At 43.3% G+C, this 124,379-nt stretch overlaps 2 protein-coding genes and 1 long non-coding RNA gene across 7 annotated transcripts; 2 read left to right on the top strand and 1 right to left on the bottom strand.

Annotated features, from left to right (window-relative positions):
• The first annotated feature begins 7,918 nt into the window (after positions 1–7,918).
• On the top strand, positions 7,919–61,468 carry NIPAL3 (NIPA like domain containing 3). Its single transcript, XM_020983113.2, is given in 13 exon segments — positions 7,919–8,073; positions 12,360–12,596; positions 31,919–31,987; positions 38,762–38,843; positions 38,846–38,932; positions 39,988–40,047; positions 40,479–40,624; positions 42,441–42,537; positions 45,780–45,915; positions 47,185–47,273; positions 51,314–51,377; positions 53,362–53,456; positions 60,859–61,468. Coding segments are annotated over 12 exon segments (1,218 nt in total). The 5' UTR covers positions 7,919–8,073; positions 12,360–12,503; the 3' UTR covers positions 61,059–61,468.
• On the bottom strand, positions 59,897–75,624 carry LOC110206081 (uncharacterized). 2 transcript variants are annotated; one of them, XR_013482514.1, is made up of 4 exons: positions 75,381–75,624; positions 73,923–74,030; positions 72,077–72,127; positions 59,897–60,043 (listed from the first exon to the last, which is right to left on the bottom strand). It is a non-coding gene; the product is annotated as an uncharacterized LOC110206081 (long non-coding RNA). The 2 variants fall into 2 exon arrangements; XR_013482513.1 differs by lacking the exon at positions 59,897–60,043 and adding an exon at positions 66,534–67,600.
• A 2,826-nt stretch (positions 75,625–78,450) lies between these two features.
• On the top strand, positions 78,451–112,487 carry RCAN3 (RCAN family member 3). Of its 4 annotated transcripts, XM_078145590.1 has the most exons (7): positions 78,451–78,593; positions 78,992–79,266; positions 80,507–80,678; positions 85,053–85,304; positions 102,361–102,534; positions 103,835–104,006; positions 107,232–112,487. In XM_078145590.1, the coding sequence occupies exons 4-7, from the start codon at positions 85,110–85,112 to the stop codon at positions 107,414–107,416; spliced, it is 726 nt and encodes a 241-aa protein (XP_078001716.1). In that variant the 5' UTR covers positions 78,451–78,593; positions 78,992–79,266; positions 80,507–80,678; positions 85,053–85,109; the 3' UTR covers positions 107,417–112,487. The 4 variants fall into 4 exon arrangements, with proteins under 4 accessions (XP_078001716.1, XP_020838774.1, XP_020838773.1 ...); XM_020983115.2 differs by lacking the exon at positions 80,507–80,678; XM_020983114.2 differs by lacking the exons at positions 78,992–79,266; positions 80,507–80,678.
• Positions 112,488–124,379: the final 11,892 nt, after the last annotated feature.

Below are 124,379 nucleotides of genomic sequence, written 5' to 3'. Positions count from 1 at the left end.
GAGATAAGGCTCCTAATGATCATCTCTGACTCAAGTTTCCCCATCTGTAAAATGGGGATAATAATAGCACCTCCCTCAAATGAGGGATCCAATGAGATACTTGTAAAAAGCTTTGCAAATCTGAAAGCACTATATTAACGCAAGCTATTATCGTTACCGTTATTTTTACAAATGTGGAAACTTACACCAGCATCACACAGATAGTAAATAAAGGTTGATTAGAACCCAGGAATACTGATGTCAGATCTTTCCATGATGCCGCCCTGTCCCTTCATCTCCAACTTTGTACTCAAACCTCACAGTACCATGAATGAATGAAAGAATGAATGAATGAATGAATGAATGAATGAATGAATGAATGAATGAATGAATGAATGAATGAAAAAGCATTACTATGTACAAAGGCCTGTGCTAAGTGCTGATACATATATTTATGTATTTATAAATATAAAAATACATTTTATATATTTATAAATTATGTGTAAAATATAAATGTATATTATTTTATATTTGATGCTGGAGGTGATAGGGAGCCATTGGAGTTTATTGTATGAAGGGCGACACATGGTCAGACCTATACTTTGATAGACTGGAGTGGGTAGAGCCTTGTGGCCAAAAAAGCACCCCACCCCCCACCATCACGGCCCCAAAGGTTGTTGCAGTGATCTAGACATGAGGTGATGAAGGCCTGTACTAGGGTGGTGGTGGTGTCAGAGGAGAGAAGGGGGCAAAAGTCAGAGACGTTATGGAAGTAAAATCCACAGGCCTTGGCAACAGATTGAATGGGAGGGAGGGGGAGGCAGTTAAGATAGGGTGAGGACTTGAGGATGACCACTAGGTCTTGAAGGCAGCTAGGTGTCGAAATGAATAGAGCACCAGGCCTGGACTCAGAAAGACCTGAGTTCAAATTTGGACTCAGACACTTAATAGCTGTGTGACCCTTGGCCAAGTCCTTTAACCCCATTTGCCTCAGTTTCTTCATCTGTAAAATGAAATGGAGAAGGAAATGGCAAACCATTCTAGTATCTCTGCCAAGAAGACCCCAAATGGGGTCACACTGAAAAGACTGAACAAGAACTAGGTCTTGAGCCTGGATAACTGGAAGGGGCTGCAACAGTAACAGGGAAGTTAGGAAGAAAGAAAGGTTGGGAGGGAGGGAAGATCACGAGTTTGGTTTTGAAAGTGTTGCCAGGCAGCTGGAAGTGAGAAGCTGGAGGTCCGCAAAGAGATTAGGGCTGGATTAGTGGATCTGAGAAAAATAAGTGGGAGCCAGAGGAAGAGCGTGTCCAGCTACTGTCTCATCCTCCTCTTCCCCTTCACTGCTCACCTTCTGGAAAAGATTATCTACACCACAAATGTCAAACACGCGTCCTGCAGGCCGTGATGAGTGGCCCTGTTTCTATTTAACACCATTGATCTAAACTGAACTCAGATTAATTGTGCGTGCCAGTGTTGGTGCAGAAGAGATATGATGAGCCCTACTTCTCATTGTAGAGAGATTAGTCGGGGTGGAGGGCAGTGAGGAGAAGGGGGAGGGGACTAAGTGTGCAGGATGTTGTAGAAATTAGCTTTGGTCTACAGCTTAACTGCTTTTTCTTTGTTCAAAGGGGTGAGCTCAATCCCTCTCCAGGCCATTCTCTTCCCAGGACTCTGTAGCATGCTTTAGAAATCTCTTCACCTTGAAAGTTCCCTCCACCCCTGGCCTCCCTCTTGGAAGTACTCTTAACCCACCAGGCCTCCGCCTTCTGATTGGCTGGTTTCTCCTAGTTTTGATGTTTGTCTGTTCTCGAAGAGGACCATGACGTCAGGAAGGTGATGCCATGACTTGCAAGTGGATTGGATTACAGTGAGGGAGGGCTGTGCAAAGTCACTAGCCTCGCTTTCTCCTCTGGAGCCATCTGGGTCCAGTGGCAAGATACAGATCATGGCCTACAGTTTTTCCTAGACCCTCCAATTGAAGGAAGAGGTGCAGGCCAAAGATGTCTCCATCCCTTTCCAATTTGCACTGTGGACTCTTTCTCCATCAGGGCCTGGCATTGGGTGCTTTATTCCTGCACCACCTCCATCCCATTCCACTTCTTTTCAGATCCCTTTTATGCTCTGTCTTCCTCCATTAGAATGTATACCCCTTTGGGGCAGGGATTCTCTTTCTTCCTGCTTCTATTTATATTCCACGCACTCAGCACAGTCCCAGCATGTAATAAGTGCTTAATAAATGCTTTTTTTTTTTTGGCAAGGCAGTTGGGGTTAAGTGACTTACCCAGAACCACACAGCTAAGTAAGTGTTACGTGTCTGAGGTGGGATTTTGAACTCAGGTCCTCCTGAATCCAGGGCGGGTGCTCTAGCCACTGCGCCACCTAGCTGCCCCGTTAAAAAACGCTTTTCGTAGTTGCTATTATTCAATCCTTTCAGGCACGTATGACTCTTTGTGAGTCCATTTGGGGTTTTCTTGGCAGAAATCCTGGAATGATTTGCCATTTCCTTCCCCAAAATGCTTGTTGACTGATTAATAAATTGAGAAGTTATTTTTTCATATTTTTATTTAATATTTTATTTTCTCCCAATACTTGTAAAAACAATTCTTAACACAAAATATTTTTGAGTTCCAAATTCTTTCCCTCCCCTCTCCTGCTCATTGAGAAGGCAAGCAATTTGATATAGGTTATGTATGTGTAGTCATTTAAAAGGTATTTCCATGCTAGTCATGTTGTGAAAGAAAACACAGAAAAAAAAACCACACAAGAAAAATAAAGTATCTTTGATCTGCATTCAGACTCCATCAGTTCTTTCTCTGGAGATGAATAGCATTTTTCATCCAAAGTCCTTCAGAATTGTCTTAGATCATTGTATTGCTGAGAATAGCTAATTAATTCACAGTTGATCATCATACAATATTGCTGTTACATCATACAATACTGTGTATGATGTTCTCCTGCTTCTGCTTATTTCACTTTGCATAAATGAGAAATTACTCATCTTAAAGATTATAAAAAAAAAAATTTTATGTGCCTGCAGTGAATGTCTATCAATTTGGGATTGGCTGGCTAAACAGATTATGCAGCATATGAATGTAATAGGATATTGTTGCACCATTAGAAACATGCACTCATATTCAAGGGTTGGATCTCCAAAAGGTAGCTGGTCCTAGCGTTCTAGGTTATCTATTGGACCTGCATTGCTAAACAGCCACTCTCAGCAATGCAAGGATCTAAGACATCTCCAAATGTCTCATAATGAAAAATGCTATCCACATCCAAAGAAAGAACTACAGAGTCTGAATGCAGAGCAAAGCATACTATTTGCTTTTTTTTCCCCCTTCTGTTTTGTTTTGTTTTCTCTTTTTTGTGGTTCCTCCTGTTGGTTATAATTCTTCCTTCCAACATCACTCATGTGAAAATACGTTTAATAGGAATGTATAGGTGTAGCCTATATCAGATTCTGTGCTGTCTTGGGGAGGAGGCAGGGAGAAAAATGTAAAACTCAAAAGCCTATGGAAGTGATTGTTGATCAATCAAAATAAATTAATAAAAAATTTAAAAAAGAAGTAGCCATTTAAAAAAATAAAATAAAATTACAACTCCTAAGTCCCCATCACTGAGCCTATCTTTAATAGTCAGCTAGTAGACATAATTAGTTTGAAACAAATGCATTTACTGAAATGTACATGTAAGAATAGTAGCTCTACGATGTGGGTATATTCACCAACAAACACGCACAGTGTCAGTAGGAAGAGCAGTCACTATCTTAGAGCTCAATAATATCGAGGCACACCTGTGGCTAAGCAACTCACTCTTCTAGTATTGCCAGGCTCTAATTTTCTTTTCTTCGTATGTAACTCTCACAAAGTTCCCTCTGGGTATGCAGCTCTGCTAGAAAGGTATGTCAGCTGGGCTTCCTGGGTCTGGTCATCTCTGCAGCTCAACTCTCCACTGCCCCAGCTCTTCTCTAGAGCCCACCGTCAGTTCTCTACTCCACTGTCACAACTCCTACTCCTTTCAAAGCTGTTTCCTGCTTTGAAATTCCTGCTGGATGTCTGTCTGTCTGCCTAAAGAGGATCTCTGCTCCTGGCCTCAAGCTGCTGGATTCTCTGAACCAACTGATTACTGGACACAGCGTCTCCTACTGGGCAAATAGTTTTTTTACAGGAAGCCATGGCTGATGTGAGCAGGGGAGGTAGGAAAGAGAATTCTGCTTCTCCTCTCCATAAAGATACAAAGGGACACATTCCACAAAGCTGCTCTCTACTTTAAATGCCTAAAACGCTCAAACTGGGCTCAGATTTGGCAGTTTTTTATTTGAAGGAATGACTGGGCTGTGGCCAGTCTTTGGTCAGCCAATGGCCAGGGTCTCCTAATTTAATCAGAAAACATTTGCCCCTTTGTAAAGAGATAAGGGTATAGACATGTCTTTGCACATTTGTCAGCATACTAATACCTGATTACCTCTGTTGTCTATTGCTTTCAATAATTATATCAACTTGACTGGTGAGTGGTAGAGAATAAAATCTACCCACAGATACATACTAAACAAATACAGGTACACAGTAATTTGATTTTTTATTTGAATTTTTTAATTTATTTCATTAATTATTTCCCAATTACACATAACATCTTTAACATATTTTAAAATTTTGAGTTCTAGATTATCTCCCTACCTCCCACCCCTTCCCTCAATTGAGAAAGCAAGAAATTTGATACCAGTGATACATGTGAAGTCATACAAAACATATTTCTATATTAGCCATGTTGCAGAAGAAAACACAAACAAAACAAAACAATAAAAATAAAGTTTGAAAAAAGTATGCTTCAATCTGCATTGACTTCATCAGTTCTCTCTCTAGAAGTACATAGCATTTTTCAACATGGGTTAGTTGGAATTGTCTTGGATTACTGTCTTGATCAGAATAGCTAAGTCTTTCTCTTTTTCTGAAATAGCATTTCATTTTTTTCCCAATTACATGTAGAAATAGCTTTGAGAAATAAGATTTTGAGTTACAATTTTTTTCTCCCTCTCTCCCAATTCCCCCTCCCCAAGACAGCAAGCAATCTGATAGAGGTTATACATGTGCATTCATGTAAACATATTTCCAGATTAGTCATGCTGTGAAAGAAGAAACAGAACAAAAGGGGAAAGCCACACAAAAAAAGTGAAAATAGCATGCTTTGATCTGCATTCACATTCCATAGCTCTTTCTCTGTATGTGTTTTCCATCATGAGTCTTTCGGAATTATCTTGTATCATTGTATTGCTGTGAAGATAGCTAAGTCTTTCACTGTTGATTATCCTTAAAATATTACTGTTACTATGTACAATGTGCTCCTGGTTCTGTTCACTTCACTTTGCATCAGTTCATGTAAGTCTTTCCAAGTTTTTCTGCAAGCATTCTGCTCATCATTTCTTATAGCACAACAGTATTCCATCACACTCATATACCACAATTTGTTCAGCCATTCTCCAATTGATGGGCATCTCCTCAATTTCTGATTCTTTGCCATCACAAAAAGAGCTGCTACAAATATTTTTGTACAAATAGATCCTTTTCTCTTTTCCTTGATTTCTGTGGTGTATAGACCTAGTAGTTGTATTGCTGGGTCAAAGGGCATGTCCAGTTTTAGAGCCTTTGGGACATATTCCAAATTGTTCCCTAGAAGGGTTGAACTAGTTCACAACTCCATCAACAATGCACTAGTGTTCCAATTTTTCTACATCCCCTCCAGCGTTTGTCATTTTCCTTTTCTGTCATGTTAGCCAGTCTGATAGGTGTGAGATGGTATCTCATCGCTGTTTTAATTTGCATTTCTCTAATCAATAATGATTTAGAGCATTTTTTCATTACTATTGATGGCTTTGATTTCTTCTTCTGAAAACTGCCTGTTCATATCCTTTGACCATTTATCAACTGGGGAATGACTCTTATTTTTATAAATTTGGCTCAGTTCCTAGATATTTGAGAAATGAGATCTTTATCAGACAAACTTGCTGTAAAAAATTTCCCCCAGTTTTCTGTTTTCTATTTAATTTTGGCTGCATTAGTTTTATTTATGCAAAAGCTTTTTAAATTTCATGTAATCAAAATTATCCATTTTCTATCCTGTGATGCTTTCTATCTCTTTATTTGGTTATAAACTCTTCCCTTATCCACAGATTTGACAGATACATTTTTCTATGCTCCCCTAATTTACTTATGATGTCACCTTTTATGTCTAAATAATTTATCCATTTTTACCTTATCTTGGTACATGGCATGAAATGTTGGTCTATGCCTAGTTTCTGCCATACTGCTTTCCAGTTTTCCCAGAAATTTTTGTCAAATGTTTAGTTCTTACCTCAAAAGCTTGGCTCTTTGGGTGTGTCAAACACTAGATTACTGTGGTTCTTTACTACTTATACACAGTATTTCTAGAAGGGAGAGCATACTAACAACTAGGGAGATCATGAAAAGCTTCCTGTAGGAGATGGCCTATGATCTTAGCCTCAAAGAAAGGTAAGGATTCTACAAGTTGAAGAGAGGATAAAATGCATTCTAGTCATAGAGGACATTTTGGACAAAGGACCTGACCTTGCTCTATCAGCCCCTCATTAATCTTCAATCAATACCTCTCCTAGTAACTTCATTTGGTTGGTTTTGTTGGGTTGGGTTTTTTTTTTTGTTTGGTTGGTTGCTTGTTTTGTTAGGCAATGGGGTTAAGTGACTTGCCCAGGGTCACACAGCTAGTAAGTGTTATATGTCTGAGGTCAAATTCAAATTCAGGTCTTCCTGACTCCAGGGCCAATGTTCTATCCACTGCACCACCTAGTTGTCCCTAGTAACTTCTTCTGATCATGATCAGACATGGATCTCCCCTCATCCTAAGAAAAGACAACTTATTTCACTGTCAGACTTATGGAAAGGCTATACTCATTGGCTCAGATTCCTTAATTCCTTTGATTTGGCTTTTGTCCCTGCCAATCTAGTAGAACAGTTTACAAATTACCTCATTAAACCATTGACCTTTTAAAATCTTTCGATCCCCTCAGGTCTGATTTTGTCCACTCCCATAATTTCAATCAAGGTGTGAGTAGAAATCTCCCCAACCTTATTTCATAGGATCATAAATTTTGAGTTAGATGGCACCTTGAAGGCCATGGCAGTCCAAATACTTCACTTTTCAGATAAAGAAACTGAGGCTGAGAAAGGCCAAGCTGGCCAAAGGTCACATGGGTGGTAAGCAGCAATGGGTTTTGGATTTTGTCTTTCCCTCTCTCCTTTTTATGATGCTGCCTTATAACCCAGAACTAACCCCCCAGCTCCAGGCCTATATTTCCGTATACCTGTCGGATATCTTTACTTGGGCGTCCCATTGGTTTCATCTTTTCACTGCTCCCTCTCTCTTACCCCCACATTCAATCAATCAGTTGCCAAATCCCATGGAATTTACCTCGGCATTATCTCTCATCTGCTCCCTCCTTCCTTTTCTCACTCTGGTCCTCTTTGCTTCTTAGCCTCCTCACCCGTGTCCCTGTTTCCATTCCAACCTTCCTTTCCGACCCTTCCTAACCACCCTTCACACCAGTATGCAAATCACCTACATAGTGCCTCAATTTGATCTCATCACTTTTTCCAGGAGCAGCTATTATTTTTCATTTCTGTTTAGCAGGGGTTTATTTAATCAATGCTGGGCGGGGCTGGAGACCCGCTCCCTCCAGTCAATCCTCATTTGCCCAGCCTGTCCTTGAAATGACCAGCCCAGGCCACGGAATGTGGGTGCTCCAGGAGCCCCGTGGGTGTCCCCTCCCCCTGTCCACCTCTCCAGGGCCGTCCCTTCCCTTCTCTCCCCACGCTTCAGACAAGCTTGTCGGGCTCCAGCCAATAGCCTGGGGATGTCAATTTCACGCCCGCCTAGCGTCACGGAGCGTCACTGCTAAGTGGCAGGCCGCTAGAGGCCCCGCCTCGCAGAGAGAAGCGCTGCACCAGCCGGGAAGAGCCCAGCTGGAGAAGAAATTAACCAGGGTCCTCTCCCTCTGGTGGGGGACAGACGGAGTCCTCCCCCGCGAAGCCACTGATGGATGGAGGGTGCGTAGAGGAAAAGCAGGTGAGCCAAACGCACTGGGGGACACAGCCTGGGGCTCGGTTGCGGCGCTTTGGGAAAGTGAGTGTTTTTGTGTTTATTTTCCCCAAGTAGGTGGAAAGTTAATTCATTACCAGTCATCTCTGATGCATTTCTCAGTTGGTCTGTGCTTCCTATTACCAGGCTCATTTTCTGACCAGTGTCGTGGCTACAAAATGCTGTTTCCGAATTGCATTTACCTGGTGGGGGGATGGGGGGATCTTGTTACCTGATGGAGGGTGATAGCTGGGGTGAAGCAAACCAGGAAGTGAAATGAATTAACTTTGGGTAAAGAAATAACCTCAGGTAGAAAAAGGACCTGTATTCACAGCCTTATCCCAGACCCTGTTCTAGCTGAGGAATATGTATATATATATATATATATTTTTTTTTAACTCTTCTGTTATGGGCCACACCCCAGAGCTTCCCGGATGGGTGCTCCCCTCTCTCTACGTTTGTGGAAATAACGCTGGTCTGGAGCCAGAGAACCTAGTTCAAGTTGTCCCTCTGATGCTCACCGCTTGTGTGACCTTGGGCACGTCTTAGTTTACTCAGTTGTCAAAAGGCCTTTGGATTTGGATCCATGACCCAAGCCTCCAATTTTTTGCTTCTTTCCCACTGGCATTCACCTGGCCTAGCCTCCCTTAATTCGAGAGAGAAAGGGTTAAACCAAAGAGCATCTCTGTGCCTGTGTGACCATTTTAAGCAGTTGGAATATATTTCCTTTAATAATATTTCTCCCTTAATTAGAACCAAGATCTAGAAAAGAGCATAGATATCACCTAATAATCTAAGACAGCTGAGACTGAGACAGGGTGAAGTGCCTAAGGTCACACCGCCAGTTATTAGGAAAGTTTGGGCAGGAACCTAGGCCTCCTGCCTCTTGGTGTGACCAGGATGCCCCAGGTGCTACAATACCCTCAATTATCTTAGTAATGTCAGGCCTCTCTGGGTGAGGGGAAACTTTTCTGTGTTTTGGTAGGATTTAGAGAATAAGAATTTTCATCTACATTGAGACCAGGAGAGCTGTATTTTATATGTAGTGATTACAATGGTGTGTCCTTGCATTTAAGGCTTGCAAATCATCTCCAGGATTAAACAGAAACTCCTCGGCTTGGCATTTAGAGTTCTTCCAAACCTGGTTCCGTTTCCTGCCTTTTCACTTGTGACTCCCCTCCCCTGTCTGCTTCCTTGACCCTTTTTGGGTTCGTTGTCTTCCCCAGCACCCCCTTCCCCCATTGTTTGTATCCCCAGCACTTAGCTTAATGTTTGGAACATAGTAAAACCCTAATAAATGCCTCTTGACTCTTTTTTTTGTTTGTTTTTTTGTAGTATCTTTCTCCTGGTTTCTTCCTTTTGTTCTGATTCTTCCTTCACAACATGACTAATGTGAAATATGTTTAATATGATTATACGTGTATATCCCATATCAGAGCGCTTGCTGTCTTGGGGAGGGAGAAAGATTTGGAATGCAAAATCTTACAAAAATGAATGTTGAAAACTATCTTTATACATAATTGGGCTGTTTCTGTTTTTTGTCCCTTCCCCCCCCCTTAGTAGGCACTTAATTGATCTAATAATAGAGTAGTCTCAATACATGCTTATAGATGAATAATAATCTCTCATTTTTAAATGTTAAGGTCTGCTAAGGGCTACTTCCCCCATTTGAGACTCACCTCCGCCTAATGAGGAAGGCATTCTATACTGTAGCATCTCCATTTTATAAATGAGAAAATTAAGACTTAGAAGATAAAGTGTGCCCTTGTTCACATGACTAGTAAACATCAGAGGCAACTTTTCCTGCCTCTTGTTCTGGCTGTCTGCTTCCCCAGAATAATACTATGGGAAAGATCATCCCCATTTTACAGATAAGAAAACTGAGGCTCAGAGAGATCATTTGTCATGTAATTGGTGTCAGAGGCTGGATTTGAACCAGGGTCTCCCTTGCCTCCAAGTTCCCAATTATTTCAGATATACTGTGCCCATTTAACCAAGACTCCTCTCCCAGTAGAGACTGTCATCTGTTATGATCCAGTGACCATCCGGAGGTTAGCAATTTAAGCAATTTAACTACCTAACGTGTTTGTTTCCCACTGATCTGCCCTGAAGCTTCCTCCTGGTCCTCACTACAGGGTCTTCTTTGGCTGTCTCTAAGTCCCAACAACGTAACTTAGCTCCTCCACACCAGGGATGCCAAAGCCCATGACTACAAAATACATCTGCTAGCTGCCTACAAGACATCCCACCCGGGTGTTCTATGGGCACCCCAACTCAAAATGTCCAAGATGTATAAGGCATAGGCAGTGAGGTGGCACAATTGAAAAAACCCTACCTGGACTTGGAGACTTGGAGTCAGGAAGCCCTGGCTTCAAATCCTGCCTCAGACACTTAACTACCTGTGTGACCATAGGAAGGGAAGAAAGACAGTAGGCATTTATATAGCATATTGTGTGTCAGGCACTGTGCTAAGCACTTTTACAAACACGATCTCATTTTGATCTTCACAACAACCCTATGAGCTCAATGTTCTTATACCCATTTTATAGTTGAAAAAACTGAGGCAGATAGTGCCCAGGTCACACAGCTAGTAAGTGTGTGGGGCTGGATTTGGACTAGGATCTCCCTGACTTCAGGCCTGGTGCTGTATCCATTGTGCCATTAGCTGCCCCTATGGATAAGCCATTTAACCTCTCTCTGCCTCAGTTTCCCCATCTGTAAAATAGGAATAATAATAGCACCTGCCTCACTGAGGTGTTGGGAGGATCAAATGAGATAACATGTGTGAAGCATTTTGCAAACTTTGAGGTACTGCAGAAATACCAATTCTGTAAGATTCCTTCCTCTGGGAAAGGGCTTAGAGATCCTCGAAAGAAAGACTTGGCAAGAGTTTGGGATTTTCTGCTCTCTACGGGTGGGGATGGAAATAGCCAGCTGTACCCGGTCATTGGGCTAGGAATTCTCTCTGGCATCTTTAAGGACACTCCAGCTTCTGCAGTGCCCCACCCAACTTAGTAGGGGCGGTTTGTTCCAGCTGGAGGGGGTGGGTGTCTTCCCTTTCTCTGGGAAGAAGATGGATAAATACAGGTGGCTCGCTCTGTAGTAGAGAAATTTTTGTTTTGTTTTGGAGAGTCAGGGATATGAAGGATATAGGGTATAATGGAAACCCTGATGGACTCTGAATCTAGGGAGACATGGGTGCGAATCCCACAACTGGTACTAACTGGGAGATGATGGACCAGTCCTTTAACCTCTCACGAGACTCAGAGCCTGATCTGTAATATGGAGCTGACAATAGTGGTGGCACCACCTATACCCTTTATGGTGGTTATGAAGTTGAAATTAGGCAAAACACTTTATAAATCTCCAAGTACTTTGCTATTATCATTATTAGTAGTAAAACTGCAGAGATTAAAGTTAGGGAACATTGACTTCAGTTGGATTATGAAGAGAGGAAAGAAACAGAGGGAGATGGGATGGCAGATCTTAAGCAGCAGAGACATGAGTAGAAGGTTCACTCATTCAACAGATATTTATTATGCAAGCAATCAATAAGCATTTTTAAAGTGCCTACTATGCGATAAGTGCTGGAAATGACAAAGACAAAATTTGTTTCCCATTGCCTTCAGGATGCGTTATTTCCTACTTCCCTCCAACATTAATGCTTTCCCCTTTAAGATTAATTCCCACCTGCCCTGTGTATATCTTGTTAGGGACCTTGTTAATTACATGTTATCTTCCATTAGAAGGAGAAGCCCTAGAGTTCTGGACTTGTTTTTCCACTTCTTTATATCCCCAGTGCCTAGGACACAATAAGCACTTAATAAATGCTTGTGGGCTGATTCCGCAGCTATTTATTAAATGCCCACGAGCGCAGATTGGAGATCGGGGCACAGAAGAGTCGGGAAAACCAGTTGAGCGGATCTTATGATAGTCTGGGTGTGTGTTATTCTAAATTCACCTTGGTCTTGGGTGGCAGGGTTGGGCTTGTTTCCTTATTGGGTGACTTTTTAATGCCCTTTAATGCTAGGCCATCAGAAGATTAAATTAAAAAAAAAAGATTAAATCCATACCCCTACTTATCAGCACTGTCTGTGAAGGAAGAAATAAGCTCTTCTCTAGGTGCTGGTAAGAAACAGGGTTATTGATCAGCAAAGAGCAGTTTGGAGGTCTGTCACCCAACATTGTGCCTTGAATACAGTCCGTGACTAATAAATGTTGGATGGGTGGTCGATGAAGGAATGAATGAATGACTTGATGTTTCTTTTGCCTAGCGATGAGAAGATAGAGTCTGGGAAATGGTAAAAACTCAGAAGGAAAGATGGACTCCGGCGTCTGCCTTACCTAAAGTCTTCCACCTGAAGGTATTTTCAGTTACCAAGTGACTGCCAAGAAGAAATGTGTGGATAGAGACCACCATGGAAGGAGCCAACAGCCCGGACCTGCAGCTCCAGCAGCTTCCACCCACAAGCGTGACTGTCTCGGGCAATGAAGTTTCTTTCTCTTACAAGGCAAGGGCTTTTTGATCCTTTGATTTTTTCTTTTTTAATTCTTTCGTGGAGAATTTAATATTTCTTTCATTGGAGATTTTGCTGTGTGTTTAATTGCTTTTTCTAGGTTATTCATAGATTTAGAGCAAAAAGGAATGTCTGAGGTCCTGTAGTCCAACCCCATATCTTTAAAATGAGGAAATTGAGGCCCCAAGAGGTTAAGTGACTTGCTCAAGGTTACATGAATTGGAAGCAGCAATGGCAGGATTTGAACCCAGGACTTTGACTTCGGAGCCCGTGTTCCTTCTGCTTTACCAAGCGAAGGGTTAGAGATTATCAAAGCCGACAACCTCACTTTACCAGTGAGGAAACTGAGGCTCAGAAGTGTTTGCTCAAGATTATATAGTGAGCTAGTGGAAGAACCAACATTTGAATCCAGATCTCTTGACCCCTCTAGTCCACTGCTCTACATCAGACATCTAAATATGGTGAACCATCTCTGTTTCCAGGAGATGAAAACTGAGACCAGGGATCAGAATGGTGTAACTGCTAACTAAACAATCACTGTTTTTAGAGAGGTTGTCATATGGGACAAGCCAGCATGGTTCTTATAGTCATGCAGTGATCTCATGTGTATAACGAGCATCACATTTCTTGCCTTCTCAAGGGATGAGAAAGAGGGGGAGAATTTGGAACTAAAAACAAAAAATAAATTTTAAAAAAGATAATCAGTGCAGGGTATACCTCCTTGAAGGGAAAATGTGAAAGGAAGGAAGGAAGGAAAGAAGGGAGGGAGGGAGGAAGGGTAAAAAAGAGAAAGATTTTGTTTCCTAGAGACCTAGATTGAAATCCTTCTTTTGACACCTCCTAGTTGGGTGACCCAGGAAAGTCATCTAATGTCTCTGAGCCTCAGTTTTGTCCCCTGCAAAATGGGGATACTATTATCTACAGTGTTTAGCTCACAGAGTTATTGTGAATCTAAAATCGGATATGGTACATGCTGTGCTTTGGAAACTTTCAAGCAGACAATAGCGATTATTGTTAAGGATTGACCTTTTCTTTCTGTCAGAGCAGAAGCAATTACAGTACCTCACATTTCTATAACATTTTCATACTGTTCACACAACTCTGTATTATAGAGTATTTTCAGGCATTATTTCCCCGTTTTCATACAAGGAATCTGAGATTCAGTCAGTCAGTCTACAAGCATTTATTAAACACCTACTGCGTGCCAAGCATAATGTTAAGCACTGAGGATACAAAAAAAGCAAAAACACAACCCCTGCTCTCAAGCAGCTCATAATCTAAGGGATTTTATTGATTTGCCATTTCCTTTTCCAGCTCATTTTCTAGATGAAGAAACGGAGGCAAACAGGGTTAAGTGATTTGCCCAGGGTCACATAGGTAGTAAGTGTCTGAGGCTGGATTTGAACTCAGGTCTTCTTGACTCTAGGCCTGGTACTCTATCCACTGAGCCACATAGCTGCTCCTGCCTGGCACATAGTAGGTGCTTAAAACATGTTCATGGAATTGAATAAAGCTAGCTAATCTAAGCATGTATTGAGCATTGACTTATTACATGGGCTGGGTATACAAAGATAAAATAGAAAAGAATCCCCTCCCCTCAGGAAACTTATACTCTACTAGGTGTTACAGCAGGAAAACAGATGTGTTTATGCAGGATCATTTGAGGAGAGAGAAAATGCTAAGTAAGCAAATCCAGTAAGGCTTTGCAAAAGGAGTAGGTCCTGAGCTAAAAGCCTTAAGGAAACCTCAGAGCAGAAGTGAGGAGGCACTGCTTTCTAAGATTTGGGGGTTGGGGGCAGAAATGGCCTGTGCAAAAGCAAGCGGGGGAGGAGAGATGCCAACCTCGGGGAATGACACATAGGCCCATTTGGCCAGAAAGTAGAGGGTGCCAAGGGGAGCGTTAGGAAATGAGGCTGGAAAGGTGGCCAGGGCCAGACTGTGAGTGGGATCTTCAGTGCCAAGCTAAGAAGGTTGTATTTTGTCCTAGAGGCAATAAAGACCAGCCACAGATCCTCCAGAAGGTAGTAATGTGGTCAGCCTGATGCTTGAGGAATATTTGGTAAATATTTGTGGAGGATGAATGAGAGAAGGGTCAGAGAATCAAATTTAGAGCTAAAAGGGAACTCAGAGGCCATGCAGCCCAACAGACCCCTCATTTTACAGATAAAGAAACTGAGGCCCAATGATTTGCTTGAGGTCAGGCAGGGGATAAGTAGCAAACCCAGAATTTGGGAGTGATTAGAAATAGCAAGTCCAGTTCGGAGGCTGTTAGGATAGCCCTGGTGAGAGGTGATAAGAGCTAAACTTTGGTGGCTGTGGTGTGGTAAAGGGAAGGGGATGGAATCGAGATAGATTTTGGGGGTAGAATCAACAAGACGTCAGCACTGAGTGAGGATGGAGGGAGAAGGAAGAATTGAGGATGATTCAGAGGTTGCAGTCCTGGGTAACTGGAAGTTGGGGAGATGGATGGCTGTAAGTAGTTACGATGAAAACCTTCATGCGCACTGTTTTATTTGTGTATTTTACATATATGCTTGCTCTCTCTCTATCTATGTATGTATATATATAATATAAAACTATAAATATATATACATATCTATTTGCAAATCTTTTCTATCTTTTCTCTGTTTATCATTCTTTTCTAATTTCTTCCTTAGGTCTCTTCCAAGCTTTTTTTTTTTTAATAATATTTTCCCCCAATTATATGTTAAAAAATGTTTTAATATTTGGGTATTTTTTTAAGTTTTGCATTCCAAACTTCATCCCTTCCTCCCTCTCTTTACCCCTCCCCAAGATGGTGAGCAATCCAATATAGGTTCTATATGTGCAATCGTGTTAAATTGTCAGCCTTTTCCTAACTTCTAAAACTCCTCATCAGTGAGCGGACTCCTCACGCTGCCTTTGCTCCTCGTAGCCTCTGCAGCATTTCCAGTTCCAGCTAAGTCATATCATTAGTCAGTCAATATTTATTAAGCACTTATTATGTGCCATGCATTGGAAAAATAATAGCTAACATTTACATGGTGCTTACTATGTGCCAACGGCAGCAGCTAGGTAACACAGTGGGTAGAGCGCTGGGCCTAGAGTCAGGAAAACCTGATGAATTCAGATATGGCCTCATACACTTCCTAGCTGTATGACGCTGGGCAAGTCACTTAACCCTGTTTGCTTCAGTTTCCTCAACTGGAGGGGGCAGCGAGGTGGTGCAGTGGATAGAGCACCAGCCCTGAAGTCAGGAGGACCTTAATTCAAATCCGGCCTCATACCAAACACTTGACATTTACTAGCTGTGTGACCCTGGGCAAGTCACTTAGCCCCAACTGCCTAAAAATTTTAAAAAAAAATTTTTTTTAAATGAACTGGAGAAGGAAGTGGCAAACACTGTAGTATCTTTGCCAAGAAAACCCCAAACAGGGTCACAAAGAATCGGACAAAACTGAAAAATGACTGAACGACACTGTGCCAGGCACTGCGCTAAGTGCTTTACAGTTATCTCATGTGAGCCTCACCACAACCTAGGAGAGAGGTGCTGTTATTATCCCCATTTTACAGATGATGAAACTGAGGCAAATGGAAGGTAAGTGACTTGCCCAAGGTCACATAGCTGGTAAGTATCTGAGGCATGTCATTTATGAATATGTCCAGCTCTTCCGTGGTAAAATCATCCTAAGTATTATACATTATTTGCAAAAAGTAAAGAGCAATTCGAATCTGTTTAATGGGCAGAAGTTACAGGGAGGGAGATTTTGGTCCAATCTTTTCTGAACAATAAGATTCTAAGACCATAACAGCTCACATTTACGTGCTGGTTTACAGTTTACACAAAGGGGTTTTTTTTGTTTGTTTTTGTCTCATTTTAGGGGTGGAGGGGTAGGGAAGGTAGATGGTATAGACATTATTATCTCCGTTTTACAGGTAGGGAAACTGAGGCTGAGAGAAATATAGTGACTTGTCCAGGGTCAAGGACATGTACACTTTAGTAAGTAGCAGAGCCAGGACGGAAACCTTAGGTCTTTTACTCCAAGAGCAGAGTTCTTTCCACTGCACCCGATTATATCTTGATTTCCTGGAGTTCTTAAGCCCATTGGTCAAAATATAGGCCACCCACCCCCAAATCAGCATGTATATTCTAGCACAGAACATAGTGATTGGTCATACTCAGTTTTTTTACAAGCCACACTTAAGGGGAAATCTGCAACCCGTCTTTGGATCAAAACAGTAATAAGACAGTACAATAGAATGTAAGCCTGAAATGTTTAACTCTGTGTAACAGGAGTGTTCTCCAGATCAGACCAGACATTAGGAGCAGCTAGATGGCACAGTGGGTAAAGCTCCTGCCTTTGAGTCGTTAGGACCTGAGTTCAAATGCAGCCTTAGACACTTGACACTTACTAGCTATGTGACCCTGGCAAGTCATTTCACCCTGATTGCCTCACCAACAAAAAGCAAAAAAACAACAAAAAACGACCAGACATTATTATCTTTCCATTGCTCCCTTGCCCCTTCTTTTCTCCTCCCTGCCAAGACAAAATTTCATTCAACAAACATTTATAAAGCCAGACTAACTGTGCTTTTTAAATAGCTGTCCCATATAGAAATAGGATTAAGGAGGTCAGAGAGAGTTCTGCCCAGAATGTGATCTTCCCTCTTTGGCTGGATTTCAGAAGCCTTGGACCAAAGTGAATGAGCTCTCTGTGAGTGGGCCCTCTTGGGGGTACTGTGAGTTGACACTCTGAGGAGCAGGAGGGACATTTCAGCCCAAGTGAATGGCTGGGCTGTTTTCAGGTGTTTGGATCCAAAGCTGATAGACCGCTGAATGGTGATTGTGTGACTCTTTGTACCACTGAATAGTAATTGTGTGGCTTTTTTTGGTGACAGGGCTTAAGAAGTGCCTCATTCTTTGTAACATTACTGTGCCAATAGCCACCCTGATGAGGTTTCTACATTGTCATTTGAATGGCGAGTTCAGTTCAGTAGACATTTACTCCATGCCGGCTACTGTGCTAGGCCTTGTGGGTACAAATATGAAAACGATCAGGACTGCCCTGATTGTTGGGGTTCAGTCATGCCTGATTCTTCAGGACCCCATTAAGGGTTTTCTTGACAAAGATACTGGAGTGGTTTGCCATTGCCTTCTCCAGATCATTTTACAGATGAGGAAACTGAGGCAAACAGGGTAAAGTGACTTGCCCAGGGTCACCCAGCTAGTAAGTGTCTGAGGCTATGTTTGAACTCAAGCAGATGAATCTATGGCGCCCCCTAGTGACCACCATCTATCCCAATACCCTCATTTTATGGAGAAAACCATGAAGCCATTAAGTTACTTACCCAGGGTCAAGCAACTTAGTATCTGAGGTAGGATTTTAACTAGGGATGTGCTGGTAAATGTTTAACAACCAGCTCTTTGAAAACAATATACTTTAAAGATTATTGTTCATTATTAATATTTTTTCCATCACTTCCTAAATTCTATGCAATCAATAAAGCAAGCCCTGGTTCTCAGTTTGCTCAGTTCTAAGGTATAAGTACGCATGCTGAAAATTTAACAATCGAGGGATGACCTGGACTCCAGCACCCTCCTCCCCCCCGATTTTAACCCAGGTCTTCATGACTCTTTGTCTGGTCTTCTATACAGTATACCATACTTCTTATGTGGCTCCAGAGAGAGGCCTAAACTAGGGCCAGTGGATAAAAGGCAGAGGAAGACAGCTTTGGGCTTAATAAAAATTCAATTAAAAAAAGCATTTACTGATCTCCCACCATGTGCCAGTCACTGTGTTATGCATTGAAGTCACAAAGAGAATAATAGCTAGTATATGTATCTATACAAACTTACATATACTAGCTATATATATATAATATATATATGTATAAGTATATGTGTGTGTATGTATCTATACACATACATATGTATATGGAGAGAGGAGGAAAGGGTTAGAGAAAGGGAGGCAGGGAGAGAGAGAAGAGGAAAAAAAAGAAGAGGGAGGGAAGGATGGAGGGAGAGCAGAGAGAGAGGAAAAAAGGAAAGGAGAGAGGGAAGGAGAGAATAGAAGAGGGTGAGAAGGAGGGAGAGAAGGAGAGAAAGAGAAGGCTTTAACATTTGCAAAACCTTTTATAAGTATTACCTCATTTGATCCTCACTAGCACCCTGTGAGGTAGGTGCTATTATTATCCCTGTTGTACAGATGAGTAAACTGAGGCTCAGAGACCCAGAGCAACTTGCTAGTAAGTGCCTTGAGGCAGGATTCCAACTCTGGTTTTTGTGACCCCAGGCTCAGGGCTCTTTCCTCCAGGCTAACACCTCACTGCCTTACAGAGACCAAAGACAGAAGCGAATGTCTTCAGGAGCTGACGTCATCTAATAAATGCCGAGCAACTCAGGATTGAGGGGGAACATAAACTGTAGGAGACTCACAGGTAAACCCCCAGTCGGCATGAGGCAGCGTTGGGTAAAGAAGAGGCATCGCTATCTACTTTGCTGTTGCTCCCCAAGGACGATGGGACTTTTCCATCTTACTTGCAGCTGAAATCTTCCGGGCTTGTCTCCCCTCTTAAAATATCAGGAGTAGGGATTGTCTTACTCTTCCATTTGTATTCCCGGTGCTTTGCATGTGGTTAGCAATTAAATGCTTTATTCACTCATTTAGTAGAGTGAGCTGTCTGATGAGGTTGGGAGCCTCCCTATTCGGGAGTTATTTAATCAGAGTCTGGGATGACCACATGGGAAGGAGGCTTCCTGGTTCAGGGAGGAGGCTTAGACCCGATGCCCCTTGGAGTCCCTTCTAACCCTGAGATTCTGTGATTCCATGCCACAAGGAAGCTTCACAAACAGCGTCAAGGTAGGGGAAGGTATCATCTGAAGAGGGCGAGGGAAGGCTGAATTTCTTGGAAGCCCAAAATGTCAGGGCGATGGCCTTCGGCCGCCACTCCCTTCCCCCAAGCCAACCCAAAGTGCAGGTGGCAGAAACAGCCAAAGGTGATACAACTGCACTGCGCCTTCTCTTTGTTTGGTCAACTGCTCCTTGGGGCCAAGCAGGGGAAATTTAGTACATGCTTGTTTCTGTACTGTGCCTGGTAGGCCGTGGGCATTCAGTAAAAATTAAATGAAGACAGCTTGATCAGCTTGGTATTTGAATAGAGAGTGTCATTGGCAGAAGAGATGCAGGCCTTCAGAATATAGAATTAGAGTTGAGTTTGTAGTCAAATGACAATTTCTACTAAAAGGCTAACTTTTTTTCCAGCTTTCCCTCTTAATATAAAATTTATTCTCTTCAAAATACAAGAGTTTGTCATTTTTTAGGTAGTAAAAGGGCATAGAATCATGGAGTCTCTAAGCTGGTAGTGGAACAGAGAATGTCAGGAGGGGCCTAAGAACAGAGAATATCAGAGCTGAGAGGGACCTTAGAACATAGAATATCAGAGCTGGAAGAGCCCTTAGAAAACAGAATGGCAGAGCTGGGAGGGCCCTTAGAACACAGGATGTCAAAGGTGGGAGGGCCCTTAGAGCACAGAATGTCAGAGGTGGGAGGGCCCTTAGAGCACAGAATGTCAGAGGTGGAGGGCCCTTAGAACACAGGATGGCAGAGGTGAGGGCCCTTAGAACACAGGATGGCAGAGCTGGGAGGGCCCTTAGAACACAGGATGTCAAAGGTGGGAGGACCCTTAGAACACAGGATGTCAGAACTGGGAGGGCCCTTAGAATACAGAATGGCAGAGCTGGGAGGACCCTTAGAGCACAAGATGTCGGAGCTGGTAGTGAAACAGAATGTCGGAGCTGGAAAACACTTTCAGACAAAGGCTGTTGGAGGTAAAAGGGACCTCAGAGATCATCTAAGACCCATAAAAGTTCATTATCCCTGACTGGCTTAAATGAATCTTTAGAGTCTTTCTAACCAAAAAAGAAAAATTCTACAATTCTCTGATCCTCTACCACCAATTGTCCTAGGAATAGACCTTTGATTCACTGTTAGTTTGTAACAATTGATCAGGGAATCTTGACAATAGAATCTAAATCTGGCCAGATGGTTCAGTAGATAAAGCCAGGCAGACCTGAGTTCAAATACTTCCTCAGACATTTACTAGCCATGTGACCCTGGACAAATCATTTAACCTCTGTCTGCCTCAGTTTCTGCATCTGTACAACGAAGATAATAATAGTACCTATCTCATAGGGTTGTTGTGAGGATCAGATAAGGTAAAACTGGTAAGATGCTTTGCAAACCTTAAAACGTTATATAAACACTAGCTGTTATTATCCTTAAGGTATCCATATCTAAAAATAGCTGACTACTGACCTTTTGTCACTGTCTGAAAAAACACTTCATAGCTTCATTCCCTTGGGTCAAGGTATCATCTCTTTTTGAAAGCAAATGCCCTTGGATGAGTCCCACATTAAATAAACCATCATCAGATAGTACTAATGCCTTATGTTGAATTAGCTTGTTCAGACTTTTCTGGAGAGGTAACTAGTTGAAAGCAGGCTTTGATGTAGAGCAACGAAGGAGGAGCGAAATCCTGACCTGGTCATGGAGTCCTGCCAGAGTTTGGCTGTCCTTCCACTAAACCATGCTCAAGAAGCGTGCTGAAATAGTGCTTGGGTCAGTTGAGCTCTTAAACCTGGGAGGCTGTGGGTCTCAACTGGACCACCACTTCCCCCTTCTGATGGCCCATTGGGTATTTGAAATGCTGGCTAGCCACAGGAAGAGGAGCAGGCCCAAGTCAACTCATTATGAGCTCTCATCAAAGCAAGTCAACATGCATATATATATTCCAGATAAATGAGAGAGAAGGCACATTGTTTCTTCCTTTGGAAGCAGAGGGATGGCCAGAAGCCATTGTGTTTGCAATTTCAGAGGCTGCCAGCATCCACAGCCCAAAGAAGGCCCTCCTCTTCATCACACACCTCCCATACAAAATTTTTCCCATCAGTCCAAGCCTGTCTTTGTAACTCTTTCAATAAAGAGCAAGCCTAGGAGAAGAGAAACAATGTTGTACTCAGAGTCAGGAAACTGGGGTTTGAATCATGGGATCCTAGCTGGAAGATACCTCAGAGATGAGTTACTAGTCCAAGATCACCAGAATGTAAAATGCCAGAATTAGCATTGAGCTTGTATCATTTTTCAGTCCTGTCTGACTCTTTGTGTCAAACTCCATTTGGAGTTTTCTTGGCAAAGATAAACTTGGCAAAGTGGTTTGCCATTTCCTTCTCCAGTTTATTTTACAGATGAGGAAACTGAGGCAAACAGGGTGAAGTGACTTCTAACCAAAAAAGAAAAATTCTACAATTCTCTGAATTGTAGGGTCACATGGCTAGTCTAAAGCCAGATTTGAACTCACAAAGATTTGAATCTTCCTGATTCCAAGCCCAGCACTCTATCCCCTTGCGCCTACCATTGAATATATGGCTCCTAATCCGGTACTTTTTCCACTGTACCCTCAATCTCCTATTTTTGTGACCTCTGTGACAAATCCCTTGACCTCAGTTCTTCATCTTGAAATTAGGGACAATGCTGATAGATAGCAAACTACAAAAGTGGACCGTTCCCTGTACCATCAGTTGTAATTGCGATTTTATTCAACGTTTATTTTTTTTTATTGGAAAGGAACAATTGAAGAAATGAGAGAAAAGTTCGTAGAATCAGAGGTTTATGGACCTAGAGCTAAGAGGGGCCCGTCCTTCATTTTCAGTGAGGGAACTGAGGCCCAGAGAGGTTGTTTATTGGGCAGTCACTGATGTGTCCATACAGAATGTATCGATCATTTTTTTATCAGGTAAATTCAATTCACCCTTCAGTTATTTATTTCAGAGGCTGTGATGTTCTAGGAAGACCTCAGGGAGGGTGGGACCTTTGATCTGTAGCCGAGACTAGCTAGGGAACAAACAGCCCAGCCTTTGTTTATACTTTAAATTAAGGCTGTGGTTACCTTTGTGTGGATTGTTTTTTTGTGGTTTTCCTTGTGATATTTGAGACTGCAGCTTAAGCTTTCCCCAGGTTGAGTGAAGCCGCAGAGGACATCATAATAATGGCAGGAATGGATAGAGGTATTTTTGGAGGACTTAACATTATTGGCTCACTAGAACGTCACAGACAGGACAGCACTGTGGGATACCCATTTTGCAAGTGAGGAAACTGAGGTTCAGAGAAGGGTTCAGGTTTAAAATGATTTTGCCCACAGCCAAATAGCTAGTAAGAAGCTCCCGAGGTGGGATCGCCTCTAGCCAGTTGGCTCCTTGTGGGCAGAGACTGACTTTTCACTGCGTGTTTCCAGTCCTTTGTTCAGTGCCTGGCCCAGAGCAGATAGTAAATCCTTGTTGACTGATTGATTACTTTGCATTTGTCATATTCCCCCGGTAGAATGTAAGCCTCCTGAGGGCAGAGACCATTTTTTTTGTCTTTATATCCCAATGTCTCAGAATTAGTAAGAACTTTAAAAAATGATGTTGATTGATTGACTCCTTGTGCATGTACTGCATTTCCCCAGTGGACTGTAAGCCTCCTGAGGGCAGGGACTATTTCATTTATGTCTTTGTCTCTCCAGTGCCTAGCAGATAGTAGACATTCTTAGGTAATGCTTGTTCGTTGGTCAGTTGATCAAATTAGGCTTGCCAGAGGAGAAATGGTTGAGAGAGGAAAGCTGAAAGGGAAAAGGAAGCCACAGCCCAAGAAGCTTGTCTGAGCTGGTCCAGTGTATCTGGGGGAAAACGGAGACCAGAATCGAGCAGTTTCCTGGCCCAAGAAAGCTTTGACTGAGTGACACTTCAGGGTTCAAGGTTTTGTGCAGACAGAACCAAGGACCAGGCATGGAATTCATGAATAAAAATGTAATGAGCGTATTAAACAGAGGCTGCCAATACACTGAGTAGATCCCCTGTGGAGGGTTTATTGGAAAGACAAGGACAGAAATCATAAGGGATTATTTTCACAAATACGATATGGTAGAGAAATAGCTAGGCAGCTATTCACATGATAAAAATCTTGGGTTTTTGGAACTTGGACTTCAAGGTCCGAATGGATCCATGGTACATGTGATATGGCAGGAAATTATTAATAATAATAACTAGTATTTACATAGCATTTACTATGTGACAGGCACTGTGCTAAGTACTTTACAAGTATTATCTCATTTAATCCTTACAACAACACTGGCATATAGATGCTATTATTATTCCCATTTTGTAGATGAGGAAACTGAGGCAAACAAATATTAGGTAACTTGCCCAGGGTCACACAACCCGTAAATATCTGAGACTGGATTTGAACTCAGGTCTTCTTGACTCCAGACCCAATACTATTCACTGAACCACCTAGCTGCCCCTAAATAAAGGTTATATCATTCTTAGGCAGCATTAAGAGAGGCAGAGAATCTAGAGCAAGGAAAGTAAGTGGGGTTCTGCTCTACTCCTCCCAGTTGGGTCAGATCTATAATATTGTATTCCATTTGGGGCAAAACGTTTTCAGAAGGAAATTAATAGGCTGGACAGTGTTCAGAGGAGGGAAATCCTGATGGTGAAGTGCCTCCCTGTCACATCACTTTGTGGAAGCATATTTGGCTTTGATAAGAGAGAGTTGGTAGTGAGGGGTAGGGGATGGAGGCATGATTGCTGTGTTTATATGTAGCTGAAGGGCCATCCCAGGCAAAAATGGTTAGACTTTTCCTGCTTGCTCTTACATACCAGAACTAAGAGTTATGAGGGGAAGAGACAAAGAAGAGAATTTACGTTTGATATCAAGAAAAGCTTCCTAAGAGTTGGAGCTGCCTAAAGTGGAATGGGCTGCCTTTGTTTCCCCTCATTGGAGGTCTTCCAGCAAAGGCTGAATGACCACTTTTTCTTGGTGGTTGTAGAGGGGAAGCCTTATTCAGATACAGATCAGTTTAGATCAGGGGTTCTTAACCTGGGGTCCTCCAACCCTGCCAGAGAACCCACGGATAGACCATGGACTCTATGAACTTCAGTGAGGGAAAAAAGATACGTATTTATTTTTACCCACCCCTAACTGAAATTTAACATTTCCTTCAATTATTTAAAAACACGCCTCTGAGCCAGGGTTCATAGGTTTCGCCAGACTGCCAAAGGGGTCCACAATACAAAAAAAAAGGCTGAAATGTCTAAAGTCTCTTCCAGCTCTGAGAATCTGTTGTTTCAGCACTTATTAGCTTAGCTGTGCAACCCTAGACATATCACATAAACCTTTGCCTCAGTTTCCTCATTTGCAAAATGGGAATAATAGCAACTACCTCCCAGGATTGTTGTGAGGATATAATGAGATGATATTTGTAAAGCACTTTGTAAATCTTTAAGCATCATATAAACGGTAGTTATTATTATTGTTGTTATAGTGCTAAAATTTAAAATAAGTTTACTAAAATATTTATTTTATGGCTACCTGTCATCAATGGTTTGGCCTGCTCAGCCATAAACAAGCCATTTTCCTGGATCCTGTGAGTGGTGTCAGCTCACGTAAAGATTTTTTTGCTCAGTACCTGTTAGGTATTTATTCCATCTGAAGAGCTGTAAACCAGTCCACTGTCCATACCTTCGTTTGCTCATTCATGGGTGAACAAGTGAATAAAATCTTTATTGAGCATTTACAGTGTGCAGAGCGCTGGGGAGAGATACCAACGGAAGGGTAGGACGCTATCTGCTCTCAAGGAGCTCACATTCTAATAGGGGAAACACCACCTGGGAAAGGCTTCAGATGGAAAATCCTTAGAGTGCAGCAGCGAAGCAAGCCATGATGCACCCTCTTTAATGTCTATTACGCTGATAAAATCAGATGAGTTTCCCGACAGAGGCAGGGACTCCGGTGACTAGAACTCCCTTTTCTGGGTCTCCAATAGCTTCGTCTGTAGCATTTGCAGGGGTAAATGCCCAGTTATATCTCCACCAAGCTCATTTCCCAAGCACAGACGTGAATTCCTGTCTGTATTATCTATTCAGCTCATTGGTACCTAAAGTCTGCCTTTTTGTTTCATCCCCTTTTTTCTGTTTATCTGCCCTGTCTCCCCGATGAGATGTCGAGTTCTTGACGTCAGAGTCTCCCACACCTTCTACCACTTTTAACCGCCTGCAATGCTTTGCACACACTTTAGAGGCAGAGCAGAGTTTTTGTAGAGCTCTGGGCTTTGAAGTCAGGTCAAGAACTATGCAAGTGCCTGTCATTATGCTAGGCTCTCCATTAGAGTTTGCTGATTCATTGCCAGAAAAGCCCCTTCTTTTTTTCCCTAGTGCTCCCTGTTTCCAGAGAGGCTGGATCAAACCCATCTTTGTGAATTGCAGGCCCATAGATGTAGAACTGAGTCATCCAAACTCCCCCCCACCCCATCATTCAAAAGCAATTGCATTATATCAGTAAGTAGGTGGAAAGCCTGCCTGCTTTCCCTGAGACACAGCCTGGCGTGGTGGAAATTATAAGTCATTCCCAATTCTGTGGATCTTCAAGGTTTGCAAAGCATCTTCCTCATATCAGTCCCCATATATAGGTAGTACAAGGAGTATGACTCTCATTTTACAAATGGGGAAACTGAGGCTAATGAAAGTCAAGTGACTTGTCCAAGGTCCATAGGCATCTGGCTCTAATTGCATCGTTTTCCCTGTTGTACCCTAGTACTTCCTTTGACTCCAAATCCAGTCTAAGGAGTAACGATGGTAGAGTCACAGATTTAGATCTAGAAAGAACCAACCGAATGGGTCATTGAGTCCAACGCCTTCATTTTACAGATGAGCACCCTGGGGCCAAGAGAGGTTAGGTGACCTGCCCAGGAGCACACAATAATGATCTGAGGTGGGATTTGAACCCAGGTCTTTCTGACTCCAAGTCTAGAGCTTTATTCACTATCCGGTGATGTGAAACTCAGATAGAAATGGGGGCCACTAAAACCAGAGACAAAGTTCCCTGCAGCTGAATTTTTACTTAAAAAAAACAATATTCATGTCATCTATGTTCTATTGCATTTTTATTTATTTTGTTAAAATTTCCCAATTACATTTTAATCTGGTCTGGGCTACACTGGGGAGTATAGTGGGCCTCCTCTTTGATGCCTCTACTATATGGCATGATGCCTCCAAGTCCCAGTCTCCTACCTGTTAGCTGGCTAGGCTTCATCTCTCCAAACCTCCATTTCTTCATCTGTAAAATGGAGAGAATAACCTCCCATAGGGTTGTTGTGAGGGTTAAAGGTTATTTTTCTGTCTTTGTATCCCCAGACCCTAGCATGGTGAGAGACAACACAATTGGGATAATAGATATAAGGTGCTTTGTAAACTTTAAAGTGCTTCATAAATATAAACAGTAGTTGTTTGACATGGCTAAGAATCTTTACGTTTAAGCCAAAATGCATCCATGAATAGCATGTAATTAAATACCTTGTCCTTGACTCTTTTTAAAAAATGAACTTTTTTTTAAACTTAAATGCCCCCTAAAAGAGTCTATCCACATATAATGGTGGAACACAAAACAAGGATTGGACATGAAACTTCGAATCTGTATGTCACTTGCATTTTTTTGAAAGTCTATAATAGTTCCACACATTGCTTCAAAACTGTCCTGCTTTTGATGATTCCTTCTAAACTTCCTTCTTTGCATTTTAAAAAATGTTTCATTGTCCCTTCTTTTTTGGGGGGAGGGGAGGAGCATAATTATTGTTAACCCTTCTTTCCTCCTCTTCAAACATTCCCAATTAAAAACCTGAGAAAACAGGAGGAATACCCACCATTTTAACAAATGAGCATTGACAAATCAGTCAATCAATAAACATTTATTAAGTGCCTTCTAGGAGCAGGCATTGTGCTAAGAGGTTAGGCTACAAAGAGGCAGAAAATAGTCCCTGCCCTCAAGGAGCTCCCAGTCTAATGGGGGAGGCAACATGCAAACAGCTGTGTACTGACAAGCAACATGAAGGATAAATAGGAAATGATCAACAGAGGGAAGGCACTAGAATTAAGAGGGGTGGGGAAAGGTGGGGCTAAATTGGCGAGACGGGCATGCAGAATGTCGTCTGCTTAGGAAGGGAGGCCTCCTATGAACACGCAGCCCCAGCATCTTGGTGTTTGAGAGGAGCGTGGATTAGAAGGTGCTGCTAATTCACTGCTATTACATTTATCCTTGAGCCTCAGGAAGGCTCTGGTTTGAGTTGTTCTGCCTTCAGGAAGGCTCTCCCTCCTCATCTCTGCCTCCTGGCTTCCTTCAGTTCCCAGCTCCCTTCTGCAGGAAGCTTTTCCTCGCTCTTAATTCTAGTGCCTTCCCTCTGTCGATTATTTCCTATTTATCCTTTACATTGCTTGTCTGCACAGAGCTGTTTGCTTGTTGCCTCCCCTGTAGACCCAGGAGCTCCTGGAGGGCAGGGATTGTCTTTTGCCTTTCTTTGTATCCCTAGCACTTAGCTCAGTACCTGCACACAGTAGATGCTTAATTAATGCTTATTGACTGACTGAATTATTTTCTATGGCTTTTATTAAAACCTGACCTGAAAAGTTACAAGTTTGGAAGTATGGGGGAAATGATGCTTGGGATTATTAAGGCCTGATCTTCCACTGTTGGAAATAAATGGAAGGATTTCATAGGGTCCTAGGTCTAGACCTAGAAGATACCTCAGAGGCCATCCTGTCCAAGCACCTTTTTTTTTTTAAATAGAGGAGTGAACGGCCAGGGGGGAGCAAAAGGCTAGTCCAGGGTCACACGGGTAGTGAGGAATTGGAGCAGGGATTTGAACCCAGGTCCTTTGACTACAAGCCAACTCTCTGTCTGCTATACCATTCAAGGTAATTGACAGCCTAGATTTGGAGTCAGAGGGCCTCTGGGTTCAATTCTAGCTCTGCCACTTCCTGTGTGACCTTGGCCCAGTCACATCACCCCTTTTGGCCCTGGTGTCCTTCCGTATAGAATAAGGTGCTCGAACTAGGCGATGTCTTCCATTTCTAAATCCTATGGACAGGAGTGCCCAGGGGGTGCTGTGTGGCTATCATGCTCTGCTTGATATTTGTAGGGGTTGGGCCGTGCTTCCAGCCCTACCTGCACCATGGAACCCTGGGAGAGGAGATCTTAGTAATGTGACAGCCCTGCTTTCATAAGATTGGGAAGCCCGGGTCTAATGATGGAAGCCAAGAGATGGGAAGTCAGGCCTGAGTATAGGAGTAGCTCTGTGTGACCCTTGCTAAGTATGTCCCAACCTTCCTTTGCCTAACTTTAGAAGAAAAAAAAAACACAGAAAACTGTAAAACTGAAACAATCACCACTTCAGAAGGACTTGGAGACATAAATAACACGTCTGAGGCCCTTTGAAATCTTTGAATAAAAGGGCCCAGTTTATAAGTGCCAATTAGTAATAATGACTTGTTAGCTAAGTAGTTTTCACATACGCAAGGGAGTTTATGGAAAATAAGCTGATATATTTTAAACTTGCCCTATCTGCATTCTTTTTGTTGTTTTTTATTTTTTAAATCAGGACTTGTGATTTTATCAGTGTAGGGAACTTCCGCTGTGGAATTCCCTCCACCAATACAGATTGAGCAGCTCTTTGTAATTTGTGGTCTTAAAGGGTTGGCTGAGGGAGTCGCTAAGTGGATGAGAGACTTGGCCAGAGTCACTCAGCTAGTCAGAGACAAGTCTTGGACCCAGATCTTCATGACTCCCAAGTCACATCTCTGTCTACTACACTATCACGATGCCTCTCCTTCAGCTTTCATGGAAGAGTAATTACTATGAAGTAGGTTTTTAACACTAGAAACACCAGGTCCATCAACTGATGCTATATAGACATGCATACATACGTATGTGTGTATGTATGTATGTATCTATATATGTGTGTATGTGTATATATGTATGTATATATATATGAGAGAGAAATAGAATGAAATATATAGATATCTTTATAATACACATGTCTATATATACACATATGGCCTTGAAATAAAAATTTTCATCCTTCTATTTCTGTTTTCGTTGCCTTATAGATAAAAAAAAACCTGTCCTATGTCAATTTCACTTAGTCCTTTAAGGAATTCATAAATTCCGGTCCTTTTAAAAAAAAATTATTTTCAATTCAAAATTCTCTTTCCCTCAAGCACCCTCCCCCCACCCATTGAGAAGGTAAACCATATAATACCATTATACATGTAGTCATGCAAAACATATCTCCACATTAGCCATGTTGAAAAAAAAAAGCAAGAAAAGTAAAGAAAGAGGAGAAAATATTCTTCAATCTGCCCTCAGAATTCATCAGTTTTCTATCTGGAGGTGGAATTCTAGTCCTTCCAGTCTTAATAACCCTCTAATTTCCTTCAGTTTTGTTTTTCCACCTCTCTTAGCATGGAATCATAGGATTTTAGAGTTCATAGGTCTCTTAGAGATGATCTAGATCAGGGGTGGGGACCCTGCGACCTCAAGGCCACATGTGGCCCTCTAGGTCCTCAAGTGTAGCCCTTTAAAACTTCACAGAACAAATCCCCTTAATAAAAGGATTTATTCCGTACAACTTGGATTCAGTCAAAAATTTGAACCCAAGGACCTAGAAGGCCACATGTGGCCTCCAGGCCACCTATGCCAATTCTGTCTCAGCCCACTTGCCCCCATTTTGCAGATGAGGAAACTAAGACACAGAAAGGGAAAATCACCCTCACTTCAAGGTCACCCAGCCAGTAAGTAGCAGAGCCAAGCTGTGTGCCGTTGGGCAAAGCATTTCAACATAAGTAAAACAGGAATCACTGGAGTCTTTGGGCTCTAGCCTCTAACAAGTTCACTCTTGATCTGGGCAGCCAGAAGGACAGGAACATAGCTTGGGAGGGGTTAAGTAATAATTTATTCTTCTCAGTGGGTTCCTGATAACAGGAGTACCAACTCCTACAGGAGCCCCTAATCACCCTTCTCGCAGAGGCTGCCAAGAAGGGGGGCAACAACCCCTACATCTCGATGGGGCCAGTCGAGATAGGCACGGTGTTCCAGCTTGTGCACTCCCCTAAATCCCCCCAAGCCCCAGTGGGAGCCGGTTGAGACAAGTTCATTCACAAATCCCCACTTACTGACCAGTGTCCACTTGATTTGTAGGGTAACAGACAAAGAAGGCAATTTGCCAGCAATAGCCTCACAAGTTCATGTTACCTCATCCCTGTATGTCACTGCGCAGTCACAGCAGAAATTGTTTACAAGCCGTGAGCTTAGGAGCTAGAGATTGTTATGGCCGTGGATCCCGGAAACTAGTATGTGAAAAGAATAACCAAGGTAATAAAAAAATAAAAATAAAAAAGAGTAACAAAATCCCCCTTACTTACAACATAGCACTCAGTCTCTTGGCTTCACTTTGTCCCATCTATAAAATCAGGGTTTGGGTCTCCAAGATCCCATCCCTTTTTAACTTTATGTTTCAGAAGTTTTCTCCAGCTCCTACGTCAGGAAGGCAGCGTTGTGTCAGAAAAGAAGGAAGAGCATGGAATTTGAAGTTGATGGCCCTGGGTTCAAATCTCAGTTTTACAACTTCATGTTTGTGTGCTGTTAGGAAAGTCTGTTAAGCTCCCTGAGGCCTTTGTCTACCCCATCTGAAAAGTGAAGGAGTGGGACTAGATTATATCTTTCATCTCTGAATCTGTGATCCTAGAACTTCATCTTCTGTGTTCCAAGGTTCCTCTCAGCTCACTCATCCTAGATTCCTGAGTCTTTCCCGAGTCTAACATCCTCTGCTCCAACTTACCATCTTGCATCAATAGCTTGTGTTCTAATGTGCCTTCCAGTTCTGTTACAGGCTGGACGTGGCTCAGGCCAGTCTGGTGCTTCAGTTACAGGGCTGGAACAAAATGAGATATTTGGGGGCCATCTAAGAGTTAAGAAAAGGAAGTTTACTTAGCCATAGCTTGGGAAGGATGCTCAGCAAAGATGCAGCACTGGTTCAGATGGTGGCGACCCTGGGGTACCGGTTGTGGTACTGACACACCAGTGGGACATCTTCCGAGTTTGAAGGGCACTGACTCTTGTGGTCAGGCTTTTTCCCCTCTTTACATGAGGAAATCAGTAAGTAGATCCAGCAGCAGCTGGATCCTTAACCCCTGCGACCAGCGGGGACAGCTTCCCCGACTCTTAGGGGAAAAAATTAGCTTAACCTCCCTGGCAGACTTGGCTCCTCCCACAAACTCCAAGCGCCTGGGAATCTACAAACGGTTCACCTTCATCTTAAATGAACTACTCTGGGGTATTCTTGTGTTGGGTGGCTCCTTTATTTTTGTTGCTTTCTCCTGTTTCTGGACCTGGTCTCACTTGGTCTTATGGGCATCATTGTCTCCTGTGACTGGGGCCAGGATTTCATCTCTGCCCATGTCATTTTCCTTGCAGGAGAACTTGATCGGTGCACTGCTGGCTATTTTTGGACATCTCGTCGTCAGCATAGCCCTCAATCTCCAGGTGAGTGTCAGTCCTTGGCGCCGCTGGGAAAAGCAAGTCAGAGCTCAGCTTTAAGTGGCCTTGGTTTGCCGGGCTCTGCTCACACCCGTCTGTGCTTTGCATTTGGGGCCTTCCTGTCAGTAAGTATGGACTGAGCCCTGATTCTACCCAGGGCACTCTGCTCCATGCTTTGGGGGATCCAAATCCATTTGCCAAAATTTAACAAGTATTGATGGAACATCTGAAAGTCTTGATTTCATATAGCTTATATTCTCCTGAAGGTCATGGGAGATAAAACATGTGTACAGATAGGTTCGTATAAAATATGTACAATATAACGATAGCTAGCATTTATATAGAGTTTTAAGGTATGCAAAGCACATTACAAGTATTTTATCCTCACAACAACCCCAGGAGGTAGGAACTAGTATTATTATTTCCATTTTACAGATGAGGAAACTGAGGCAGGAAAAGGTTAAGCAACTTACCCGTGGTCACACAGGTAGTAAGCGTCTGAGGGTGGACTCCAGATTCAGCACCCTATCCACTGCATCACCAGCTGCCTCACAGAATCTTAATTGGAAGGGACCTCAGTAACCCTGAGCGAAGCATATAACTTCTCTGGGGCTCAGTTTCCTCAGTTGTAAAATGAGGGAGATGTCGCTAAATCTGTGATCCATCTAGTCTGACCCCAAATGCCCTAAAGCATGCATCTCACTAGTGGTCATCTGGCCTTTGCTTGGATAGCTCTAATGAGGGGAAACTCACTCCCTCCTGAAGCAGCCCATTCCATGCTGGGATTGTCCTGACATCAAGGCTGAATTTGGGTCTTTGAAGTTTCCACACATTGCTCCGAATTCTGCCCTGTGAGGCCAAACAGGGCAAATCGAATCCTTTTTCCATAGCTTTCAAATACTTGAAAATGGTCATTGTGTCCCATCCTGAGTCCTCTCTCGACTAAAAGTGCAGATTCTCACATGGAATTGAGTTGATGTCCTTCGTCATCATGGACACATGCCCGCTCGGGATGGCTCTCCAGCTCGACAGCGTCCTTCCTTAAGTATTGCCCAGGACTGGGCACGATGCTGTACTTGTGGTCTCTAGGGCACAGTACGGCAGGAATGTCATGTCCCTACTCCTAAATGGTATGCTTCGCAATAGAGACAAAGATCACATTAGTGCTATCAGCTGCCATGTTGTACCTTACTTGTTATATTTAAGCTTCTGGAGGGCAAGGCCTATATCATCTTCCAAGTTTGTATTTCCAGCAAAGAGCATAGGGCGTGTACGTGGTAGACGCTTATTAGTGAATGAGCAAAGCAGAATGTTAGTGCCTTGCTATTAGGTATTGTGGGTGCCATTATGAATGGGCCAGACTAAAGAGTAGGTTTAATCTTCACTGCCTTACTCATCAAACCCTGCTTGAACTACAGAAAGTTCTCCTACATACTTTTCCCTTTCCCTCCCTGCCAGGGTGTCTGGCCGCTGAGAACTGGTTTAACCAGAACACCATCCAGCATATCAGTGATGATCGTTTTCTCCAATGCTGTTTGATTTTTTTTTTCCATTGAACCAACATTTATTGGGTGCCTGCAGTATCCTGGGCCCTGGGCTCAGCTCTGCAGGGGATACAGTGGGGAATAAGACACCAAGCCTGCCATCATCGAAAGTCTTATTGTCTAGCTGAGGAAGAAGGAAGTAGACACTGGAAACTTTTAAATGACATTTCTAGAGATGTAGCAAGGCGGTGGAGCCAGGAAGGGGGTGGAGGGTTGAAAAAATATACACCCTCCAAGTTGGGAAATTTTGTCCTCTTTTTGTTACCTACCATGGGAGACATTGAGTCTTCTTTGTAGCATATGCACTTTCATGGCCAATCAAGCAATAAGCATTTATTAAGTGCCTACTGTATACCAGGCACCGTGCTAAGCACTGGGGTTCATAGGATTGTAGAGTGAGAGCTGGAAGGGACCTGTAGGAGCCATTGCCCTCTCATTTTACGTATGAGAAAATTGAGGCACAGAGGAGTGGAGTGATTTGTCCAAGGGCACACAGGCAGCGAAGATAGGAGGTTGGATTTGCATCCAGGTCCGGGTCCAGGACAGCTCATAAAATACATTGTTTTGTCGTTGGCTTATGGACTCCAGTGGACCCCAGGGTTAACTCTGATCCACATAGTGACCACCCACGACTCCTAAGGACTGCTGATGAAGCAGGTTGCCCATCTCTGGACAGGGAGGTCATGGGCACAGGGCACAGGTGGAGAAATACATTTTTGTATTTCCTTGCTTCTCTGGCACTTTTCAAGCCTCAGCAAAAGTCCCACTGTCTGCCAGAAGCCCTTCCTAGCCCTTAATCCTAGGGCCTTCCCTCAAGACTCCCCCTAATCTATCCTCCATAGAGCTTGCATTTGTACATAGTTGTTTGCACGCTGTCTTCTACATTAGACTGGGAGCTCCTTGAGGACAGAGACTATTTCTTTGTCTTTAGATCCCCAGTGCTTAGCACAGTGCCTGGCACACAGTAGGTGCTTAATCGACTGACTAACAGAAAGCTGATGGACTCTAGGTACAGAATAAGAAATACCTTTTTAGATGGAGGAATTTGTTTTGCTTGACTATGTATATTTGTTACAAAGGCTTTGGTTTTCTTATTTTTATTTCAAATTGGGGAAAGAGATAAAAGGAAGAGAAAATAAATGCTTATGTATTGATGTTCTTCTACTAAAGGGTAAAGTCGTCCTCCAGAGCCCCACTGTGACATGACCCTTGATTCTTGGGGGCTCTGCCATCAGAAAAAAGGAAGGAAGGAAGGAAGAAAATAGAAAGAAGGAAAAGAAGGAAGGAGGGAGGAAGGAAGGAGAAAAGAAGGAAAGAAAGAAAGGATGGAAGGAAGGAAGGAAAGAAAGGATCATTTTTTTAAGTGCCTAATATGTATCAGGTTCTGCCCTAAATCCTTTATCTCATTTAATTATTTAATTATTATTTATATCATTTAATTATTATCTTATTTAAACTATTATCTCATTTAATCCTCACAACAAGCCTGGGAGGGAGGTGCTATTATTGACCCCATTTTACATATGAGAAGACTGAGGCAAACAGAGATTAAGTGACTTCCTAGGGTCACACAATAAATGTCTGAGACCAGATTTGCCCTTTGGTCTGCCTGATTCCAGGCCTGGTGCTCCATCCACTGAGCCGTCTTAATGGCCTTTCTGGGCCTGCTCTAGCAGGTCCTACCCTACAAGAACCCTTTGGGGCATGGGCCCAGGGATGGACTCTGTGTTTGTTTCTCCAAGGAACAACACAGCTAAGATTCGAGACCCCCCATCACCAGGATGTGTCTTTGTTGGGTGGGTTTTCTAGTTATAGAGACCCTCTAAGACTGTCTCCTAAGTCACAGAGGAGCTATGATCAGCACCAATGGTTGGAATGCCCATCCCCAATCAAATCCCAAGTCCTTGAAAAGAACTTGGGGGTTGGACTAGAAAGCTCAGGTGTGGTGGATGGGAGAGCCCACCCTGGAATCAAAGGAACCTGAGCTCTAGTCCTGCCTGGGATAAGTCCTCCTTCTGTGACTGAGAACAAGTGATTTAACCTCTTGGGTCTCAGGCAGCCCTCTAGGACTGTAAATCACAGAGGAGTGCTAATATGTAACAGTGAAGGGAATTTCCACACTCAGGATTCTTGGCAGGTTTTTTTTTTAAACTAAATTTTTACTGATATAGTTTGTTTATACCTCACCTCAATTTCCCTCTGCATTGTTCTCCCTCCTCCCTCCCAGAGAGCCATTTCTTTTTTTTCAATTTTATTAATTTATTGATTTATCAACAATCACTTCTATATGCTTTTGAGTTGAAAATTTTTCTCCCCCTTCCTCCCCCCCACCCTGCCCAAGATGGTACACAATCTGATATAGGCTTTACATTTACATTCCTATTAAACATATTTTCACATTAGTGAAGTTGTAAGTAAAAATTAAAACCAACAGGAGGAACTATCAGAAAGAGGAAACAAAACTCAACAGAAGGTAAAAATAAGTGATAGCGATTCGACTTCCATAGTTGTTTCTTTGTATGTGAACAGCATTTTCCATCCGGAGGCCACTGGAGATGTCTTAGATCCTTGTAATGCTGAGAAGGGTTCAGTTTAACAATATTAGTCATTGCATAACATGGGTGTTATTGTGTACAAAGTCCTCTTGGTTCTGCTCACTTCATCATTTCTTATAGCACAATAGTATTCCATTACATTCATATACTACAACTTGCTCAGCCATTCCCTGATTGATGGGCATCCCCTCAATTTCCAGTTCTTTGCCACCACAGAAAGAGCTGCTATGAATATTTTTGTACATGTGGGTCCTTTTCCCATTTGTTTGATCTCTTTGGGATATAGCCCTAGGAGTGCTATTGCTGGATCAAAGGGTATGCACATTTTTGTAGCCCTTTGGGCATAGTTCCGAATTGTCCAGAGAGCCATTTGTTAAAACAAACAGATTTTTAATAGAAAAAGAGGGAAAAAATCAGCACAACCAACTGATCCATTTTTAAAATCCTATGTTATCTGCAGTGTTCCTTACCTGTGGATTCCCTGTTCCCCCCCTCTCATGAGCGGGGGGGCCACACTCTTCTTCGGGGTCAAGCCTATTTGTAATTTTGCAGTGTTCACTTTCACTTTTTGTTGATTGTTTTTCTTTGCATGTACACTGTTGTAGTCGTGTGTATGTTGTTTTCTGCTATAAGTTACAAAAGAGTTCTTATCTGTAACAGTGGAGGGTATTTCCACGATGGGAGTTCCCCCATACAGATGAAATCACAAATCACCAATTTTAAACATCAAGACTGAAATGTGTCAATCCCGCTTTATGTAATACATATTTGTAGAATTGGGGGGGAAAAAAAGACCTAACATGAAGGGATGGTGGAAATTTTCATGTGTAATATTGTGTTTCATTCCGGATAACACATTTTAGGAAGAATGTGGACAGACTGGAGCCTAGCCAGGTAAAGATGGCCTGGATGGTAGTTTAGGGCCTGATGATAATGCCCTACGAGGATCAATTGAAGGAACTGTTTATTAAGTCCTGTGGACTTCACCTTCATCACACCTTCTGTCTTCTGCTATTGCTCCCACCCTAACAAAGGCCCTCATCACCTCAAGCCTGGACTGTGGCAGTCAATAGCTGCTGGTGGGTCGGCCTGCCTCGGGTCTGTCCTCCACTCCATCACTAAAGTGATTTTCCTAAAGCTCAGATCCAATCGTCACACAGACACACACACACACACACACACACACACACACACACACACACACACTCTCACTCTCTCTCTCTCTCTCTCAATAAATTCCACTGGCTCCCTGTCACCTCCTGGATCAAATATAAAACCCTCATTTGGCCTTTAACGCCCTTCATCACCTAGGACCCCACCCCAGCCTTTACAGTCTTCATATACTTTACACCCCACTCACCCACCACGTATTCTATGGTCCAGTGACACGGAGCTCCTCGAAAAAATACACTATCTCCCAACTCCAGGCATTTTCACTGATGCCCCCCACCTTCCATGCCTGAAATGTTCTCTCTCCTCATCCCCTGACTTCCCTGGCTTCCTCCAAGTCTCAGCTACCCCCCCCCGCATAGGAAACCTTTCCTAATCCCCCTAAATTCTAGCGCCTTCCCTCTCTTACCTGCAGTTTATCCTGTACATAGTTTGTATAATTGTTGCATGTTGTCTTGCCCATTAGACTGTAAGCTCCTTGAGGGCAGGCACTGTCTTTTGCTATTCTTTGTGTCCCCAACTGTGCCTGGCACATAGTAGATACTTACTGAATGTTTATTGACCAAGCAAACTGGGAGTGGTTATGATGGAGAAGAGAATGCCTAGGAGTGGTATAATAGCTATTTTCTAATATTTGAGGAGCTGTTATATGGAAGTGGCCTTGTTCTTCTTGGTCTCAAAGGGCAGAGCTAGGAGCACAGAGGTAGATGTCCTGTAGTGTATGGAAAAAACCTTTGTAATTGGAGCTCTCCAAAAGTGGATTATCTCAGGAGGTCTCAGGCCGTTCCTCACTCAGAGGCATCAAAGGGAACCACTTGGGTGACTACTTGTTACTCAGGAATAGATGATAGATAGACACAGTGCTGGGCACATAGGATGTGCTTAATAAATGTTTATTAGCTGATTGATTGAGATAACCTGGTAGGTCCCTCCCTACTCTGAAAGTCACAGAATCTTATTTTAAAGCTGGAAGGGACCGTAGAGAACCCTCTACTCTAATGCCCTCATTTTAAGGATGAGGAAACCGAGGCATGGCAAATTTATGGGATTTGCCCAAGATCACTCACACGGGAACAAAGTTGAGTGTCTTCACTTCCATTCTGTCATTCAGCAGCAAAACAATTCAGTTTTCAAGTATCTGCACTGATCACAAGGCCTAGTGATTTGCCATAATCTTGTGCCCTTAGGAAAGGGCCTTAGAGATGATGTAGTCAAATACCCTCATTTTACAGGTGAGGAAACTGAGGTCTGAACAGGACACGTGACTGACTCGGGTCACACAGTAACTGAAATAGAATCATAGGATCAGAAATTTAGAGCTAGAGGGGGTTCCAAAGGCACCACCTTTATCTTTTTTAACAGAGTAGGAGACTGAGTATCTTAACCAAATGCACATGAATAAAGGTAGAATTTGAACCGAGATCCTGACTCCAAAGCCAGAGCCCTTGATTTGAGTCTGACTCCCAATCTGCCATTCTTTGCACTGTCTGCCCCTGGTTTTGTCTTTTTAGAAATACAGCCACATCCGGCTGGCAGGCTCTAAGGACCCCCGGGCCTACTTCAAGACCAAGACATGGTGGCTCGGCCTGTTCCTATGCTTCTGGGAGAACTGGGAGTGTTCTCATCCTACGCCTTCGCACCTCTCTCCCTCATCGTGCCCCTCAGCGCCGTCTCTGTCATCGGTAAGATGCGTGGAGCTTCATGTGTGACCGTGGGTCCTTGGAAGAGTCAGACCTAGGTTTTGAGTACCCGGGAAGAGCACCACAAAGTGACCTGGGCAGGCACATGGTCAGCTGAGCTGGGCTTGGGGAGAGAAGGGGAAATGGAGACCCTGGAACATCGACAAGATGATCCTGATAGGGAAAATGCCATGCGTGTCGTAGGGAAGAGAAGGCAGGGCAGGGAGGCACACAATACCTTCTGTGGCCATCTGGAAGCTTCATTTTTAAACCCAATTATGTTTCCAACCATCCAGGCCAATGTGCTCATTTTACAAAAAGGGAAACTGAGTCCCAGAAAAGGGAAATGACCTGGCCTAGGCTACCCTATTAATAACAGAGCTATGACTAGAATAATGGCTCCAAGTCCACTGTTCTTTCTTGGGGTCTCTACTTAGGCCGCAGAACAGGCAGAAGCTACCTCACCAAGAGTTCCTTCACCAATTAAGTTCCAGGTCATAAGAGTGGCTAGGTGGCGTAATAGTGCATAGAGCGTCGGGCTTGGACTCAGGAAGACTCATCTTCCTGGATTCAAATCTGGCCTCAGACACTTACTAACTGTGTGACTCTGGCTAAGTCATTTAACCCAGTCTGCCTCAGTTTCCTCATCTGTAATATGAGCTAGAGAAGGAAATGGCAAGCCACTCCAGTACTTTACCAAGAAACCCCCCAAAAAGGGGCCATAAAGAGCCCGACAGGGTTGAAAGAACTCAACAACAACAAAAGAGTATAAATTTAGAGCTGCAGGAGACTCCCTGATGTAACTCCCTCATTTGACAGATGGGGAAACTGAGGCCAGAGCACTTGCCCAAGTTCACACAGCTAATAAGTGTTGGGGGCACGACTTGAATTCGCCCCACCCCCTTCATGATTCCAAATCCGGGGTTAACAAGTGACAGTCGTGGATGATACTTTAAGATGGCTTATTCCCATGGAAAGGGACCAGGATGGAATCCCATGTAGAGCTGATGTAAACCTTCCCTCTTTTTTCTTGATCCTGTGTGTATCTTTTTCTGCAGCCAGTGCCATAATAGGAATCATATTCATCAAAGAAAAATGGAAACCCAAAGATTTTCTGAGTAAGTTTTCTCATCTCTCCCTTTCTGCCTGCTCCATTATATGGGTTCTTCCCTGAGGGTAATCAGGCTGCTTCCCCACCCCATTCCTGGGCTTACTGACCACAGCCCCGTGGTGAGCAGAGCTGACTCCATTTACTTTCCTCTCTGTGAGGCTTGGGGCTGAGGAGCAGTGAAGGAGGACAGGAGCGTTTCTGTTCTCTAGTCACTGACTTCTAGTTGGTAAGATTATTAGAGCCAAAGTTGTGCTTTCATTTGCTTTGGGCTTTTGTGGCCTGAAAGGCCAGGCTAACTTCTAATCGCAGTGGCCGTGTTCCCCTGACCAGCATCTTCTTTTCTTTGGCCCTTGCCTCCATGAAGCATAGCTGTATCCTGTTCCCTCTACTAATCGACTAACTTGCCTTTATATCTTGCGTCCCTGTTTTCCCCCACAGGGCGTTATGTTTTGTCTTTTGTAGGTTGTGGTTTGACCATCATAGGCACTTACTTGCTGGTCACGTTTGGACCCAATAGTCATGAAAAGATGACGGGAGAAAACATCACTAAACACTTAGTGAGCTGGCCATTTCTTTTATATATGGTAAGAGAAGCCTCGGCAGCATTCACGTAGAAGGCATGGCTGGGCTTATAAATACCTTTAGGAGATAGGCTTTGTGTTTTTCTCTTTTTAAAATGTATTTGTGTAAGGTACCTGAGGCTATTGAAACACAGAATGTCAGAACTGGGAGGGAGCCTTAGAACCCAGATTGTCAGAGTGAGAGGGAACTTAGAACCTAGAATGTCAGAGTGGAAGGGACTTTAGAACCCAGATTGTCAGAGTGGGAGGGACCTTAGAACCCAGATTGTCAGAGTTGGAAGGGATCTTAGAACCTAGAATGTCAGAGTTGGAAGGGACCTTAGAACCCAGATTGTCAGTGGGAGGGACCTTAGAACCTAGAATGTCAGAGTTGGAAGGGACCTTAGAACCCAGATTGTCAGAGTGGGAGGGACCTTAGAACCTAGAATGTCAGAGTTGGAAGGGACCTTAAAACCTAGAATGCCAGAGCTGGGAGGGACCTTAGAACCTGATATGTCAGAATTTGTTCTTAGAACCTACAATGTAAAGCTAGAAGGGGGCTTAGAACAGAAAACATCAGCCATTAAAGCTTAAAACTTCATTAAGACTTTTGGAAAGGGGGTGGAGCCAAGGTAGAGGAGTTAAATAGACTTTTGGATATTTTTTTCAAGGATCTGCTTTTGTTCTTGTGTTTATTACTTCCACTAATACATATCACACCCAATCCTCTTACTTAATAGACAGTCTTTAGTAGAGACAGTGTGTCCTAGTGGATACAGGACTGGCCTTGGCATTAGGAAGACCTGGTCAAAGTCCCACTCCTGATATTAGTGACTGTGTGACCCTGGGTGAGTTCCTTTACTTTTCCAGGCCTTCATTTCCTTATCTGTACAATCCGAGGGGTGGGGGGTGGGGAGAGTGTAGACAAAGTGGCCTCTCTGGTTCCTTCTGGCTCAGAATCTATGAGCTGTCACAAAAGAATTCATCGCCTTGGAGTTAACCTGGTGAGGAACAGTAATTAGCACTTGTATAGGTCTTGAAAGTTGGCAAAGTATATGCCATCCTCCCTATTCCTGTACGTTATCCACCAGCTGAAGAACGCTGAATGTTTAGCTTGGAGCATCCAGGCATGGACATGATAGCCTGGTCCAGGTATTTAAAGAGAAAAATTAAACTTTTTCTGGTTGTCCCTGGATGGCATAACCAGCAACAGTGGGTGGAATTTGCACAGAGGCAAATTTAAGTCTAATATGGGGAAAGCTTCCGTCTGTCCTTTGGAATTCTCCCCAGAGTGCAAAGGGCTGCCTGGAGTGATGGTGGACTTTCCCTTCCAAGGGCCTATGAGCAGCTGCTGGATGCCCACTTTGCAGGTGTCTTATCCTGGATGTTATTAATATCAGGTATGGGTTGGAAGAGATGACCACTGAGTTCTCTTTCAGCTCTCAAATTCTATGATTTCCTGGGCCCATTTGAGATAAGCGCTCCAGTTATTACTATCCTCATTTTGCAGATAAGGAAACAGAGTCAGGTTAAGGGACTTGCCCAAGGGTCACATAGCCACAGGCCTCAATCTACGCCATCCTGCCTCCAGGCTTAGCCAGTCTGGTTCTCAGGTGACAGGCCCACCCTCCATCACTCTCTTACTGTACTCAGAGCTTCCTCCCTAGGTGGTGCAGAGGTTACGGGGCTTCCATAGATGTGGAGGACAAAGCGTCACCACCACAGCATGGTGTGGCCTCAGGAAAGGCCTTTCCTGGAGGGTTTTTATACAGATGGAACTGTGAATGGTGCAGGGTTTACATGGATGAGTATGGATTATTTTTTATCTCTTCTTTTGTAGCTTGTGGAAATCATTGTGTTCTGCTTACTGCTGTATTTCTACAAGGAGAAAAACGTCAACTACATAGTCGTGATCCTCCTTCTGGTTGCTCTTCTTGGTAAGGGTTGTCTTATTTTTTTCTTTTTCTTTTTTTCCCTCCATCTCCTCCTTTCCTTCCTTCCTTCCTTCCTTCTTTCTTTCTTTCTTTCTTTCTTTCTTTCTTTCTTTCTTTCTTTCTTTCTTTCTCTCTCTTCTCTCTCTTCTTTCTTTCTTTCTTTCTTTCTTTCTTTCTTTCTTTCTTTCTTTCTTTCTTTCTTTCTTTCTTTCTTTCTTTCTTTCTTTCTTTCTTTCTTTCTTTCTTCCTTCCTCTCTCCCTCCTTTCTCTTCCTGTCTTTCTTTTCTTTCTCCTCTCCTCTCTCTTTTACCCTCTCCTCCCCACAAAAAAAGATTCACAGGTACCTCAGTATGTATTGAAATAATTAAATTGAATGGTGGTAAATTGCTGAATTTTCTAAAGAGAGTTCATCCCTCTTTTCTTTTCTGGCAAAAAACCACACCCCATAACACATCATGCTGTGGTGTCACTAGTTGGTTTTTAATCAATTGTTGTCTTTATTTGAGAAGGCTGCTTGGGAAGCGATGCTATGGCTGTCATGTGAAAATAGTCATTAAGAGGGAGGCATCTTGGTAGAGGAAAACAACAATACTTCCGGAGTTTAAAGACTCGGGTTTAGATCTTGCATTTGACACTATATGTGTGACCTTGGGGTTCGAATCGTGAGTTTGATAGTTATTATATGTTGTGACATTGGACAAGTGAGTGAGCTTTACCTTCTTTGGGCCTTAGTTTCCTCATCAGTAAAATGAAAAAGTTGGACTTGATGGTGGCCCTTCCAACTTTGGATCTATGATTTTGTAGGTATAACTGAAGTTAGTGTAAATATGTGCATATACACATGTGTGCGTATATGTGTGTGTGTAGGCATGCATACATACATATACAATCACATATGCACACATTTTAAAATCTCAGTTATGTCCACAGATATAGCTGCCTGTGTGTCAGTCTTTTATAGCTATGAATGTGTTGTTGTTCAGTTGTTTCACTCTTGGCCCCATGTGGGGTTTTCTTGGCAGAGATCCTAGAGTGGTTTGCCATTTCCTTCTCCAGTTCATTTTACAGATGAGGAAACTGAGGCAAACAGGGTGAAGTGACTTGCCCAGGGTCACACAGCTATAAATGTCTGAGGCCAGATTTGAACTCAGGAAGATGAGTCTTCCAGAGAGAGAGAGAGAGAGAGAGAGAGTGTGTGTGTGTGTGTGTGTGTGTGTGTGTGTGTGTGTGTACACATATGTATGTGTGCATGTATGTATTTGTATGTGTGTATATGCACATGTGTATACAGATACATGTGTGTATGTATGTATAAATATATGTGTATCTGTATACAAGCACATACTATCTATCTAAGATAGATAGAATGTTGATTAAAAGGTTATCAGCCCTTGAATCTGACATACATACACACACACCCATATCTATACCTCTCTATCTATCTACATATATATATACACACATACATACATACAAATATAGGGGTGTGTGTGCGTGTATGCATGTATGTATGTATGTATGTATGCATGTATGTATGTATGTATGTATGTATGTCAGGCTAGGGAGTTGATAGCCTTTTTTTCCTTTCAGACTGGGTTTCCCTATCTTGCCCAGGCGGCAAGCACAGTAGCCACTTGTGACCCATTATGCTGATAGAACAGGAGCTTTAACTTGACCAGTTTCTGGCCGGAGGCAGCTTGCCTTTTCTTAGGCAGCCTACTGGCCACTTACCAGGGGCTTCCCATATAGTGCCAGACTTAGGATAATCCCCCAGACGAGAAGATTCCAGGCATGCCCTGCCCCATATACAGAGGTTGGTAACCTTTTTAAAAATGATGTGCCAAGGTTCCAAATCTTTTCCTTGTGACTTCTGGGCAGGGCAAGGACACAGTCACACACTGGCCACAGCGTTGAGCACAAGCAGGCTAGGCATGTGATGGGCATGTCCCTGGCAGGAACTGGTCCACCACGTCCTGGGCAGAGGGTTGAAAGAGGGAAGTGCGTGCCTGTGTGGAGGTGGCGTCCACCAGCCCACGTCAGTGGCCTGCAGTCCAGTGTTTACACTGGGCACACGTGCCACAGGTTACCGTGCTCTAATCTAAGAAATTGGCTGTGGTGCCAAATAGGCACTTACTTGGCTTCCAACTCTTCTTGTGCCTTTGGAAATGGACTTTTTTTTTTTAATTAGAACTAGAGAATCTTATATGGAACAAACAGTGACTACAAGAATGGATGGATGGATGGATGGATGGGTGAGTGGATGGGTGAATGAAAGTCATTTTACGTACTTACTGTGTTCAAAGCACTCTGCTAAGATCTGGGGATATGGATAGAAACTGTTCACAGTCCCAGCTCTTAAAGGAGCTTCTATTATAATAGGTAGAGATAGCATTTTTTAAGTAAATGAAAACTTCCCTAAAATTAAATGTAATGAGTTTGCCTGTTGTCTTCTTAATGTTATCTTTTTTGTTTTGTTTTGTTTTTTGGCTAGGCAATGGGGTTAAGTGACTTGCCCAGGGTCACACAGCTAGTAAGTGTTATGTGTCTGAGGCCGGATTTGAATTCAGGTCCTCCTGAATCCAGGGCGGGTGCTCTATCCACTGTGCCACCTAGCTTGTGAGCTCCTTGGGAACAGGCACTGTCTTTTTGTCTTTCTTAGTATCCTCAGCACTTAGTCCAGCACTTTGCACACAGTAGGTGCTTAATTGTTGATGGATGGTCATAGTTCAGAATAGAGGATGAAACAGTGATCACTCCTTTCTGTAGAGAGACAAGAAACTGTGGGTACAGAATAACAGTAATAATAATAGCTAGCATTTCTACAGCACTTCAGAGTTTGTGAAGTGCTTTACAAATATCTCATTTGATCCTCACACCAGTGGGAGGTAGTTGCTGCTATTATCATGATTTTATAGATAAGGAAATTGAAGCAGATGGATGTTAAGTGACTTGTCCAGAGTCACACAGCTAGTAAATGTCTGAGACTAGATTTGAACTCAGGTCTTCCTGACTCCAGGTCCTGTGCTGTGTGTTCTGAGCCACCTAGCTGCTTTTGTGTGTCATGCACTGTAAGACATGATAGTTTTATCATTCATTTCTATCTTTGTTGCCAGGTAGAATTCCATGGGGATGGGGGGCGGCGGGGCAGGTAATATTGGGAAATGCCCATATTATGTGGCAGGTTTTTGTGTTTGGTTGGTTTTTTTAAGAAAACAATTTTTTAAAACTCTGTGAATTATTTCCAGGTTCCATGACAGTGGTGACTGTCAAAGCTGTAGCAGGAATGCTGATCTTATCAATTCAAGGGAACCTTCAGCTTGACTACCCCATCTTCTATGTGATGCTGGTGTGCATGGTCGCCACAGCTGTGTATCAAGCCGCGTAAGCCACCTTCTCTCCTTGCTGCCATTACCATCTTCCATTTTCAAATGCTGATTAGGTTCCACTTTGGAAACTGTGGGAGACAAAAAGCCTCATAATGAAAGACATCGACAATATTTGTACTCCCCAGCTGACCCCTCCTGGAGTGGCATCTCATCTGCCACAAAGAGGTCAATGATCCTACAAGGTTTCTCTTAACCCTGAGCATCTAAGAAATATCTGATGAGAGCCAACTTAGAGTAGCAGAGCACCTTCCCTAATTTCCTATCCATGTCAGTTGCTTAAGAGAGAGCTCTGTTATTCCTCTAATATCCTTAATTGGCTCAGGCCTACTCAGTCCCTGATTGCAGGGCATTTTGCTAGTTGCTAGGGTTACAAAGAGTTCCCCAAAATGGCAGAGTTCCTGCCCTCAAGGGATTTATAGTCTATTAGAAGGGAAAGGGTGAGTGTACAAAAGAGCTATGATATGATTAGACATAGATAACCTACATCAAGTTGCTTACCGTTTTAGGAAGGAAGGAAGGAGAAAATTTTGGAACTCAAAAAAATTTTTTAAATGAATGTTAAAAATTATCTTTATATACAATTGGAAAAAAAAATATTTTTTAAAAGAGCTATGATACAATGGAGGGTATAAAAAAATGTGATGAAGAGTATAGCCAAGGCACCATAAAGGTTCAAGGGAGAGAAAGATCACATCTGGATGGAGGAAGAGGAAGGCTTCATGGAGGAGGTCTCTGAAGTGGACCTTGTAGAATACTAACCCATCCTTCAGAGGAAAAGGAGTAGGGCTGGAATTTCAGGTAGAAGAAAGAAGAACTTTAAGAGAGGTAGAAAATCTGTGGGGTAATGTTCAGGGAACAGTGCCTGGTCTACCTAGAATGGAGGGTCTGAGGTTGGAAAGGTCCAGATCTCCCATCTTTCTACAGAGGAATGATCAGTGTTTCATCCTCTGTTCTGAACCACGACAATCCGTCAGTCAATAATAAACATTTACTAAGCACCTACTATGTGTCAGGCACTAGGCTGAGTTGGAAAAGTGGCCAGCAGAGAGCCAGCAACAAGTGAATCTTCTCAAGCACCATTTCTTTCCTCAAATGTGATGCCAAGTAATATGAAAGTAATAACAGCCTTGGTTCTTTTGATACTAGCTGCTTTCTTGATATTCCAGGGTCCAGCATAACCCACTTGAAGTCAGGGAATTAAATCATAACTTTCCCGACCTTTTCTCCAAGGAACTGACCAATGTGCTTGTTTCCTTCATTGAAGCTTCTTAAGCCAGGCCACCCAGCTCTATGATTCCTCCTTGATCGCCAGTGTAGGCTACATTCTGTCTACAACCGTCGCAATCACGGCAGGTAACTAATGTCAAATGCCTATGTTTTCTTTTTTTTTTTATAGCTGGCAACAGGAATGACAGGAGGCCCTTAGAACAGAGGATATCAGAGCTAGAAAGAACCTTAGAACAGAGAAAGTCAGAGTTGAAAGGACCCTTAGAACATGGAATATCAGAGCTGGGAGGGGCCTTAGAATACAGAATGTCAGAGCTGGATGGGAACTTAGAACACAGGATGTCATAGCTGGGAGGGGCCTTAGAACATAGAACGTCAGAGCTGGGTGGGAACTTAGAACACAGGATGTCATAGCTGGGAGGGGCCTTAAAGATCATTTTAATCCAACCCTCATTTTACAGGTAAGGAAACTGAGGACCAGAGAAGTAGCTTTCCTGATGTCATACAGCTCATAATTAGCAAAGGCAGGACTCGTTCTGATCCTCAGTCATGTGTTCTTTCTACTTCTATAATTAGATTATAGTTTATGGTGATTCAGTTATAGCTCTATAATTACATTGTAATCTTTTGACCCAAACCCTTAAGAAGAGCCCTAACTTTCATTGACTTATGTATTCTTGAGGTCCTGACAGGGGGCACAGGGAAACCAAATACATATTTCTGTTCTACTCTGTATGTAGAATTGCCCATTTTATTTAGTGTGTAAGTTTAAAATTTTTAAAAAACAAATCAAATGTTAAAAAAAACTCACACTAAAGTAAATATCCGTAAGAATCCTTTAAAACTTAACTCATGTTTACATAAGGGCCTTACCAAGCTCTTAATTTCCTCCATCATGTTTGATCCTCTTAACTGCCCTGGGAGCCATGCCATGTAAGCATTAACAAATAATAAGAGAGCACATCTTTCTGGAAGGCTGTGAGGTTTGCAAAATGCTTCTCTCTCAACACCTCTGGGAGATTAGTGCTCCAAATATTACTATCTGTCCCCATTTTACAGATAGGAAAAGTGAGGCTAAAAGAAGTAAAATGACTTACCCAGGGCACCATAGGTAGGACATGACCCCTAGGTCCATCATTTCTGCACCGCTGACTCCAGTGGGAGGTGATCTTAGATCCTTAGTTTCCTAGTGGAAACCTGTAGAAACCTATAGCTGCCTTAGCACCCTCCCTCATGGAACCTTGGTGGGTCTTGAGATGTGTTCTGCAGGTCAAATTCTTCAGAGTTTTACCGGGCAAGGTCAGCCGAGCAATCCTCAATATTTGTATGGTAAGGTGTATCATATTTCTACAGCAATTAACAGTGTGCAAAGCACTTTGCTTATGACCGCTTTGTATAATAGTACAAATTACATTGTCTCCGTTGGAAATGATGGAAACTGAGTCCCAAAGAGTTTAAATGACTTGCTTAAGGTCATACAGAGCCAGGATTCAAAACTGGGTCTTCACTGCAAATCTTAGGAGTAGGGATAGGATAGGAAGACTCTGAATGAGAAGAGAGCAGCTCCTCCCTTTTTCCAGTACTTGCTATAACTAGTCCAAATATTGGGCAGTCTTTCAGGCCAGATATGGCTTCTTTAAAATCTAAATGTGGCCTATATAAATTTTTTTTGTTTGTCAACTGAGTCATTTTTAAGTCACATCTAACTCTTCATGACCCCATCTGGGGTTTTCTTGAGAAAGATACTGGACAGGTTTGCTATTTCCTTTCCCAGCTCATTTTACAGATGAGGAAACTGAGGCAAACAAGGTGAAGTGACTTGCCCAGGGTCACACAGCTAGTAAGTGCCTGAAGCCAGATCTGAACTCAGGAAGATGAGTCTCCCTGACTCCAGGCCGGGCGTTCTATGCACTATGGCGCCACCTAGCTGCTCTTGGCTTATATAAATAATCAGTGGTGGTTTTGAGGGCGGTGTTCAGAGAGAGAATTGATTTTGCTTGTGGTCACTCAGCAGTGAGAGCCAGATCTGGGATCTGAGCCTTGGGTTTCCTAACTCCAAGTCTACTGCTTCTTCCCCCACTTTTTGCTGCCAATTGGCCCAACTATAAGAAATGAGTGTGTTTGGCTGCTGCATGTATAGTTTCCTTCCAAAGTGATTTTATTTTAAGGGTTTGGCCTATATTTGGATCAACTAGCAGCGTGCCCAGATAAATGGTAAATAGTGATAAATAATAAATGAATGGATGATAAATAATAAATATTACCAATCAATAGTAAAAGATAAAGGCAGTCAGTCAATAAACCTATATTAAGTTCCTACTATGTGCCAGTCATTCTGGGGATACAAAGAAAGGTAAAAGACAGTCCCTGCCCTCGAAGAGCTCACAGCCTGATGGGAGAGACAACATGTAGACAGCTTTGTATAAACAAACTAGAGAATGGATAATTTGGAAATAATCAACAGAGGGAAGGCAGTAGATTAAAGGGTATTGAGAAGGCTTTTTGTAGAAGGTGGGATTTTAGTTTGGATTCAAAGGAAGCCAGAAGGCTGAAATGGGGAAGGCGAGAATCCCAGACATGGGGACAGCGGATGAAGAGGCACGGAGCCAACCAATAGAATGTTGTGTCTTTGAGGAGCAAGGAGGAAGAAGGAACCTCGAGCTTCATCTAGCCCAGTCCCGTCGCTTTACGAATGAGGCTGCTGAGATTGTTCAGTCTTACAAGAGGCAGAATTCAGCCCCAAAGCCAGTGTCTTTAGTTGATTCAAAAAGAGTATGAATGGGAGCATCTGTATGGCACAGTAGATACAGCTCTGACCTTAGAGGCAGGAGGAGCTGCGTTCAAATCCTAAGTCATACACTTGACACTAGCTGTGTGACCCTGGGCAAGTCACTTAACCCTGATTGCCTCACCAAAAAGCAAAACAAAAACAAAAAACAAAAAAACCCAACAACAACAAAAAGAGTATAAACAGAAAGAAAACAGGGCAAATGGTAGTGAAACGTTAAGTACGTATCACAGCAGAAAGCAGTGTGATTTAATGGTAAAAGTGCTGGGCCTGGAGTCAGGGAGAACCTAGGTTCAAATCCAGCCCCTGACGTTTACCAGAATTACAACCGTGGGCCACTTCATCAGTATAAGCCTCAGTATCCTCACCTGTGAAATGGAAATAATACTGTCCACAGAGTACCTCATAGAGTTCTGGGACTCCTTGCCAATCTTGAATTGCTTGGTTTCATATCTAGCCTCTCACACTAGCTGTGTGACCTTGGGCAAGTCACTCTCTGGACTCTGTTTGCTCATCTGTAAAATAAGGGATTTGGATTCAATGATTTCTAAGGTCCCTCCCAGTTCTAGATGTGTGATTCTATGATCCTATGCTATGTAGATGTCTGTCATTATTGTTAAGGGAACTCAGCACACAAACGCATTTTCTTTGCTTATTTGTTAGTGGTTAATTCCTTTGGTCCTGTCTTATTAAAGGGTAGGAGATGGGAGTTTTAAAAAAAAAGTCTTGCCCTTTATTTTGTGTCTGGTTGTTTTTGTTGAAGTTTAGTTTTTATTTTTAAAATTTTTTTTGCTGTATTTCATTTTTACATTGCATAGATTTCCACTGTATCTCCCCCCACCCTGAACCATTCCTTATAACAAAGAATTTTTTTAAGATAAAGAGGAAGAAAAGAGAAAAAAATCCAGCAAAACCAGTCAGCACTTCAAAAAATATGCAGTGTTCTCCATCTGTGGACCCCAACCCTCGGCAAAGGCGCTGAACAGGAAGTAGGAGGAGGGGATGGGGTTTCCTCAGCTCTCTTCTTTGGGGCTACGTTTGTTCTTTGTGATTTCACATTGTTCATGTTCTATTGCTCTGTATCATAGTAGTCATTATGTGTATTGTTTTCCTGTTCTGCTTACTTCACTCTGCATCAGTTCAGGTAAGTCTACCCAGGCTTCTCTGTATTCATCACATTTGTCATTTCTTACAGTACAGTCATATTCTGTTATATTCAAGTACCACAGTTTTGCCCCAGTCACTGGATATATTGACTCTGTTTCCACAAAGTGCCGCTATGAATATTATGGTGTATTTGGAGTCTTTTGAAGTTTGTTTTTTTAATTATGTTATAGAAAAGTACTTAAATATATTGTGTGGTTTTTTTCTATGTTAGGAGCAACATTTTACTTGGATTTCATTGGTGAGGATGCTCTCCACATATGTATGTTTGCACTGGGGTGAGTTAATGCCCATCCTCATTGCCTGCACACAAACACACAGTTTGAATTTATTTTAAAGCTTTATTTATGCTGTTTGTTTTTCATACCACTATCATTTCAAACTATATACCCTCCCTCATAAAAAGGAAAAGCACCTGTTAAGAGAAACCAGCAGACAAAATGACCTCTGACTGTGTGCAACAATCATCCCTGTGGTCATCCTCATATGCCCCGGCTCTCAAAAGAGGAGGGGGCATGCCTTCCATCCTGTATTCTCTGAAAGCAAAATGGGTCACTGTGTTTAAAAACCACCAACTTCAAGCTGGATTGGCCTTTGGAGGTCATGCAATCCAGCCTTTCTCATTTTCTGGAGACCTCAAGAGGCAGCTGGGTGAAGCAGATGGGGTCAAGACCTGAGTTCAAATCCAGCCCAGATACTAGTTGAGCAGGGCACTTAACCTCTGTCTTCCTCAGTTTCCTCATCTCCTAAAATGGGAATAATAATATCTACCTCCCAGGGTGGTTGTGAGAATCAGATGAGACAATAACTGTAAAGCACTTAGCACAGTACAGGCAAAGAGTAAGTGCCTTGTAAATGTTGGTTATCATCACCCTCATCATTGTTATTATTATTATTATTATTATTGTCATTATCGTTATTATTATCATCCTCATTATTATTGTTATTATTATTATCATCCATAATTTAGACACATTTTGAGATGCCTATAGGACATTCAGTTTGAGTCTCCGAAAGGCAGTGGTGATTCAGGACAGAAGTTTAGGAGAGAGACTAGGGCGAGAGAGAGAGAGAGAGAGAGAGAGAGAGAGAGATTGATAGATATATCTATCTATCTATGTACATACATATATACACACATATACATAGATAGATACATAGATACATAAATAGATAGACAGATAGATAGGAGAACAGGGGAATCAACATTGTCAAAAGCTACAGAGTGATTTTTCCAGACTCACACAGACAGCAGGGACTTGACCGTGGGTCCTTTTCCTCCAAACCCATCCTAATTCCCAAAGTTACCCTATTTCATTCAGATCTTTCTATGTGTTTCTAAATTCCTCCCATCTGTAAATTTCTTAGGGCACAGGTCTGTTCACATTCAGGTACCACATTCAGCTATTCTTCAGTCATGAGGCACTTGCACAGAGCCAGAGAACCTAAATTCAAATCCTGCCTCTTATGGTCACTACCTGCGTAGGCTTGGGCAAATCAGTTCACCTGAGACTCAGTCTCCTCATCTCTGAAATGAAGAGATTGGATCCATTGACTTTCGGGGTTCCTTTCAATTCTAGATCTGTGATCGCTTGATTCTAGAACACCCCCGGTAAAGTAACAATATGTTTAACCCCCAAAACAATAATAGCTAACATTTATGTAGCATCTGCCATGTGCCAGGCACCGTGCTAAATGCTTTGCAATCATTAATCTCATTTGAGACTCACAACAATCCAAGATAGATGCTATTATTATCCCTATTTTACAGATGAGGAAACTAAGGCAAGAAGCAGTCAAGTGACTTGCCCAGAGTCACCTAGCTAGTGTTTGAAGCTGGATTTGAACTCGGGTCTTTTAGCCAGGATCCTTTTGTCATTATGAGAGACTCATTTTAAGCCACAAAGGCTTCCTGAAGTTAGGAAGTTGTCTCCAGCAGGAGAACACAAAGTCTTCCCCAAAGACTTCATTCCATTCCCCAGACTCCTCCCATTTTCGCATCATTCATTCCCAGGGTGGCTCTGATCACTGCTAAGGTAGAGCTGGTGGGGAGGCGCAGGGAGGGGGCTGAGGCAGATGGTCATTGGTCTCCTGGAAATGCCGCTCCCTGGTGATCAGAGACAAGACAGGCCCCCCCGCATGTGCTCCCGGGTTCACTGGCCATCACATCCTCTCCGCCCCTAGAATTAGGAGTCTCGGTCTTGGTCTCCAGCCGTCTGGTGGCAGCCTTCTTTCATCTCCCGTTTTATCCACTCTCCTCAGCTGCCTCGTTGCCTTCTTGGGAGTCTTCCTGATCACGAGGAACAGAAAGAAGGCCATTCCATTTGAACCCTACATTTCCATGGACGCCATGCCAGGTAACCCTTCCTCACCCTCGGACTGTCTGTGGGGAATGGGGGTGGGCGTGGAAGTGGAAGGGTGGGGGAGAAGGGGGCTGGGAAGAGGGGAGGGGAGAAGCCTGAGCACTTTGCCCACAAAAGGTTAGCTGAGCTGTCATGTCATCTCTGTTTTCTTCCATGGTTCTTTTTCCCTCCATGGGCTCACGGAAACATGGGGAAGGGAAGCAAAGGGAGTAAGCATTTATATAGCCCCTTCTACACACCAAGCACTGTGCTATGCACGTTTTACAGACAACCTCGGGAGGAGTACTATTATCATCTCCATTTTACAGCTGAACAAACTGAGGCAGACAGAGGTTAATTAACTTATCCTAGGGTCACACAGCTGTAAGTGTCTGAGGCCAGAGTTGAACTTGGGTCTTCCTGACTCCAGACCCGCTGCCATGTTGGTGCCTCAGTTGACTTTTATTGAGTATTTTGGTTTGAGCATCCCTCACTCAGTTGTTTTTTTAAAGAAACCCTAACCCCTCTGAAGCTATTTCTGTTTCCCTCCATGTCTTGCATTCTGTCTATTGGAGGGAAAAATCTGTCTTCCATGATAGAATTATTGCCTAATGCATCAAAATCTAGGCCATAAAGACCATCATGTAAGAGTCATTCTGGATAGTCAGGGCTCTTCCAGATGGTTGAGATTTAGCGCTAGAGATGGTTGACAGATTGAGAGACTTTTGAGTCCCCCTCCCACTCCCATTTTCCACCTGAAGAAACTGAGGCCAAGAGAAGTCATATGACTTACACCAGGTCATTCAGCTAATAAATGTCTGAGGCAGGATTTGAACTCAAGTTCATCTGACTGCAAGCCCGGCAGCACCCCATCTATTGTGCCACTGGGCTACCTCGTTACAGGATGAAAAGGTTTCTTCAACTCCTCTTTGACCTTAGGGGAGTCCCTGCACTCTTATCTTGTTCTACGTTTTCTTGTTGCAAATAAGGGGGTTGGGTTAGGCCCCAGATGATCTTAAAGATGCTTCTCATGATAAATCCTATGGCTGTAGAGCAGCCTCTTTGGGGTCCTGGACCCCTTTGGCAGTCTGGTGAAGCCTAGGGTTCCTTTCTCAGAATGATGATTTTGAATAATTGAAGGAAATGCTCAATTTCAGAAGGGGAAAGAAGAGAGAGAGAAGGAGGGAGGGAGAGGGGGGAAATGGAGACAGAAGGAGGGAGATAGGCGGAGGTGGGGGGAGACAGAAGAGAGACAGAGGAAGACAGGAAGGAGGGAAAGATGTGGGAGGAAGAAAGAGAGGAGAGGGGAGAGAAGGAAAGAGACAGGGAGAGGGGAAGAGGGAGAGAGATAGAGAAAGAGAAAGGGAGAAGAAAAAAGAGGGAAGAGATAAGGAAAGAGAAATAGGAAGAGGGGAAGAGAAAAAAAGATGAGGAAAGAAAGAGGGGAAAGAGAGAGAAAGAAAAGGAGAGGGAAAGGAGGGCTCAGCACAGCATAATAAAGTGTCGGAATTGGAGTCCAGGTTTCAGTCCTACCAGAATCATGGATTGAAAGGGACCACAGCCACCATCTAGTTCAATTCCCTCATTTTACAAATAAGGAAACCAAGTCATGTGACTTGCCCAGCATAATACAGCTAGTAAGCATCAGAAGCAGCTTTTGAACCCAGGGCTTCCTGCCCTACTCAAGTCCAGCACTCAGTACTCAATACCCAAAGCTTACTAGCTGTGTGACCTTAGTACCTCCATGTCCTCATCCATAAAATGGGGACAAATAGTACCTATCTTAAGTCAATTCAAATCAACAAGCATTTATTAAGCACCTACTGAGTGCCAGGCACTATGCTAAGTGCTGAGGAGACAAAGCAAAGTAAAAGGCAGCCCCTGCCCTCAGGGTGCTCTCAGTCTAACGTATGTGTCTCCTTGGGTGGCGGCAAGAGCCGAGGAATGTCATTGATGTATTCTGTGAACTTTAAAGGGCTATATAAATGTCAGTCATTATTTTACAATCATCCAGTGTCTTATGCATTTCCCTGTCTTCTTAAACAGAGGATGCTGAAGACAATTGAACCCTTTGTTTGACTCTGGGCCATCATTCTGAACACCTGTTATTATTACACTGTGCTAGAATGTAGCAACACCCTCAGGCTGTTGAGTGTATAGGACTTTTTGCCCCTACACTAAATGGCCCCTAACTGCTGTGCTTTGTGAGTTCTTGTATCTGCTTTTGCTAGTGATGTTTTTTTTTTCTCTCTCCTCTGTTGAAGTCAGTGTGCCTGCCTGTAGTCACCCCTCTTTTCCACCCTCCCTCTTTCTGATTGGCTGCTTCTAACCTTTGGTGGGTCTGGAAGCTGGAGGCTAGGCGGCGGGGACTCTCTCGTATTACTGTGAAATCCAGTATCTCTGGTGAAAGTGCATGAGCTCTGGTGCGTGGACTTTGGGGTGTCTCTTTTGGCTGCTTAGAGGCCTTATATGTTTCCTTCCTTGTTTCTCAGCTAAGATCCAGATAGGTGAGGAGGTGAGGTATTATTCTGTGTGTGTATGTGTGTATATGTGTGTGTGTGTGTGTGTGTCTGTTCTTTACTCTGATTCCTTGAGAGACCTATGATCTCATCAGAGTGGACCTTCCCCCATCACTGATGCAGGTCATCCTTTCTTCCTTCCCATCCCGCCCCTTATCATGCCCTTAGTGGACAATTTCATGAGTTGCTACGGCCAAAAGCAAAACAAAACAAAACAAAAAACAGCCACATCCAGAGACAGCATTCTGTTGATAAGTCTCTTAACTTAGCCAGGCTGGTCCTCAGGTGACAGTCTGTACCCTGACCTGGGCTGGAAGCCTTTCTGGCTTGGCCAGGACCTGCTGGAGCTTATGCGTGGCTGGCCTTGACTTGGAGAACCCCAGATCGTTTGCACACTGTGACAAAGTAACGGAGGCAGATAGAACCAAGATGATGCAATACCAAGGCTCCTCCACCAATTCATTTGGCAGGCCCCGAGCACCATTCCTTGCTAGGGGCTAAGCTCTATCCTTTGACCTCCCATGTGCATATCTTTGCCACACCTGTGGCTTTTGCATGGTAGGATGGAAAGAACACTGGGTCTGAAATCAGAGGACCAGAGCTCAAATCTCACCTCTTAGGGCAGCTAGGTGGTGCAGTGGCTAGAGCACTGGCCCTGGAGTCAGGAGGACCCTGAGTTCAAATCTGGCCTCAGACGCATAATACTCACTAGCTGTGTGACTCTAGGTAAGTCACTTAACCCCAGTTGCCTCATTAAAAAAAAAAATAAATCAAATCTCCCCTCTCATGATGCAAGTCACATCCCCTCCAGGCCTCATCTTCCCCATCTGTAAAATGGGGTGGGGTGGGACGAGATGGCTCCTGAGATGCCTTCCAGTTCTGTCTCTGTGATCCAGGGATAACTGGGCCCTGGCAGCGTTCTCTTTTGTTGCCTGTTCGAGGCCAAGTACGGAGGAGCCGTCCAGGCAGGTGGAGAGGCCTGGCTTTTGAGCCCGCGAGGCTGACTTACAGGAACGGCCCTCAGCCCCCCAGACACAGGCTGGTCACGGAAGACAGTGGCTCCAGGGAGCTGACCTCCCTGGGACTCACAGCTGGCTCAGAGGTTCTTCTGCTGAGAACCACCCCCACCCTCTGACCATCCATCTGCTGGGGAATACCCAACCACCCGGCCTGTGTCTCGGGTGACTACCCCAACAACAGCTGGCCTCGATGACATTTCTGGAGGAGGCATGGAAGGGATCTGAAGATCTAAGACAAACCAGCTTGATTATACACAATTGAAAAGGTTTTGCGCAAACAAAATTGATAGACTAGAAGTAGAAAAGGGGCAGCTAGGTGGCACAGTGGATAGAGGCTGGACCTGGAGTCAGGAAGACCAGGATGCAAATCTAGCCTCACACACTTACTAGCTGTGTGACCCTGGGCAAGTTACTTAATCCTGTTTGTCTCAGTTTCCTCATCTGTAAAGTGATCTAGGGAAGGAAATGGCAAAACACTCCATTTTCTTTGCCAAGGAAACCCCAAATAGAGTCATAAAGAGTTGGACACAACTGAAAAATGACCAAACAAAAGAAGTAGAAAGGGGGAGTAGGCATGGATCTTTGCAGTAAACTTCTGATAAAGGTCTAATATCCCAAATGCTGGGGAATTGGTCAGATATGAAAGAACAGGAGCCATTCCCCAAGAGATAAATTGTCAAAGGAGAGGAACAGCTCTCAAATGGAGAAAAGCAACCCATCAGCAACCTTATGAAAACTGCGCCAAACCACTCATACTAAGAGAGATGCCAATTAAGACATTTAGCTATGACATATTTATTGATTTCTCAGATAAACAGGCTCTCAGAGCTGGATAGGAAGAGAGGATCACAGATTTAGAGCTAGAAGGACCTTGAATTCCATCATCTCATGTTACAGATGAGGAAACTGAGGCACAAAGAGATCAAATAACTTGCTCAGAGTCACCCAACTAATATGAATCTGAGGCAAGATTCCAACTCAGGTCTTCCTGACTTGAACTGCAGCGCCCTACCCAGTGGGCCACCTGATGATTTCAGAGGCCATCTAGTCCAACCTGTACCCCAAAGAAATCACTGTGATGGTACCTTACTCATCCAAACCCTGCCTGAACAAGAAACCTATTATTGGATCCCAGATTTAGAGCTGAAATGGACTATAGAGGTCACCTCTTCCACCCTTCTTATTTTACAGATGAGGAAACTGAGGCAGAAAGAGGCACATGGAAAATGGTCATCTAGCTTTGGCTTGAGACCTCCAGCAGTGGGCTTGGGGGTGGCCCTCTGTCACCCAAGGCAGACCTTCCACTTTTGGACAGCTCCCCTCGTTAGGCAGTTCTTTCTTGAATCAAAGGAAGAAATTTACCTCCACATTGTGTTGTGTATCCATTGTCCCCAGGACCATAGGATTCAGAAATGACAGAGCAAGGACTAGGCCAAGCCCTGCAAGCATCTATTGAGCACCTACTAAGTACCAGGCACAGTGGTAAATGCTTTATAAATAGAGCATTACATTTATGGTCAAGAACACCTGGGTTCAAATCCCACCTCAGACATGTAATAACTGTGTTGTCAGTTTCCTCATCTGTAAAATGGGGGGTTGGACTCAGTGCCCTATATGGTTCCTTTTAGGTGTATATTTATTTTTTTGTTTGTTTTTTGTTTTGGGGTTTTTTGCAAGACAATCTGGGTTAAGTGACTTGCCCAGGGTCCCACAGCTAGTAAGTGTCAGGTGCCTGAGGTCATATTTGAACTCGGGGTCCTCCTGACTCCTGGGCTGGCGCTGTATCCACTGCCCCACCTACCTGCCCCAATTAGGTCTAGATTTATGACCATAAATTTGGCACCTCAAAAAGCAGATCCCAAACTGCTGGGTGGTACTAATTCTTGTGCAAAGAAAAATTAACTCTCACGTGATGTGGGGCATTATAGATTTTCAAAATATTTTTAGATTTATTTTTAATTTATGGAACAAAACGAGTATTTCCAAAACAGACAATTGCATATAAAACTGAAAATCTGTTGTGTGTAAGAGGCATTACAGATTTAAAGGCAGGACCAGAAATGTCTAATCAGAAAACCACCATCGAGGAGTCCACATGCCCTCTTGGGATCCCTGTGTAGACCCCCTGCTGCCAGTGCAGACGCCACGGCCTTGGTAGACGGGCTCAAGCGTCACAGCAGAATCCTATGGTAGGGCGATTCCCTAGGCCAGGAATTATTTTTGAGGGCTAAATCTATCTTTGTGGGTCCACTGGGGAGCCCTGGCTCTCTATAAATTATGAACAACTAGGTGGTCCAGTAGATACAGCGCTGCGCCTGGAGTCAGGGAGACCTGAGTTCAGATGTGGCCTCAGACGCTTACAAGTTGGGTGACCCTGAGCAAGGCGCTTGCCTCAGTTTCCTCCTCTGTAAAATGGGGATGATAACAACACCTCCCTCTCAAGGTTGTTGTGAGGTTCAGACAAATAACACGTAAAATACTTGGCAATCCTTAAAGGGTTCTATAAATGCTGACTATGATTACAACACAGAAGTTTTCCAAAATGAGTCTTCCATGAATTTCCGTCATAATTAATAATAATAGCTAGCATTTACATAACTCTTTAAGGTTTGCAAAGCACTTTACAGGTGTCTCATTTGATCCTCACAACAACCCTGGGGGGTAGGGGCCATTATTGTCTCCATTGTACAGATGAGGAAACTGAGGCTGACAGTAGATTAAGTGACTTGGCCAGAGTCACACAGCAAATTAAGTGCCTGAGGCAATATTTGAACTCAGTTCTGACTCCCAACCCCAACACTAACCACTGGGACGCCTACCTGCCTCATCAGTGATTCCATAGGATCATAGATCTGGAACTAACGGGAACCTCCTCATTTTATAGATGAGGCCCAGGGGAAGGGGTGGGGGGGGGAGTTAAGTGATTTGCCCAGAGCTACACTGATAGCAATAATAATAGCTAACTGTTTATATTGATCTAAATTTTTCAAAGTGCTTTACTTACACAGTCTCATTTAATCTTCACAGCCAGGGGAGTCCTGGTAAATGTTTAACGATTGGCTCTCTGAAAAAAAAAAACATATGCACAACATATTTTTAAGTTTAACCTGCATCATTAATATTTTTTCCTTCACTTTCTTAAGTCTAATCAACCAGCAAACAATAAAACCAAGCCCTAATTTGCAGCATTTCCCAATTTCCAAAGGAAAAATGCTTACACCAAAAATTTAACAATCAACTCTCACCAGCCAATTCTGGCTGGCTCCAGCACACCTCTGCTCCTAACCCTGTGAGGTAGATGCTATTGTTTTTCCCATTTTACACATGGAGAAACTGAGGCTGAGATAAGTGAAGTGACTTGCTTAGGGTCACTCAGCTGGTTTGCTTCTGAGATTTGAACTTGGGTCTTTCTGACTCCAGTCCTTTTCCCACCACTCTTCCTAATAAGTGTCAGGGGCAGGATTTGACTGCAGGGGCAGCAGTCTTCCCACTTAAGAATGCTCCTCATCTGCTTTTGCTCAACATTCGTTTCTTGAGCACCTACTGTGTGCAGGGTACTGTCCTGTTTCCAAGGTCATTTTATGCCAAAGCAGACAAACCTTTGCATTTGGTGCCTGCTCGTGGCTTCTTTTGACCGTGGCTCGTCTTTATGCATAATTCCTGAAAGATTCATTCTACTGTTGCTAAGCAACTATAATTTTCAAAGGCTGCCTTTATAGGTGTTCCCTTGAAAATCCAAAGCTCTCAGGAAATTGACAGTGTACATGATTAGTTCTCTAATTAGCCAGTGGCTGGGGTGAAGATGTCTTCCCATTCCCCCCACCCACCCCAATATTACAATCCTCTTTTGGAAAAAAAAACAAACGGGCTTCTTTTCAGGTATGCAGGATATACATGACAAAGGAATGACCGTCCAACCAGACCTCAAAGCTTCTTTTTCCTATGGCGCCCTGGAAAACAATGACAATGTTTCTGAGATCTACACTCCTGCCACACTGCCCGTCATGCAAGAGGAACATGGCTCTAGGGCCATCTCTGCGCCTCCCTACCGAGTTCTGGAACACACAAAGAGGGAATGAGTAAGACCTTGAAAGAAACTGAAATTCAGCCCTGCGCACTCGGGAGGGCTTTGTTTATTTATTACCTGGGCTTTCCAGTCTGTTAGAGCTGAGCTGACCACAGCTTAAAACTCCGGGCTTAAACTTGCTTTTCCAAGTTTTTTGTTTTTTTGTTTTTCAACTAGAGAACTTGGCAGAGCCAGGAACTCGGAAGTCATTTGTCTTAAACCAACAGCAAATTGTATTGGTCTTCTGTGTTTGAACCGTAGCACAGAAAAAGGCAAAACCAAAACAAAACAAACTAAACTAAACACAGTATTTTGGGTATGCAATAAGGAACACACATCAGCTGTGTGGTTTTTTTTTTCCTTCAAGGATCTCGCATCTTACATGATGGTTATGCATCTGCCTAAATAAATGGTGAAAGATTACTGCGTTCTACTTACTTCCAGTGCTTAGCACAATGCCTGGCACATAGTAGGTGCTTAATAAATGTCATTGATTGAAAGTGAACAGAAGCCTCCTGGCCAAGGTTGAGACATACAATGAAAGTGTCAGACCTCTGGGGCTGAGATCCTTACTTCTGCTCTTGTCCTACCCTGAGTGCATGACCAGTCTCCAAATATCCCTCTCAATTATCTGTTTGTGATCAGTTCTGTATAATGACAGGTTACTGTGGCCCAGCACACCGGATAAAATCTTTGATTGGGCAGTCTGTAATTTATGTAGATGAAATGTAAAACACAAGATAGGTGACAGGCTAGTGGACCCAACTGTGTGTTCCTAGGGTCACAAATATTCCCTCCGGTGGAAAGCAACACCATTGTCTCTAAATTTGGATCTGGTATCCATCTGGATCTGAAACTTACTTTGTGCCACAAATAGCTTTATGATTTTTTTCCCCCAAATTTAGGAGCTGGGAAGCCAGCAGCTGAGCAATAGCTTTGCCATAGCTAGATGTCGGAGAGAAAGTCAGTCGACGAGATGAATCAGAGACTGTCTTTGAAACTCTGGATCTCTGGGTTCATCTGGGTGGGTCCTGCCTGCAATCTTGTGGGGTTGTTGCTTGTATCTTTCCATCTACCCCATATGTTCCTAATGCCAAGGCCCATTTCATACCCCCTTTTGGCTCCCTGACCCAATTAGCCTCCCTTTCCACCTGTACCAGTTCTGATAGTATACATGAAAAGTATACTCACAACACAAACCAGAGTGTGGCCAATTTTATGCTGCAGAAACCAGGATTCCCACACATTCGGACATAATGATGAGAGTTTATTAATTAACATTTGAAGCAAATGACGCCTACGAAAAAGGAAGATTCACCTTGCTCCAAGGCAAAGACTGGTTAGCACCCAGAAGTAGCTAACAGACCACGTGGTTGCAAAGTGGTGGGCCCCGGGGGAAAAGGGGTTATACAGAAGCATTTTGTAGTTACTTGTTAGAGCTTATGAAATCAGGACAAAGATAGGTCTTCTTCAGCCTAAAAGGAACCCTGTAGCTGGGGTTTGCTTAGGGAACAACACTTAGACCCAGTCCCACCCAAAAGCACAGCTTCTGGTAAGCTTATCAAATTGATGGGGGAACTCCCTGCACTACATGTAACCATTATAAACAAGGGCAGCAGTAGTATTGCTTATGGAGCTTCCCTACACGCTCCAAAAATAGGGATTTATTTGTTCATTCCTTGGCTGAGACCTGGTGTTCATTTGGGAAACAGAATTGCTCATTACCTCCTCCTGCACTGAGATTTTGAGACTCATAAGCTAAACTTCAGCCTGTTGGCATTTTTCCTTGAACGGGATAGGCATCAATTGAGTTACGTGTCACAGGGTACCCCATGCCCACACAGACCTACTTCAGAAATGGAAACATTCTCTGGAGGGGTCAAGCAATATATTCCCACCGTGTGTGTGTGTGTGTGTGTGTGTGTGTGTGTGTGTGTGGAGTGATTTCCCCTTGATCTTGTATAGATTTCTTTTTAAGGATTTGGAGAATAGGCATATTTATATAAACCAAGGGAGCCTTGAACACTGATTATAATAAAATCCTAGAATGTCAGAGCTGGAAGGGACCTTAAAACAGAATTTTGGAAGGAGAAGAGCTTTAGGATAGAGGACCTGGATTCAAATTCCATGGCTGATTCTTACTGCCTGTATGACCTTGAACAAGTCATTTCATCTCCCTGAACCTCAGTTTCTTCATCTGTAAAATGAGGTAGCCTCTGAGGTCCCTTCTGGTTCTAGATCTAGGGTCCCAGGAATGTAGGGGTTAGAAGGGGCCCTAGAAGACCAAAGACCCCAGCTGGAAGTGACCTCAGAGAGTAAAGAATCCAAGACCCTTGTTTTACAGAAGAGGAAACTGAAGCTTGAAGACTTGCCCAGGCTCAGACAACAGCCTCTTGGGAAAGCCAGGCCTAAAACTCTTTCCTCATGAGTTTCATGCTGATGATCTTCCCCACCCCCAACCCCCTCCACCACAGCTGGCTCAGCAAGGTCAAATGAATGCTTCTTGCTCAGAATTTCTTAGCTAAGATCAATAATCATCATATAATCTATGGTGTTCTTTCCACCCCAGCTTAGAAACACCCTCACTTCTCCCTGTGGCCACCCAGCACTGCAAGGTCAGATAACGGTGTGAAGAGGCTAGGGTCCTTCCAACGTTCGTTCTGATGGGCTGTACTTGACACCAACTTAGTACCATCGCCCCAGTATCTTCACAGACTGTGGGCTATGAATAAAGTGAAGTGAGTGAGTGTCAAATGTTTTTCCTTGGGATGTTTCTATAAGGACCAAATTTGATAATGGACTAAAGGTAACCCTAGTGTAAAGCAAAGCAAGCCTTGAGTCTTCAAGGGGAGACAGAGTGGGGAGAGTAACAGTAGAATGTCAGAGCTGGAAAGGACCTTAGAACAGAACATGTCAGAGCTGGGAGGGCCCTTAGAACACAGGAGGTCAGAGCTGGGAGGGCCCTTAGAACAGGATGTCAGAGCTGGGAGGGCCCTTAGAACACAGAATGTCAGAGCTGGGAGGGCCCTTAGAACCCAGGAGGTCAGAGCTAGGAGGGCCCTTAGAACCAGGAGGTCAGAGCTGGGAGGGCCCTTAGAACCAGGAGGTCAGCTGGGAGGGCCCTTAGGACACAGGATGTCAGGGTGGGAGGGCTTAGAACACAGAATGTCAGAGCTGGGAGGGCCCTTAGAACCCAGGAGGTCAGAGCTGGAGGGCCCTTAGAACCAGGAGGTCAGAGCTGGGAGGGCCCTTAGAACCAGGAGTCAGAGCTGGGAGGGCCTTAGGACACAGGATGTCAGGGCTGGGAGGGACTTTAGAACACAGAATGTCAGAGCTGGGAAGGCCCTTAGAACAGGAGGTCAGAGCTGGAGGGCCCTTAGAACAGGAGTCAGAGCTGGGAGGGCCCTTAGAACCAGGAGGTCAGCTGGGAGGGCCCTTAGGACACAGGATGTCAGGGCTGGGAGGGACTTTAGAACACAGAATGTCAGAGCTGGGAGGGCCCTTAGAACCCAGGAGGTCAGAGCTGGGAGGGCCCTTAGAACCCAGGATGTCAGAGCTGGGAGGGCCCTTAGAACCCAGGAGGTCAGAGCTGGGAGGGCCCTTAGAACCAGGAGGTCAGAGCTGGGAGGGCCCTTAGACACAGGAGGTCAGAGCTGGGAGGGCCCTTAGAACCCAGGAGGTCAGAGCTGAGAGGGCCCTTAGAATATAGGATGCCAGAGCTGGGAGGGCCCTTAGAACCAGGAGGTCAGAGCTGGGAGGGCCCTTAGAACCAGGAGGTCAGAGCTGGGAGGGCCCTTAGAACCCAGGAGGTCAGAGCTGGGAGGGCCCTTAGAACCCAGGAGGTCAGAGCTGAGAGGGCCCTTAGAATATAGGATGCCAGAGCTGGGAGGGCCCTTAGAACCCAGGAGGTCAGAGCTGAGAGGGCCCTTAGAATATAGGATGCCAGAGCTAGAAGAAACCTAAGAAATCATCTAGTCCAACTCCATTTTACAGATGAGGAAGCTGAGACCTGAAGCAGGGAAATGACTCATGCAGGAAGCTTGTAGCAAAGCTGAGATGAGAGCCCAGGCTCTTGCATCCCAGTTTGTGCTATTCCTGCTGTTGCTTTCTGGAGAACCCAGAATCTGGGCACGCCTCCAGCCTAATCCTAGCTAAGTGAGAGGCCCAACCTGAAGGGGAGTGCTCAGGAAGTGTTCTGTGAAGCCTATGAAACCCAACCGATCATTGCAAGTTTATACACAGTATATGCCCCATTCCTTTGTCTTTTAATAATAGTGACTTGAGTGTCATAGCACCATCAGGCTTACAACACACTTTCTTCACAGGGACCCTGGGAAGTGAGTGGTGTGACTACTGAGTAAACAGCCCACTTGTTGCTATCAAACAAGGATCGCCTGCTTCTGGGGAGGGGCCACCATCAGCAGGCTGGTGACCAGCCCAGCAGCCTCATCTGGCTTTCCTTTCATTGCTTCCTCAACCTTCCTCCTTGTATTTTATTTTATTGGGGTTTTTTTGCATCACTTTCCTTTCTAAAAGTACCTCTTTGCCTTCCTCTACCCAGAGAGCCATCCCCTGTAACAAAGAAAAAAGAAAGGGGAAAAAAAGTTCAGCAAACTTAACTGACCCCACTCCTGAGTCTGACAGTATATGTAGTGATTCCATACCTACAGCCTGCTGCCTCTGAAAAAAAAAGCATCCACTCTCCCAATTGATCCTCTCCTCCTTCTCGCCAGCTCCTAGCACATTAGGACTCAAATCTCCTCCCTGTCAGCAACTCAGTACACAGAATGAGGCCGTGGGCCATGGCTTAGCACATAGTAGGCACTTAATAAATGTTTACTGATTGATTGGGACATGCTTTTGAACATTTCTTCACTGCTGTCCCCACCACCACCATATACCCTCCTGGGGGGAGTGGGGTGGGGGTGGGATTGGAAGTAGGAGAATAAAGGGGAAGGAGACTGAGATGCGGAAGAATTTTGTGCTTAGAAATTCGAATGAAGTCTTTCTGTAATGGATTATTGTGGTGCTATAATAAGTGACACGTATGAAGGAATACAGAAAAGTATGAGAAGACTTACATGAAATGATGCAGAGTGAAGTAAGCCAAGCCAAGAAAACACTATATACAATGGCGACCACAGTGGGAATGGAAGAATAACCATAAAACACTCAAAAATGACAAATGGAGAATACTTAAAAATGAAATTACAAAGGACAAATGGGGCCCAGAAGAAGGGATATGAGAAGATGTCTCCTCTTCCATCACAGGTGGAGGGAGGGAGGGTCTTTGAGTGTGGCATAGTGCACATACTGTTCAATTTTTTCAATGTATTGAATGATTTTGCTGATTTTTTTCTTCAGAAATATTCTTTGTTATACTGGATGACTTTCTAGGAAGGAGAAGGATACAGGGGGAAATCTAGGTGACATAAAAACAAAATATATCAATAAAATTTGTTATTTAAAAACAATATGGTCTTCCAAGTTTGGCCACTACAGGTTTTAATGATAGATGAAGGTCCATGCACATACTGGACAGTGCCAGCAGAACTGTCCTAACAGGAGCCACCACGTTGGCTTGCACATCAGCTCAGCTACCCCCACCCTCACCCTCACCCCCGGCCCTGGAGTTGAAAGCCGCTAGGACAAAGGACAGGGAGACGCATCCATCGGTTTCTCTTCTGGAAGCCAAGTACTTTGCTGTTCAGTGTGGGGATACAACAGCGCGTGTATGATATGCCCTCTTTGCTTTAAGCTTCTGAACAAATCTGGTTCAACACTGGCTGAAGTTCAGAATGGGACCTTGGGGTTCTCTGGGAATCATGGACCTCACTGCCTTCCAGTATGTACCATTTGCGCACCGCGATATTTTGTTCGTTTCACCAATCTGATGCTGCATGTTGCTTTTCTTTTTAAATGTATATGTGTCCACTGGTTGAGAGTAACTTTACAAATTGATATATAAGAAATATAATAATAAAATCATTCGATAATATGCTTCAATTATTCATCTTCAAGTTTGGTATGGCATTCCTTGGATTATCTAGAGACAGGATAGCATGAGTGACGTCTGTTAACTTTGGATCAAGAAGAGCATAAAGCCCTTTTTCCCCCTATTTGAGCCAAATACCCTCTAGATATTTTATTATATATTTTCTTTTACTATCAGTAAGTATTTAGTGTGTCAAGTTCTGTGCTAAGCACTGGGGATACAAATGTAAGCCCTCAAGTAGCTTACACTCTAATGGGGGAAGACTGCACAGAAAGGGACGCTTAAAAAGGGGGAAGAGGGATGAAAGTACTTGTCATGGGGTGAGAGTGGGGTAGAGAAAGTCTGGAGTGTAGCCTGGAGAGAAATGAAAGTATGGCTGGTCTGGGCACCCTCCATAGTTAAATAGGGATTATGGAAGGAGCCATCCAGTCTAAGGGAGAGTTCACCGGCGCTGTGGGGACTTCCAATGTGTTTATTCCAAGGCTGGAGTGAGTTTCAGATTTCTGAGGCATGGCACAGAAATTCTGCATTTAGGTCCATGGCCTGCTCTGCCCCTTCATCTGGAAAAGGAAAGGGAGGTATATTCCTAGACTGAATAAAATATATAGGTGAAAAAGGGAAAGGTGATGTAATTTGTTGTTAATTGACTGACTGGGCGAGTCTTGTGATTCCATGTTCCCAGCAGCCTAGACATCTGCCATCTAGCCATGAACAAGAGGATTAAATCTATTTCTAAGAAGAAGCCATTGAGTCATAGACCTGGAAGAAGCCTAAGAAGATGGAATATTAGTGCCTGCAGGGAGCTTAGAGTGTCAGAACCAGAAGGGGCCCTAGGGTTCATCTAATCCAACCTGTTTATTTTACAGAAAAAGGAAACAAGTCCCAAAGTGGGACACATCCTCCCACTCCAGTTAATAGTAGAGAAGGGATGTAAACTGAGGTCTCCCAACTTCCAAGCCAGGGGAGGACTGTTTTTGCTGTTTCCCCTACACTTCAGATGTCAAACACACAGCTCATGCCAAACCAAATTAAAATGCCATTCCAATATGATTTAATATGTTGATGCTTTAATTTAATTTTTAAAAGAAATATTAATTTATTAATTTAAAAATTAATAATTTAAAAAAATATATAGCATGTGGTTTTCTAAGTCAATATGTGGACCACAGAATCCTTAGGTATGGTTTAGTGGCCCCTGTTTCTATTCGAGTTTGACACAACTGCCCTGTTGGGGGCCATCTCCAGTCCTCCTGATCTATATCTGGCCCCCAGACCCAGATGACTCAGAAGGAGAAAGTGAGACTGGTGACTTTGCACAGCCCTCCCTCACTTAAATCCAATTCACCTTCAAGTCACGGCATCACCTTCCTGACTTCACAGTCCTCGTTGAGAACAACAACGGCCCTGTTAAAAGCACGTAGAGACTGGGCTAGGGACCCTGAAACTGTAACTTCATTCTCAGAAGGAGCTCCTGGGCAAGGAAACTGACTCCACCAATGCAGATTTGAATCTTCTCCATAATTTACACTCTTAGAGAGCTGCCTACAGCAGTGTTGTCAAATTCTAAGAGAAAGTGGGGGCCACTGTCCCCTGCATAAGGATCCCCATAGCTGCAGACTGACTTAGAAAACCACATCATAACATTATCTATGTTTTATTGCATTTTTATTTATTTTGTTACATTTTTCCCCAGTTACATTTTTAATCTGGTTGACACCTTGGGCCCAGAGCCGCATGTGGTTTAGAAGCAGGATTTAAACCCAGGTCCTCCTGGCATGGAGACCAACTCTGCCCTCCAAGTCTTCAGCTTTGCTGCCTCTCTCACTAGTGTATGCTAGCGTTTACACATGCATTTAAGCAAGGGAGGGGGCTGGAGGGCAGGCTTTGCTTGTTTGCTTTAATTCATCAATAAACATTTATTGAGCACCTACTATGGGCCAAGCACTGTGCTATGTGCTGGGGATACAAAAAGAGGCAAAAGACAGTCCCTGCCCTCAAGGAGCTTACCATCTAATGGGGGAGATAACATGTGGGCAAATGTATACAGTGGAAGCTATGTACAGAATACGTAGGAAATAATTAACAGGGAGTAGGCGCTATTATGAATTATGAAGGGTTGGGAAAGGCTTCCTGTAGAAGTGGGAGTTTAGTTGGGACTTAAAGGAAACCAGGGAAGTCGGCAGTAGGAGTGGAGGAGGAGAGAGAGCATTCCAGTTATAGGGGACAGCCAGAGAAAATGCTCTGAGCCAAGAGATGGAGGGACTTGTTCCTGGAACAGCCAGGAGGCCCGTGTCACTGGATTGAAAAGTATGTACTGGGGAGTAAGGTGTAAGAAGACTGGAAAGGTAGGAGGGGGCTCTAAGTTAAGAAGGGCTTTGGATGCCACACAAAGCATTTTATAATTTATCTTGGAGGTGATGGGGAGCCATTGGAGTTTATTGAGTGGGGAGTCGAGGGTGGTGGTGAAAACATGATCCAACCTACACTTTAGGAAAATCACTTTAGTGGCTGAATGGAGAATGGACTGGATTGGAGAAAAACCTGAGGCAGGCAGACCCAGCAATAAACAGGCTATCGCAATACTCCAGGTGTGAGGTGATTAGGGGCTGCGCCAGAGTGATGGCAGCATCAGAGGTGGGGAGGAGAATTCAAGAGAGGTTCAAAGGTGAAATGGACAGGCCCTCAACACGGTATATGGTGGGGGTGAGTGTATGAGAGATAGTGAGGGATCCAGGATGATATTTAGGTTGTAAGCCTGGAGAACTGGGAGGATGGTGTTACCCTCTATGGTAATAGGGAAAGTATTATGTGGAGAGGGTCTTGGGGAAAAGGTAATGAGTTCTGTTTTGGATGTGTTGACTTTAAAATGTCTACTGAACATATAGTATGAAACGTCTGAAAGGCAGTTGGAGATGGGAGATTGGAGATCAGCAGAGAGATTGGGGCAGGAAAGGTAGATTTGAGAATTATGAGCATAGAGATGGTCATTAAATCCATGGAAGCTCATGAGGTCACCAAGTGAAGTGGTATAGAAAAAGAGAAGAGATAGAACCAGGACAGAGCCCTGAGGGACACCTGTGGTTAGAGGGTGTGATCTTGAGGAGGATCCAGCAAAGGAGACAGAGAAGGAGCTGTCAGAGAGGTAGGAGGAAAACCAGGAGAGAGGGGTGCCCAAAAGCCTAGAGAGAAGGGAACATCCGTGCCAAAGGCTGCAGAGAGGTTGAGAATAAGGATCAAGAAAAGGCCATTGGATTTGACAACAGAGATCATTAGCACCTTTGGATAGATCAGTTTCGGTGGAATAAGCTCAGAAGCTGGATTATAATAAGGGAAGACAAAGAGAAGAGAAGGTGAAGGCACCTGTTGTAGAAAGCCTTTTCAAGGAATTTTGCTACAAAGGGCAGAAAATATTGGACAATGGTTAGTGGGGACATAAGGATCAAGTAAGGATGGAGGGAGACATGGGTATGTCTGTAAGGAATAGGAAATAGGCCAGTAGACTGGGAGAGACTGAAAAAAAGTGAAAGAGTGGGGATGACAGAAAGGACAATGTTGGAGGAGGTGGGTTGGAATGGGATTGCTTGAACAAGTAGAGGGGTTAGCCTTGAAAGACTCCTAATCTATCCTGAATGCCTGGTCCATATCACCAACTACCTACTAGACATATAGGAATGGATGTCCCAGGGGCATCATGAATTTATCATGTCCAAAACAGAACTCACTATCATTCTCACCTCCTCCTACCCTATCCTTCTGCTAACTTGATGGATAGAGAGATGAGACAGTAGAGTAATAAATGATAGATGGATAGATGGATGGATGGATGGATGGATGGATGGTAGAGAGGGATAGATTATATAGAGATAGATTGATAGATAGTAGGGAGTGATAAAGGATAGAGATGGATAGATAGATGGTAGAGAAGGATAAATGATAATAAGATAGATTGATAGATAATAAAGTGATAAAGGATAGAGATGGAAAGATAGATAGATAGATAGATGAATGGATGGATGGATGGACAGTAGGGATAAATGATAGATTAGATAGATAGATAGATAGATTGATAGATTGATAGATAGATAGATAGGGATAAAAGATAGAGAGATACATAGATACGTAGATAGAGGGTAGAGAGGGATAAATGATAGATAGACAGTAGAGAGTGATAAAGGATAGAGATGGAAAGATAGATAAATAGATGGTAGAGAATGATACATGATAAAGAGATAGAGTGATAGAGTGATAAAGGACAGAGATAGATAGATCGATAGATATAGATGGACGGATTGATAGATAGATCGATAGATACAGATGGATAGATAAATAGATAGATAGATAGATAGATAGATAGATAGATAGATAGATAGATAGATAGATATAGATGGATGGATAGATAGATAGATAGATAGATAGACAGATAGATATAGATGGACAGATGGATAGATGGATGGATAGATAGATAGATATAGATGGATGATAGATAGATAGATAGATAGATAGATAGACAGATAGATACAGATGGACGGATGGATAGATGGATGGATAGATAGATATAGATGGATGGATGGATAGATGGATAGATAGATAAATAGATATATATAGATGGATGGATAGATAGATAGATAGATAGATAGATAGATAGATAGATAGATATGGATGGATGGATGGATGGATGATGGATAGATGGATGGATAGATAGATAGATAGATAGATAGATAGATAGATAGATAGATAGATAGATAGATAGATATGGACGGATGGATAGATGGATGGATAGATAGACAGATATAGATGGATGGATGGATAGATGGATAGATAGATACATAGATAGATATAGATGGATGGATGGATAGATAGATAGGCAGGCACTGGGATACACATACAAACAAGCAGCCCACATACTAATGGGGAAGGGAACACATTGAGGGGAGTTAGAAAAGAGTTAGAATGCTTGGGATATGGTTTAGAACTGGTGGCAAGGAAGTGAGGTGGATGCCTGGTTCTGGAGTAAAATAAAACAAAAGGTCACCCACCAGAGTCCAGGGTGGTTCCAAGGGCCCTCGGTCTAAGTTCAACCAGAATTCCTGGAAAAGATAAAGCAAGAATTTTAGGAGTTTTTCAACTCTGACCTCAGACACTTGCTAGCTGTATGTCCCTGGACAAGTCACTTAACCTCTGTCTGCCTTAGTTTCCTCAACTGTAAAAATGGGGATAATAATACTACCTACCTCACAAGGTTGTTATGAGGATCAAATATTTATTTTAAAAAAAGGACCTTAGTAGGCATGTAGTAGCCACTATATAAAAGCTTATTCCCTCCCTCCCCTTTGTATTCACAATGCCTGGCATATACTAAGTGCTTAATAAATGCTTGTTGACTGAAAGAAAAGCTTTAGATGTCGAAGAGAGGAGTGTATGTTTTATCTACTGGAGTTTACTGAGTAGGGGAGAGCAAAAGCAATACTGTCCTTTCAATTTCCCAGGTGTACCACCTTGACACCAATCTTACCTCATTGCTCTGCCTCACTAACTCTATAGATCCATTTGGTTGCCAAATCTGAACTGAGTCCGGATTTGAACTCAGGTCCTCCTGGCTCCAGGGCCTGTGCTCTACCAATGCACCACCTAGCTGTCCCCAAATCTGGTTGTTTCTACCCCTCCCACATCTCTCATAGATCTCCCTACCCATCTAGTCGCTCCCCTAGTTCAGGCCTTCATCATCTCTGGCCTGGACGATTACAACAGCCTCCTAACTGGTCTCCCTGCCTCCACTCCCACTCCCATTCCCGACACCAATCCACCCTCCACTCAACCGCCAAAGAGATTTTCCTAAAGCACGGATCTGACTATGTTACTCCCCTACTCAGAGCGCCTAGTGGGCTAACAAATCCTTGTTAAATTTGTTCAAACGGAATTTGAAGCTAATTTGAGAGGGGAGTGCAATCACAGTTACTGGAGAGATCAAGAAAAGCTTCCTAGGAGAGAGTTCCTGAGATGAGCCCTGAAGGAAGCTAAGGATTCTAAGAGTAGAGAGTGCACTCTAGGCATTCAGACCAGCCCATACAAAGGCTTGGAGGGGGGAAATGGGAGGCTAAAGTACAAGCTCTGCAGCTCTGTCTGTGGTGGCAAAGAATCGGAAATTGAGAGGATGCCCATCCATTGGGGAATGGCTGAGCAAGTTGTGGTATATGAATGTAACGGAATACTATTGTGCTATAAGAAATGATGAACAGGCTGACTCCAGAAAAACCTGGAAAGACTGGTATGGTCTGATGCTGAGTGAAGTGAGCAGAACCAGGAGAACGTCGTACACAGTAACAGCCACGTTGTGTGATGACTGACTTTGATGGACTCAGCTCTTCTCAGCAATGCAAGGATCGAAGACATGTCCAAAGGCCTCCTGATGGAAAATGCTATTCACATCCAGACAAAGAACTGTGGAGTCTGAATGCAGATGGAAGCATACTATTTGTTCTTCTTTCCCCCTTCTGTTTTGTTTTGTTTCTTCTTTCTTGTGGTTCCTCCTATTGGTCTCATTCTTCTTTACAACATCACTAATGTGAAAATATGTTTAATAGGAATGTATCTGTAGAGCCTATATCAGATTGGGCGCCATCTTGGGGAGAGAGATAGGAGGGAGGGGGATAAAATTTCAGAAATGATTGTTGAAAGCTAAAAATAAATTAATTTTTTTAAAAAAGGAACAGGCTCTAAAGAAAGGCAAGTAGGCCCAGAGACTTGTAAAGGTGAGTGACAGGAAACAAGTTTGTGAAAAGCTAGCATCAGTTTGTGAAGGGCTTGTGTGAATGAGAAGGGAAGGACTACAGTTGTCACAGTGTACCCTGCCCTCCCTTTCACCATTAAAACCCAAATTCTTACCTTTCTCAGGGACCTTAGCAAGTCACTTGATCTCAGCTGTGGGCTTCAGTTTCATGAGAGGGAGAAGAGGAGATACATGGAGATAGCTCCCAAATCAGCCAGAGAAGCCTAATTGATTGAGCAAGTCATGGATCAGTCCTGGGTTCAAATCTCAACACATCCTGACTTTGTGATTCTGGGCAAGTGACTTAACCCCTCAGTGCTCCAGGCACTTCTAAGACTGTCAGGAGCAGGGCTGGTGTCATCTTTGTGAGCAGAGGGAGTGCCCTATACCGATGAAATCATAGGTCCTCTCCCGATCCTTATGGGCATAAAATCTTGGAAAGGGAAGAAAAGAAATGACCTCCTCCCATCCTTCCCCTCCCTTCCCCATTAAAGTCCTGACCCTGAGCTGTCGGAAGTGGTCTTTGTAGTTCCTACTTTAACAGTTGAATTATTAACAAAAAATGAGGCAACTGGGTAATTAATCCTAAAAAATATTTATTGGCTACATTTAGGGAATTTAATTCTACCTAGGGGCAGCTAGATGATGCTGTGGATAGAGCGCTGGACCTGGAGTCAGGAAGACCCCAGTTCAAATCCGGCCTCAGACACTTACTAGCTGTGTGACCCTGGGCAAGTCACTTCATCACTGCTTGCCTCAGTTTCCTCATCTGTAAAATGGTGACAATAATAGCACCTAACTCCTAGGGTTGTGAAGCTCAAAGACAATAATTGTAAAAGGCCTGGCATATAGTAAGCATTGTATAATAACCATTATGATGATTATAATAATAATTTTTTCTTCTAATTAAAAAGGCCTCAGCTTTTAGATCTGATGAGAAAGAAAAATACATCAAGACAGAATTTTTCTGGAAATCCAGAGAAGCAAGAGCAGTGAGCAGCGGTTCTTCGAGCTTCCTGGGACAGGGACTGGCTTGTCCCACCTGGTGCAGTTTTTTTCATTGGATAGATAGAGATCCTGGAAGTATCAGTTTCTCTTCCTTCTGCTGTTCGATTCTAATTGCCCAGCAAAAGGAGTAGGGGTAGGGATGGCCAGCGAGTAAGAAAGGAGATCAAGCTGCCTGGAGTTCCTCCTTCCCTTCTTTCCTTCCTCCCTCTCTTCCTTCCTTCCTTCCTCTCTCCTTTCCTTCCTTTCTTCTTCCCTCCCTCCCTTTCCTTCTTCCTTCCTTCCTTTTCTTCCTCCCTTCCTTCCTCCTTCCCTCTCTTCTTTCCTCCCTCCCTTCCTTCCTCTCCTTTCCTTCCTTCCTTCTTTTCCCCTTCTTTTCCTTCTTCCTTCCTTCCCTCCCTTCCTTCTTCCTTCCCTCCCTCCCTTCCTCTCTCCCTCCTTCTCTTCTTTCCTTCCTCCCTTCCTTCTTCTCTCTTTTCCTTTCTTCCTTCCTTCTTCTTTCCTTCATTTTCCCCAAAGGAAAGCCTGACGAAGGAGTTCTAGGTTGGAGTCATGCCTCTGCCACTTACTTTGTGACTTTGGACAAGTCACTTCCCCTCTCTTAAGCCAGGCTAGGTACTTATTGTGTGCAAGGCACCCTGCTGGGCGCAGGGGACACAGAGGGGCAGGTGCCCTGCTGGGCTGCAGGAGATAAAAATAAAAAATGAAACTTTGCTCTCAAGGATCTTACATTCTCCTAGGATCTTAGATCTACAGCGGAAGGGATCTCTGAGATAATCTTTTAGTCCAATCCTGCTACTTAACAGATAAGGAAATCAAGGGTTGTAATCTGCAGACCAGGCATGTCCCTCCCCTCCCCCACCCCCCAGTCTGTTTCCTGATCTGTCAAAAGAGAGGGTTCTCTTAAGTCCCTTCAAAGACCACAATCCTTTGTGCTTGGAAGTTAAAGGACGGGCAAAAGGAGGGGTTGAAGTGAGCAAGGGTAAAAACACAGAATTTCCAAGCACCCCAGGCAGCGGGAGCTTCCATTCCCTTGTCAAGATGGGGCTTAAGGTCAACTGTCCAAGAGGAAATTAGAGCAATGATCCCTCTCACAGGAGAGCTTCCCTGGAACAGAACAGAGTTCATAAATTTTCTATGGGGCTCAGCTTGGCTCTTCTCAGAGTCAAATCCTGACCAAGAAATGCCTGAGAACCCAAAGGCCCTTCTGATGCCTGGTTTTCTGCATTTCAGTCTGAGGGCTGATTAGAATAGTCTTGAATCTTTCATTTTATTCTATAATTTTCATTTTTAGGGAATCCAATGCCCTTCCCCTGATGCCTGGCTTTCTGCATTTCAGTCTGAGGGTCAGAATAGTCTTGGGTCTTTTTTTTTTAGGTTAGGGTGCTTAGAAGAGCATGTTGAGGCAGGTAAAACATAATCTGAGAGCTAGAAAGAGCCTTAGAGCAGAGGTACTTAACCTTCTTGTTTCATGGACCCTTTTTGGCAGCCTGCTGAAGCCTTATTTTCTCAGAAGTTTTCACTGAAGGAAATGCTAAATTTCAGGTAGAGATTAGTGAAAACAAGAATGTACACCCTCCTCCCCATACAAGGTGAAAATTTCCTGCTGAAATTGGGGGTGGGGACCCCAGGTTAAGAACTCCTGCCTTAGAGGTTACCTAGTTTGCTTAACGGGAGGAAACTGAAGTCCAGAGAGGCACATGAGTCGCCTATATTCAACAGTGATTATAATGGCAGAGCCTCAGTCCTCTCTCCAACTTATACTCCAGCGCTCTGGTTCAGTTACAAGACTCGACTGGGAACCACTAGACCAGGATCCATCCTTCTGCTGCTGTGCCTCAGTTTCCCTGCCGATGACTGTCTCCCTTCTCCATTCTGAGACCTCTCTATTACGGAAAATGCAAAATGCAAGACTGGGGTGGGAACCCCTTTCCCTCGGGCCCAGGGCCTTAAGGCTAGGGTGGGACTGGACAGGGAGAGAGGACGTGACAGAGAAGACAAGGCGAAGCTTGGGGTCAGCCTGCCACGAGAGGAGAGCGCATGCTCTCTGCGCGGGGCTAGAAGGGAGGGCTCGAACCTGTCACTCCCCTCACCTCTTTCCGAGAAGGGAGGGGCAGAAAGGGAGAAATGAGCACGCGCAAAAAAAACACTAAGGGGGAGGGTCCGCTTCCAGCTCCCCTTTTCCCTCCTTTAATTCCAGCAATTCCAAAGGAGGGGGTAAGGGGTAGATGGAAGGATTGAATTCAGGGGGGCGAGGAGGAAAGGGAGAAGGAAATGAGAGAAGGGGACAGAGGAAAGGGGAAAGAAGAGAGAAGAATGAAGGGAGAGAAGGGGGAAAGTGAGGTGGAGGGGAATGGAAGAAGCCGGGAATGAGGAGAGGGAGGAGAGGAGAGAGAGAATGAGAAAGAGAGGGAAGAGTAGGAAAAGAGAAGAGAAGGGGAATGAGAAGAGGAGGACGAAAGAGAATAGAGAGGGATTGAGAAAGGGAGGGGAAAAGAAAGGAGGGAAGAGTAGGGAAAAAGAGGAGAGGGGGAATGAGAAGGGGAGGGAGAAAGAGGAGAAAGGGAGGGGAAAAGAAAGGAGAGGGGGAAGAGTAGGGAAAAAGGAAAGAAGGAATGAGAAGGGGAGGGAGAAAGAGAGGAGAAAGGGAGGGGGAAAGAAAGGAGAGAGGGAAGAGTAGGGAAAAAGGAGAGGAGGAATGAGAAGTGGAGGGAGAAAAAGAGGAGACAGGGATTGAGAAAGGGAGGGGGAAGAAAGGAGAGGGAGAAGAGTACAGGAAAAGATAGGAAAGGGAGAATGAGAAGGAGGAAAGAGAAGGGGAATGAGAAAGAGTAGGGGAAAGAGTAGAGGGGGAATGAGAAAGGGTGGGGAAAGAGGGAATGAGTAGGGGAGGGAGGAGAAGAGAGAGGGAATGAGAAAGGAGGGGGAAAGAAAGGAGAGAGGGAAGAGTAGGGGAAAGAGAGGAGAGGGGGAAAGAGAAGGGAAGAAAAACGGGAGGGTGAAGGAAAAGAGAGAATGGTGGAAGAAGAGGAATGAGAAAGGAAGGATTAAAGAGAGGAGAGGGGGAATGAGAAGAAGATAGAGAGAAAGGGAAGGAGAAAGCAGAGAAAAGGGAGGGGAAAATAGTAGAGGGGAAACGAGAAGGGGAGAGGGGGGTTACAGGAGGAGGGGATGATGGAGAAATGGTATGGGGAGGGAGAGAAGAGGAAAGAGAAGGGAAATTGAAGAGAGGGGAATGAGAAGAGGGAAAAAGAGGAGAGAGGAGGGAGAATGATGAAGAAGGATTGAGAAAAGAAGGGGAAAGAGAGAAGAGGGGATGAGAAGGGGAGGGGGGATAACGGAAGAGCGGGGAATAGGGAGGAGAGGGCGAAAGGGGAGAAAAGCAGCCGGGGGGGAGGGGTCACGAGCGGACGAGCGAGCCCTGCGCAGGCGCACGCGGAGCTCTGGAGAAGAGGGGGAGGGAGAGCTTCCTGCTCCGGTCTGAGTCCTGCTCCCGCCTCCTTCCCTCCGCCGGCCTCCCCGGCTCTCCCTAGGGGGAGGAGGGGAGAAGATGTTGGGGGGGAGGGGGAATGAGAGGGAGGAGTGAGAGAGGGGAGGCGGGGGCGCGCACGGGCCGCGGGGGCGCGCGGGCCGGAGCGCGCGAGGTCGCGGGGGCGCGCGGGCGGCCCGTGGCTGCCTCTGGGGCTCCGTGCACTGGCGCCGCCGCCGCCTCCGTCGCTCCGGCTCCGGCTCCGGCCCCGCGCCCCCTCCTCCCGCCGGCCCCGCGTCTTCGGGAGTTTGCGGTGAGTCTGACAGCTGCGGCCTCCCGGCCCCGCCCTCCCCTGCACGGAGCCCCGGGCCCTGCCTTCTGCACCCCCGCCCCCATCCCGAGCCCCCGCCGGTCGTGGAGTGGCGACACGCACGACACCGCGACAGGCAAGCCCTTCTCATGCTCGGCAAGAGACTTCCCCCGCCAGCCTCAGTTTCCCCCGCTGTCCAATAATGGGAATGGTCCCCCATCCTCCTCCCCGCCCCCCATGCTGTGAACCGGGGGGGCGGGCAGGAAGAGGGGGGCACCCCCCCCGCCCGGGGTCAGGGGGAGGGGGAGGCCTCATCTGCAGCCCTGGAGATGCCCCGACCTGGCAGCATCGTGCCCTCCCCGCGGTCCCTCAGAAGAGATGACCTCCCTCCCTCCTGCCAGGTAGTCCTGGCCCGGTGCCATTGTCAGGCTCGGGTCTGCTTTGAAGCCAGCCTGAAACAAGAGCACAGCCCCCTAGCTGAGATGCCTTCCTTCCGAGATGCCCAGGTGACAGTCGCTTGGCCGATTCTGTAACTTCCCCGAACTTGTGCTCCTTGACTCTGGACTTCCTGCCTGGGCAGAGAGGGCGATGGTGCCCCTTTCCAGGACTCTTTTCTCCTTCCGTGTGAATGGCAGCGAGAAGCCATTTGAGGAGACAGCCTGGAGAAAGAGCTCTGGTGAGAAAACCTGGCACCTAGGAGCTCTGTGACTCTAGACAGACTTGATCTCCATCCATCTGTACACTGGGGAATACTAACATTTAAGGTCATACATGTACCTGTGTTGTATCTATGTATAGGTACCTCATATATCTATGGATGTCCTTATCGACAAAGACTTGGAAAGGACCTCAGAACAGAATCAACCAACCCCACTACTAGTTTCCTAGATGAGGAAACTGATAAGTGTCTTGTCTAAAGTCATACAGGTTGTAGTCAGTGTTGGAGCCAGAATTTGAACCCACCTTCAGAGAAGGGGCTGGCTGATTTTTAATCCTGTTCTCTTCCCAATGCACCGCAGTGCCTGCATTCTGTCTGTCTAGTTGTGGAAAAGGTGATTGGTAAACCTTAAAGCACGATATAAGTGTGAATTTGAAAAAAAAATTTTATTGTCCCTTAGTGAAATGTGAATTCTTTCCCCATAAACACAGCTAATTGGTTCCCTCTAATGTCAGACCTAAACCAGTTATTTAGAGAGGTAGACTGGCAAAACTCTGGAAGAGACGTCAGGATGTAGAGGGTTAGAGAGACCTTGGAATATAGAATATAGAATATCAGAATGGGGGGGGTTGGTGAGGGGGAGGCAAGGGCCCTTAGGATATAGGATGTTACAGGGAGAAGGAAGTTTTGAGATCATTTGTCCAAAACAGAAGCTCTCAGAAATTGTAGGGGTTCAGAAAACTGATTGATCCTGTATTGCAAATTACCCAAGACAAACTAGTATGGTGCATTCATCTGAGACTAAACTAGTTTCAAAGACTATTCCATCCTTGTTGTTTTGTTTTTAGCAGCAACTGGCTCTTACAGATATCTGTGATCCACTGTTACAGTTTGATTTATTAAGTTGTTAGACAACATGAGATTAAAAAGCATTTTACATTCACATGTTTGTGAATCACATCTCTTCAGTTTAGTTTCAATTTGATGAAATCTTTGAAGTGGTCTGGAGATGATTTTCGGATGTCCTTTGGTGTGAGACCCATGAACCCAAGGGGCCCGTTTATTCCTTAGCTATGTAGTCAGCTACGTATTTTGTTCTGTCACTGTGCTGCTGACAAAAACCTTGTCACGTTCTTTCGAAAGAGATTCCCAGTGCTTTTTAGGAAAATCACATTTCGCCCCCCAAGTTTAAAATGACATTTATAACTTGACATTGAAAAGTTATCTAGGATCTGAACCTGTGATTTCATTGGTATAGGGAACTTCTGCATGAGAGCACTCCCTCTACCCCTCAAAGGCTACACCTTTTCTGTCACTTAAGAGTTCAGAAAGTTGCCCTGAATGCTGAGAGATTGTAACTTGCCCAGAGTCAGACAGCCAGCATGTGTATGCCAGAGGCAGACTTGAACCCAGATCTTCCTGAATCTGAGGTGAGCTTTCTGTGAGTTTTGTAAATAGGTATTCAATTTGTAGATTGGCTAGAGAAGTAGGGTGATATAAGAAAAACCCTTAGGAACAATTGTCAAGAAAAATACTAAGATAATGAGTTGCAGTAGACAGAGTTCCTTACCTCCCCCCAAAGGGTGGAAATCGCAGGGTTTGAGGACATTTATATAATTTGCAAAAGGCAGATAGTCTTGAGATTGATTCTTCAGTAATTGGAAGTGGAGGAAATATTTGAGGGAAATGAACTAGAGTCTAGACATAAGTAAATATCACATCTTTCGAGTCCTATAATTCTTAAAAGCTTGGTATTTTCCCTCATATTGCTTGACAATTGATTTTTCTATTCTTACAGCCAAATAAATCCCTACCCTCGTCCGCACTGAAGCATGGAACCTTCCCTGTGAGGACTGATTCTAGATAAATCTGTGTTCCTGGGGTATAGGGATAGCATGGAGTCCCATGAAATCCAAAGAAAAGCAGAAATTTTTATTTTTTACTCGTAGTACAAGCTTCTGTCCTCAGCAAACCTTTTCCCAGAGCTTCTTAGAAATAGTCAGCTTCTGCCAGTAAATGATGAAATGAGAAGGGAGTAGGAGGAGTAAGCACGAGGATTGTATAATAAGCAACCTCTGAAGAATCACAAATTGACAAGACTTAGTATTTTTGAGGAATGTGGAATGCCTTCAAATCTGTTCAGACTCAACAGCATCTGTGAGTAGGTTTTCTTTTTACAGATGAAGAATTGAGACGCAGAAAAGTCAAGTAATTTTCCCAAGGTCACTCAGAGAGTGCTTTGTAGAGCTGGAAATAGGATCCCAGTTTGTTTGGTAGCCTTTTGAACATACTTAACAAGGGTGATGTGAGCCCAGTGAGGGCATTAACTCTACTTGTGTTTTGATAAATTGGGCCAGATTCAGAAGCCCATTCCTTTTAAAAAGAATGTGGTCAAATCATAACCAGTTCCAAATCTACATAACAGCAAAAAATACTGCCCCTTTATAAATACTTAAATTATGGAGGAATCTTCCTGGTGGGAATTTAACATAGACAGTATGTGTGACTGATTGTTTGGTGAGCTTCATAAAGCAGCTTGACGGTGTTCCTTGAGATTGTCAGGCTTCTCTGGCAGACAGAGTATTGGAGAAGGACAGAAGATCATTCTTCCTGGAGTTTTTCACTCATTTCACGTCCTCATGAAGAACCATTTGCTAAACTCCAGTTTGCTAGCTACAGTTGGCAGGAAAGAGGCTGTTAAACCCTGATCCATGCAGACCTTTGCTTATTGAAGCTAGAGGGACAGCTGCAGGCCATTCTGCTGCTGATACCAGATGTCTTTCCTGAGTTGGTATTTTGAGGGCACCGAATGTTGGTAGCAGCTCAGTCTTGGTCGTGGTCAGGGAGAGAAAAAGTTAACAGCTCCAGTAGTCATGGCTTAGCACTGACCCTCACAGAGTGTTGATGCGTGCTGACCAACCCTCTTTCTATTCCAATAAGGTTGTCATTTCAGCCAGTTGATGTTTTTAGCCTGGCTCCTGTTTTTGTTCAGATTTGACTGTAGTTAGAATGTTGGTGGGAATTTATGAAAATATTTGACAGTGAGCTCTATCAAAAAAAAAATCTCACATGCTTCTACAGTGAAAGAATTTATGCCAAGGAATATTTGTGTTGCCTTTAATGAGAGAGAGCCAATTTCTTAATTCCAATGTGGCTAAGATGTTCATTACATAATAATGCGAAATCCTGATTATCTACCAAGGACTGGCATAGCTGAATTTGTAAAAGTTCATTACCAGAAAGTTAGCCAGCAGGGAAATATTTTTTCCCAGACAAAGACAATTGACTATATTTTGGGGTAACGAAATTCATGTTGGTTTGGTTTTTTTAGAGCTGACTTTATTTTCATACCTTCAGGGATTTGTGTTTTCATCAGAATAGATTCCTTCTGCAATGTAGATAGCCTCACAATATAGCTGATTGTCTTTGTGAGTTTCTATGGCTGGAGAAAAAAATAATTCCCTACTGGCTAACTTCCTGGTAATGAATCTTTACAAATTTAGTATTCTGGTACTTAGTAGGCAGGCACGTATCTATCCCTAAAGCCTAGGCTAGCTGTTAAGACTTGTCAGCCAGACTGGCCATGACTAGGGATTTTTATGCTAGAGCAAATACCCCAAACCATTCTGGGAGCAAAAGGATGACTCACCCACTCCCTTAATTAAGGGAAGAGGACTGAATACCCAATTGTTGTGGGATGGGGTGGAGATGGAGATGCTGGTTCCATATTGAGTATGTCTGCTTTGTGGTGGACTGCAGAATAGAGTAAGAATTCAGACCAGCCACAAAGTCTTCTTACTAGCTAGATGCTAAGCTTTATTATTTCTACCCTAGTAAAGGAGTGTAAGTTGACACCCTTTAAATTTGGTGCCTTGGGACGAAGTACTTGTTGCTTTGCCCTAGTTAAAACGCTTTGACCAGAGCTTGCACAGCCTTCAAGAACTGCAGGTCACCTTCATGCCATATTGAGACACTGAGGAGGGCATTAGTTAGCTGGAACTCCAGATATCCTGGTTAAATGTTGCTTTGAATTTTGTTTTGTTGACTAGCATTTAAAAAAATGAAGACTGGAGATTTAGGTTTCATTTGTCCTGTCCTTTAGCTACACATATCATTTAGGGGTATGTGTTAATTACTCTGTTGCAGCGACATCAGCTTCACTGCCAAGACACTAATCTCTTTGTGATAATTTGAGTTCAGCTGTAGAACAAACAGTTCAGATGAGGCAAAGACTCTCTGTTCTGCATGTATGTGTTAAGTGGGCAGCAGCTGCTTTAAATCCTCCTGGTCTACCATACTAGTAATACAGTACTTCAGACCTCGGTGCAATCACTTTAAAAACTGGTTGAAAAAAAACTGTAGTGGAATATAGAGCTAATAGGAATATAGCAGCACTGCGGACAAGTGTTTTAGCTGTAGTCTTACGGATGAAAAGGGAGAAAACAGGAAATGAAGGTATCACATCATGAAAACTGAAAAAAAAATTCAGGTACAGGAAGTACTGTTTCCTGTGTTCTGATTTTTTTTTTCTTTGGAGGACTAAGAGGATGGAACTTTAATTTTCTAATTTTGGGGTTTTTTTAAATATTTTACTTGCTTTAATCACCCAAAATCTACCTTCTCTTCCCTCTAACCCCATCTTTCCCCTCCTCCACCTGAGAACACAAGAGAAAACAAAACTCATTACACACAGGTATGGTCAATCAAAACAAATTTCTACAATGGCCCCCCAAAAAATTCTCTCATTCTGCCTTCTGAGTCCTTCACCTCTGTATCAGGAGGTAGGTGGCAGGTTTCATTATTAGTCCTCTGGAATCCTGGTTCATCATTATGCTGATAAAAAATAAGCACCATTGTGTTCTGTCACATTCATATACCATAACTTGTCTAGGATGGAACTTTAGAAAGAGAAATCATATCATTGAAAAACAGTTTGCCTCTTTGACTTTGGGTGCCAGCTGGTTAGCATCCCCTCACTCCCCTTCTCTGAAAAGTCATAAGAAGATAATAATACAGTGCTTCCTCTGGTTTTTTAAGCCTGCTTTTTATTTTTAAAAAGCATACTACTTCAAGAGGTAATGACCGTTAATGTTTCTAAAAGTTAAACTCTTCAGAGAATCCTATTTTATAGAATCCTGCTGTGGACCTGGTGGGTGAAAGAGTTGATCCAAATCTCCTTCATTTTTCCAGTTACTAGAATTCCGTAATGGTACTTGTTTAAGGTTTTATGTTCTCTGGTTTCTCTCAGTACTTACAGGCAGTATTTTTAGAACTGGTAATGACTAAATTCATAGAGAACTTTTGCTTACTTTTTATCTTTGAAAGGAACTAACTAATTAAGAAAAGGCAGTTGTACCACTAGAGAGCAGATTTCCAGCTGCAGATGGCAAATTAGTCAATGTGGGCACCTACCAATTTGCCATTTTCAGTGTTGTCGAGAAGTTAAATGGAAAAACAAACATGCAGACACAATTGTGTTTCATGTTTTCCTCTAATCACTTTGAGGCAGTTTTGCAAATTGAAAACGTCTTTTTGTGCATTTGCCTTTTCACACATGCTAGAAAATTGTTTTGACTTTTCCCCCTCATCAGCTATGAAATGTATTGCGTGCGACATCTGTATAGAAAATAAAAAACAGTTATCGATAGTATTCATTCGTAGAAGGTTGAGATAGTTGATTTAAGAAGTAAGCAGGAGGCCCATTCATCTTTTCTAAATAAAAGTGCTTCGGCTTATGAACACCTCTCATGAGGGAATGTGCCCAGCATGAGCTTTGGTCTTATCTCTGGTTTCTTTTATAACAGGTGCCTTGTTGACATCCTGGAACTTCGGAAAAGGACGAAATCTGCTCTTAGGGGATAATGCTAAGGGAAGCTATGAAGTCTTGGAGTGATAGCCAGTCAGACCTCTACAGCAGTGACCAAGAAGAGGAGGAAGAGATGATTTTTGGTGAAAATGAGGATGATTTGGAAGAGATGATGGATTTAAGTGATCTGCCTACCTCACTTTTTGCATGTTGTGTACATGAAACTGTGTTTGAGGTGCAAGAGCAGAAGGTAGGTAATACATGTGTACATTAGGGCTAGGCCTCGTTACTCATAGAATCCTAATTAGATCAAGTACTTTTTCTCTAGTTGGATGAAGTATTGGTTATGCTTATACATAGATGGAAGCACTTAGATGGTGCAATGGACAGAGCCCTAGGCCTGGAGTCAGGAAGACCTGAGTTCAAATCGAGCTTCAGACACTTAGTAGCTGTGTGACCCTGAGCAAGACACTTAACTTCTGTTTGCCTCAGTTTTCTGATCTATAAAATGGGGATAATAACAGCACCTCCCTCCCAGGGTTGTTGGGCAGATCAAATGAGATAGTTGTAAAGCTCTTAGCACAGTGCCTGGCACACAGTAGGTGCCATGTAAATGCTCATCCCCTTTCCCTTCCTGAATTATGCAGGGAACCATGCAGTGAAATCTGAGGAGGTTTACTATCTTACATAGAATAGATTACTTCTGTGTTCATAGAATGCATCGCCTCCTAGAAGCCATACCTGTGCGTGATCAGACTCGAGGGCCCACTCAGATGTTAGGATGCTCTCTCAAAGTGTGCTCCATTTCTCTGTGTTCATCTTCTACAAGTGTCCATTAGAACAAGATCATACGTGGCACTAGGGTGAGCACTTTTTCAAAGAGTGCTCCATGGGCCATGTTTGTTTTTGTTTTGACAGCTTCATTTTGTTTCTGGGCAGATATTTCCTTTATGTGTTAGAGAAGAGTGGTCCTGAGTACTTTTTCATGGCCTGTTGGTTTTGTTTCTTTAAAACTTGTCACTAGTTATCTGCTGGAATCTTGGTGTCTAAGATGTCACTGAAATCTTTAGTGGTGTGGTAGAAGGAGTGCTGGACTGAGGAGTTGGTGGCTTGGGTTTTTCATTTTTGGTTGTGTAAACATGGGCCTTTCAGCCTCAGTTTCTTCATCTGTAAAATGGGAATAATAATGCACGTATAACTTTGTAAGCCTTAAAATATTATACAAATGTGAGTTGTGGGTTATTCTTCCAGTACACATTGAAGTGCTTACTGATGTACACAGGAATATGGACAGAATTAACTTGATTATCGTTCATGGTTTCCGAACTGGAAAGGAAACGGTAGAAAAGGTGGCCTAACGGGAGTGGGGATGGACTGAAGTATAGCATGCCTGGCACTTTCTTTCCTGAAAGGGTTCCAGGAGGGGCAGTCAACCACAGAAGAGTGGGGCCCCTAGACAGAGCAGATGGAGGCACTGATCCTGGTGGAAGTATCTGGAGAGGACAGACTATCGAATACAGTGTAAATGGTGGGGCCACTGCCGACCCAGAAGGGCTTCTGTCCTCACTGGGGAGGTCATGCCATGACAGCTAATCCCAGTGTTAGGCACAGAGTAGGCGTCCCAGTGTTTGCTGACCAAATCCAGCTCAATGTAAGAAAACATTTCTTAACAATGAGTGTTTTCCAAACAAGGTCTCCTTTTTATGAGGGGTTCTCAAGGGAGCGTTGGATAACCGCTTGGTAGGGGTGCTGGATAGAAGATTCTTAACCCACCAAGAATGGGCCAGATGCTCTCCGACGTCTCTTTCTACCCTGAGATTCTGAGATCATTACTAACCTAGACTCTGCTTCTGGCAGCAGAACACCAGTAAGAGCCATTCTGTATCATTTGTGGCCTGTCCACAGAGTACCTGTGGGACCCCAGGCACGGGGTCAAATGTAAAAGGAGGATAATAATAGCATTTACTTCACAGGGTTGTTGTGAGGACCAAATGAGGACCAAATATGCCTGGCACACAGTAGGCACTAAATGAATAATGAACGAATACACACACATATATGTATACATGTGTATATATACATGCATATATGTGGTATGTCTGTAGAAATATATGTTTCTATATACATAAACACACATATACCTCAACGTCTGACCTACGCAGACCCTGCTATAGTAATTGGGCTAGCCAACTGACCCTGAACAGATGGCACAAAAAATAATCCAGAGGAATATGTGCTGCTCTGATTCAGTGTGTATAGAACAGAGAGTTTTTAATCACACACTTTTTTTTTTTAATATTTTGATACCTCTATTTCAATGTAATTGGTTTCCTTTGTCATCCTAGGTGGTTTTCTTATGCCTTCAGAAACCTTACTCTGAGAAGGGGCTCCGGCAATAGACTCTACCAGATTACCCAAAGGGTCTACAATACAAAAAAGGTCAACCACCCCTGGCCCCCACTCTCTAGCCTTAAATGCTGTGGGAAGGAATCATTTGCTCCTGAGAAATCTGCTTTGGCAGGTCTAAAATTTATAGTGTAGCAAAACCTTATTAATTCATTTGTGTGGGCAGGGAGGTCTGTCTGACTTAATCACACATCAGAATCATGGCCTATAAAAGTAGGAATGCTGCTTTAGGCTGCTGAGCAGAGTACATGGTAGAAGCTACTGTGAGGGGCTACTAAGTAAAATGAAGCGGATGAGTAAATTGCAGTTCAATATAGGCCTGCATTATGAAAAGATTATAAGATTTAAAGCTGGCAAAGACTTTACAGAGCATCTAGTCTTTAAGTGTGAGGAAACTGAAGTGTGGAGAGGTTCTGTGAACTGTCCAAAGTTACTCAGAGATAGTAAGTACAGTGATGGATCATAAGCCTAGATGCCCTTTCATATCTAAGAATTAATTGCTGAATCTTAAAGTTGAAAGAATACTTAATTTTCTGAGCTGGTCATAGCTCAAAAAGCTGATTTAGCCTAGATTACCCTAACTTCGAGGCAAATTCTTATACAAAGAAGTTATTTTGAGCTTTTTCACAGTAAAAATTACATAGAATGTGGTAAGATCATCACAAATTCTGAATGAGATTTTCCTTTATATTATCTGGCTAATTATATTTCTTTTAGAAACTGGCTGGAACAAAATGATAGCTCATTTTTCAAATGCCTAACCTTCTCTAGTTTATTATTCACTTGGAAATAAAAGTAGCTTTTGCATGATTTCCGTGGGTCTTAGTCATGAATAACTAAAATTCAGTTCAACCCTACTCTGTTCAAGGTAGTCGAGATTCAAAGATAAAAAGTGTCTTTCCTCAATGATCTTACATCCTCCTGAGGGGGCTGTCTTGGGGATGCAGATAAGTCAACATGAAACACATCAAAGGAGTTTCCAGAAGGGCAGAGAGTCAGGAAAGGGTGTGACAAAATTGGGCTTTAATGGAACGCTCAGGCAATTTGTGAGGTAGAAGTGAGGAGAGAGGGCATCCACACGTGGTGGGGGCCCTTCCAGATGCAAAGGTGCACAAGAGGGAGATAGAATTTGATGTCCAAGGAATAGCTAGCAGAGTGGAGAGAGCACGAGGGAGAATGGAGGAGGAATAGAAATGGAAAACTTGGAAAGGCAGATAGAGCAAGACTGTTGAGAGGGCTTTCAATGCCAGACCTTTCTAGAGGCAATAGGGAGCTGTTGAGGATTTTTTTGAGTAGGGAGAGGGTAACACGATCACAGAATCAGAGTTGAATGGGGCCTCAGTCCCTCTCTAGTACAGTCCATCCCCTGAAGTGGACAGACTTTTCTTGAAGATCTCCAAAGACTGGAAGCCTCCTGCTACCTTCTACCCATCATTTCTCCCATTTTCTCTGGGCCAAACAGAATTAAATCTAATCCCTTTTCCACACGACAGTCCTTCAGATACTTGTCCACAACTATCGTGGTCCCCATGAATTTTCTCTTTTATAAACTAAGCATCCCTGTTCCCTCCAGCAGTCCCATGGGACGCTGACTCAAGGCCCTTCCCCTTCCTGGCTGCCCTTCTCTGGGTGCTGTCCATTTGTCATGGTCATTGGCTTAACATCATCACATCTGTGTTTTAGGAGCAACGTTTTGGAGGAAATACATGGTGTTGGGAATGGGTTAATGACCAACATCTGACCTGATTATTAATTTCTTATACTGTAAGATGTCCCTTCTGTTTTTTATGAGTGCTTGCATTTTCTCCAAAAGTATCTGTTCTGTGAAAGTTTCTTCCTTCCCCTGACTTAGTCTTAAAATAGAACTTGGTTATCTTTTTCTGTCTCTGCACCCTCACTGGTTTTTCTCTACTTTCCTAAATTCAGGCATGATAAGTGTGTGTGTGTTAAACCAAGTTTATCACTCAATTTCCATACTCTAAATAGAAAAGATAGTTTTGGCATATTTGTTATAGGAGAAAGCCATGTGCAGTTTCTCATTCATCTAAAAATTATATTCATGAGAACTCTGATGAAGATGACTTACACCTTAATCTGATCTCACAATATTTAGCCATGGACAAACTGAGCAGTTTGATGAAGATTTATTAGATGGATTGTGTTTTCATCTCCAACTTAGCATTTTGCAGTTTAAAGAGACATTTCCTCCCAACAACCATGTAGGGAAGGTAGTGCAAGTATCCTCATCCCCATTTTAGACGAGCAGATGGACGCTGAGAGACACAGCGGTCAGGGACAGAGGCCAGTGCTCTTCACATGTCACCATGCATGGTGCTGGGGTTTGAAAAGCTGAGAACACTTAAAGATGCACTAAGACTTTGGGGACACCCTATCTAAGCAGAGAGGGTCAGTTCTCAGGTGGGCACAGAGGAGGGGGAAATAGATGAAGTAGAGAGGAGTCCCGGTCTTCATTCATTTTTTTTCTCTTAGTAATATCATTTCTTCTTATTGTTCATCTCTCTTCATTTTGACTTATCTGATGCTAGAGTAATCCCTGTCATCCATATAAGTGCAAAAGAGATCACATTTTGAAGCAGAAAGACCCTGAAGTGCAGTTAAGCATTTTATTTTCAAAAGGATTTTAGTTTATTCCTGAATCAAAATGGTTCTTGTCTTTATAGCCTTCCAACTGTTGGAACAAATGAAACAGACTTTTACATCCTTCTGAATGCATTGGTCTAAATTACACAAGTACCATTTGCCTCCAAAGGTGAATATCCATTTCCAGTTGCCAAATAGGTTTTGTACCACAGAGGTAATGTTATCTTGATTCGGTTATATAAGGAGAAAGTGAATAAAAAACAGCAAATAGAAAAACAGTTGAAAAAGTGCTTTATGGTTTGTGTGTGTGTGTGTATATATATATATATATATATGTGTGTGTGTGTATGTGTATGTATATATACATTGGACTATATATATATGTATATATTGTCTATATGCGTGTATACACACACACACACACTGTACTATATGAATAGATGCGCCAAAGGTAGTACATCTTGATAGCTTTGCTAATAGCACTATACTTTTAACATCTTTATTAGATTTGAAGTTGTTATATGATACAGTTATCTTTAACTCCATTGCTATGCTTCTTTAAAGTAAGGATAAAATGAAAATAACCTGGATTTTTCTATAAATGTACAGTTTTTAAGATATTGAGATTACTGTAGAGTAAAATCATACTGAGAAGGAATCATCACTTCATAATGTACCAAATGGCATCTGGGGGCATTCAGCACGTATTGTTTGGCACAGCCTTTCTGTACAGAGTTGGCCTCACGAAGAAATGTAATCTAATTTATATTGTTGTCCCTTCATATAACATTTTTCTTTATGTGAATCTCTACTAAAATAAAGAGCAGAGATTTCCTGGAATATTTAGTGTACTTTGAATTGTTTTTTCTAGTCATAGTGGTGGGTTTTCATTGAACCACCTGTCGTTTTTTCGTCTGACTGTCCCCCTTTCCTCTGACCAGTGAGGCTTGTTCATGAGATGTCCAGCAAGGATTAGTGATCCATCCTGTGGCTTCAGAAATAGAGGTTTCCTCTCTGGGAAGCTAAGTAGATCATATAGGGACTGAGCCCGTAAGACTGACCTTGTTAGCGCCATGCTCTTATTTGACGCAAATCCCATAGTGTGTCTTCATAAACACTCACCTATGCTATCTGCAGCGTATGCCTTTTCTAAGCATGAACTTAAACATTTGACTCTGCATTTATCATTTGTGTATCTTAGTGAGAAGAGAGAATTAATTTTCTAAATGAAAATCAAGGAAATATAAGCAGTAAAAGAGCTGGCATTGCCATTTTTAGCTAAGCTGTCTCCTAGCTGAACTTGAACCGAAAGACATGGGTTGAGGTTTCCACTCAGCCACTTGATAGCAGTGTGACCTGGGACAAGTCACTGAACCCTTCTCTCCTCATACATAAAATGGAGATATTTACACTACCTGCTTCATGGGGTATTATGTGAGTAAGCGAAAGTGTTATTGAAGTGTGAGCCCTTACTAGGGTAAGGAGAACCAAGTTCTTAAATGATTTTAATGCTGATTTAAATCTCTTCCCAATATTCTTATGTGTCTATGATATCCTTGATGTGGCTGGCCGTTGTACCCAATGGTGCAGATTCCAACCCATCCACGTCTGCCACTTCCGTGGGACCTACCTTTGTCCATGTCCTTCCGTAAATTCTCCCCATGAGGCCCACCCCACATGCTGACTTCCCTCCACATTGTGTGAATGCAGTGGGGCACATAGACTGTCCATCAGTTGACTCTTGCTCTCACTGTATGACCAGCGCATCAGTTTTTCCATTTATATATTTTTCCAATGACATCTTTTACATCAGTGATGTCAAATTCAAAGAGAAATAGGGACCACTAATCCATACCTAAGGAACCCACAGTCACCTCCACTGTGCTACAGGGAGGCAGTAGGGTAGGACTCAATTCTATGGAATTAAAATCCTTAGGTGAAAGTCATTTATTTTTTACTTTGTTGACTGAAGAGACATAAAGGAGAGAATATTTGTATCATACAGTATTTTGTTATTATTATTTGGGGGGGGTGAGGCAATTGGGGTTAAGTGACTTGCCCAGGGTCACACAGCTGGTAAGTATCAAGTGTCTTAGGTGGGATTTTGAACTCAGGTCCTCCTGACTCCAAGGCCGGAGCTCTATCTACTGTGTCATCTAGCTATCCCCCTTCCTTGCTGCTTTCAAACCCATCTAAGTCTTCCCCATTCTTAACAACCCCCGGATGACACTACCACTCCCTCAAGCTATCATACTATACCTCTCCTCCCTTTCACAACCATTCTCATCAAAAGCTGTCTACCCTCCTTGTTTCTATCTCACTCCTCAATTTTTCGCATTCTGACCTCTGGTCTCATCTCTCTGCCCACAGTGCTCTCTCCAAAGTTAACAAGGAGCTCTTAATTCTCAGGTCTTTCTTGACTTTTGCAGCATCTGAAACTGTCAATCACTCTTTTATCCTATTTTCTCTCCTTGAGGTTTCGTGGTTCTGCTTCCCCTTAGTTCTCCTGCCTTTCTGACTAGTTCTCAGTCTGCTTTGCTAGTTTATTATCCCTGTCCTGCCCCCCAACTGTGAGTGTACCCCCCCCCCAAGGCTCTGACTGGGCCTTTTTCTCTGTCTAGACTCTGCGTAATCTTGTCAACCCTTATGGATTCAGTCATCATTTCGATACAAGTGACTCTAAATCTATGTACCCAGACCTTGTCTCTCCTGCAGTACAGTCCCCCATTACCAACTGCCTCTCAGACCTTTAGAACAAGATATCTTACAGGAATCACAAATTCAGTCTGCCTGAGACAGAACTCATTTTCTTGTTTTTCGACTTATACTTGATCTCCCAGTTCTTTCCCTTTTCCCAGTTGATCTCCATTCTTTACCTTCTCCATCCCATCCCCCACACAGCAACTAAGGTGATTTTCCTAAAGCATAGATTCTCCTGATCAGTAAATCCCAATCAATAAACTCCCCTAGAGTCAAATGCAAACACCTCCTCATAACCTGATTCGAATCAACCTTACCTATCTTAGCACGTTATTATTCCCCTTGTAGTAGGAGCAATACCCTAATACCATGCAGGTTGGGTTAGTTTTTCTTTGAAAAGTTTTGAGCCCTTCTTCAAGATTTTCTCTAAGGACTCACTTCACTTCCTCATCTCCTGGAGGAGAGGAAGGGGCTCTCTGAGGCTCTGCTGGTGGGTCTCTGTGGGAGCTTGGCTCAGCCGAATCAACTCAAGAGTTAGCAATGTCTATACTTGCTGGATTGGCTTCTTAAGCTACGGCCAAGTCAATCTCATTTTGTTAACTCTGCAAGGACCCACAAGTGTTTCATTTTGTTCCAATTTCAAACTTAACCTAGTGAGGTACTAGCCTGAGTGAGGTCCAGCCCAGAACACCCTTTCACACATTCGGTGGTCTAGTCCAGTAGTTCTCAGACTTCTAAGTCTCAGGATTATTTTATGTTCTTAAAAATTATTAAGTAACACCCCTGCCGAGAGCTCTTGTTTATGTGGGTTTTAGTTATCTATATTTGCCATATTCAAAATTAAAATGTCTTAGTATTATTATGAAAATAGTTTTGACCTCTTGGACCCCATGAAAGAGTCTCAGGAACCCCCAGAGGAGGCTCCCTGACCACCGTTTGAAAATGAGCAGCCTAGTATTTTTTGCTGTTCTTCACACATGACCTTATATGCCCCATCTCTGTGGCTTTGTACCTCTGGCTGTTCCCTAGGTCTGAAATTCACAGCCTCCTTCCACCCTCCTCTCAGCCTCCACAGCTTCTTTCACAGCTGTGTTCAAACACCACCTTCAGCATGAAGTCTTTCTTGCCTTGCCCCACACCCAGCCCCCAGATTACCATCTGCGTGTTTGGGTTATGTTTTGTATGTGCTTCATATGTTCAGGTCTGGACCAGTAGAATGGAGGGTCCTTGGGGGTCTGGACCCTTGCGTTTTGATCAGTCTACCCCCCAGCATCCAACACAGGGCCAGCACTTAAAGCTACTTGATGTTCTGATTGACAGACTGCTAAGCCTCCCCTTAATGCAGCCTAAGATCATGTAATGATCTGCCCAAAGTCTCAGAACTCAGAACCCCATCAAAGAACCCAGACTTTTCTCCTCTCCCAGTTCTTAATAGTATACCAGACTGCTTCTTAAAATCTGTGTTCTCTAGTTACACCCATGTGTGGAGGCAGAATACCCTTAATGTTTTAAAATACAGCTATTTTCACAGTCTTTCATACTTTTAATCTGACAGTCTTTTACTGTGAAAAATAAACCAACATGGCTTCATCAGTAGTATTTATTGTTACGGTATACTGTGACTTTCTGCTAGACATCATGGATTATAATTTATACAAGACCCAGCCTTCTGAGAATTCACATTCCAAAAAGTCAGTGTGTTGAGTGAGATACTAAGACTATAAAAATACATAGTAAATAGCTGGAAAAAAACAAGTTACAGTCCATATTTTCCTCTTGCTGGTTAGGTTGTCCTTTATCTGTTTCCCTGATGCAGGGAGTAGTGTATCGGTTAGCATTTTTCTTCCGCTGATGGAAAGCATTGTGAAAGATAGAAGTTTGCAGATTTAAGTTTCTCCCCATATACAATGCCCCTTCCCTCCGTTTGGCATCTCAAGATTTCTAAACATTATGTGTCCATGTTGCATTATTAAGTTATCAGAGTGGTATTTTTCTTCATTTAGGGTATTTTTACTCTGGCATACACCTTTTTTGACCTGTAGTAGTATCTTCTGTCTCCTTGCTTCCAAACAAATGAAACTTTTTGCCTCAGAACTGGAGAACCTTGTATCTAGTAGATCCTGGAACAGGTGGTTTTGTTCCTTTCAAGCACAGCACCCCTCTCAATTCTGGGGACCCTTGAAATGGACAGATCTCCTGCTTTAGGACACCAGGGGCAGCAGTGACATTTGTGAACTCACCTATCCCTTAGAGCACCCAAGGTGGTAGGTTTATCTTTTTTTACTGTCAAAGCAAAGGGATGGGGAGCAGTTTGTTCCCTTGTGTTGTGCTTCACCAGATTGATGGACTTCCCTACCTCTCCTTTTGGAAGGGGGGTAGGAGAGGAGGAGGAAGGAACAGAGTCACTTCAACATGGTGAAAAAACTATCACCTCTCACCGTTGGGTGGCTCCTGGTGCCCATCCAGTCTGGGACTCCTTCTGACTCCTTTAATGCATTTGGTGTTATGTGCTGGCCAGTGTTCCCTCCAAAGTGGGATGTTGTTGGCGTTCTCTCCTCCAGCAAGAGGAGATAGTGCTTGTTTTAGTGTTTGACTTGATGTAGCAGGGGTGGGGAACCTGCAGCCTCGAGACCACATGGAGCCCTCTAGGGCCTCAAGTGCGGCCCTTTGACTGAATCCAAACTTCACAGAACAAATCCCCGTAATAAAATAAAAAAATACTGCCACTGTAGAAGATTTAAGTTATTTTCAGCCTCTGATCTGGATTACCTGGAGAACTCGTCTTTAAATAATAATAGGATTGATTTCTCAGGTTGTATAACATATATGATTTCCTGCAGATATTCCACTGGCAAAAGGAAATGTTCCATAAGCATTGTTGAAAGAGTATAGCAGATAAAATTACAGTTATCCCTCCACATTCTCAGTTTTGGTTATTTAAGGATTGGCCGTTGATAATTAAATGGGAATTTTTGCAGATTTGCAGCATACTGAGGAAAATCACAGATAATGCCCATATATAAAGAAAACTAAAAAAATTTAGTAAGTCAGAAATGTATAAATATATATAAATGCATCTTATCAATCTGTTTTATCATTTGCTACCACAAGTATCCATTCATAAATTTATTATAAACAGTTAAATTTTCCTAAAAGTTTCAATGTGCCAAAGAACTACAGGCTTCACACTCTTTTGGGGAATGCCTCCTCCTTGTCTCTCTACCATTTAGACTCAGTCCCATGCCACACACCCCTAGCCCACCCCCACCCACACCCCTTTCCTAAGACGGTGATTTTTGTATTGTGAGCTTCTGGTAGGAGAAGGAAGTCCAGGAAGCAGTTGCTGCAGCTACACCCTGGGCTGCAAAGACTGCACAGTGTGTGAGCTCCTAATCTCTCAGGTGGAAGCTACCACTTTTTAATGGGTGCAGTGTGTTGTTTTACTTGTATTATGTATAAAATAAATATGATTAAAATTACTAAAAATAAAGGCTTGGGGGGGCTAGAGTTATTCACATTATAATAGAGTTATCATTAGAGTTATTTCACATTCAAGGGGGTCCTGTGCCCCTGACCCCCGCGAATGTTGGGAAAGGGGTGAAGGTCTCTAAAGGAAGACAGCTTATACCAAATAGCATATGGATCTGAGGAGGTTGCTGTGGAAACAGTTGAATATATATTGTATTCTGCACTCAGCTAAGTTATTGATCAGAAGAAGACAGAAGCCAGGGCTTCTATTCAAATAGAAAAAAAAAAGGCAAAGACTTAGCCCAGGAAAACTATTAAGGAGGGATAGGATATTATCAAAAGGGTAATTCTATTAGTGTGATTACATTAAAGGTTAATCACATCAATAACTGTTTTTTCTGACTGCTTCACTGTGAGCAGGAGATGACATAAGAGAGACAAAGGAAACCCAGAAGATTACTACCTTCTAGCTGATCTCTCCTCGTCAGGAGGGGCTCCAGCGGCCTCAGCAGAAAGAATAGACTGGGTAGATGAAGAGGAGAGATGCTCACACAGCCTAACAGCATATTCGTTTTTTTCTGTCTCTGGCTTGCTCCAGGACCAGATACTCACTGAGTACAAGGCCTCGAAGAGCTAGCCATACTGTTTTCTTAATCTTTCTTTTGTTTTTACATCCTCTTTTTGGGATACATTTCTCCCACCCTCTCCGCAGCAAGCTGTCCCGTATGACAAAGAATAAAAAAGGAAAAGGAACAAGAAACGAGCAATAGCAGCCACCCCAGCGGCTCCCCACCCAGGCAGAGAAGGGCGGGAGGCCCATTGCTCCGCTCTTGCCTGGGGCCGAGTTTGGTTATGGTAATTGCAGAGTGTTTGGTTTCCGTGGTTTTTGCTTTTCTTTTCATTTACAGTGTTGTAGCCGGGACTTGTATTGTTTTCTTGGCTGTGTTTACTTCATTCTCTGTCACTTCATAGGAACCTTGAGTTGTCAGATTTAGACCTTGAAGGGAATGAGTGGCTAACCAGGCCCTCATTTTACTAAAAGGAAATAGGTCAGGCGAGGGGAAGAGCCACAGTGACACACGCAAGTAAACAACTAAGCTGTTATTTAAGCCTAATTCTCTGGATTCCAAATCTGTGCTGTTTACCACTGTACCTTCCCATCAGCATCTCTGAATTTTCCATGTGTCATTTCTCATAGCCCAAGTAATCTTGTTACATTCAAGCCCTGCCGGCTGCGTAGCCATTCCCCAGTTGATGGGGATCTACCATGTTTCTGCTTCTTTGCCACCACCGAAAGTATTGCAGTGAAGATTTGGGTTTATGTGGGACTTTGCTGTCTTTCACCTCTTAGGGTTATGTTCACTTACTCCAAGTAATTTCTCATTTTTCCCTGTCTTTCTTTGTCTCTTTCCCTTTCTCCTTCCTTCCTTTCTCTCCCACCCCTCTCTCTCTCCCCCTCCTTTCCTTCCTTTCTTCTGTCCTTCCTTCTTTCCTTCCTCTTCCCTCCCTTCTTCCCTCCCTCCTTTCCTTCCTTCCTTCATCGGTGCAGGTAAAGTCCTGTAAGTAAAATGCTGATGTGATGTGCCTGCATCATAGTGTTTGTAGCCCCTTCTTCCTCTGGTTACAAGAGTCAGATGAGAACATGTTTGCAAAGTCTCAGGTAAACTTAGAATCACAGTAGAAATGTCAGTTATTATTGTTGTTGCTATCGGGTTTGTCTAAGAAGCAGATGTTCTTTTCAGCCTTAGATCTGTGATCTAAGGTCATACCTTCTTACCCGAACATGCAGCAACAACATAATGAGCAGGAGAGATGAGGGAAGGAAATCTTTGAGAATGTTCACCGAAAAGGCTATTTTTTTTCCTTACTACTTTCCATTTTATGCCAAAAATTGCTTAATTTACTATATATGCCTTAAGATCACAGTTGCTATAAATTTAATTTATATTATATATCATATGTATATAATTATATATTATATCTCTATATAAATAATTTATATCATATGTACAAATCCCCTTAATAAAAGGATGTGTTCTATAAAACTTGGACTCAGTCAAAAGGCCACACCCAAGTACCTAGAAGGCCACTTGTGGCCTCAAAGCCACAGATTCCCCATCCCTGCATAAAACATACCGCGCTGTCTATAGCTAATCCTATGTTTACATTTCCTGGTTGGATGTTATTGACAGAAAACAGAAGAGGCCAAGTATGAATATGAGGGCATATCCTACATTGGCGCTGTGTGTCTGTCGCCTATCTGTAACCTGTTGTCTTTAAAAAGAAAAAAAAGGTAGTTTTATGCTGGTTACATGTTTCTTGGCAGTATGTTTAATTTTGTTCTTAATAATTACTGCTGAACTATAGGCAGTAGAATACCATGTTTTGTTTTACTTTGCATAGCAGGTATATTACAAAATTGGGCAGTTTCCCCAAAACTGAGGAAATACCTGCCTCAATTGAAGTGAGTAAAATTTTAAGAATAGTTTGATGTCTTTAATTTCAACAACTTTCATTTATCTGTGATCTTAAATATTAGTAGGTTGATATCATTCGTATGAATATCGGAATGTCACCTCCGTTAACATGCCCGGTCATTTCTGGGACACTTTTGGCCATTTGTCCTGCAAAGGGCACAGGTGCCTTCCTGTACAGAATAAAGACAAGTGGTGGTGAAGCCACGAGGGTGTGGATTGCTTTTTAAGCAGGCAGTTCATAATGCCTGATTGGTTGAGGACCTTTGGCAAATGAGGTTTTCTGAGAACTGAAGCTTGTCTTTTCAAATGCCAAAACGAGTTCATTTGAACCATTTGGGATGGAAAGATTTCTCTAGAATGTTTGTAATACTCCTCTTCTTTCTCAAACAAGCATCGTGGAGCGTAGGGTAGGCTTTCCCTGATGACCCAGCGTTGTCATCCTTGTGGACATTTCTTCCTGTGGTGCGACCTGGCCAAGCACAGGACTGCTCTGTCTCTGCAGCTGCAGATTCTCTTCTCTTTCCTTTATCACTGTTAGGCTGCTCTTGTCCACCAGCATCATTGTGCTCTCCATGCCACATCTTCCTTCTGGCCCATTGACTCTGGGAAAGCAGATCGTCCAGCTGGTGAGATGTGTTGGTTAAGTAAGAGCAAATGGGGTCAGAGTGTGGGCTTTTCCTAGGGGATGGCACACATGACTGTATGACCGCTCTTCCAGGTATCTCCAGGGCCTCTCCCCTTCCCTCATTTAGTTCCAGTTTAGGCCGGTGGAGGTGAAGTTTTCCCAATTAATTAGGAGGTTACTATAACTGAAAAATAGTGGCTTTTAGTTGTAAATACCCTAACAAAAATGATTTAAATAATAGTGATGTGTAAAGCAGTGAACTTAAAAGTATTTCTAAAATGTTATAAATTTTTGCAAAGGAAGTTTTTTGGGATCCCACAATTTTATACTCCCCAAATGCCATTTTTTAAATTTAAGTTTTTGGTTGCCTAACATGTCAGCCTGTATCTTAGGAGTATCTTAAGGCACGTATATTAAATTAAGCTAAGCAATTCCTGACGTAAATTCCTGATAAGAAATTAGATGACAAAATAAAACTTTGATTTGTCTAAATATCTTTATATTTGGATTGGATGTACTCTATGCAGGGTAGCTAGGGTGGCAAAGTGGACAGAATGCCAGACCTGGAGTCAGGGAGACTTGCTGAGTTCATTGTGTGATCTTGGGCAAGTCACTTTATTCTGTTTGCCTCAGTTTCCTCATTTGTAAAATGAGCTGAAGAAGGAAATGACAAACTACTTCAGTATCTTTGCCAAGAAAACCCCAAATGGGGTCACAAAGAGTTGGACACAGTTGAAAAATGACTTAACAAAATGCTATGTATAGTTGTGCAGAGAGGCTCTTTAAGGATAATTTATCACGGTGGGGAGAGGGATTCAGGTGAGGGAGAAGGCAAATGAGACCTCCCATGGGATCCCAGCCGTTTCAGCTGGTTCCTGTTTGGAGAAGAAGAGCTCAGGAGCGGCCAGCGTGGGATGTGAATTCTGCACGTTGGTTCCCCGGGGTTGCAGGAGAGTCGTACCTCTCTGCCAGCTCCTGCGTGTTAACCCCGTGCTGCAGCATGTTTCTGGCATGAGGAGATTCCAAGGGAGAACGTAACTAACAAGAAACGGCTCTGGCAGGATTCGTTGCCATTGAAAAGTCACTGCTGTGGAGAGAAGGAGGGCGCCGAACTGTGATTTCACTGGCACAGTGACCTCCCTCCAGCGCAGGCCTGCGGCTCTCCCTGAGAGCCATCCAGTGGCCTGAGAGTGACTCCCCCGGGCGGAGCCAACCCATGGGCTTCAGAGGCTGTACTTGAATCTGGGACTTCTGGCTCAGAGGCTGAGGCTCCACGCACTTTGTCCCACTGCCTCTCTGTGGTGGGAAAGTAAGAATAAACAGATTGGTTTGCCCTGGCTTTTACACCTGAAGCTATAGAGGTGGCGCAGCGGATAGAGCACACGCAGCACCTGGAGTCAGGAAATCCCAAGTTCAGTCCAGTTGCAGGCCCTGCCTAGCCCAGTGACCCTGGGCAAGTCACTTCACCGCTGTCTGCCTCAGTTTCCTCCTGAAAAATGGCTGTGGGAAGAACACCTTCCTCCCAGAATTGTTGTGAGGAACACACATTGGGTGTTGTGAGATTTTGCAAACCTTGAAGTACTATAGAAACGCAAATTCTTGTTATTGTCATTGTAGTCTAAACTGAACAAAGTTCTTTGGTTGTTTAAACGTCCTGTGAGAGTCTTCCTTGGTTCCTTGTGCAGTCTGTCCAAACTCAGAGCTCTTAAAATGCTGCTAAAGTAGGACATCAGTGAAGTGTTGACTTGATATTTCACAGTCATGGCTTGAGTATTTTCTAAACAAGAAGATAAATTTTGCTTATTTGGGGGATAATGATATTAATGATGACGAGGAAAGGAAAGGCACACAAATGATGATTGTTACATTTTTGGTCACTATATTCCTTTTTCATATTCCAATTTCCAAACCGTGAAAATGCTCTCATTCATTTATCTGTGGGTCACAGAACTTAGCAGCAGGAAGCTGGTTGCCTCTTGGTCTGTTTGTTGTGAAGTGAGTCTGATTTAGTTTTGAGGCTAATGCATTTCTTTTCTGAATTAATTTTTTTTTCTGACATACTTGTTTAAGTGAGCGAGGAGTAGACATATGAACTCAGACTTTCCTGGAAGCTGGGGAAAATGTCACATAGAAAAATACAAATTGAGGGGAAAGGGTTTTTCCTCAGCATTGAAAATTTGCCCAGTTCATGTCAATAAAGGTGCTAAGTACATACAACAAAATCACATTTTTATGTGATACTTAAACAGAAATGATTTCTGACAGAAAACATTGAAGGTAACTGGTAAAGAAATGTAATCTTTATTATCTTTGTGTAATTGAAATGGAAGTTTTCTATATCCTAATTCATTGATGAGGAGGAATTTGAGCAGACTTAATTATCAGGCTTGATCCAGATATTGTAGCTATTTATACCCAATAGAAAGTATCTAATTCTCACTTTTTATAGAAAATAAGATTTTACTGAATGACCTTGTGTGAGTCGTACAAGATACTTGGACCATAAACACAAGGAGCTTGGGTTATGCCCATCTTCCATAAGGGATGTGTCTTTGGTAGAGGAGTGGGTGACTCTGAGGAGTGTGCTAAGAAGTTGCTAGTGGCTTGAGTGGACCCTTTGCTTGGCCAGTCCTTCTGGTCTAATGCGGGTATTAAATACCATACTGCATACTGAGGGCTGTTGGAGAGATTAAATAAGACACAACCCCTGCTTGGGTGGAACTTACAAACTGATATATTCAGTACCAATTTAACAGCAAACAAGGTGGCTCTCCAAGGCATATCTGTAAAATGAGGACCTTTTGGAGAAACTCGACAAATTAGCAGGCTAGGGAATCCCATGAGTCAGGAGAAAAAAGGGTGTCAGTTGTGAGAGTGAAAGTGGTATCGGTGTAAATAGTTTAATTGTCTTTTGGCATAAAAGTGTCTTTTAGTACAAAAGCGTTCATGATAGACTTTGTGTGCCATTGCTTTGTATTTCCAGTGAATGAAAATTCCTTCCATTAAATACAGTTTTTCTCTTATTTTAGGAGAGATTTGAAGCACTTTTTACAATCTATGATGACCAAGTTACATTTCAGTTATTTAAAAGCTTTAGAAGAGTCAGAATAAACTTCAGCAAACCTGAAGCAGCAGCAAGAGCCCGGATAGAGCTTCACGAGACGGACTTTGATGGGAAGAAGCTGAAACTGTATTTTGCACAGGTACTTCAGGGCACGGATTGTGCCCCTCTAAACTTGTCCTTTTCTCTCGTTTGTAGGAGGTACCTTTTGGGGGAGGGAACAAGTGTGGATGGAGCTCCTACTGTGTGCCGGCCCAGTGCTAAGTGCTTTACAATTATTAGCTCATTTGATCCTCACAACCACCCTGAGGGATAGATACTGTTCTTATCCCCATTTTACAGATGAGGAAAATGAGGTGGAGAGCAGCTAAGTCACTTGCTAATAAGCATTTGGGGCTGGATTTGAACTTAGGTCTTTCTGACCCTGGGCCCAGCACCCTGTTCACTGTGCCATAGCTCCCTAAGGTCAATTATGTGACTAGGCAAAATCCCTTAATCTTTCTAAGTTTCCTCACCTGTAAAATGCAGGGCAGGGGCAGATGCGATGGTTTTTTGAGGTCCCTCATAACCCCAGATCTGCAGCCTGATGAAAGAGCATCAGAGGAGGAGTACGGAGTCCTAGGGGTGGTTCCCAGATCTGCTGCTGACCACCTGTGTGACCTTGAAGAAGCCCTCCCTCTGGGCCTCATCTTCTCTATATACAGAGTGAAAGAGGTGGGCAAGCCGATCTGAGGTCTCTTCCACCTCCACCAGTGTGTGTATCTAGGAACAGAAGATGGGAGCTCGAACCCCATCTCTGCCATTCTCTAATGACCTTGGACAAGTCATTTGCCTCATCTGTAATATAAGGGGATTTGTGGAGAAGCCCCCTTAGGCCTACGGTGTGCTGCAGTGGCAGTGAGTAAAAGGGAGGAGACAGTTTAGAATTTAAACATTGCTGAGGGGAGTGCGCCTGTAGCTGACTAGAGCTGGCTGGACATAGTATCCTAACCTCTCCATTGGTGTTCTTTTCCTTTTAACTAGAATCACTTAGGAGGAACTGGTTGAAAACCCTAGATCTCTTTTCCTTTTCTCTTTCATGATTTGAATATATTTAAATTTCTTTCTTTTCACATGTTAGATATTTTTTCTATGTGATGAGAATGTTATGTGCCCCATTGAGACTCTGACTGGTTCCCATCCTCCCAAACAGAGGACCTAACAAAATAGACTTAGGTACATTGGTTTATGTCCAGCATGTCTGAGATAAAGGAGAAAACAAAACGGCTGAGGCCCATCGCCTCACGTGCTTCCTGGATAACCTTTAGTATTATTGTAATGCTGTAGTAGAGAGTTTTCCATTTGCCTTTTATTAGTGATGTGGGGATTTAATGCCCTGATTGGGCATTACTGATAGAAAGCCTGGGAATCCCAGTTGACCAGGTCATTCTTTGCTTGTCCAGGTCCAGATGACTAGCGAGCCAGGAGACAAAGCGTATCTGCTTCCCCCGCAGCCCGTCAAGCAGTTCCTGATCTCCCCGCCGGCCTCTCCTCCTGTGGGGTGGAAGCAGGGTGAAGACGCGATGCCTGTCATAAACTATGACTTACTTTGTGCCGTTTCCAAGCTGGGTCCTGGTAAGGACCTCTTTTCTTGCATGGATTTGGGGGAATTTTTTGCAGCTGTTGCATTAAGAGCTGTGCCCAATGTGTGGGCTGTGTGTGGCATGAGGTAGCTGTGGAAGTTGTTGTTTGTTATATTGTCTGGTTCACTTTCTGTACATCTTTCTTGTCTCTTCCTCTCCTCCTCTGTCCTCCCTTCACAAGAGCAGAAGAAACGCCACGTAAGATCTGAGTTGGGGCAGCTAGGAGGCACAGTGGATAGAGCACCAGCCCTAGAGTTCAAATCCGGCCTCAGACAGATCAGGCCTGCGTGACCCTCAGCAAATAGCTTAACTCCAGTTGCCTCTCAGACAAAAAGATCTGAGTCGTGAGTGTTGATGTGGATATTTTGTAGAGAAGTGCAGCTAGCCTGCCGTAAGGTTAGATTCAGAGGTGGGGGAGGGAGGGCTGTGCCTTGACAGCGCTGACCTCTCGTTATTAGCATAAGGGCTCCTAACCGGAGGTCAGTTTTCTTGGGGTGTTTTGAGGACTGAATTTCAATAGCGTCAGTCTCATTTATTCTGTGGTACACTTAAAATCCTTACTCAGAGAACGATTCCATGGGCTTCACCAGACTAACTGCCCAAGGAAGGGGCCAGGACAGAAGTGAGGACTGCTTCGGTAAATGGGGCTCACCCCTTCTAGGCCTTTCGGGTCGTCAGACATACAGTGCGCCTCTCTCATTTGACACAGAAGCAGAGGAGAGCCCAGAGTGGGGAGGTGCTCTGTGAGGCCGTCATCTTGGTTCCCAGCACATGGAGCAGACCCTCTGTCAGTGCATGGAGCTTCGTAGCCCTGTGAAAGGGGAGCCTCCAGTGCGTGATCTGTCAAGGGAGAAACTAAGGTGCAGCCAGTTGGGTCAGGCAGACAGTAGGGTTGGCCAGGTTGCCGTTGACTCTTCAGACTCCTCATTTCAGCACCTCTCATCCCAGCTCTGATCAGTCCCCTTTTCCCCACCTCTTCACTGCACAATCACCTAGAATTTGGGAGAGCTGTTTGGTTACTGACCCAACTTACCAATCACCAGAGACTTGAGCTGACCATTTAGTGGCCTTTCCCAGAGCTCCACAGATTCTCAGGACCCCAGAGATTTCATTAAGCCCACCCACATTTATCTGTCTCTCCTTTCTTTTGTACCCCACAGTGTAAAGGGGAAAGCACAAGATTAGGAGTTAAGAAGGGGCAGCTAGGTGGCACAGTGGATGGAGCACTGGGCCTGGAGCCAAGAAGACCTGAGTTCAAATCCATCCTCAGACACTTACTAGCTGTGTGACCCTGGGCAAGTCACTTAACCCTGTTTGCCTTAATCCACTGGAGAAGGAAATGGCAAACCACTGCAGTGTCTTTGCCAAGAAGACCCCATGGACAGCACAGTCCACAAGTCACAAAGAGGCAGCCATGACTGAACAACTGAGCAAACGACAAGTGAAGAGACCTGGCTTTTAGCCTTCACTCTGCCTCTAGTGAGGTGTGTGACCTTGGACAGCTAACTTTTCTCTGAGACTCCGTTTCTTTAGGTGGCAGAAGGCTAGTTTAGACTAGAGGTCCTTTAAGGACTCTTCCATTAATGTCCCCATGCAGTCTAACATTTTATGATCTCTCTTGTTAAATAATCATCCTGCCTGTGCCCACTTCAGTAACATCAGACAGGGTAAAGTGGGCAGCTCACTAGGTATCTCTCCCCTGGCAAGTCCTTTAACCTTAGGGAGCTCAGTTTCCTTGTCTGAGCGCTAAGCTCACACTGGGATCCACTTCCTCACTACCCCAGGATCTCAAAACAGTTACATGTAAATGAACTGGGAGGTCGTAATGCCCAACACTTTAACTGTTAAGTAGTCTTCAAAGACGCCCAATTTTTTTCTTTAAAGAAATTAACTTTTAGGAGCAGCTAGGTGGCACAGTGGATAGAGCTCCAATCTCGGAGTCAGGAGGACCTGAATTCAAATCTGGCCTCAGACACTTGACACTTACTAGCTGTGTGACCCTAGGCAAGTCACTTAACCCCATTGCCTAACCAAAAAAAAGGGAAAAAAAATTAATTTTTATTTACATATTTTAGTTTCTACTCTAAATTTCCTCCTATATCTCTCCTCCCAGAGAGGTGTCCCTTATAACAAACAAAAAACCAAAACAAAACAACCCTACAGAGGGAAAGAAGAGGGGGAAAAAAATTCAGCACAACCAGTCAGTCTGTAAAAAAGTCGACATTTGCAGATTCTGCTCTGTCCTTTGCAGGAGTGGATGAGTGTCCCCTTAGAGCTCTTTTTTGGGGGCAAGCATGTCCTTTGTAGTTCTGCAGCGTTCACTTTCCGTTGGTTTTTGGTGGTTCTCTCTGGTTACATCATTGGAGTCATGTATATGTTGTGTTCTTGGCTCCGATGACTTCACTTTGCATCAGCTCCCATGTGACTGTCTGTGCTTCTCTGTAGTCAGTGTATTTGTGGTGTCTTACCACACAGGCTTCATATTCTCTCGCATTTATGTGCCATGGTTTATCCAGCCATTTTCAGTGGGCATCTATTTTGTTTCCTTCTTATCTACCCCCCAAAGTGCAGCTACAAGTATTTTGGGGTATGCTATGGAGCCCTTTATCAATGCAGAGAGGTCTGGTTTAATGATCTATCCCCGATGGCTGTGTTTCTATATATTCATATTTTATCGATTTTTTATTTGAAAACCCTTTAAACAATCAGATTATTCACATATAAAAGAGGCCTTGCCTTGCGTCCTCTACTGGATAGGCCACCCTTCATTTCTGTGTCTCTTGTGATCAGACCGACCCCACACAGCTTCTCTGAAAACTATTTCACACACAGATTGTTGTAGTTTTTATTAAGCCTCCTCCTTCCAGGCATCAAACAGGTTACCTTTGAAAGAGGCATTCTTTACCAGTTGGTTTAATTCTTTTCTCAACAGAGAAGGTCCTTTTTCTGCCCTGTGAGCACCAGGTTGCTCAGTTTGAGCGGCCTTGTTTAAAGGGCCAGGACCTCACATGCATCTCTGCCCCTCCAAGATTCAGCATCTTCTTGGGTTTCAGAGATTCATGAGTGTCTTCATGACCAGAGGGGAAAGCTCAGGCAGATGGCTTTAATTCCGTGGTTTTCATTGTTGCTCCTCCATTAGGTGTGTTTTGTGAAACAGCCGAGTGTTTTGTCTTCAAGGAACTTGCCACCCCATTCTTGACTTTTGTTCCTTCTGCAGGAGAAAAATACGAGCTTCACGCAGGGACCGAGTCTACCCCAAGCGTGGTTGTTCACGTCTGTGAAAGCGAGACTGAAGAGGAGGAAGAAACGAAAAATCCCAAACGGAAAATCGCCCCAACCAGGCGTCCTGAAGCGCCTTCGATGATCCGAAGCGATCCTCCGGCTTTTGGCTGTACACTGTGAAGGTAGCAGTGGCAGGAGGGACCTCACATGGTCTTGGTCGTGAAGAGCAGCTTTCTGCCCCCTGCTGCTGGCGTGGGTCAGTCAGAGTGTCAGGGGATGGACGTGCTGTGCTCAGCAGTCCTGTGCTCTTCTGAAAGTCGTGTACATTTTACATAGTACAGGGTAACAGCAGATTTCACTAGTGATTGTCTTTCATGTTCGAATTTTAGATGATATTCTAAACAGCACTTTAATTTAAAGGATAGTACCGCCCCCCAGTGTAGCATCTCTGACATATTTTACTAGTGGAAAATTAGGAAGTTGGTTTTATTTTTTCCAGCAATGTTAACTTCTCTAATATCATGTAGCATGGGGTACCAAAAACTGGAACTATATTCACCCAGTACAGTACCATTTTATGGATTTAAAAATCTAGTCTCTAGCTTAACAGTTCAGCGTGGGTATTTTTGTACTGGTATACTAGCTTCTAACTAATGTATTGATCAAATGTTAATGCTATTCAGTATATACTAACATTTTTGCACGGCTAGAAGTCTAATGTCTAGGAGAATTAATAGAAAATGAATCGGCCCATTTCAAAGTATTTTTTCTTCAACTTTTTGGAAAGAAATGCCAAATTCACCTTGATTGATGAAAACTTTGGCATCTTTCCATGTGCATATTGTGTAGTGCTCTACCCTTAACAGAAAGTCTGGAGGGAAGAGATACACAGAACTCCCTTCCTGATGCCTATGCCTTCTTAGAGGCCGGCTCCCTGCGGGACACCTTGCCAGTAGGCATGATTGACTGTGGTGTCAGATGGCTGATCATAGATTGCCATTTGCAGCTAACTGTGTTCCTGTCTAGAGTAAAAACTTGCTTTCAGCCGTTCAGTGTTAGTCTGTTAACTTCTCTATTGTTGTACTGATCACTGGTCCTTGAGGCTGTTTGTTTTGTTATGTGTGTTTGGTTGTGTCTGTCCCATAATCCAGAGAAAAAGAGATGACCGATTTTCTGAAGGTGGCTTGTAATTTGAAAATAAGTCTACACACTCTCAGTTTTCTGTTTCTAAGAGTAGTGGGGAAGAAAGAAATCGGCTGACTCATCACATTTGCTTTGGGGATGAAGCATGTCTGCTTGTGTTCACTAAAGTACAGGACGGCTTCTCTATTGTGCACGGGATACTTCTGAGAGGAAAAGCACCTTTGGAAGTGCCCTTCAGTGGGCTCCAGATATTTCTGGTACCTGTTACGGAGCATTACCTGTTCTAATGACAGTAAGATGGATTTCTGTGGGCTTATGTTTCACTGCAGATACTTTTTTTTTTAATCTTCCAAATGTCCCTGGTCCTTCAGCATTCTGAAATCTTCCCAGTTGCATGGGGACACACACACACACACACACACACACACACACACACACACACACACACACACACACACATGCACGCACACACTCTCTCTCTCTCTCTCTCTCTCTCTCTCTCTCACATATTTGCTTCTGGAATCTGTCACTGATAAATTCTAATGTAAATTTAGTAGAAGTATGATCAATCAGCAGCTTCCTCAGTTCCAGTCAGCATTTGGCAGCTGATTTGACACCCATTTAACGAGTTCACTTCATAAATCTGAACTCAGGACTGCCAGTTATCTTCTTGCCCAGCAGGCCCCAGGTTAGAGTTACAGAATGAGTCCTCTCAGTGAGGAGATGGCATGTGTTTTAAATCTACTCGAGAACACATTCAGGCTCCTCCCAAGTAGCCGTGGTCTGTCATAACTTTCCCAGTGGCCACAATCCACGAATTTTCATTCCACTTCCCCTTCTCCTGCCAATTACGACACGTCCCGTCAGTGAGACAGGAAGCACTTTGTAGTCTCTCTGCAGTACCAGCTGCCCACTTCCCCCCTGTTTTTGAGAATGTTGGATGGGCTAAAAACCTTTTTAGAGAGTGAATTCTTTTTAAACAAACTACCAATAAAGCTTTGAGGGAAGGAGTCAGCTTGGCCCACCCTTGGAAAGGACCTTGGGCAGAGAATCCAAAGGCTGAATCCTGGTTCCGCCACAGAGATCCGTGGTGTCACCTGAGGCAAATGTTGCTTTCTGAAGCCTCTGTTTCCTTATCTGTAAAATGAAGGGTGTCCAGCTAAAGCTCTCTAAGGCCTCTCCCAGTGCTGGCATTCTGTGTTTTTTGTGAGGGGGGAACATCGACAGTTCCAGTGCACAGTTTTCATCAGGTGAATGTTTAAGTAAAAATTATCCACACCTTTTGGTTTTTCATTATTGGAATCACTTTGGAACCTGACAGGTCTTGTAGCTTCTGGCTTTGGGGCAGTTAGGCATCCTGCCCACTTAACTGTCTTGCAAAATGAAGAACTCTCCTATGCACCACTTTCTTCTTTTACCAAATTCCTGCAGTGTTTTTGCTATTGAAATTGTATTGTTGTAAACCAAGTTAACATTTGTACCCAGGTCTGAATAACTGTCATGGCCGTGTTTTCTCTTTATTTGAGCAAGCAACTTATTTAGAGAATTTTGAGAAAGCAAAAGGTGCCTTGTATCAGGGGAGGAGGGAGGAGAGAGGGAAGGTGATTGATGTGAATACAAAGACTAGAGTGGTCAAGAAGGACGGTGCCCTTTTGGCCCCCTTGGTTCATTCCATGGGTGACAAAGACTCTCTGCTGCCATGGTGGATTCAGGTGAGGACAAGAGCTTCCATAGGGCTTCTGAGAAAAGGATGAATAACCTTGTAAATCAGAATTGTGGGTGTTGAAGGAGTCTTTTCGTGGAGGCAGTGGAGGTGTTGCAGGACCCAGAGGCCTCATGTCCCTTTGTGCTCCGGGGATTTGCCTTTGCTTCCCTGAAGGCGGGCTCCTGCCGGGTGTGCCATGGAGGCAGAGTGCCCACAGAACCTCAGAACAGCTGCTGAACACCGAGGATGCATTCCAGAAAGCGGGGTATAAAATTATCTAATTTCTTTCAAAGAGTACTTGAAATCCCCGCTGCATAAAGCACCACAAGAGGAAAAAATGAAACCTGGTGCCCCTGAGACCACTGAAGGACACCAGAGAGAAGGTAGTTTGCAGGTGCAGTCTTCCCCGTCCTTGGCTGTTGTGTTTTTAAATAGTAAACTAGCTTTGATGCTTTGTGGGGTTTTTAATGTTATAATTCAGTCCAATGGAGCATAATGGGAGTCTGTCTAAATATCCTCATCTCACTAGTCAAGCATGCCAGCAGGATGCATTGGTCTTTTCAGAACAAAACTGTAGTGAAATTTTAAGGTAAATGTCATGCTTAAAACCTGTGTCTAATGTGATAGAACAAGACCCTGAAACCATTTGGAAGTCTCTCCAGCACATGTCTTACACCAGACTGGGATTTCATCTTCATGCTTTAGAGGGGAAGCAGAGGGATGACTTGGGGAGGTGAAGACTCACTTTAAAGGGGAACCATGATGGATGATAAAGCAAGAGCCCATTTGCGATTGAGTATATGTTTGAGGCTGCCCAGCATCCTTTGGCCTTGTTAGACTGTGGCTTTACTCACAAAGTGAGAGTTACCAGTGTACAAAAGCAGTAGGAAATCTAACATCCCCCAGGGTCTCCTGGTGCTGTTGTTCACTTTATGTTTCTCTTTTCTCTAGAGTTGTGCTCCTTAAATTGTATGAAATGAATTAAACTTCTATGAACCACTTTTTTTTTCCTGCTTTATATAGCCCCACCTTCTGGGAGCACATTTTGCATTTAATTTGCTAGTACTGAAAATCCAAATTTACATAGACCATGACAAGGGAAGGGAGTGGAGATTTGGGCAGCCATTTGCTTCTTATCTAGAGAAGTCTGTCTGTGTAATAATAAACATTCCCCAAGTATTCATTGAATGAATGAAAATAAGACTTGCAGATTTGGCACAGTGTTTGAATGTGTTGACTCAGTGGCGTAACTCCCTTTTTCTGCCATGATGTTTGCGACATGCACGAGGCACTTTCCGTAAGGAGAACCATTGTTTTGCTTATTGAAAACATATTTTAGATGCCCAGGAGGCTTTTGTTATAACTGGCATAGATTAAAGCCAACTGAAAAACAGTAATTGCTAGACTCATCGACCAAAAAGGTTACTGGCACCAATATTGTTCAGAATCAAAACTGTCCCCAGGATTGGGAAGGCCTTTCCTGCTGAGTGAGGGGTCCTTGGATGGTGAAAACCACAACCTTTCCTGACCCTCTGCTGTCTTAGGCCCCTGGAATTTGAGCTCTTCTGGCCTGCATCTTTCCTTCTGTAATCAAATGAGATAGTATTTGTAAAGCACTTAGCCCAGTGCCTGGCACACAGTAGGCACTGTATAAATGCTTATTTCCTTCTCTTCCCTCTCCTGCTTCTTGAAGCAGAATCATGGGCCCAGGGAGTTCCTATACTCCTTGGAGGATCTTTTTCCAAATGTACATCCTCATTATGATGAAAGGCCTGCCTGTTCACATGATGGGTTTTCTCTATTGTTTTACTCATTTAAAGTCACCTATGGCTACGATTTGGGAATGAGACAAGGAGTAGATAAAGGCAGTCACTTTGTCATTGTGCCATATGATTTCTCTGTTACTCTTCCTGCAGTTTTTCCAAACCAGAAAGAGTGTTTACAGGATGTACTGATGTCCATTTCTGTCCTAACATGGCGCCCGCAGGAAGAGAGGTCTCTGTAGACTGTTTTGTCCAATTCCCAGTTCACCCTTTTACATGCGACTGCTCAGATCCCCTGCTTCATGCATTGAGTCATTGTTTTCCCTGATTCCGGCTTTGAGCTTGTCTTGTGTTTCAGAAGCCCTTCCTCCCTCTAGGGTCCTGGGAGGTGTGTCGTATGTCCGTAATGCTTGTACATGCTGTCCACATTGTAGTGTCCTTGAGGCAGTGGTCTTCAGTGTAGTCAGTCTTGTGTGTTATCAGCAACTATTGAGTATACTGTACTGCAAGGACATTCCTGTACCTTGTGCTGTAAAGGTAGCAGAAGCAGAATGTAATCCTTTTGGAAGCTTACTGATTCCTGCTAAGAAATTTTTGTTTTTCAAAACTGTAAGAAATAAAGTTAATTTTTTTAAAATAACACAGTGAATTGTTCTTTGAGTGGTGATTTCATCATGTGGTCAGTGATATGAAGGTGATACTGAATTAAGACAGAAATACAGAGTGATGATATGCAGTCCTTTGCCCTAACTCCAGAGTTCTGCCAGAGTTCAAGGTGGGTAGCTCCCTGCTGCACTTGTAATAGAATAAGCCAAAAACAGAAGTCGGGGGTGGGGATAAGGTGGGAATCTGGGAATTTGTATCCAAAAATGCAGTGAACTATCCCATAAAGCCTTGAATTTCCTTTTACCAGTTATCTCCATTTGGATGACCACTCCACAGACAGGTTACCAAGCAGATTCCTGTTTGAGGTAGGGTTTGAGCGAGGCAACTCTGAGGTCCTTGCCACCTCCTCTGAGACTCTGACATTTACTAACAGCTTCAACCTTAGGTATATATGTAAACTTCTCTCAGCTCACATATCCTCATCTGTATAATGGGGATAACAGTATTTACATATCTGCATCTTAGTGTTCTTTTTTAAAATTTAATATTTTGTTTTTCCCCAATTACATGTAAAACAATTTTAACATTTCTTTTTTCAAATTTTGAGTTCCAAATTCTCTTCCCCCTCCATCCCCCTCCTCATTGAGAAGGCAAGCAGTTTGACATAGATTATACATGTATAGTCATGCAAAACACGTTTCCATGTAAATCATGCTGTGAAAGAAAACACAGACAAAAAAAACAAACCCACAAGAAAAATAAAGAAGATAAAGAAAAAGTATCTTCGATGTGCATTGAGAGTCCACCCGTTCTTTCTGTGGAGATGGACAGCACCTTTCATCATAAGTCCTTCAGAACTGTTTTGGATCATTGTGTTGCTGAGAATAGCTAAATTATTCACAGTAGATGGTCACACAAAATATTGCTGTTACTGTGTTTAATGTTTTCCTGGTTCTGCTGATTTCACTTTGCATCAGTTCTTGTAAGTCTTTCCACACTTTTCTGAAGTCCGCCTGCTCATCATTTCTTACAGCACAATAGTATTCCATTACATTCATATACCACAACTTGTTCAGTCATTCCCCAATTGATGGGCATCCCCTCAATTTCCAATTTTTTGCCACCAATTAGTAGTATTCTGAGGATGAAACGGGGTCATGTATAAGATGGTGGTGATGGTGTCAGTTGCTTTAATTCCAGAACTGTTGACTCTTAATGAGGTGGTATTTTTATATCTTCAAGAGAAAGAATAGCCAAAGGTACAAATCTTGGTAGGAACTTCAGACCTGAGATCATCAGATGTAGAGCTGGAAGGAACCGTAGTAATCATCTGGTTCAACCTCTTCGTTTTACAGCGAGGGAAACTGAGGCCCACAGAGGTGGGGCAATTTCCCAAAGTAGCAAAGCTAGGGATGAAATCTAAGACTTTTAATTACAATCTAGGCCTATTTCCACTCAAATCATTTAGTCCAATCTCTATATCTTCCAAATTGGAAAACTGAGTTCCAGAGTGGTATTATGGCTTGTTCAAGGTCATACAGCTACTTTGTGGCAGATAGAGCATTAGGACAGAGGTTTCTTGACTGTTAATCCAGGGTTCTATTCACTTCATTTCTGTGTTAAAATGGGATCTTTAATTTTTAAGGAACAGTTTAATTGATTTAGCAAAAAAACCCAATTCTATTCATAATGGAAAAGAAAGAGCCAACTAAAATGTACAGTCAGGCTAGGTATACCATTACCTTTATGCTCAAAGTCACAATAAATAGGAACGTATGAAAAAGAATGAGTGATAATGGATATGTGGTGCCTTTACATTCGCAAAACTCTTTACATATATTTAGGGCAGGTAGATGGCACCATAGTGCATAGAGTGCCAGGCCTGGGGTCAGGAAGACTCGTCTTCTTGAGTTCAAATCCTGCCTCAGGCACTTAGCCGTGTGACCCTGGGTTAGTCACTCCACCCTCTTTGCCTCAGTTTCCTCATTTGTAAAATGAACTGGAGAAGGCAATGGCAAACCATTCCAGCCAAGAAAACAACAAATGGGGTCACAAAGAGCAGGACGTGACTGAGAACAATTTAACAATATTTTTGTCCCAAGTCTTGCAGTAAACTCATGAGGTTTCCACTATAGTAGCATACCTATTTTGTAGATGAAGAAATTGGGACTCGGGTTAAATGGATTATTCATGGTCACACAGGTGATAGTAGAATAACACCACTAAATATATCCAGTGAGAACAAAAAGATATAACCACCACCATCAACCCCTATCCACTACATAAAATCCTGGTATTTGCTTCAACAACTGGGCTCCTGCCTTTCCTTCTTCCTTACGTGGGGCAGCATTGAGTAGTACAGACGGGACACGTAGGCTTCGTCTTGACTGCCAATCTACGTCCCCTGGGCATAACATTTCACCTCTGAGTTTCAGTTTTCTCATTTGTAAAATAAATAAAAAGAAATAATAACAATAAAAATAACTCCCACATAGAGCTGTTCTGAGGGAAGTGCTATAGAAAATTCTAAACCACTGTAGGCATGTGTTGTGTTGTTATGTATTATATTATTGATATATGTATATATATAATATATATATATATATATATCACTTCTCTGCAGTTAACAGTGGGCAGTGGGCTACATAAATGAGAAGAGAGGAAGGGAACAAGCATTTATTCAACACTCAATATTCACTACAACCCTGGGAGAGAGGTGCTATTATTATCCCCATTTTACAGTTGGGGAAACTGAGGCAGGCAGCGGTTAAGTGATTTGCCTAGGATCACAGAACTAAGAAATGTCAGAGGCTGGATCTCAACTAGGTCTTCCTGACTCCAGATCTGACACTCTCTCCACTGTTACCACCTAGCTGCCCTGAATTTATTATTGATAAACATGTCAAAACAAATACATTCAAGTAATTTGTCTCTAACAAATTCATCACCTTGGGAGTCTGTATACTAATGTGTTCATCTCCCAAAATGTTTTTAGAACTCCACTTTTAGAATAGACTTTCTTAAGACACACAATGTCTTATTACCTTATTGTCACAGTCTGGTTGTTCATTTTTCTTTTTTTCTCTCTTTTTTTTTCTTTAGGCAATTGGGGTTAAGTGTCTTGCCCAGGGTCAGACAGCTAGTAATTGTCAAGTGTTTGGTCTGAGGTCGGATTTGAACTTAGGTCCTTCTGACATCAGGGCCAGTGCTCTATCCACTGCGCCACTTAGCTGCTCCGGGTTGCTCATTTTTCCAGAAATGGTATTACTCTGTTGGGGTTGCTCTCTTTAATCACCAGATTGGGCTTCAAATGATTTTGATCAATCCTCAAATCAATTCCACCTTCCCAGGACAGAGATTTTCTGCTGGTCAGTATATTCAAGGTTTTGACAATATTTCAGTCAGTGGAAATGTGATGGAAACAAAGGTGTGTCTTCCCAAAGTACCTGATTAAGGAGGAAGACAAGTCAACTCAACAGACATTTATTAATTACTTACCATGTGGAAGATACTATGTGCTAGATACTGAGGATATGGAGAGAGAACAGAGTCACACCATCGGGGATGTCCAGGAGCTCATACAGCATGAAGAGCAGAATTTTTTGCATTAAATGCGTCTATAAAAAAGTCATATTTTAAAGTGTGTGACTTACCCATATATCCAGTCTGAAAATAACAGTTAAAGAAAATATTAAACTCTTAAGATTGAGCCTAGATGTTCTCAGAAGTACAATGCAAAATTCCCTTAACTTCTTTGAAAGGTAAAAGGAAAAGTACAAATTTCAGCTAGGCCACCAGAGGGAGTAGGCCTGATTTAATGAATCAACGAGCTGAGACCTGTTAAAGACCTTAGTTTAAGGTGGCCGAGGTCTCCCTTTGCATCCAGGGCCATCTCCAGGCTTCCTGATCTAGGACCCAGATGGCTCTGGAGGAGAGAGTGAGGCTGGTGCCCTGGCACAGCCCCCCCTCACTTAAATCCAAGTGGCATCACCTCCCTGATGTCATGGTCCTCTTCGAGAGCAAAGGACGAACAACAGCAGCTGAAGGGTCTCGCTGAATGACGCCTTTTCTTAGGTCTTCTGAATCTCCTCGATTCTACATTAAAGGTAATTTTTAAATTGCTTATCTCCCCCCTCCCCCATTTTATTGCTACAATTAGAAAAAATCTGGTATGTTCTTTTTCTTAAGTTGCAGTAGCCTTTCCTTTTCAAAAGTTTTCCTCATAACAGGAAGTGACCTTGGGCCTCCCAAAAGGCCAGTAATGTGAGTGCTAGAGTAGATTTTACTAGACAGGAAAGGTATTGACATTAGATTGCATTAACTGTCTAGGGGCTCACCGTCTCTGAAGAAGTTCAAGGGCGAAAAGTTCGCTCTTCAGCCACAGAGACCCAGGCAAAAGCTCTAGTATGTCAGCTTTCCTTGTCAGTGTTTTTGCATTTGACTTGACAGCAAGGCATTCAGCAGAAAAGCATCAGGTGCTACATGTTCTGATGCTAGGTAAATATTATCAGGAAAGGAGCCTAGATTCCTCACTAGATTTGGTCCTCTGTAGATGAAAGGAAGATACCTATTTGCTTTTAAAGAATGTGCTCTGGAGGCAAGAAATTGCTTTTGTAATGTGTTCCATTTTGTCCTGCTGTGGCCCTGTTTTTAACGTCATTAAAATAGTTGAGATTTTTCGTGTATTTATCCTTTTGAAAATAAAATAATTTATTTTCAGTGTTTACCCAAAAAAAGATATGTGTTCACAATTTTGATTTGGCACAGAATCAACCAAAAGAGGACATTTATATTTATCATAAAAACAGATGAACCAGTGGATAGAACTCTAGCTTTGGAGTCAGGAGGACCTGAGTTCAAATTTGGCCTCAGACACTTGACACTTGACACTAACCGTGTGACCCTGGGCACCTGTGTAACCTTGACCACCTCACCAAAAAAGCAAAAAACAAAACAAAAAACAACAACAAAAAACCAGATAAACCAACTTTCAAGTACCTACTGTTTTGAAAATATTACTTTATGAGCTGGCTTGCAAAAGAATCCAAGATTCTATCTTTGTATGTTAGTGATAAAGGCTATGGTTGACCGTGAAAACAGCAAATAATAATAAAAGTGGAAAAGAGAGGAAGCTATAGTAAAGCCATTTTCTTCGTGTTATACATCTGTGTTTTGGGAATAAAGATACCTGCAGGGTCAGTGTTCATAGGAGGATGGATTTTCAAGAGTGAACATTTTAGGACACCCTCCAGATTTCATTCTCCCTTGTGATGAAAGATAATTCAGCTAAAATATCAGGTACAGCAGCCATGTCAATGTATAGAACATCTTGTCTTAATGGTCCCCCACCTCACTGCTGTGAAGAATAACTGTGTCTTTTCACCTGTTCCCTAGACTCTTTACTGGTTTCTTCCCCCTTATTCAAAGTCTGGCTTTCTTTTAAGTGATCTTTTCATTTATATAATTGTAGTTATTGTGTACAGGGTGGCTAGGTGGCGCCATAGTGCATAGAGCACTGGGCTGGGAATCAGAAGACTCATTTTACTGAGCTCAAATGTGGCTGCAGCCACTTACTAGCTGTGTGACGCTGGCCAAGTCACTTAACTCTATTTGCCTCAGTTTCCTCATCTGTAAAATGAACAGGAGAAGGAAATAGAAAGCCACTCCACTATCTCTACCAAGAAGACCCCAGATGGGGTCAGGAAGAGTCAGACATAACTGAACAACGTCTGACTCCAAATCTTACCCACTCTTTCTCCTACCCCTCCAGTCCTAACATCCAATCTTTTGTCATCTTTGCCGGTTTACGCTGGGTAAAGTGAAACCTCAGAACTGTTTTAATTTGCATTTCCTTGCTATTGTAACTTGGAGCATGTTTTTCATGTGGTCTTGTTTACTTTGAAATTCTTATAAATGGTTCGTAGCTTTTGATCAGTTATCTATTGGGAAAGCCCATTGGTGTTACATATTTGTACCAATTCCCTGTATATATTTAGTATTAGAATTTTATTGGTGATATTGGATGCAAATATTTTTTCCTGCTCTCTTATTTCTCATCTAATTTTGTATCCATTGATTTTGTTCATGGAAAAGCTTTTTAATTTTCTGTAGTATAGATTGTCTTTTATCTTCTATGACCACCTCTGTTTCTTATTTGGTTAAAAATTCTCTCCCTGATCAAAGCTATCTTACAGTAATATAAAAATGCTCTAAATCACTATTGATTAGAGAAAGGTAAATTAAAATAACTCTGAGGTACCACCTCGCACCTATCAGAAATGACAAATGCTGGAGATGAGAGAAAAATAGGCACAACTAATGAATTGTAGGTGGAATAGCGAACAGTTTGGAACTAGGCAATAAAAACTGTGCATACCCTTTGACTCAGCCATGCATTTATAAGGCATGTAGCTTTTTCCAGTTAAATAATTTATCATCAGTGTAGTAACTGACCTTGATGCCATTCATCCTCATTGAACATTGCTGAAACACTCAACATTGCTGAAAACATTAAGCTAAAAAGCATCCAGCTTGTTTCACTCCATCAGTGACTGGGAAAGTGTGAGTGCATCGTCCATTATCTAGAACCTGGGCAAGCATGTACATCATGAAATTGATGTACAGTACTGATAAACTCCAGGCAACCAAATGTTGACCTCATTTTTCCATAAGCCTTCATGACTAACAGTATCAAAGGCCGTGCTCAGATCAAGGAATATTGCATCCAGACAGCTATTCTGCTCCAAGTATTTCTGTTGGAGTTGTCAGGCAGCAAACACCGTATCACCCATTCCTCAGCCCTTTCTGAAGCCACGTTGGCTCTCAGGTAGATGACCATTTTCCAGATGTAGGATCAGCTTATTAAGGAGGACTCCAGCAAGAATCTTGCCTTCGGTGACTAAGAGAGAGATGACTGTCCCCACTCCCCACCCCACAATCTGTTTCACAGGACAGTCTATTTTCTTTACCTTTATAGAGATGGAAAATGGAGACTGAAGTGGAAGGAGTGTTGGTGCATGATTTTTTGTTCACAAATGATTGTACACTCAGTGCAACCTCTGAAGCCAAGATGCAGCAAAGTATGGGTCGATCTCTGCTGCTTGTGCTAATTTTGGCCTAACAATTAACACCAAGAAAACAGAGGTTCTCCACCACCCCATCCATATGTGGAACTATGAGTTAGAGCAGATGGAAAAGTTTTGAATACTGTTGGCAGTATGCTTTCTAGGGATATACACATTGATAATGAAGTTGATGCAAACATTGTCATAGCTAGGCTCCATGTTTAAGAGGCTCTGAAAAAAGGTGTGGGAGAGAAGAGGTATTAGACTGACTACCAAACTGAAGGTCTGCAGAGCCATTGTGCTGACTTCATTGTTGTATGCCTGTGATCCCTGGACAGTATACCAGTGCCATGCCAGGAAACTGAATTGCTTCCATATGAACTGTCCTAGGAAGATTCTGAAGATCACCTGGCAGGATAAGGTGCTGGACATGGAGGTCCTTTCTCAAACTAAACTACCAAATATTCACACTCTCCTGCAGAGAGCGCAATTCTGATGGGCTGGCCATGTTGTTCGAATGCCAAACACATGCTTGCCTAAAATACTGTCGTATGGAGAACTCACACAAGGCAAGCATGCACATGGTGGTCAGGACAAGCGAGACAAGGACACTCTCAAGGTCTCTCTGAATAACCTTGGAATTGATTGCGTGACCTGGGAGAGGCTGACACAAGATCACCCAGCATGGCGTGCTCTCTCTCATCAGAGAAGGTGCTGTGCTCTGTGAGCAAAGCAGAATTGAAATAGCGCAGATTTACAGAATCCACCCCAAATGTTCACATGGACTATTTATGTCTGACCTGTGGTAGAGCATCCTGAGCTCACATTGGGCTGATCAGCCACAGCTGGACTCACTGTAACTTGACTCTAACATAGTGAAGTCACTTTGGCCGTCTTTGAGAACAAAGGCCAACAATGAGTAGGCGTATATCCCAAAGAGATCAAAGAAAAGGGAAGAGAACCTATATGCATGAAAATATGTATAGCAGTTTTTTTGGAGTGGCAAAGAACTGGACATGGAGGGGGTGCTCATCAGCTGGGGGATAGCTGAACAGGTTGTGGCATATGACTGTGAGAGAGTACCATTGTGCTGTGGGAAGTGATGAGGGTTGTGGTTTCAGAAAAACCTGACAAGACCTAGATGAACTGATGCAAAGTGAAATGAGAAGAACCAGAACATTATACGTAGTAACAGCAATATTGTAACAGTGACCAACTGTGGAAAAACTTGGCTACTCTGAATGCTACAGTGATCCAAGACAATTCCAGAGGGCTCATGATTAAAAAAAATGCTATTCACCTCCAGAGAGAGAACTGATGAACTCTGAGTGCAAATTGAAATACAATTTTCTCACTTTATATTTTTTACTTTGTTTTTGAAATTTGACTAATATGGAAATATGGTTTGCATGATTTCACATGTATAATTGATATTATATTGCTTGCCTTCTCAGATGGGTGGAGAGAAGGTGGGAGAGAGGGAGAGAATTTGGAATTCAAAATTGAAAAAGAAAAGAATGTTAATAAACATTGGGGGCAGCTAGGTGGCGCAGTGGATAGAACACTGGCCCTGGAGTCAGGAAGACCTGAGTTCAAATGTGGCCTCAGACACTTGATACTTACGAGCTGTGTGATCCTGGGCAAGTCACTTAACCCCATTGCCTAGCAAACACACACACAAAAATAATAAACATTAACTTTGAAAATAATTCTCCTCCTAGCCACGGTCAGTTGGGATCTCAGAAGAAAAGAGCCTTCTGTCCTGAGTGACATCGCTGTTTGCACACCCTAGAACATGATGTTATGTGCCAGACCAGATGCTTCTCAAGAGTCATTTCTGGTGGTCCCTCTAGTATAGGCAATCCCCATAGAGGTCCAGAAGGTTTCCTCTGCATCCGTTATTCCAAAGGATACTCAAAATCCCCCCATGGATCCTTGCTACTGCCAGGGTAAACCAATAGGAATTGCAAATTCATCCATCAGAACGAGAAGCAAAGTACATTCAGTTAGAGAAGAGGTGAAGAATGTCTCCTGCTTGTAGAATTTAAGGGACAGGTGTTTTCACCCTAAGCAGTTACAGGAGAGTTTTGCCTTCACAAAGGGCAAGGAATCCAAGTCATCCGTTTAAATGCCCCACAAAACAAAGACCAACCCCAATAGGAACATTTCTACTAGACAGCAGCAAAAAACCTAGTGATTCCAAATCTTTCACAGCAAATTTGATACTTATACCAGACTCAGTAATGGGCCTGCGTAGAATGGAACAGTGTTTGTATAGACTGCAGTTGGATGGCCTGATGTACTCAGGGAGTCACGGGAAGAGGTCCACTCAGGACAGTTTCTTGGTTGAGAAAGGGGCAACACCAAGCTGACCCCAAGTACCAAATCCCTGTAGGGAGAGCTCCATGGAGACTTCTGAGATGGAACCCAGTTATTTTCTCTTGGGTTACAAAGCTATTTTGGAAACTTTGTCAAATGCTTCTTATTTGGGGCCTTCTTTGGGGAATTTTGTGAAATGTTCCTTGTTCTGTGAATCTGTGATAACTTTGTATTTGGAGATAATTGATTTTCATCTGTACATATGGGGTCGTATATGATATTTGAGGCTTTACTATACTGGGGAAGCAAGTGAAAGGACATCACTTGTGCTTCCTCAGAGACCAGAGAGAACTGTTCTGAATTTGGGATGAGAACTGCAAAAAAAAAAATATGCAGCCCTGTTTGCTGAGGATGGCAAATTTCAGACAAGAGCCTGTTAACATGGGCTTCTCTAGGAATGCCCACTTCTCTTAACATGGAGATACTCTTCAACAGGAACCTTCCGCAACCCCTCTTAATTCCAGGGCCTTGTTTATCCCATGGAGAGCTTCATGTATATTTGTTTGCATGGTATCTCCCCCATTTGACTGTGAGCATCTTCAGGGCAGCTCGACTGTTTTTTTGCCTTTCTTTGTGTCCCCAGTGCTTAGCACAGTGCCTAGCACATAGTAGGCGCTTAATAAATGTTTATTAATTGATTGATGCTCTTGAGGGCCCCTTTGAGCATGCCCAGTTTGGTTAACATGGAGCCCACTGTGTGCCTTGCCACGAGGGTGAGGGTAGCCTTCTTTGATGGACAACCTGCCTCTTTAAAATTGTTGAGACTGAGCCCTTCACTTTCTCTTTCCATTTTACTCTTTTCAGAAACTCTTATCTACTGCTCTCAGTTCCAGAGTGGATATTATGAACTGAACCAATGAGAGGGAAAGTGTTTACCTTCCCCTCTTCCCTCTCCTTAACCCAGTCTCTGAGACATGGGCCTGGGAATGGTTGTTTCTGTGGCTGTTTGTCCTCCTCAGTTTCAGGTACCAGACGTGATCCTCGTGGGTGAGGTTTTGAGCAATGGAGACCCCAGAGCCACTGCTGTAGGTGGGGCGGTACAGCCAGCCAGCTCTTTGTGGAAGCTCTGAGCAGCCAGGGTGCCTAGGACACCAGAGGGTGAGGGAGTGGGGATTGAGGTGGAGGTGGGGGTGGGTGGTTTGGACTTGGAACTGAAGCTGTGTTCTCTGGGAGCCGAGCTAAACTATGAACCTAATCCTCTTCCCCTCCCCAGAGACTGAGGTGGTGAAAGGGAGGAGGAGGAGGAGGACTGTGGTTCCCACGTTTTGGGGGGAGTAAGTTTGAACAATTGTGATTATACATTCTAAAGTAAATATGTCTGTGTAAAAGCTATTAAAAAACAAAAGAGAATCACTTCCAGCACCCTGGTTCTATGAAATATTAAATCAATCTGTTATAAAACACTGGTTTATTGCTTACTTTCTGGAACGAGCCATTTCCCAGTGATTCCTAACATCCTTTAGGAAAAGGAAAAAGGAGGGAGGATCGCCTTCAACACTCAACAGTCTATTCTTGCAACTTGCTATATATTAATTGAAAGGCATAGGAAAAGGGCATCCTGTTCCTTTCTGCTACCGCTCAATTCAGGTCTCTAGTTTCCCTTAGCCCAGCAAATTAGTGTGAGACACTGGGAGAGAGGTTAAGTATCTTCCTAATTGTTCTCAGAGGAGAGTATTAAGATGGAAGTGTTAGGAAAACTCAAAGGGCTTCCGAATTGGTGGGGAGGGAGGGAGCATGGGAAATAGAATCTGTGAGTGTACCGAGGTGGCCGTTTTTTCATGCCTCTTTCCAGTGTAGAAATGACTGAGTTGGTGTTTTGGGTTTCCAAGATTTTAGTTTTCCAGTTTCCATTTTTATTTTATTTTATTTCATTTTTTTGCATTTTTTTTGGTGAGGCAACTGAGGTTAAGTGACTTGCTGAGGGTCACACAGCTAGTTAAGTGTCAAGTGTCTAAGGCCAGATTTGAACTCTGGTCCTCCTGACTCCAAGGCTGGAGCTCTATGCACTACGCCACCTAGCTGCCCCCCTTTTTTTTCTTTTCTTTTCTTTTTTTAGGCAATTGGGGTTAAGTGACTTGCCCAGGGTCACACAGCCAGTATGTGTCAAGTGTTTGGTCTGAGGCTGGATTTGAACTCAGGTCCTCCTGACTTCAGGGCTGGTGCTCCATCCACTGCGCCACCTAGCTGCCCCTCAGTTTCCACTGTTAAACAGATGCTTTTGGGCCCAGATCTCACTTCTCATCAGCTGTGTAGTTTTGTTGTTGTTTCTTTTTCTTTTTCTTTTTTTTTTTTACCAAATAGGTCTCTCTGTCTTCAGAATCCATAATGAATCTAAAGAAAGCCTAACTTCATACAGATTTATACCGGCAAATATTTTTTATAGTTTAAGGCAACTTGTCCCTTAGGTGACAACATATGTCAAGTCAAGTTAATAAGCATTTATCAAGTGCCTACCACTGTGCTAGTCACTGGAGATACAAAGA

This window comes from Phascolarctos cinereus, unplaced genomic scaffold (assembly GCF_003287225.1).
Source record: "Phascolarctos cinereus isolate Bilbo 61053 unplaced genomic scaffold, phaCin_HiC Scaffold_726;HRSCAF=1367, whole genome shotgun sequence".
Classification (NCBI taxonomy): domain Eukaryota; kingdom Metazoa; phylum Chordata; class Mammalia; order Diprotodontia; family Phascolarctidae; genus Phascolarctos; species Phascolarctos cinereus.
This window is presented reverse-complemented; position numbering and strand designations above follow the sequence as displayed.

Bases quoted from the DNA above. Each gene is read 5' to 3' on its own strand.
- RCAN3 (XM_020983114.2), top strand. From the start codon at position 85,110: ATGCTAAGGGAAGCTATGAAGTCTTGGAGTGATAGCCAGTCAGACCTC. The intron at 85,305-102,360 runs GTAGGTAATACA...CTCTTATTTTAG, and splicing joins TTGAGGTGCAAGAGCAGAAG to GAGAGATTTGAAGCACTTTT. The intron at 102,535-103,834 runs GTACTTCAGGGC...TTGCTTGTCCAG, and splicing joins TGAAACTGTATTTTGCACAG to GTCCAGATGACTAGCGAGCC.